Here is a 144,179-nt window from a genome sequence, read left to right on the forward strand (position 1 = left end):
AGATAAGTTCCTTGGGGTGTCTAGTTTCTAAAATGGGGTCACTTGTGGGGGTACTCCAATGTTTCAGCACACAGGGGCTATCCAAACACGACATGGTGTCCGCTAACAATTGGAGCTAATTTTCCATTCGAAAGTCAAATGGCGCTCCTTCCCTTCTGGGCCCTGCCGTGCGCCCAAACGGTGGTTTATGGCCACATATGAGGTATCTGTGTACTCAGGAGAAATTGCCCAACAAGTTTTATTATCCATTTTATCCTGTTGCCCAGGTGAAAATGCTAAAAAAAAATTTTGTTGGAAAAATTAAAATGTCCATTTTTTCCTTCCACGTTGCTTTAGTTCCTGTGAAGGACCTGAAGGGTTAATAGTCTTCTTGAATGTAGTTTTGAGTAGCTTGAGGGGTGCAGTTTTTAGAATGGTGTCACTTCTGGGTATTTTCTGCCAAATAGACCCCTCAAAATGACTTTAAATACGATGTGGTCCCTAAAAAAGATGGTTTTGTAAATTTTGTTGTAAAAATGAGAAATCACTGGTCAACTTTTAACCCTTATAATTTCCTAACAAAAAAATATTTTGTTTCCAAAATTGTGCTGATGTAAAGTAGATATGTGGGAAATGTTATTTATTAACTAGTTTGTGTCAGATAACTCTCTGGTTTAACAGAATAAAAATTCAAAATTTGAAAATTGCGACATTTTCAAAATTTTCGCCCAATTTCCATTTTTTTCACAAATAAGCGCAAAAATTATCAACCTAAATTTACCACTAACATGAAGCCCAATATGTCACAAAAAAAATCTCGGAATCGCTAGGATGCGTTGAAGCGTTCCTGAGTTATTACCTCATAAAGGGACACTGGTCAGAATTGCAAAAAATGGCCTAGTCATTAAGGTCAAAATAGGCTGGGTCATGAAGGGGTTAAACTACTGCTGCATAAAATGAGGATGGCATTCCATGAAATGTGTAGGAAGCAGATGACGAGCTGTAAATGAACTATGGAGAAGAAAACTGAGACGTATCTGAGCTTTCTTGCAGATAAGGGGACTGTTACACCACAATTGTGGTTACATTTGCACTTAATCATCATAAGCGAGAGATTAAAAATAAATGGTTTCTGAAGCAGGAAACACATCTGTAAAGTTTGTATATGAACAAAACACAACCTATAGCTGTAAAAGTGACCACTTTTCCAGGAAACTTGTTCTTCAAAGCGCTGTACAGCACATTAATCACGCCAGAGCAGAGGAAAATGTGAGTTGTTGTGTAGCTACTGGGGCTCAGAGGGTGCGGTCGCCCCGGGCCCCTCTTTACTATATGGTTCTGTGGTAGAGAAGGTGGACATTATCTCCCAGCACTATCGTTCTCTGTTCTGTAGACCGCAGGTCGCTTTAAGGGGAACCTGTCAGATCCCTGTGCCCTGAGAACTACCAGCAAATGTGTCTATATAGCTAAATACCCTAACAGTCCCTTTATTATATTACACACATGAGCAGATCTTTAGAAAAAGTATTTCTAAAGTCCATTTATGATATGTAAATGAGGTCTTTGACGATTCAATGGGGCGTTAGTGTCTCTAGACTTTTTGTCTCACTTAGCATGTTATCACATGCATGATACATACCTCGCGCATGCAAGCGACTTCTTTCTCACAGAATTGAAACTCTGAATCTCCAGAGAGGCGCTCTGCGCATAATCCAGGAGTGAAGAAGCATACTTTTGATCATGCTCAGTGTGCCTCTCTAAAACCGTCAGCCTTACTCCAGCTTCAGAGGATCAATGCAGACAGAAGCTGTGAGAATGCTGAGGTATGTATAGCGTTGGTGATAATGTCGGCACTTGTTAGTAATGTTATCACATCCACAGGAACGTGATAACAAATGATGATGAATTGAGGGTGGAGGAAGAGCAAATGATAACGAATTGAGGGTGGAGGGAGAGCAAATGATAACGAATTGAGGGTGGAGGGAGAGCAAATGATAATGAATTGAGGGTGGAGGGAGAGCAAATGATAACGAATTGAGGGTGGAGGGAGAGCAAATGATAACGAATTGAGGGTGGAGGGAGAGCAAATGATAATGAATTGAGGGTGGGGAGTGCAAATGATGATGAATTGAGACTAGGGGATGAGGGACAGCAAAAGATAGTGAACTGAGGGCGGTGGGCAACAAATAATGATGAATCGGAGGTGGGAGAGAGAAAATGAACTGTGTAAGAAAGCAAATGGTGATGAATTGAAGGTGGGGGTGGGAGAGAGAAAGGACATGACATAATACATTTGGGCATAGGGGCATGTAAATATAATGAATGGGGGAGCAAGAGGTACAGAGTATGGGGCATTGAGGATGCAGGCGTGTGACTGGCAATGATTTGGGGGAAGAGTACAGGAGATAATTAATTTATTGGGTGAGGAAAGTGGCAATTTATAGTTAGTGGTAGTACAGTGGTGGATTACAATTTATATTTGGAATGGCTAGTGATGAGCGAACGTGCTTGTGTGTTATCCGAGTATCTTAAAGTAAACTTGGCACATACCAAATACTAAAGTGAAGATTTTAATGTAATCCATGTATAGTAGTAGGATTTATACATACAAACGTTTCGGTCACTCAGACCTTCCTCAGTGTACTACAATATGAACAAAAATAACAAAACAAAAATGAAGTATTTACAAAGTATTAAATGGTTCAATTTATGAGAAAATTGCTAAGCAAGAGAACAATTCCACATCAGAATCCAAAGCTAATATATACAGTCATGGCCAAAAGTATTGACACCCCTGCAATTCTGTCAGATAATACTCAGTTTCTTCCTGAAAATGATTGCAAACACAAATTCTTTGGTATTATTATCTTCATTTAATTTGTCTTAAATGAAAAAACACAAAAAGAATTGTCCTAAAGCCAAATTGGATATAATTCCACACCAAACATAACAAAGAGGGTGGACAAAAGTATTGGCACTGTTCGAAAAATCATGTGATGCTTCTCTAATTTGTGTAATTAACAGCACCTATAACTTACCTGTGGCACCTAACAGGTGTTGGCAATAACTAAATCACACTTGCAGCCAGTTGACATGGATTAAAGTTGACTCAACCTCTGTCTTGTGTCCTTGTGTGTACCACATTGAGCATGGAGAAAAGAAAGAAGACCAAAGAACTGTCTGAGGACTTGAGAAACCAAATTGTGAGGAAGCATGAGCAATCTCAAGGCTACAAGTCCATCTCCAAAGACCTGAATGTTCCTGTGTCTACCGTGCGCAGTGTCATCAAGAAGTTTAAAGCCCATGGCACTGTGGCTAACCTCCCTAGATGTGGACAGAAAAGAAAAATTGACAAGAGATTTCAACGCAAGATTGTGCGGATGTTGGATAAAGAACCTCCACTAACATCCAAACAAGTTCAAGCTGCCCTGCAGTCCGAGGGTACAACGGTGTCAACCCGTACTATCCGTCTGCATCTGAATGAAAAGGGACTGTATGGTAGGAGACCCAGGAAGACTCCACTTCTTACCCCGAGACATAAAAAAGCCAGGCTGGAGTTTGCCAAAACTTACCTGAAAAAGCCTAAAACATTTTGGAAGAATGTTCTTTGGTCAGATGAGACAAAAGTAGAGCTTTTAGGGCAAAAGCATCAACATAGAGTTTACAGGAGAAAAAAGAGGCATTCAAAGAAAAGTACATGGTCCCTACAGTCAAACATGGCGGAGGTTCCCTGATGTTTTGGGGTTGCTTTGCTGCCTCTGGCACTGGACTGCTTGATCGTGTGCATGGCATTATGAAGTCAGAAGACTACCAACAAATTTTGCAGCATAATTTAGGGCCCAGTGTGAGAAAGCTGGGTCTACCTCAGAGGTCATGGGTCTTCCAGCAGGACAATAACCCAAAACACACTTCAAAAAGCACTAGAAAATGGTTTGAGAGAAAGCACTGGAGACTTCTAAGTTGGCCAGCAATGAGTCCAGACCTGAATCCCATAGAACACCTGTGGAGAGATCTAAAAATGGCAGTTTGGAGAAGGCACCCTTCAAATATCAGGGACCTGGAGTAGTTTGCCAAAGAAGAATGGTCTAAAATTCCAGCAGAGCATTGTAAGAAACTCATTGATGGTTACCGGAAGCGGTTGGTCGCAGTTATTTTGGCTAAAGGTTGTGCAACCAAGTATTAGGCTGAGGGTGCCAATACTTTTGTCCGGCCCATTTTTGGAGTTTTGTGTGAAATGATCAATGTTTTGCTTTTTGCTTCATTCTCTTTTGCGTTTTTTCATTTAAGACAAATTAAATGAAGATAATAATACCAAAGAATTTGTGTTTGCAATCATTTTCAGGAAGAAACTGAATATTATCTGACAGAATTGCAGGGGTGTCAATACCTTTGGCCATGACTGTAGATATAAGATATGTGAATAACATAACTAGGCAGTGCATTAGTTATATGACATCAATTCCCAGGGAGAGGCAAAATGGTGGGGAAAGGGAAGAATGCGTAAATGGAAAAGGAAGACCTAGCCGACTGCATTATAGGGTATTGTTAGGAGGAATCACTCCCGGAGCGTAATGCCCTATATGGGTGAGAGATCACAGGATGTATAGAGTAATCTAATAGTATATAGATGCAATATGCTTGTAGAAAAAAGCATGCTTGCAGAAATCAGAACAAAAGGCAACATACCATAGGGGCTAGAAAGCAGTTAGCTTAGGCCATGTATTAAATCGAGATTTGTAGGTTACTGTATAAATCATGAGCATTAGTTAAAATTGAAGAAGTGCCTAGGGAGAAACACAAAAGCAGTTGGCCTGTGATAACTAACCTTATTGTTTTGTTATTTTTGTTGACATTGTAGTACACCGAGGAAGGTCTGAGTGACCGAAACGTTTGTATGTATAAATCCTACTACTATACGTGGATTACATTAAAATCTTCACTTCAGCATTTGGTGTGTGCCAAGTTTACTTTCCTAGTCAAGCATGGTTTGGGAACCTACTTGTGCACCAGCTAAACAGTTGTGCATACGGTTTTACATATCCGAGTATCTTTGACTTGAATAATATGTTCGAGTCCCTGCAGCTGCATGATTCGAGGCTGTTAGACAGCCGCAACATATGAAGGCATTGCCTGTTTGTTAGGCAATCTAATCTCCCCATGTGTTGCGGCTTTCTAACAGCCTTGAATCATGCAGCTAGCTGCAGGGACTCGAACATATTATTCGAGCACGACCAAGATACTCGAATAGCACCCGAGCATGCTTGGATAACTTGCTATCTGAGCATGTTCACTCACTAATAATAACTAATTATATATTAATCGTGGGTGCATGTCTGTATACAGCTGTATAGTGTTTAAGTTGGAGAATGTAACTGTGTGTTATTTTATGCAGAGAAGACTCATGGCTGGTTGAAGTGATGGCAGTCTGCACTTGATGAAGATGAAAAGTGAAGATGAAGGACTCCAACTAGAGATTCACCAGTGAGTCAGAGTGTTACCTGCACACTTACACTTTACACTGTATGCAGAGCTCCAGAGTACAATGTCACTGGAAATCACTGTATTACCTGTACACTGACACTATATACAGAGCGCCTGTACATAATGTCACTGGTTATCACAGTATTACCTGTACGTTTACACTTTACACTGTATACTACGTATATAGTTCCTGTGCATAATGGGACTTATGGTGATGTTAGTATTGTTTTTTTATCAATGATTAGTACTGTAGTATTCGGTCACTATGTGGTGACAATAAGTGGTTTGGACTTGGTTTCCCGTATTTGTTCATTGTATGTGGTATTATTCAGTTACTATGGGGTGGTAATATGTGATCTGGTCATGGTGTGGCCGTATTTGTTCCTTGTATGTGGTATACTGTAGTTCAGTCACTATGTGGTTGTGATATGTGGTCTGGTTAAGGTGTTGTGGTATTTGTTCCTTGTATGTGGGATTATTCAGTTTCAATGTGGTGGTGGCTATATGTGGTCTGGTTATGGTTTGGCGGTATTCCTTGTATGTGGTATTATTATGTCACTATGTGATGGTAATATCTGGTCTGTTCTTGCTGTGGCAGTATTTGTCCCTGTATGTGGTATTATCAGTCACTGTGTGGTGGTAATATGTGGTATGATCAATGTGGCGGTATTTGTTCCTTGTATGTAGTATTATTGGTCATTTTAAAAAAATATATGTGACACATTCCCTTAAAGAAAACTAAATAATGCTATACCTAAAAAGAATATTGAGTATTTTAAGAAATGTTTAATAGGCTAGAGGAGGGCCCAGCCAAAAGAGTCTACCTTTCAGTAGTACTAAATCAATGGATAAATGGTCCTTATCTAATAGATTGTCACAGCGCTATATGTAAATCAAAAAGTGCCACATAGTGTAATTCCTCACCAAGGAACTAAAGCCCCCGTCACACACAGCGATCTCGCTAGCGAGATTGCTGCTGAGTCACTAGTTTTGTGACGCAATAGCGATCTCACCAGCGAGATCGCTGTGTGTGACAGCTATCAGCGACGGGCCCCCCTGCCGGTTATTGCTGATCGTTGTTGAAACGTCTGGACATTTTTGGGGTCGCTGGTCTCCCGCTGGCCAGCACGCATCGCTGTGTGTGACAGGTGGGAGACCAGCGGCCAGCGAGCAGTAGCTGGTAACCAAGGTACACATCGGGTTTCTAAGGGGTGCGCGGTGCCTAGAAACCAGATGTGTACCTTAGTTACCAGCGCGCTGATGCAGGGAGCTGGTAACCAAGGTACACATCGGGTTTCTAAGTGCCGCACGCCCCTTAGAAACCCGATGTGTACCTTGGTTACCAGCTCCCTGCATCAGCACGCTGGTAACTAATACACTGCGGGTAACTAAGTGACGTGCGTCGCTTGTTACCCGCATGTTGCTGGTCCTGATCGCTGGTGAAGCTGCCTATTTGACAGCTCACCAGCGATCATGTAGCGACACACCAGCGATCCTGACAAGGTAATATCGTTGTCGGGATTGCTGGAGAGTCGCTATGTGTGACGGGGCCCTCAGTGGACACAATGAACAAATGCATAAATATATACTTTTATTTGTAGAAAAAAATAATAACAGAAGATCTATAAAAACAGATACCTCTTGTGTGAGGGATGCAGGTAAAGTCTATCAAGCATGTATGAGTAAATACGTCATATACATATAGCATGAGATATCTCCTTACATATCTTTAAATACAATGGTGTAAACAGTAAAGAATTCCAAGTGAAAAAAGGGGTGAAAGCGTAATTTCACAAAATGCTGACTTATGAATGCTATCTACACGGCAAAAAAATGTCTAAAGTGCATTGTGTATGAAACAGATACTAATTTTCCCCAGTGGGATAATACTGTCCAACAGTAGGATAATTATAGGAGCATCTGTGCATGAAAAACAAAGAGTCAGCTTGTTTGCAGAGGTATGCTATATGTATTGAAGACCGAGATACACAGGTGCCATAAATAGAAAGCTTATGTGGCTGAAGGAATGACTGCTATATGTAGTATGAGACAACTGGAGAAGCTGTAAAAGTCAAAAAAGACAGATTGGTATACCGATACTTAAGAGAGATGAATATTCTGAAAATTCATTTCTCTTAAGTATCGGAGCATGTGATCGCTGGTAGCAGCAGGAAGCCGGTGGCTGACACTGCACGCTACTGAAGAGCAATGAATACTCACTGCTCTCTGCGATGAACAGTCCTGGTGAGTATTCCAGCAGCTGTGCTCTGCTTGTGAGCAGTGCATGACGTCCCTGCCATGCGCTGCTTACAAACATAAAGCAGCTGCTGGCAATGGACGGAGGAAGGTACGTGTAATGGTTTGTTTGATTTTTTTTTATCTTTTCTGATAGGGCCATTCATACCAGGACTGGAATGGGGGCAATCATACCAGAATAAGCATGGGGCCATGCATACCAGGAACGGGATGGGGCCAATCATACCAGGATAAGGATGGGACCAATCATACCAGGAACAGGATGGGAACAATCATACCAGGATAAGGATGGGGCCATACATACCAGGACTGGTATGGGGCCAATCATACCAGGATAAGGATGGGGCCAATCATACCAGGATAAGGATCGGGCCATGCATACCAGGACAAGGATGGGGCCCTGTATACCAGGATGGATATGGGGCTCATGCATACCTGGATGAGATTGGGACCATGCATATGAGTATAGGGATAAGAGTGATCATTCCTGCCAGGATAGGGATGAGGGGGCCATGCATACCAGGCTAGGGATGAGGAAGCATGCATACTAGGATGGGGATGAGGGCTATGCATATCAGGATAGGGATGATGGGCCATTTGTATCAGGATGGTGATGAGGCAACCATATTTACCAGGATAGGGGATATCAAGTACAGAATTGACCACATTTTTTGCTTCAGTTTTTTTCCCCTAAATTCCTCCTCTAAAACCTAGGTGCATCTTATGGTCCGGTGCGTCTTATAGTTCAAAAAATACGGTATCTACCAATAATGCTGCAAGTCTTCGTAGCATATTTAGACCACGCATACTGCTTTCAGTAGCAAAGTACAAAGTGTAGATAAAATATAACTTTTACTTCATGTAATTCAAGAAAGCTTATAGTTCCTAATAACATAACAACCAATAAGACATACAATAGCTTAAAAATGACCATCACCTGTCTAGATGAGGTTACATTAGCATGTGTCTTCTAAAGTTACAACATCTCTGTAAGTGATACATTCAATAGAAAAAAGATTAGGAGCGATCTCACAGTATATTCAGATGTGTCCTATAGAAATGAATCCAAGTCAGATTACATATACAGGGTAGAACAGTTTCTAGACAGCTGTTTTACTGAACCCCATTTCTCCCCTGATGAGTACATGACAAAACGCGTTAGAGCACTACGAGGCATTTATCCATTTATTTTATCTGTCCCTACATTTCTACAGGACACTACCTGATTATGTGATGAGATTGTTCCTAATCTTTTTTCTATCACCTTCAGGGATATTGCTGTAAGCACATGCCAATATAACCTTATCCAGACAGATGATGGTAATTTTTAAGCTATTGTATATCTGGCTGTGTTATGTTATAAAGAGCTATGAGTTTTTTTAATTACATGATATAAAAGTTATATTCTATCTACACTTTCTACCTTGCAGCCAAACTAATAATTTGATTGGTATTCCATTGACCTATTTTTTTTACATTTACTGTGATATGGCAGGCTTTCTGGCCAGAGGCATTGCTACAAATACCTGGAGGGAGGTTCAAAGCCAAGAGAATTATATTAAAGCTGGGATTGCACCAATCAATCTTAGAATAACTCTTAGTCCAGGTATTCATTATAAAAATCACACTTTAATTGAGAAATGGGAGAAAGAGGCCATGTCTAGTTTTCTAAGGTTTATAGAACTCCTCCTCAAAATGAAAACAGAAAACTCTTTCCGTTCTTAATGATAATCTAAAATTGATATAACAAAAAAATTCTCTCCGGAACCTGATTTTTCTTCCAAAGAACCCACTCTCCAGAACAGTTTGGAACATTTTTAGTTCCATTTAAAAGAAAGAAAATATAAGAATTTTGTAAGAGACTTGCAATAATTAAAAGACAAGGCCTATCAACTTCCCACCAATAGGAATCTAACAAGGAATTTTGATACTTGACTGTCCTCTACCGACATTGAGGCATCTCCACCCAACATCAGGATTTGCGGATTTCTATTTTAAATGACTCCTCTAATTATGCTTGCCTGTCTTCAAACCCTATGGCATTTTTTATTGGTCAACTCAAAAACATTCTGATAGAAAGACTTTCTAAGGCCCACATTGGTAAAAATAAATTTGACTTCTTGCTTCCCTTACATCCTATACATTCCTATATTGGAATTTTGTCTCACCAGAAACTTTTTTTAACAGTTCTACCACCAGATTAGACGCTCAGCAGTGGGTAGCCCTTGTGCACCCTTATATGCTATTTTGCTCCTGGGCTGGTGAGAGCAGATGATTGCTTTTGGTGAGCATGATGTTGATGATATCCATAGAGTCGTTCTATTGTTACGTTATATTGATGACATCCTGGTCATATAGAGGGGAGAGCTGGCTAGATTTTCTAACTTTGTGACTCCTCTTAACAAAAACTCTTTGAGTTTATCTTTCACATTTGAATTCTCTATAAGTTTGATGTGTCACATGACCCTCTTCCTATTGGAAAAAATAAAGTTGGATCCAAAATGGCTGACTTCAAAATGGCCGCCATGGTCACCAACCATCTTGAAAAAGTTTCCTCCCTCCCATATACTAATGTGCCACAAGCAGGAAGTTGATATCACCAACCATTCCCATTTTATTTAGGTGTATCCATATAAATGGCACACCCCGTCCAATATTTTATTAGAAATTAGTTAAAAAGGTACTTAAAATTAAACAAAGGGTTTTCAAAAAGAAGTAGCAAGGTGTTTACTATCAATAGCTGGGACTTAGCAGCACTATTCAGACAAAATATATGTTGTTTACAATGAATAGATGTTCAAGACGATGTCAGTCAGTTTTAGGAATAAACTGTAAGTAATAATAATAATTATAAATTTTATTTCTATAGCGCCGACATATTCCACAGCACTTTACATTTCAGAGGGGACTTGTACAGACAATACACATTACAGAATAACAATAATCACATAGATCATAACAGATACCAAGAGGAATCAGGGCCCTGCTCGCAAGCTTACAATCTATGAGGAAAAAGGTAGACACGAAAGGTTGGTGGTAGCAATTGCCCTGATTGTATGGACCAGCCATAATGTTAAGTGTGTAACAGTACAGACACAGAGGACTAATGGATGCATAAAGCATGTGGGAACATGATGCGGGGAACCTGGTTATGGTAAAACTTTTGACTGTGCCACACAGGGATAGATTAGGTTAATGTGCTGAGGCGGTAGGCCAGTCTGAATAAATGCGTTTTCAGGGCACGCTTAAAATTGTGGGGATAGGGGACTAATCGTATTGACCTGGGAAGTGCATTCCAAAGAATTGGCGCAGCACGTGTAAAGTCTTGGAGACGGGAGTGGGAGGTTCTGATTATTGAGGATGCTAACCTCAGGTCATCATCAGAATGGAGGGCGCGGGTAGAGTGGTATACTGAAACAAGGGAGGAGATGTAGGGTGGTGCTGAGCCATGGAGCACTTTGTGGGTGAGGGTAATATATTTGTACTGGATTCTGGAGTGGATAGGTAGCCAGTGTAATGACTTGCACAAGGTAGAGGCGTTGGTGTAACGATTGGCAAGGAAAATGATCCTGGCTGCAGCATTCAAGACAGATTGGAGGGGGGAGAGTTTGGAAAGAGGGAGACCGATTAGAAGAGAGTTACAATAGTCGAGGCGAGAATGAATAAGAGAAACAGTATGAGTTTTTGCGGAGTCAAAAGTAAGAAAAGGTTGAATTCTAAAAATGTTTTTGAGGTGCAGATAACAAGAGCGAGCCAGTGATCGGATGTGGGGGGCAAAGGAAAGCTCAGAGTCAAGTATGACCCCAAGACAACGGGCATGTTGCTGGGGAGTAATAGTGGAACCACACACGGAAATGGCAATGTCAGGTATAGGTACATTAAAGTAGTAGCGGGAGAAAACACAAGGAGTTCAGTCTTTGACAGGTTCAGTTTCAGATATAGTGAGGACATGATGTTAGACACAGTGTTTAGACAATCGCTGGTGTTTTCTAGAAAGGCAGGCATGATGTCAGGAGAAGCGTATAATTGGGTGTCATCAGCATAGAGATGGTACTAGAAACCAAATCTACTGATTGTTTGACCAATAGGGGCAGTGTACAAAGAGAAGAGGAGGGGGCCTAGGACTGATCCTTGAGGAACCCCAACAGTAAGGGGAAGATGAGAGGAGGAGGAATCAGCAAAAGATACACTAAAGGAGCGGTCAGAGAGATAGGAGAACCAGGAGAGAACGGTGTCCTTGAGGCCAATGGAATGGAGCATAATGAGGAGGAGCTGATGATCCACAGTGTCAAATGCTGTAGAGAGATCCAAGAGAATTAGCATGGAGTAATGACCATTTGATTTAGCTATTAGTAGATCATTACAGACTTTAATGAGGGCAGTTTCAGTAGAGTGTAAAGAGAGGAAACCGGATTGGAGAGGGTCGAGAAGAGAGTTATCAAAGAGATAGTGGATAAGATGGGAGTGGACCAGGCGTTCCAGGAGTTTAGAGATGAAGGGAAGATTAGAGACAGGTCTATAGTTAGCGGCACAGTTTTGGTCGAGGGATGGTTTTTTAAGTAGTGGATGTATGATGGCATGCTTAAATGAGGAGGGAAAGATACCAGAAGAGAAAAAGTGGTTAAATATTTTAGTTAAGTGAGGGGTGACAGCAGGGGAAAGGGACTGGAGGAGATGTGATGGAAATGGGTCACTGGTGCAAGTGGTTGGGAAGATGCAAGGAGCCTTCTTACTTCTTCTGTGACTGGTTCAAAATCAGAGAGTGAGCTAGATGCAGTGGGGGAGGGAGGACAGTGCGTGGTATAAGGTGATTGGGAGATAATTTCCTGTCGGATCTGGTCAATTTTTTCTTTGAAGTAATTGACCAGATCGTCAGCTTTTATCTCCATGGTTGGGGCCTGCACTCTTGGGTTGAGAAGGGAATGAAAAGTGTCAAAAAGACATTTAGGGATATTGGACAGTGAGGTGATGAGGGTGTTGAAATAGGTTTGTTTTGAGAGGTGAAGGGCAGTGTTGTATGTTCTAAGCATAAACATAATGGATTAAATCTTCGTGTAGATTGGATTTTCTCCACAGACGTTCGGTGGTTCCTACGATGCCCTAGACCCCTCGATCACAGCCGGAGAAATAACTAGGCCTAAAGAAAGAAAGGGGAAAACTAAACTGCCCCAGAGCAGTCCCCAAAGCAATAGGCAGCCCCCAACATATAATGACGGTGATGCAAGATGAAAACACTAACACAGACAGAAAGATAGACTGAGCAAAGACGGGGCCCAAACTACCTAGATAGGAAAGGACTGGAAAGCTGCTGTCTGCAATCCGTGAAAAACCCTATGAAAATAAGAGCCAACAGACTGAAAGTGAAAAAGGCCCTGAAGACGCTAGGCTTCAAAAAAGCTATGTCAGTACTCAGGAATATTCTGAAGACAGAGCTACAGGCAAAAGGAGATTCAGCTCACCCCAGCAGGGAATGGCAGAATCAAGAAAAGCAAGGAAAACAAAAACTAAACACTAATGCAAACAGGCAAAGCAGAAAAACTTAGCTTAGAGGAGCAGGAATCAGACTGGTGTCCTAGAAGTCCACAGAGAAATCACCTGCAGGGCAGGAGGGCGTCGGCAGCCTTATATCCAGTCCATGACTCCAATCAGCCAGTCATCCTCATCAGGCTCAGGTGCCTGATAATCAGGCTCATTACCTTCCTTCACCAGAATAGGGAGTTCACCAGACCTCAGTGACGAAGGGGAAAATGAACTCACAACAGGAGGGGCCGTGAAGATGATATACCACCGCCACTCGCATGAAGAAGGCGATGTAGAGTCTGACGGCATGAACCTCAAAAGAAGAGAAGACAAGTGAGGGTAATTGAGAGATAACCTGAAAGGTACATTTTGGTGATAGTAGCAGACCAACGCCTCCACCTGCTCTATTGTCTCATCTTGGGGTATGAGAGAAGTATAGTCCACCATATGAAAGAGCAGCAGCAGCGGTAGTGTCTGACTGCTGGATCCAGGTTTCAGTAAGAGCCAGAAGGTTAAGAGAATTAGAAAGGAAGAAGTCATGAATAAAGGAGAGTTTGTTACACACTGAGCGAGAATTCCAAAGGGCACAATTAAGAGAGACAGATGGAATGCAGGGAATATTAATAAGATTAGAGGGGTTTCTGAGTGTAGCAGTTGGGGGGTTTGACTTTCTATAACATGGGGGACCAGGGTTGGGAGCAATGTCTCCTGCGACTAGGAGGAGGATAGAAAGAGTGAGCAGATGGTTAAATGACTTGTGAAAGCGTCTCTGATGTTGAATGGTGGGACTGAATGGACCTGTGCAATTTATCAATGTGAAAATAGTGTGAGTGCTATACATAGGAGAGGAAAGGAGTGAGGGGCCAATATGGATGGAGTGTAGAGAGTTAATGCCAGGATGGTGGATGTGTGTGAATGCAGCTGCCAGGATATAAATTACACAAATGCATATGGTATATATTTGTTGTAATCCAAATGTACAGGGAGTAGATGTATATAAATGTCTTACCTGTCTCCTGCCCTGTCTAACTGCCATGTTATAACTGCCTCATACTTTGATCAAATATACTTTGATTAAATGTGCATAAATGCCCCCTGCATAAATGCCTTCCCCAAGCTATGTCTGAATATATAGGAGGCTAAGGCTTAGATCTCCTTTTTTTTTTTGCTCTCTCTCTTCTCGTAAGTAGAAAGTACAATGTGATCAAGATTACACGTATAACTAAAATCAGTGTAACTGACTGTGAAACTCCAATAGCAAGTACACCTAATAATGTTGGCAAATATTCAATAAACCATTGACTAAACAAGGAGCTGCAAAGCAATCATTACATGTGAAATTATTTACATTAGTATAGATACAGCTAAGGATGTGCCACAGCTACAACCCCGGCAGTGCCGTTTAGCCTAACAGGCTTCTTCCATAGGGGGCATGTGTGTTGCTAGTCTTGTGTACTCCTTTAAATAATGACCTGTGCTGCGTAGCTGTTCAAGATGTCGATGACTCAAATGGATGTTGCGCATGTGAAGCTCTTCTAACTGTCATAGGTGAAATGTGACTTCCGGTTCCCGCACTTGGAACGCAAGCGTGGAAAGGTGACATCACCGGATGCATGGGGCTGGAAGTCACGAGGGAGTCCCGAGTGGAGCATGCGTCAAGCTGAATCCTGAGATCAAATAGCATATCACTGTATTAGGTGAGGAGATGTTCAATAGATTCTAGTCTGCAGTACAGAAAGGATCAGTCGTGGAACCAGTAGTACGGCCATTTCTCCAAAGTTCCAGAAGACATTTTTCAACATGACAATGCCTGGCCGCATATTGCGTGTTATTCTGAAAAGACTGCATGGCCTAAACTTGCTATCAGGGCTTATAGCGTCTCCAGACCTTTTTCCCATCTAGCACCTCTGGAATGTCATTGGTTGGAAATGGTCAGTAGTCGATCTTGATTTGCATGCCTAAATCCACTGACTGTGGCAAAACATTCCTCAGACAATCATTAATGATAACATTTATAGCAGTCGGTGTGTGTGTATTTCTGCTGCACTTGGCACTCATACTTGATACTAAATAAATTGAGATGTTTTGAAAAGTTCTCATTTTTTCCTAATTTATATATTATTAACATATCTATCCATCCTTTACTATTGAAATTATCACAACTTTTCCTTCCTGATGTTGCAATGATGAGTGTATATTGGCATGATAGCGGACTATCAATACAAAAATAAAATGTTAAATGGGTTAACCACATTTCAACAAATGAGTTGGGGACACAACCCGTTATGGAGGAATCTGAATGGCTTCAAAATTATTCTGCAGCAGGACAATGACCACAAACATTTAGTCAATGCTATTAAGAACAATTTTCAACATAAGGAAGAACAAGGAGTCCTGAAAGTGATTAAATAGAGCTCTGATCTTAACATCATTGAGTCTGTCTGGGATTACATGAAGAGACAGAAGCTCTGTGGTCCAAGATGTGCAGAACAACTTGCCTACTGAGTTATTTCAAAAACTGTGCGCAGGTGTATCTAGAAGAATCAATGCTGTTCTGAAGAAGACAATTGGTCACCCCAAATAGTGATTTCATATTTCTCCTTCATTCATTCACTTTGCAGTTGGTTAAGTGATAAAAAAAACTACTTAAAAAATGTTTGTAAAGCATTTTTACTTTGCAGCATTTTTGTCCACACCTTCCTAAAACTTTTGGACTGTTCTGTAAGTCTTCTGTAGAATGGGTCCAGATGGGGTGATATTCACTCCTATCTAATCACAATTATTTGATCCTTGTCAAAGTCATTTAGATCCATACAATTGACCATTTTTCCTGATCCTAAAATATCAATCAAGAACTGGCTGTTCACTTGCCGCATAATGTAGATCAACTTTTTGACAGGTGTCATTACTGTAGGATAGTCAGTGTAGGGTTGAAGCCATACAGTCAGGTTTTGTTCAGTTTCTCTGAATCAAGTTTGAAGCCAAAACCAAGTGAGCATAAAGAAAAAGAATGTATAAACAGACATATTACTGCTCCACTTTTTAAATGCATTCCTGGTTTTACTAGTATATACAACATTGACATAAAAAAATCTGAACAAAACCTGAATGTGTGTCCTCACACATGTTCATGCTACCTGTCAGTGGATTAAATGTTATGGCTGATATGTGTACACATGTTAACCCTTTGCTTTTATTTAAGAAAACCAAAGATATGACCTGGAACACAAGTTTGTATAAGGCCGGGTTCACATTAGCGTATCAGTCCGCAGCATGGTGCTGCGGAGTTCTTTCCTTAAGCTCCGTCTATTTCCACATGCATCCTGCGTACCTATCTTTAACATTGTGTACGTAGGGACATGTGTTGTATGCAGATGCGTCCGCGTGCGCATTTTGAAGTGCCCTCCGATCGCAACATGTTGCATTTTCTTGCGCTCGGCGGACACGTCAAATCGATGCACACAGATGCATCCGCATACAACGCATGTCCCTGCATATCCAATGTTAAAGATAGGTACGCAGGACGCATGTGGAAGTAGGCGGAACGTAAGGAAAGAGGTCTGCAGCACCACGCTGTGGACTGATACGCTAATGTGAACCTAGCCTTAGTGCCATTTATAGGTGCGCATTCACACTGTGGCCATTTAAGAGACAAAACCTATGATTAAAAAAAAAAAAATGAGTAAATACCCTGTAGTAAGCCTGTAGTAAGCAAATAAATACAGTACATGTAAATATCTTAGGGTGCTTAGTTGACACTATTTTGATCAACAGAGTATAAAAGCCATCACAATCAATCAATCAACATGGACCTTAACTCTTGTAGTTCACCTTGCTACAGTCATGGCCAAAAGTGTTGGCACCCTTGAAATTGTTGCAGTAAACATGTTTTGTTATACATGTTTATTTTATTCTTGTGTATTGGAACAACACAAAAAAAACTGAGAAAATAAAGCAAATTGGACATTTCATACAAAACCCTAAAATGGACTGGACAAAATTTTTGGCACCCTCAACTTAATATTTGGTTGCACACCCTTAGGAATAAATAACTGCAATCAATCGCTACCTATAACCATTAACAAGCTTCTTACACCTCTCAACTGGAATTTTGGGCCAGTCTGCTTTTACAAACTGCTCCAGGTCTCTTATTTTTGAAGGGTGCCTTTTCCCAATAGCAATATTAAGATGTCTCCACAGGTGTTCAATGGGTTTTGGATATGGACTCATTGCTGGCCCCTTCAGAACTCTCCAGTGCTTTGTTTTCATCAATTTCTGAGTGCTTCCTGAAGTATGTTTGTGATCACTGTCATGTTGGAAGACCCATTACCTAGGATGCAAACCCAGCTTTTTGACATTGGGCACTACATTGCAACCCAATCTTCTTTAATAATATTCATATTTCAGGATGCCTTGCACACAGTCAAGGCACCGAGTGCCAGAGGCAGCAAGACAAACCACAAAACAACTTTGAACCTCCACCATATTTGACTGTAGGTCCTGTGTTCTTTTCTTTGTAGGCCTCATTTTGCTTTTTATGTCTCTGTCATTCAAATGTCGATGGATAGTTTGCGCTGACACTGACGCACCCTGAGCCTGAAGGACAGCTTGAATTTCTTTGGAACTTGATTGGGGCTACTTATCTACCATCTGGACTATCCTGCATTGCAAGCTTACCTCAATTTTTCTCTGAAGGGCACAGTCAATGAGATTAGCTACAGTGCCATGAATTGTAAACTTCTTGATTATGTTGCACACCGTGGACAAAGGAACATTAAGATCTCTGGAGATGGACTCGTTCTCAAGTCCTCAGTCTCTTCTCTTTCTGTTCTCCATGCTTAGTGTATAATAGGGAAAGTCAAAGCGAGTGGACTTAAAGTTAGCTGATGATTCAAGAATGGATCGGAAAACAAACTAATTGAATCGGAGACCAGAGAATTTAGAAGCGTTGAAATGAACACTCAATTATATTTATATCGAGTTTGGCTTCTGCATTATTAGTTGCATACAAGTTACTAGACTCATAAGAATATTATGATACATTTATGATACATTAGTTTATTTGAAAAAATATGCTTTTACAAACACTTAGCAGCCCACTAAATACAATTGTTAAGCAATACTGCCATACAATCTCATATATACAAATATTTACATGCTACAATCATTACACATTAGTATTATTGGAGGCAAGTAGTAAAAAGTACATTATCAAAGAAAGTGTTATTATAGTCCCCTGCCAAGGTGTACCTCATGTTTCATATATTTTATTCTAAATACATCCAAACACAGTGCAGCTTAATTTCATATATTCTTATACATTGTACAGTATGTATTATAAAATCCTCTATTCCCTGTGAACACGCATTAGACAAATAAGTGCAAGGGAAAGGAAACACCAAACAAATTATATTTATGCACTAAAGTTGCAAATATTCAAAGGTGTCAATATAGACTAGTGAATGGAAGAACCACTCGGTACAACGAGAGAAGCCAAAAGGAGGAAAAGACACGAGACATGGGTTACATGACTGGATTATAAAAGTATCTGGACAAAAGAAGTCTTATAAAATAAAATTACCTTTATTAACAAATATAGTAAGTGGTGGCACTAAGGCGCTCACAAGACACAACATAAATTCATAAAAAGTATGAAACAGAAATAAGCAGTCAGGATGGTTAATAAAGTGCAATGTGCCAGCAGCAAAAAGAGGACACATGTGACCATAAATGTGCAAGAAGCTACAATAGGTATAGTGTAAAATGTAAGTCTACATGTGTCACTACAGGTCAGCAAATTGTACCATACTATTTGGCCCCACAGGTCCCTGTATTCAGCACAGCAGCTTCCTGGTATGTAGCCTTGCTCACATATGTACCTCCTTCGTATATTATTTACTACACCCATGGCCCTCTACTAATGAACTTTCACTACCGATTTGCGGCTTCCTTACCGTGCCTCTTTTCAATATCATTTATTACACCCATAGCCCCTTAAGAAACGTCTTTCACTACTTTGTTACGGCTTCCTTGACGGTCTTACATTGAAATATGTGCATGCCTTTTTTGAACTATGTATCCCCATACCCCTGAAGACTTACACTTTTAGTTACCCTTATTTTTTCCATGTGTATGGGCTTGCATTTTTTTCAACTCAAGTATGGTACGATTTGCTGACCTGTAGTGACACATGTAGACTTACATTTTACACTATACCTATTGCATCTTCTTGCACATTTATGGTCATGTGTTACCTTTTTGCTGCTGGCACATTGCACTTTATTAACCAACCTGACTGCTGTGTCCACTTTATACTGGATTTTTTTCTATTTTATACTTTTTATGAATGTATGTTGTCTTGTGAGCACCTTAGTGCGACCACTTACGATATTTGTTAATAAATTTTATTTAATAACACTTCCTTTGCCCTGATACCTTTAGGCTATGTACCCACGTTGCAGAAATGCTGCAGAAATTTCCGCAACATTTCCACACACTTCCGCCGCGGGTAAAACGCATGCAAATTCGCATGCGTTTTTCCAGCAGAAAACAAGCGTTTTGCAAGCGTTTTTCACTTGCGGAATACTAGCGCATTCCAAGTGAATAACATCGCTTGGAAATGTGATATATAGGATGTTAAAATAATAATTAAAAAAAATATTGTTATTCTCACCTTCCGACGGCCCCCGATCTGCTCTGCGACGCTCCCGACATCTTCCGTTCCCAGTAATGCACGAGAGCATGACATCATCAGCGGTCATTCGTGCAAAGCATTACTGGGACCAGAAGATGCCGGGAGCATGGTGAGAGATGGGAAGGATTTCGGGGGCCGCCGGAGGGTGATTATATCACTATTTTTTATTTTTATTCTATTTTTTACAGGATTATGGTACCCAGGGCCAGGAGGACAGTCTCCTCTCCTCCAGGCCCTGGGTACCATCCACACTTGACACGCTTACTTTGCGCATGGTGGGCATAGCCACATGCGGAAAGTAAGAGAATCAATGCATTCCTATGGGTGCGGAATCGCCGCGATTCCGCAAAAAGAATGGGCATGCTGCAGATTTTTCCGCTATGCAATTCCGCAGAGGAAAAATCCACAGCATTAGCACAGCATTGCGGAATCCCATAGGATTGCATGGCATGCGTTTTCGTGGTGATTCCACAGCAGAAAAACGCAGCGAAAACGCAAAAAAAAGCAATGTGTGCACACAGCCTTATAATCCAGTCAGGTAACCCATGTCATCCATTTTTTGTTATGTAGTCTGAGAGCAGCAATATGTAAGAATAGAGACCCTGATTTCAGTGGTGTGTCACTTCATTTACTGGGTGCAGCAGAGTTTTCTCTGCTGAAGAGCTAGCAGAGCTCAGAACGTTAAGTCCTGTTTAACCCTGCACACACCAGTGTTTGGCAGCTCGTGTGTACAATGTATATTGCCAGAAAGCTGCTAATCACCTAGTCTCCTAGACTTGCTGTTCTGCTTGCTGCCATTTTGATACAATCACTGTTTTCTCTGCTGCAGATATAGAAGTGCTCAAAATACTGAGCCCTGTAGAATCCTAGGCAGACCACTGTACACTGTACGTTGAGACAAAGTTACTAATCAGTGGTGGCGGTGAGATTACACAGTTGACTAGTACCTGCAAGATACATGCTCTCAGATTACATATCAAAATCCTACTAACAGATTTCTTTGAATCAGCAAAGAATTTTGGATCTATTTGGCTAAAAGGATGCACTAAGGCTATGTGCACACGTTCGGAATTCCTGCGGAAATTTCCGCAGCAATTCCGCAACTCCCTGCCGCAGGAAATACACGAGAAATCTGCATGCGTAATTCCAGCGAAAAACTAGCGTTTTGCAAGCGTAATTAGCTTGCAGAATACTAGCATTTTCCAAGCGATCTGTAGCATCGCTTGGAAAACTGATTGACAGGTTGGTCACACTTGTCGAACATAGTGTTTGACTAGTGTGATCTACTTTTTACTATTGAGGCTGCCTATGCAGCATCAGTAGTAAAAAGATATAAAGTTTAAAATAATAAAAAAAATAAAAAATCGTGTTATTCTCTCCTTCCGGCGTCCCACGTAGCATCCCCAGCGATGCTCCCGGCAAGTCCCGTTCCCAGCGATGCCTTGCGACAGTGACCTTTGATGACGTAGTGGTCTCGCAAGACCACTACGTCATCAAAGGTCATTATCGCGACTCGCAAGGCATCGCTGGGAACGGGACTTGGCGGGAGCATCGCTGGGGCCTGGGGACACTGCGTGGGATGCCGGAAGGTGAGAATAGCACGATTTCTTTTTGCTTTTTTCTCACCTTTAGTGAGCTTTCTTTGTGAGTAGGTGGCACATTGTAGTGATATTGATATGGATTTAAATGCTAGGGAGGCTGCCTGGCAGGAACAGGTTAAATAGATTTTTGGGACGGCAAGTGCTACAGATGTTGTTGGTGGCAGTGGTGACATTGGTTTTCAGAATTTGACATCAGACTTGACTATTTTACATAAAAAGCTGACTAAGACATGGTGGAATATCAAAAGCCTGGAAGAATATAAGAGATTAGGTCTTATACCTCGTGGTTTGAGGGTCCAAATCTTCCTGGCATGGGAGGTGGACCAAGGCTTCAAGATGTATGGGAAACTGGTTTGAAAAAATGCTCTTATATTATTATTGATATGCTTATAGAGCAAGACCGATTGTATCTATCTAAAATTAGAGAGGAAATCAAGGATAGAGAATCCAAATTGGAGTCCTTTGATAAGAAAACCCTGGTGGACCCTTTTAAAAGTCATCTTAAAGAATTGTTAGATCATTATGAAAAGGACATTATAAAAGGGAAAAAGAGCAAGTTCCAATGAGATAAATACTCTTTGCTTGTCCAAATCAGTTCTAAGTGGTCTCACCAGGCCAATATGAGGAGACAAATTCCCAAGACTTCGGTTAGTAAGTCAGGTGTGACGGACAATGGTCCTGTGCCGAACCTGAGTAGTGATTTTTTATCAACCGACACAAGCGACAGGGAAAGCAGCATAGAAGGGGGCGAAGGAAGCATAAGACCCCGTACAAAAAGAAACAGGAATTTTCGAGCCTGGTCACCGAGCTCAAAAAGGGAAACGAGGTTCAACAATCGGAGGCGTTATTAGATCTAAGCCCCCTGAACGACCATGACCCTGATGTGGGAGGGCTACGTATTATTAATCTTTCAACATATGAATTATCTGAAATCGAGAATAATCTACTCACCAAGGGGCTTTCCTTTTGACCTATGAACTGTTTGGATAAATTTGAGTTAACTAAGGACCTATACTTATTTTGTAGGCAACTGACGTTCAAAATGCTTTATCATCAGCCGTCCCTTATTGATGAGCTTCCAGACCAAGATAGACAACTGTTCCGGGATCTCTTAGATTTATTAACTGAAAATGAGAGTGAGCAAACTAGACGAAGGTTTAATGGCAGATTACCCTCACAGTCTACCCCTAAATTTTCTATGTTCCCAGTAATTCAAATTTTCTTCGATAAAACCTGTAGGGATATTAGGGGATTAAAAGTGGACAAGCATCGCTATAATAATCTGAGTGGGGCTGAGAGATTGGCTCTTAATGGCCTGAAAAATAACGATATTTTTGAAAATAAAGAAGCGGATAAGGGCGGTAATATTGTCCTGTGGCCTAAAACTATGTACTGCCAAGAAGTTAGGCGACAACATGATAATGTTCAACACTATCAATTACTTCCATCCGACCCTACTACTATTTTTAAAGGACAACTTGATAGATTGCTAATGAGGACACATTCTTGTGGTATTATCAATAAAAAAGAATTGCACTTTTTGACAACCAATTATCCTGTGGTGCCAACGATGTATATGCTACCCAAAGTGCATAAGTCTATGACCCAACCCCCAGGTACACCTATTATCTCCAGGATGGGGGGCTTGTATGAAAAACCCTGCTCTTATTTGGACTATTTTTTAGAGCCGATGGTACAGACCCTGGAATCCTTTGTCCGTGATTCAACACATCTCATACTCCTTTTGGAGAAATTGGAGATACTGGACAATGTTATTCTGGTTACCCTTGATGTAGAGGCACTGTACACTAACATCGAACACAAATTAGGCATGGAGGCCGTCTCTTACTTTTTTAGAACTTCAGACTACGGGTGAGAGAGGCTATGATGCCTTTATTTTGGAACTATTAAAATTTGTTTTGGAAAAGAACTACTTTGTGTTTGACAGAGCATTTTACAAACAAGTGTCTGGGACTGCCATGGGAGCAAAGTGTGCACCCTCCTACGCGAACTTTTTTATGGGTTGGTGGGAGGAGCCACACGTGTACAAATAGGACTTTTATACCAAATTTGTTGTCAAATGGCATCGATATATCGATGACATTGTCATTTGGTCTGGGACATTGGAACAGCTTATTGGCTTCATTGGGGATCTAAATAATAATTGCTGGAACATCAGATTAACATCCTATTTTTCTTCCAGCTCAGTTGACTTTTTGGATCTAAGATTGCGGATTTGTCAGAATCACATAGTCACTATCTTATTTCGGAAGAAAACAGTCACAAATAATGTGCTACATTTTGACAGTTTCCATCCAGCACACTTACGGAAAGGAATACCGAAAGGACAATTCCTAAGGCTTAGGAGAAATTGCAGCTATACCGAAGATTTCATCAAGGAATCCCGACAACTCACCAATAGGTTTCGTGAGAGGGGGTACCCGAAGAGGATCATATCAGGGGCCTTTGAATACTCAATGAATAAATCCAGGAAAGATGCCCTAAAACCACAGGTAAGATCAGTAAATAGCAGGATTAGCCTAATTCCTAGGTTTAACAACCAGTGGAGTGACATATACCGGATTCTTGGGAACAATTGGGGCATCCTTTTGAGTGAGCCTAAACTTCAGGGCCTTATTGATGAATGACCCAGGGTGGTAGCGAGGAGGGCAAAAAACCATAAAAATCATTTATCTAATAGTCACTTTAGGCGCCCACTCATTAGATTAAGGACTAGGCATGATAACAGGGGGTCTTTTCCCTGTGGGGGATGTTCAATTTGTCCTCTATTTCCAACCGAGCTGTTTCTCTGCTTCATTTGCCCATACAGCTACAGTCGAAGGCGTACTTCAATTACCGCTCTCGTAATCTGGTTTGCACACTGGTCTGGATGTAAGAAAATCTATGTTGGGCAGACGACGCAGGAATTATGGCGCAGAACGCAACAGCATCTGTCGAACATATCAACAGCTCTATCTGATAAGTGTAAAGGTAAATCTATTTCTTCGGTGGCGGCCCATTTCCTAGAACACCATGGGGGCTCCCCAGACTCTCTCAGAGTAATGGGTTTGGAGAGGGTCCACATTAACATCAGGGGGGGCAATGTTGTAGATGATCTTCTCCGACGGGAAGCCAGATGGATTTTCCATTTGGGCTGCCTCTCACCGGATGGACTCAATGAGGAATTGCTGTACACCGGTTTTTACACGAAGACCTAGTTCTGGGTCTTCCTGTATGACTAGTGTACAGCAACACCAGTCATCACAGATTTTCCCTGTTTTCCTTACAGATCTATATTATTAATTTCTTTCAGGCCTCCATGATCGAATATAATAATGAACTATTACTCGGATTGGCTCGGCTTAACTTGGATGAAGAACTATGTCAACAATTCACTGGACATATCTTACACATCTGTGTTCTAATCCTTGGAAATCCATATGGCCCCTCTACACTTGGATATATTCGGGCATATTGAACCTTGCAGATGAGGAATGCTATGGGCATCTTCGTGGCAATGCACATCGTCTATTCATGGTCTTTGGTGTACCTTTATTGATGTTTAATATACTAGTTCTATCTATGTTATTATATGATGTTCTTATAATATATTTATGCAATGTCTCTTTCCCTCTGTCTGCATATGCCCTGTTCATCCTGTTGGCGCTGTATACAAAATACTTTACATGGTTGCATAGATGATCCAATAGCCACATATGCTCCAGGCATTAGAAATCAATGTCGTTCATGTTTATCTAACTGTCATTATTACATCTGCTTTTGACTCTTTTTTCTTTTGTGATTATAGTATTGGCACTCTTATGTGCATATACTTTGTATTAACATATCCCCCTGCTATGTGTCAGGCGCTCCCGCCGTACGCGCACGCGCCGCTGTCTCCCACACGTCGGTCGACTCTCGGCATCGGGTCATGTGACTAACCACGTGATGTGGCGTCATGACAGGATGATGCCGACGCTGGCCGCCGTCAGGGTTGCCAGGGTGACGGAGCGCGTCATTAAGGTTGGACGCGTCGTCACATATGATTCATCAAGGGGAGGAGCTTGTGACGTGGGTCATGACTGGACGATGCCGACGCTGGCCGCCGTCAGGGTTGCCAGGGTGACGGAGCGCGTCATTAAGGTTGGACGCGTCGTCACATATGATTCATCAAGGGGAGGAGTTTGTGACGTGGGTCTCGGTTCCATGACCGCGTCACTAGGATAGGACGTGTTTCCTCTTGTGATCCAGTAGGGGGAGCGGCCGTTCTGACGCTACCACTGTCCATTGCTATCATGCCTGCTGATGTCATCAATAGAGGACGGGGCGCAGTTTTTCTATGCTCCAATATTAGAGATCTTTTGTGATATTTTCTATGGGATAGTGATGGTCCTTCTACTATAACTAAATACTGGATGTGGTATTTGTCCGCCTTCCCCTTGCTGTCATATGGAGCTGTGTGGCTTTTGTGTTGTAACCATGGTTACAAGCACCATCTTTGTGAGTGATTCCTACTAATTGTATGATTGGCCTGATTTGTCACATGTGTGTGATTTATCATCTTATTGGTGGACTCTATCTTAAATATTCTTCACTTCCCCTTTTCCCATCACCCCTTGAGAAAGGCCAGTTGCCGAAACGTGCGTTGGGGGGGTCATACTTGGGTGGACCTCCATTTACCATTCCAACAGGTAAAGATGTTTGTACTTTGATTCAGTGTCTTTATATTAATATATCCTGTTGGGCTGTGTATGTAATATGTGTACTTTGGGGATGGGTGCTATATTTCCAATGTTACCAACATAACTATGTCTAAGCAACTTGTCCTCCCCTACACTGTCCACAAGCCCTATGTATGCCCCACTTTGTCGCCCTTGTGCTACCATGGTCATGTTTGACTTGTTTCCACCCTCCTTTTACCCTGGTCATACCACAATAAAGATTTAATGTTTTACCTTTTGAATTCATTTAGTCTTTTGGACTTTTTTTGATCGCTTGTTTTTTCTGTGTCTATGTATATGTTATATGTTGATGTTTATACCTGTGTTATGATTGAGTCACCGAGGAGGAAGAACAAAAACAAGCTAAGCCCCAGAAAACCAGAGAGGTTGGTAACTAAGTGGATTGCAGACCCCTGATCCTATCCACACAACTAGCAGTAGCCGTGGAGCGTACCTACGATGATCCTAGACACCTCGTCACAGCCGGAGAAATAAATAAGCCTAAAGCAAGAAAAGGGGAAATCTAAACTGCCCCAGAGCAGACCCCAAAGCAATAGACAGCCCCCAAACATGTATTGTCGGTGAGACAAGATGAAAACAAAAACACATATAGAAAAATAGGCTGAGCAAACGATGGGGCCCACACTAACTAGAAAGGACAGGAAAGGAAAGATGCTGTCTGCAATCACGCACAAAACCCTGCCAAAAAATGTCCAACACTTTCTGATAACAAAAAACCCTGAAGTCGCTAGACTTCAATTCCCTATATCAGCACTCTGGTATATTCTGAAGACAGAGCAAAAAGAGACCAATCTGATCAGGGACAAAAAGTAAACTGGCATAAACAGAGACATAAGAATGGAAATTCAGCACAGCCCCAGCAGGGGCTGGCTGACCACAAAAACTGAGTAAACCAGACCAAATCTCATGTGAAAAATAGCAGAGCACACTTAGCTTGAGAAGGCAGGAACAGAACTGGAAACCAGAACCTCAGGGCAGGAGAAAATCACCAGCACAAAATTAGGGAGTCGGCTGTCTTAAATCCGGTCAGAGACTCCTGATGTCCACTCACAGTCCTCCTCCTCAGGTGGCAGGTCTCTGCCATTTAGATCAGCTTCATTACCTGCTGTCACCACCAGAGGGAGCCCGGATGGAGAACTCACGACTCCTCTGTCAACCCAGCCAGCTCCACCAACCTCACCAGAAGCCAGAGGTAAACCAGAAAATGAGTTCACAACATACCTGTATTCTTTGCCTAAACTGTCAGATCAAGTGTTCTTTGGGTATTTCCTCTGATATATGTTCATATTAATTGCATCTTTTATAATGCAGCGTTGGTCTTCTGTCTGCACCCCTTTGGGATCGGGGATATTTTTCTCTAGGGTTATAGATGTGAAAGTATGCTGCTGGTATACGGCTTTGACATTGCCTCATTTTGAAGCTTTTTAATGTGGACTGCCCAAGAAAGAGAAATTGGAAGACTCCTCGATTTGATTTAACCTACCTTTTTCTTGATAGTGTGTGCCTTTGTTAAATGATCTATGTGGCCACCCTTTATAACATCTATTTGAATTATGGGGTTGGTTTTTTCAGTCTATGACATAGTTAAATTTGACTATGTTCGAATATTAAGTGTAATTATCTACATGGTGTATGTTAACAGCAGTATATACCCTTTTTAATAGGGCTTCAATGTTTAGAGGTATGGGTCCTTATGTTTCTATAGACCTGGACTGACAAACCGTTATTTGGTGATATCTATTTCCACTGGGCTTATGGATGTTGTGTATCTATCTGCTCAGAACCCCTTTAGAGGTTTCTTTGGGTGACCTACACTATTTTTACCATCTGAGGATGATCTGTTGGGTAACATCTGCTATATTATAATGTGCCTTGTATCAAGGAGAAATATAAATTGGGTATGTATGTGTTTTATACCGTACAAATGAATTACTCTTATTTTCCTTGACTTCATAAATCAAAAACTCTTTGATATGAGGTTTGGTATAGTAACAGATTCATCCATGCACTTCATTTGCTTGACATCTGACCTCTTTATTTGTAATCATGCACATTAGCGTAAACAATCGCAGTGTTTTTAGACCTCAATGCTTTTTGTATATTCGTGAGCAATCATGATGTACTGCATTTCCCTTAAGCCATGAGCATGTCTACCATCTTCGGTGCAACTACGTGTGTCTTTCATTTAGTAATATCTGTCTATGTGTATGGGCATGTGCAACTGTCTATATGGGCATTATCAACTCTTATAGCTTTTGTTCGTTAATTGTTGCATAACAGCTTTATATCTTTGTGAATAAAACAGTGCACGTGAGGGGGCGTGGCCTGAGCTGGCGATGGTGTAACACGCACGGCTCAGGATCTCTGAGGAGGCATCTCCTAAAGTGACAAATAAAGCAAAAGAAAATCGCTCTCTTCGATAACCCATGGAAGGATTGTTTTCTCGTTACTGAGAGGTACATTCTGATACCCCTTGTCTGAGCTTTGGACATTAAAGACATTTTTGAAATCTGAGGCCTTTTCCCGCCATTTTACTGCAAGGTGACACCATTTTGAACCGTGAGTGAAAAAAATCTTTTCCCTGCTCCTTCCATTACCCACCGGCTGTCCTTGTCCTCAGAAAAAGTATCTCCATGCTTGTCTACCACATTTTAAAGAATTTTAATGTCTTTTCAAGATTTTTTTTTACAAAAATCCTGTCATATACCAGCTGATTGGCGGAAGGATACAAAATAGTCCCCACCCTGTGCCTAATCTGACAGGATTTCTCTCGTTGCATAATTAAAAGACATTGACTTTTTTTTGGAATCTCCTCTTGTCTGTTTTAGACCCTTTGGAAGTCACAGGGTGTCCCAATTTAGCTATATTCCCCTGCTTTGTGCGAGGCTGCGGGAGCTATAACGGCTGCGGAGGGATCTCTTTCATCTCAACGTCCTATCTCAAGTACGCCATTTTCCTGTCATAACAGATCTGTGAGGCGGAAGGACACAAAATAGTCCGTGATTTGTGCCTATTTCTATGTTACCTCCGCTCCCCACCGCTCCTGTGCGGCTCCACTGGGGTGATCTGCCTTTTTTCAGCGGTGCCGTGTATCAGCTGCCGGCTCCCCTGTTGCATATTTTATGAGCGGGGACTGACGTCACTGAGCCCTGTGTGAAGAGTAGCCGCCTGTCACGGCTGCATTTAAAGTCACAGGAAGCGCGTCTATATCGGCGCGCAGTTAATAAAGGATTTTACTGTATGCAACATACAATATTAAAAGTGCCATCTGATTCTGTGGTGTATCTCATTCCTCACGGTCCCTTTTATAAAAAGGAAGACACAAGAATTTTCTATATTTTTAACGTTTATTCAGTATAAACATCTCCATTAATATCAATTCTCTCTAATATAATCCCTGCAAGGCAGGATTCAAAAAAGGGCACGAGTCATAAGGTTACTCCAGTGTCCAAATCAACGAAAGTGTCTAATACGACTCCTCAAAAAGCGCAAAAATTTCAGGATTCTTACAATCCTCACTTTAAAGATCAAGTGGATATCGTTAACCCATTTAAGGCCAGATCTCATAAAGAGGTCATGGATACATCGCTCTCATCAAAAAGGAAAAATCCTGGTAAAACTTCTGAAATATTCACATCCCCAGCCGACGCTTCAAGTCCCGAGTCTGGAGATAATTCACCAAACTTTTCGCCAGAAAGGTCAAAATTTAAGATGGATAACACCAATCCTTCTCCTTCCCAAAATCTGGATGTTATATCCATACACTCTTACATGGATACTCTCGCCCAGAAAATCACGTCCAGTATGTCTCAATCAATTGAAAACCAAAATAAAATTTTACAGTCCACCTTGGATAAATTTAGCAGCAGGTTAGACAACCACGAAAATGGCTAACTGTAGTGGAAGAACACACTGATGATTTATCAAAAGACACCCATGACCTCAAATCTGAATTTCACCGACTTAAAATTAAAGTTGCGGATATAGAAGACAGGAACAGATGAAACAACTTGAAAATAAGAGGAATACATGAATCTATCTCACCCTATAAACTAAAAGACTTCGTCAAGACAATTTTCAAAAAATTACTACCAGCACTTACAGACCAGGATCTCATCATAGATAGGATCCACAGACTTCCCAAACCACGGAATATCGATAAAGATCTACCTAGAGATACCATCTTAAGGGTCCACTTCTTCAAGATCAAGGAAAAAATTCAAAATTCGGTTAAAGATCTAGGAGGTTTTCCAGAAACCTATGCTCACCTTCAGCTATTCACGGATCTTTCAAAGGAAATGATTGAAGGAAGAAAGTCTTTTAAGCCAGTCACCTCCACCTTGAGGGAAAATAATATCCCCTATAAATGGGGCTTTCCACTTAAACTTTTGGTATTCTACAAAGGAAAGACGACCGTCCTATTCTCGCCTAAGGAAGGAAGAGATTTCCTGTCCTACTGCAGGATACCCGATCGCCATAGAAACTAACTCTCAAGACCCCAGACCCTCTTCAGAGACGGGATGATCCAACGGAAAGACCCTGCCTACACATTTTCTCTCCCGGTTAAAAGGCCTTTCTACACTTTTTGATTATTTGTTCAGTGTATTACTCTGCTTATTATTCTTCTTTCCACAAGTTTTCTTACTTCTCTACTTCTTTATGGACTCATATCACATGAGATTATGTTCCTTCTAGGAACAGTGCAGTTATGATTGACAGCTAAAGGATGCCTCTAATCGGATCCTTACACAAACTTTCCCCACTAAGGAATTAGAGCCTACCGGCTAGGCTCTTTCTGAAGGACAATTTTGTTCTTACTGTTTTGTGTTTTTCTGTTTTCGGTTTTAAACAGGTCTTCAGTTGTAGTTTTTTTTTGTTAACCAAGTTATTCAAAAGGTAGGTGCCCTCTGGTTTCCTTATTTCATCTACCCCACTTCATACGGTCCTTGCCACTCTTGTAACATGAAAATAAAAATTGTGTCTTATAATGTCAGGGGGCTAAATAGCCCTTGGAAGAGATTTTCCATTGGTAAAGAAATTAACGGGTTACATCCTGAGGTTGTATGCCTCCAAGAAACTAAGTTCAAAAAGGACAACCACCCGTCTATAAATCTCAAAAATGTCCCATTTGTATTTGAGTCTTGCGGCCCACGAAAGAAGGCTGGAGTTTTAACCCTGATTGGTAATTCAATTTCCTTTGAATTTCTCTCTGAAGTAAAAGGTCACTATCATATTCTTCTATGCAAATTGAACGGCCACACCTTCACAATAGTTAATACTTATGTTCCCACCATCAGACAACTTAGCTTCCTAAATAAGCTAATCAAAAAAATTGACACCTTACGCTCAGGAACTCTACTTTTATTAGGTGACTTTAATATGGTGCCTGATAATACACTTGACTCCATCTCCCCCAGCAAAGACCGCAATCCTTGAACAGCTGGATTTATAATCACGAGCTACTGTATTTGACTCATTCCGCTGTTTGAACACCACATCTACAGAATTTACTCATTTTTCTGATGGCCATCAGTCAGCCTCTAGAATAGACTTGATACTCACAGATGTCTTCTCCTTGCCAAGGTTCTCCTCTGTCTCCATACTTATTAAATCTATTTCAGATCATTCTCCGGTTACTGCAGAATTGACAATAGGGCCTCTAACTCCCCCCCAATTCATGTGGAAATTCAACTCCTCTTTGCTTCATAACCCCTCCACCAAATCTGAAATCAGCTCAGCCTTACAGAATTATTTTAGTGAAAACGACTCCGTCCTCCTAAATCCATTTTCCTGTTGGAACGCTCACAAGGCGGTATTGAGGGGAGTTTTGATCCAAATTTCCTCCAGACAAAAAAAGTTAACAGAGATAAAATCCTTACCCTACAATAGTCAATTAAATCTAAAGAGGAACTTTGTCGATCCTCTGTTTCTTCTAGCAAACAACCTGTATTATCAGAACTTACCGATCTTAGAATGCAATTAAGGAAACTCATATTCAATTTTTACGACTCAGCTATTAGATCGGCAAAATGCAAGCATTACTTATCTATAAATCGCCCTTCAAAATACATGTCAAACAGAATTAAGAATATACGGAAACGGAATAGAATTGACACTATAACTTCCTCTAATGGTACATCTCTGGTCCACCCTAAAGATATTGTAAAGGCTTTTGCCGATTATTACAAAAATCTGTATAATATTAATCAGGATAACCCTAATTTGCAGCCAACTACCTCAGAGACTGGATCATTCCTTTCCAGCATCAACCTTCCAAAACTCAACTCAGAAGACTTATCTTTTTTGTCTTCTCCCTTCACTGTACAAGAAGTCCTCGATACTATAAAAAAAAACTTAAAACATTTAAATCACCACGACCAGACGGGTTTAGTAATGATTATTTCAAGTCTTTTAGTAATTTATTGGCCCCTCACCTTGTAGAAGTATTTAATTCAGCTTTCCACTTAGGTCAATTTCCCAAAGAGATGCTGGAAGCGACAATTGTGGTAATCCCTAAACCAAATTCTGACACTAGCCAAGTTTTTAATTATAGACCTATATCCCTCATCAACACAGACGCAAAAATTTACGCAAAAATCTTGGCTAATAGACTAAATCAATTTCTCCCGACACTAATTTCCAACGATCAGATAGGCTTCATTAAAGGAAGACAATCCATAGATGGTACGACAAGGCTCATTAACATAATTAAGCTCATTTCCTCGAAAAACCTCAAAGCCACTGTTCTCTCTTGATGCTGAGAAAGTGTTTGACCGCCTTAATTGGTCTTATCTCGAAGCGACTCTCAAAAAATTTGGAATGAATTCTCGACTCACGGGAGGTATTATGGCTTTGTACTCCAGACCTGGGGTGAATGTATATTCCCACAATCATCTTTCCCCTACGTTTAATATAGCTAATGGGACTAGACAGGGCTGCCCCTTGTCACCATTGCTTTTCGCATTGGCCATTGAACCTCTGGCCCAATTAATCAGGAATAGTACAAAGATCTCAGGAATTAAAACCCTGCATAGAGATTTTAAAATAGCGTTATATGCAGATGATATAATTCTTACCCTTACCGATCCAAGCAACTCTATCACTGCCTTACAAACTCTAATCCAGACTTTTTCCAAGGTCTCTTATTTTAAAATAAACGACTCTGAATCCAAAAAACTTAGCTTTAACCTGGGAATAGACCAAGGAAAAATTGAGGGCCTCTCGCCTTGGGGTTGGGCTACTGATGGGCTGAAATACCTAGGCCTAAGATTTGTCAAAAATATAAACTCTCTTATAAAATTAAACTTAGAGATTCTTACCAAAAAGCTTTTTAATGAATTTCGTATACTGTATCTAGAGATGGACTCTCTTGGTGGGGAAGAATCATGATGGTTAAATCATACATCTTCCCAAATATCCTATATCTACTTCGCTCTCTTCCTTTAAAAGTTCCCACTTCTTCTCTTACAAATCTCCAAGCCTCATTGAATTCCTTTATATGGAATAACAAAAGACCCAGAATAGCAAAAAACATTCTCTACTGTCATAAATCTTGCGGTGGAGCTGGTTCCCCAAATATCACGGCTTATTACACTGCAAATTTAGTCAAACAAAGCGCATTCTGGTGGCCACATGACAAGACACCAGCTTGGCATGAACTAGAATTGTCTTTTAACAATTATAAACCTCTTCACCTACTAATTCTGAACCAACTCCTTCATAAAAAATTAATTGAAAACTCTGATCCAATTTTTCAAGCTATTTCTGAAGCTTGGAAAAAATGTTCTGTTCCAAAAAGAGGCTCTAATAAAGAAGTCACATTAAAAAATTTGACCTTATCAGTTATTTTTCAAGCATCCAATCAGAATATTTAACCCGTTTGGTCTGCACTTGGTCTCAAAAGACTCAAAGATTTATGCGATGGTGCTCTTTGTACACCTTATAACAAACTCAAGAATAGATTTCAATCTACTACTCCTGCTTTCTTACAATATGTCATCCTTAAAGACAAACTCCATGAGTTCCTTGCTATTTCACCAAGAATTTCTGAACCAGCAGTTAATCTTATTTGTAATATAGACCATAATATTTTCTGGAGTTTTGAGTATACTTACAAGTGGTGTAATAATAGCTTTGCAGTGGTCAAGACTCAAAATATTATCAAATGGGAAAACGAATTACATACAATAATTGACCCTCCTGACCTTGAACAGGCATGCTCCCTCTCGTACGCCTCTACCATTTCCTTATCACTACAAGAGACCCACTTCAAACTTTTAACAAGATGGTATTATACCCCTGTAAGACTCCATAGAATCAACCCTGATAATTCTCCGCTCTGTTGGAGGGGTTGTTGAAGGCCAGGAAATATTTTGCATATATTTTGGCAATGTCCCAAAATTGTTCCCTTTTGGAGAAAGGTTTCAAATCGTATCGATTTTATCTTAGGAACGCGACTTATTTTGTCTCCTCGTCTGGCCCTTCTTTCTCTAGACGCTGGCAAAATTGACCCTACTAACAGGCTGTTGATTATGCACATTTTACTAGTTTCCAAACACAATATCGCTTTCCTTTGGAAAAATCCAAAACCTCCACAAATTAACAATATTATAGACAAAATTAGCCTTCATCATTTCTTTGAACGGAAATTTGCACATATGCATAATCAATTTGCCAAACATGCTAGGAAATGGTCTAGATGGCTGGAGCTGTTCTCTTAAGGTCTTCAACCAGAGTGTGCCTAGGCCCCTTTGGGGTTAGGTCTTTGGCTTGGAACAAATTTAATATATTATATGCTTAAATACTTACCTTTTTAATAGTTCATTGTATAATATGCTTCTGCATTAATATGTTACATTTTATGTATTCTTTACATTTGGACAGTTGTCCTTCCTCTTTTCCTTTTCATCTTTCCTTCCCTCCCCTACACCACCTTCCCCATTTATTAAAACTCCAATAAAACGTTTGGAAAACAAAACAGTGCACATGTGCTGGATACTCATGTGCAATCATTACGCATTATATTATGCCTTATCGATGAGTATCTATATATTTATCGGTGTGTATGTATGATTCTCATATATAACAATACTGGCTCATGTCCGTGGGCAAGCGCATTTGCTTGTTTTGCTGGTGATAATATTCCCAGTCTCCGTTGGCTATTTTCTGCGCAAGCATCATGTATTTATGTGAGACCTCATATATAACAATACTGGCTCATGTCCGTGGGCATGCGCATTTGTTTGTTCTGTTGGCGATAATGCTCTTAGCCTCTGTTGGCTATCTTCTGCGCAAGCGTCATGCACTTATGTGAGACCTCTGTGAGATACTTTGACTGCGCAGGCGCATTGTATATCTTGTCGCGCAAGCGCCTTACACATTCATACAATCGTCTTGACACACTGGCTGCGCTGGTGCTCTGGATACTGACCCCGATGGGTGAGTACTTCTGGGTAGCTCACTGCGCGTCATCATGCCGCCTCACGCTGTTCTCCTGCCGCTAGCCATCAGCTGGTAAAGATTTATTCCTAATGAATTTTGTTTAAATAGTTGGGTTTAACAGAACCGGTTACACTCACCTTGAAAAAGACACCTTGAGTGTCGGAACGTGTGGGTCCTGCTACGCCACTCTGCCTGCTTGACTGCTGCACATGGGTGACGGGGCGACTAGGACTCCTTACTAACTGGACTGGTCTGCGTGTTGTGTTTTTGCCTCTGTAAACAATAAACTCTATTTTGTTATATATATTGGTATTTTTCGTGGTGATCCTAAAAAACTCTTCGCATTGTGCTTTCTATTGTGCTCTAGTCATCAAAGGTCATTGTCACGACTCGCAAGGCATTGCTGGGAAAGGGACTTGGTGGGAGCATCGCTGAGGCCTGGGGACGCTGCGTGGGATGCCAGAAGGTGAGAATAACACGATTTTTTATTTTAGTTATTTTTTTACAGGGATATGGTACCCAGGGCCTGGAGGAGAATCTCCTCTCCTCCAGACGCTGGGTACCATCCGCACATTTTCCACTTACTTTGCATGGGGGGCATAGCCACATGCGTAAAGTAAGCGGAACAATGCATTCCTAATTGTGCGGAATTCCCGCGATCCCACAAAAAGAATGAGCATGCTGCGTTATTTTCCGCGATGCGATTCTGCTGCAGAAGCATAAGCAGCATGTGCGGAATGCCATTGAATTCAATGGGTTGCTCATTTTATGCATTTTTGCGTCGAAAAAACGTGGCGAAAACGCATAAAATCCGTGGGAATTCCGGACGTGTGCACACAGTCTAAATGTACAAAGCAGTTGTTTGAATTCCGATTTGAAATCATACTATGCTCTTTGACATTGCTATTGCATTAATAAATATAGAAAGAGAAAGACAGACATGGTCCTTATGTGTTTTTGGTGAGTGAGCAGTGATATATATTTTTAGATTTGGTTTTATTTATAGACAGATATTTATTAAAAATATCATTAAATATTTTAAGAAAAATCAAATTGCACTCTAAGACCTCATTCAGATATTTGTCGTTTTCTTGAACGTTTCAGAATTCAAAATACCTTACCCATGGATGCTCCGCATGCCACACAGCTCTCCCCTAGGGCATAAAGGCATCCATGGGTAAGGTACTTTGAATTCTGTGATCATCTGTGCTGTTAAATATGGGGTCACTATGGCTACTATGCCAAGATGACTAATGTTTCGTGGGGCCTCATAGTTTGACTGCACGGGTGTCCAGTTACTTTTGATATGTAGGTTGCACTATACAAAATTATTGATAGCACTGTCACTTTATTATAGTGGTTTGAAAAAACCACTATATTGTAATCCGAACGCTGCTAACTTATTCTTCTTCTTCTTATTATTAAGTTGATTTCCGCAATTAATGCGGCCCGAACCGCTACACGCACAGACTCCGTTGAGGTGTCGTTTCGAAGCCAGCGTCCATGAGAGGTGTGCTAAGTATTTTTCGTGTCGATCGGATTTGTAGTTTTTGCGCAATTTGCGTTTGAAATTTTTTTTTCCCGTCATTGGAATGCACTGTCTCCAATGCTTTTCAATGGGTAATGGCAAAATGTGCCCTGAGGCGATTGAAATGACAGTTGAGCTCATTGATATGCGCAGGCACACCCAGTTACTATGCCAACGCCTACGAACGTCACATGACATCTCCAGAACAGAGCTTTTGCCACATAATATCAGCTCTTAAAGCTAAACCCACAGCACAAATGCAAATCTAGCTTCATCACATGACACATGCCCCTGAGAGAGAATGTGTGCGCCAAAGTGGATTTAGAAGCCCAGTGAGCCACCCTGGCTCTTAAAGGGCCGACGCGCCAAAGTGATTCTTAAAGACCCGGCGCACCAAAATGAGTCTTAAAGGGCCGGCGCACCAAATCGAAAGCTGAGTGACCCAAGGCTCCAAATCGGAGGCTGATAGACCCTGGCCTACAAAAAGGAGGCTGAGCAACCCTGGCATCCAAATCGGACCCAGAGTGGCCCCGCCCACGAAATCGGACCCAGAGTGGCCTCGCCCACCAAATCAGACCCAGAGTGGCCCCGCCCACCAAATCGGACCCTGAGGGGCCCCACCCACAAAATCGGACCCTGAGGGGCCCCACCCACAAAATCGGACCCTGAGGGGCCCCACCCACAAAATCGGACCCTGAGGGGCCCCACCCACAAAATCGAACCCTGAGGGGCCCCAACCACAAAATCGGACCCTGAGGGGCCCCAACCACAAAATCGGACCCAGAGTGGACCTGCCCACCAAAATGGACCCAGGGGGCTCCACCCACAAAATCAGACCCTAAGGGGCCCCACCCACAAAATCGGACCATGAGGGGCCACACCCACAAAATCAGACCCTGAGGGGATCTGGCCACAAAATCAGACCCTGAGGGGCCCCGGCCACAAAATCGGACCCTGAGGGCCCCACCCACAAAATCGGACCCTGAGGGGCCACACCCACAAAATCGGAGCTTGAGGGATCCCTGCCAACAATTCAAACCCTGAGGAGCCCAGGCCAAGGAATCAGATCATGAGGGGCCCCACCCACCAAATCAGACCCTGAGGCCAAAGTGGCACCTGAGAGGCACTCACAGTTAAAACGGATACTGAGTTGAAAGTCTTGCAGGGGCAGCAGGCAAGTCTCTCTTAAAGGGGCAGCCCGGGCACCATTTCAAACCACTATCTGTACTTCCTTCAGGAAATACACATCTAGTTATAAATTGTAATTGGATTAAGAATTATCCCATTGGTCTGCTGTGCGCTGCTGCATTTTTTTTTTTGCTACACCTTAAAACCCTGTACAAATTAGTCTATAATGATATGATATTATCTTTATGTTGTCTTGGTATCTCTTCTATATGAGATAAATAAAGCTTTCTTTGATTTTACCATTCTAAATATGAAGAGTATAGCACATAACAATGATAAATAGGATGGAGACAATAAAACTAATAATAACCTTTAAAGTGCAGGTGCAAAATATAGCAAAACTATATGTACCACTACGTATTAAATAGATATAAGTAACACGAATATATACAAAAAGGGTAATATAGCCAATGATAATAAACATTACAAGAGCGTGGAAACATCAAATAATAATGATCCGGCAGTGCAAATGCAATGTGTATGCAAAGTAATATGCATCAAGAAATAAAAAATAGAGTATCACCATGAATAAATAGGTATATACCGACTTGATATACTACTTACTGTCTTTTTCGGACTATAAGACAAACCTCAAATTTTCAGAAGGAAAATAGGGAAAAAAAATCAATGCGTCAAATGGGGATCCATCTTACAGTCCGAATTCAGTTTACTGGGGGAAATCAGAAACGCTGGTGGAGCGTGGTCACAGGGGGTGTTCGGTGGTCTGGCGATGATATGACTCCCATCCCAGACTGGTACAGCAGGTTCTGCGGTGCTCTTGGTGCAGGGGCTCTGCTGACATTTTCTGAAAGCCCGGAGCCCCTACACATCCATTGCTGTGAAGCGGTGTCCTGTGGGAAATCCCATCCAAGGCTGGTGCGGCAGGTTTGTCGGTGCTCAGTGGTGTGGGGGCTCCGCTGACATTTTGTGAAAGCCCGGAATCCCGCACATCCCCACTGCTGCAATGCGGTGGCCTCCAGGAAAACGGCCACCAGGTTGGTGCATGCGCAGATTGAGATCTTGTCACCGAGATCTTGTCTCCCAAGATCTTGGGATGAGCTCTCGTTGCTGAGATCTCAATCTGCGCATGCGCCGCTTCCAGCAGCCATTTTCCAGGAGGCTACCAGTCAAAGCAATAGAAATGCGGGGGCTCCAGGCTTTCAGAAAATGTCGGTGGAGTCCCCGCACCACTGCACACCGTCAAATACTGCCACACTAGCCTGGTAAGGGAGTGTGATCATCGCCCTGCAGCGTCGGACCACCGTAGAATCACCCGACTCCTGCTGTCGCCACACTACTTATAAGTATATTCCGACTGTAAGACACATCAACATTTTCCCAAAAACATTTTTGGGAAAAAAGTGCGTCTTACAGTCCAAAAAATACGGTAAGTTAGGTCCAAAGTATGGGATCCTAATACTACAATAAAGTGAAGATGTAGGTGAGGACAACCCCCACGCATATCATTGCAGTAGGGCAGTTTCCTCAGGGAGATATAGCATGACATTTATCTATGAGGACCTAACAAAGCTGCACTTTAATGCTACAGCATGCAAACATGAAATATATGAAAAAGGAAGATACTCAGTGCATAAATTGGCCAATTCATGTGTGTCCAGCAGCCACATCCGGGCGATCATCTTTGTTGGGAACCTAACCTAATATGATACCTCTCCTGGGCTGCTAGCCAGCAATTATATGGGTAGGTAGGACACTGCTGTGATTAAAATCGCCATAGTCTGATGAGTGGAGTGCTCAGTCAGAAAGTCAGTGTTTACTAATATAAAAGAATAACAGTCACTTCCAAACAGAAAACAGGTATGAACAGGTTGCTTGGCACACATGAATTGGCCAATTTATGTGCTAAGTATCTTCCTTTTAGCCTACTTTCTAGAGCAGTAATGCAATTCCAATAACATGTTTGCATGCTATTGCGTTACAGAGTGCAGCTTTTTATATATGTATATATATAATATATATACACACACACACACGCACTGTATATAGCTACTCTTAGCTTGCACCTGTTCACTCCGGTTTTCTGTTTGCAAGTGATGGTCAGTTTGGATATAAACATATCTCCCTGAGGAAGCTCCCCTACAGCAGTGATATTAGTAGGGGGTTGTCCACACCTGCATCCCCACTTTATTTTCTATACTGCATACAGTTGTGGCCAAAAGTATTGACACCCCTGCAATTCTGTCAGATAATACTGGGTGCAGTTGTTGTAGGCCATTTCACATTTTTGTTTTCTAAGGCGTAACGTTTCTCCCTGTGAAGAGTGACAAGTCAGGCCCGGCATTTCAGAGTGAGGAGACTTAGAAGCCATCCGCTGGGAAATGAAATATATAAATTGCCTCTTGAGAGGAAGAGCACTAGAACTCTAGTGCCACCAACTTGAAAGTGGCAATCTTAAAAGTCAATATTGCAGTTCATGTTTAATAAATTGGATATATTATATGATGTGTGCATATCATTAGATAGAACCTTTTCTATTCCATTTGCAATATATAAAGTTTTACCCATGTGGTAATCAGACAGCTCTTTCCCAAGGATCTGAATCAGATTAGCCAGGTAATCCTTTTAAAGATAGAAAAGGGATAAAGTGGTTTGATAGAAGACGGACTATGACTTTATCAAGTGAACCATTAAATTGGAAAAAGTATACTATTTAATAACAGCTATAGTTTCAGATATCAGAGACAGTATTAGAAGGGAAGTTGGATTCATATTCTAAATTGTGCTATGGGTAATTTCTGACATTTTAGGAAGCTGACAAGTTCTCTATCAGCTAAATCAAATCTCCAGTTGTTATAAATATGGCTAAAAATTGAATGAAAATGTCCGAGTGCTTCCTAGAGGTCTCTGCACATTTGCTTGTAAACTAATTTTTATAACTACATTCACACTATGTTAGGATAGGTTTTATTAGTTCAGGTTTCCTGAGGTTTCATTTTACCATGTTTTAATCTATTTTCCAATAAAGATTTTACTTCTATCCTGGATGGATGTGCCGACACGCTTCCTTTTCCTCCACGTTTTTTTTAGTTCATTCTTGTTATCAATGCAGATATTAAGTTGGGATGCAACATTGCCAAATAATGAGGGCAACCAACCCCAGAGGTGTAAGAAAATCACGACTATGAATTGGAAATAGACTTATAATTACAGAAAATGCGCTCAATAATAGTTTTTACTCTTTGTGGTTACTAACAAACTGACGGAAACAGAAAACACTTCTAGATCTACATTACTTACCCACCGTCAGGGAGGCAGACCTCGAAATAACAACCTTCTTATAACTAGTCTATGCTACACTCATTTTAAAGTATTTGGGCATATGAGAAATTTAGTTGTAAAATAAATAAAAAAGTTGACATTACTCTGTTAAAAACAAAACCTATGGTATAATATCTGCATGTAAGAAGTTCTCAACTACTTGTAACATTAAAAAGCACACAGAGGTTATAACCAATACTAACACTATGCTGACAAATTGTACAATTCTGGCAGGTGTTACCCTATTTTATGCCTTCATACAATAATGAGATGTGAGGCATAATATTTCTATACTAAAGTGAGAAAATAACGTGATTTGACAACACTATTGGGAGTTGAATTTTGCTATATGTGGCCATCAAGTGGTTGTGATGTGTATTGCTGCCTGTGAAAGGTTTTGTTAACACGTTGCAGTAATGTATAGATTTTGTATTGTGAGGGAATTTAAATCTTTATTGCAACTGAAGGTATAGAGATGGTGCACACATCTGAGTAATCTGTTATTGTTGTCTCAAGTGAAGTACCCATAAAGTACAGTTATAGCCTCCCATTGCATAAAGTGTCTAATGATTTATTCTGAATCTTTCTGCAGCGTTTGCCACTGTGGATCAACACTTTGTCCTCACTATGTGCTGCTCTATAGTTTGTATGGGTACTGCTTCCTCTTGGTTCTCTTCCTAACTTTCTTACCACCCCTTGAGTGCTGCAATTGCTCGCTCTTCTTTTTTCCTTACTTTGAGTTCCTCAGGGTTTTAGTCCGAGACCCTCTCCTCTCTTCACTATACAGAGCCCATATTGGGCAAACTATCAACAGATTTGGCTTTCAGTATCATCTCTGTGAATATGACATCCAATTGTATGCATCTTTTCCTGACCTTACTCTACAACTACTACAAAATACAAGTGATTGTCCGCTGTCTCCAACATCATGTTCTCCCTGTATCTGAAACCCAATCTTTCCAAAACTGAGCTTCTTGTATTTCCTCACTCTCCTAACCGATCTAAACCTGGTATTTCTATTTGTTTGCGTTAGAAGCTCCCAGCATGCTCTAGGACTTGGGCTTATATTTGATCTTTCCTTCATTCCCTATATCAGGTCAATCACTCTCTCGTGTCTACCTGCACCATAAAAACATTTCCATAATCCACCTTTTTCTTACCTTTGAAACTACAAAAACTTACGGTCGATTTTATTAATTCTCGTCTAGACTACAGTAACGTTCTAATCGGTCTCCCCCTTATGAAACTCTCCCCTGGTCAATCTATACTGAATGCAGCAGTCAGGCTCTTATTTCTGTCCAGCTACTATACCAATGCCTCCACGCTGTACCAGTCATTGCAATGGTTACCCATTTGCTACATAATGAAACAAACTTTTTAAACATATAAATTACACCAAAAGTCCTTTATATCTACTTCCTCATGTCTGTCAGCCATTTTTGGTGTGCTCTCCATTCGGCTAATGATCCAAGACTAACATTCTTCATAAATCAAATTTCCCACTCCTGTCTCCAAGAACTTTCTCGTACTGTGCCAATTCTCTAATTCCCAGTATCAATAGTTTTAAGAATGCTCTAATAACATATGTCTTTAGGCTGGTCTATCACCTCACCAACTTAACTGTCTGTTCTTACTTAACTTTTCTTCACAATCTGGTCCTTTCTATCATGTGTTTCCATGCCCACTATGCATTTGGCAGAACTTTTTATCTGGATATATAAAAATACTGGCTGATGACTGACTTAAGCAGCTTTACTTGAGTACCATTATTTATTATATATATGCTAGAGCATACAACAAGCACTTTATCTTGTCGCTCCTTATGGTAAGCTTGTGAGCAGGGCAAGGACGTCTCTTGTCTAATTGTTGAATCTGTAAAATTCTGTAATTGTTACTTAATTGTAAAGTCTGATTGTCTGTACATGCTTCCTCTGAATTGCAAAGTGCTGTGGAATATCTTGGTTAAATATAAATATTATTCTGAAAATATAACAAATGTTCTTAGTCATCCTAAAATTTAATTTGAAATTGTAGTTATCATACGCTAATGTTTTACAGGGACATGCTAAATGTTATAATAAGATGCCCATATACTGTATTTTTCAGACTGTAAGCTGCACCAGACCATAAGAGAACCTAAAATTTTGAGGTGGAAAATAGGAAAAAAAAAATGTTTAATGTAAAAATAGGGATCAGTTTTACAGTCTGAATTTAGCTTACCAGGGCGGCGGTGGCAGTAAGCAGGGTCACAAGAGGCAGGGTTGCCAGTGTAGAAAGCCGGTGATGGTAGGAGCGGGGCAATGCTGCTGGCCTTCAGCTGGGAGGAGAGGGTGTCCCGGCAGTGAAAGGAAGGAGCCATTGATCTTCAGGCGGTGGGCTTAAAAAGAAAAAATGTCGGCAGTGCGACAAAGAATGGAGGCCCCACGGAGTGCTACCAAAAAAAAATTGTGCCTGAGACAGCGCATGTGCAAATTTAAATAGTCATTGAGCCGAGATCTAAATCTGCGCATGTGCCGACACTGGTGCCATTTTCCTGTAGCCCACTGCTGGGAGATCAATGAGCGCAGCAGGGACACCGATCCTTCCTTGCTCTGCCAACATTTTTCTGAAGCCCACCACTTGGAGATCAAAGGCGCATTTCTCGCACCACCGAGACACCCCTCCTCCCAGCTCAGAGCCTGCAGCATCGCCCCCATTCCTGCCACTGCTAATATCAAAGACACTGCCTCCCATGACGCCATTCAACTGCCGCCGCCCCCCACCACCACCGGTAAGCTATGTTTGGACTGTAAGACGCACCCCCATTTTGGAGAAAAAAGTGCGTCTTATATTCCGAAAAATACCGTACTTTAGATATCTGTCAGTGGAACAGCTCTTAGTATCGACTCCCCCATATAAATGTAGGCTTGGCTGAGTATACATGTGGTTTAAATGGTAAGAAGAAGATCATACAAGACACCTTTGACACATCCATTAGGCCTAATACTTATTTACCCTAACAACAGTCATTGGTGGAAAATTGAGAAACACCCGTTCACACCAGATAGTCCACCGGTTCTGCCAAAATCCACACGTTGGCTAAAGTGTATAACCACCTCTAAAGTTCGACTAAGTTAACGCCAGGAAGTCATATTGACTGTTGATTACAGAATTTTTCAGATACTTTGTGGCAATAACACCACTCATCCTAGGTGCGGTCCTGAAAAATGGCTGGGTGATATATAAATGACTATATGTCATATTAAAAAAAGGGCAGCGATTTCTTCTTTGAGGTCAGAAAAGAAGATATATTATAAACTGCAAAAATAGAGCATATAGGCACAGTATATTTCTTTTAATATGATATCAACAAGATTTATCCAGGTTATTATCTATGTCAGATGATTACATTCTCTACTGGATATTCAAAGAAAAACATGAAGATCAGCCTTGTAAGGGAATCTTCAGCATAATCTTCTTTTTAATCTTATTTTGGCGGTAACTATTCACAGCGAGGATAAAGCGAAAAATAAAATGTTAACACAATATAGGTTATACATTCTTTTAAATGAATCTCTCGATGGTTCATATCTTCTGCTTTGAAGAAATGTTACGGTAGATGTAAACGTGTTAGGTTAAAGGAATTTCTAGATTTTTAGATTCTGAAAAAAAATCAAAGCCAAAATTTCGGACTGGTATCTCCAGTGTACAGTATATATAAATATAGGTTAGGGTCTTTTTATACTTTATACCCATCAGGCTTAAAAATAAATTAAAAATAATCTACAGAACTGCAGAACAATGGTTTCAATCAAATCTCAATGTATGCAAGTAAAATTATTCATAATTATCTGTAGATATATTTGGCAAGCTTTATACAATGGGTGATGATTTAGAAATGTACAACATGGATAAAAAAAAAATAAGGTTGAATAAAGAAATTAGAATTAATCTCAATACTAGCAGCTAAGAAAAAGAGAATTTGAGCAAAGAGTGATGAGAGATACACAGTATACGCTTATATCTTGCCCAGTGTAGGACGCTTTAAATACTAATCCCATACTTGCTACTTGTCAGTGTGCCACTATTCATAAAAGACATGTCAGATTCATTAGATATATACAACATGTACATGACTTACATCACAACTATGTAATGAAATCCACATCATCTTCACATTTTAGGTCTCACTAGAGATCTCATTCTTAGGTTTGTACATATGTCTGTATCACAGAGAACACAAAGGCACTAATATCGGACACTGTGGCCTCCAGGACAGCGCACAATATATGTTGGTCCATTTTCGTGACCCTTATTGTATTTGCAATCACAAAAGTATCTGCTGTATTTTTCTCTTCTTACTAAGGCAAGTCTTAGCCTGTGCCCACAGCATCTTCAACAGTAGCTTAGCAGCCTTTTGGAACGATCCATTAGAAGAGCACCGTCCGTAAACTAGTGAAAGGCTTTAGATGGCTTTTTCCCGTTGTCCCCATAGATGCGTCACTTTTTCCAAAAGGGTTCCATGCAATGTAATGCTTTCAATCTGCGGAGAATAGAGAATGGAAAGTTGGTTTTCACAACAGTAAAAAGTGTTAAATGCAAACAAGTCGCCACCTTGTGGGCATTAGTTGAAGGGCAAGACCAAAGGGGATTTATTTATCTTGATTAAAGGGAAACAGTCTTGTCAAAAAATGTTATTATCTTGCAGGAATGGGGTTGATCTGCAGGTTAATAGCGCTGAAAAGCCGCATGGTCGTTGCACTAAATGTTCGGCTGTCGGGATGAAATGAACTTCATAAACTCTCCCAAGTAGCATGCAAATCCGTGCGAGACTGGAGTAGTAAGTCTGGAGTACAGAAGGTGTGCTATCCCACAAAGTGGCCATTTCTATGGGATACTGGATATATAGTGTGTGTTGAAATAAATGCTGTGAATTTTTATGTGGACGGTGCATTTTAAATACACTGTGAGACCTGCTGACAGGTAGCACAAAAAGGGTTAATTTTCGCCTCCCAGGCTTGATCAGGTGATTGCTCTGTGTTAATATGCAGAAGGTTCTGGAAAAACGCTTCAGGGCAGTCAGCCAATGACTGCAGCTCTACAGTCACATAGAAGGGGGAGGAGCCAAGTCCTGGGGGATAGTTTTAAATTGAAAGTGGCAGTTGGTGGTTGGACATCTTAAGAAGAGGAAGCCATTTTTTTTTTTAATAGGTGAATGAATTATCTACCTTCCCCCTGCCTGCTTTGCTTAAAAAGGGGACTGACACAATAAGGGGAGTTAATAATTGTCATATGAGGAAGACTACCATTGCACCTCTAGGAAGAAGAATTACCTCAGGGCAGAAACAGAGCACAGTTATGAAGAGATAATTCAGACTTAATAAAACCAGAGGTTACTAAGATCTGCCTGTCTGCAGGTACACAGCAATCATCAACCGTGAGTGTAATCCTGTATCTCAGTTTACTGCTGTTTTAAATAATAATTTGCCCCATTACCTTCAGTAAAAAGACTTCTGCTTCAAATTCTTATGGCTGCTTCATGACTGGGGCTCAAATGCACCAACTACTACCATCATCATCTTCTGCCTAGAGGCAGTTACTGTGTAAACATTGTATGGTGAAGTTTCCTGTGTGCGTGTAATCTGAGAAAGAAAGACTTTTCTCGTGACAGAAAGTTTGGCCACCGTAAGATACATCATACCCTGTCCAGCAGTACATCCCTCATTCATACACCACAAAGGCGGCGGTTTTGATGAATCTGTGGACAGACGTGAGCCCCCTGTCCGCCTCCAACACAGCTCAGCACATATTGGCATAGATGATTCAAACTGGCATGAAAGCACCAAAAGTTGCAAAACTATTGTTCAACTCAATATTGTGTGACTTTTCACAGCTTTAACCCCTTCAACACCTAGGGATTTTCCGTATTTACTTTTTTCCGTTTTTCATCCCCTTCTTCCCAGAGCTATCACTTTTTTTTATTTTTCTGTCCATATGGCCATGTGAGCGCTTTATTTGCGGGATGAGTTGTACTTTTGAACGACACCATTGGTTTTACCATATAATGTACTGGACAACGGGAAAACCAATTAACAGAAATAATATTTTCCACTATTTTACAGGATAGCATGATAGAACATTACATTTCTCACTGGAAAAGAAGTTTACTTACTTTACTAAATGAGAGATTTTTCACTGTCTTGTTTTTCTTCAACATCATCTTCAGAATCTGCAAACAAGAAAAGACAACTAAAATCAAAGCTTTTGAAGACAATATGTATTTACATATAAAAATAAGAATGAGAAGTTGTCTAAAAGATGACCATACATATAACTTAAAAAATAATAAAAAAAATAAGTGGTTGAAGCGATTATTTCCGCTGAATATTATAGGGGAGATAATGAGGAACCTGTCCTTTTCTACAAGAAACTATGATTTTCATCATAAAATGTAGTGCTCACCAATAATGATGTCAAAGTTGATGAGTTTACCATTAGAAAGAGACTTTAGTGTTAGTTCTTCAGGGTGGACCATTTATATGGATACACCTAAATAAAATGGGAATGGTTGGTGATATCAACTTCCTGTTTGTGGCACATTTAGTATATGGGAGGGGGAAAACTTTTCAAGATGGGTGGTGACCATGGCGGCCATTTTGAAGTCGGACATTTTGGATCCAACTTTATAAATGACCCACCCAGGTGTATCCATATAAACGGCCCACCCTGTATTAGCATTAGTTCCATATAGGTGTGCCATGCCATGACTTTATGGGGGGCACAATGTATGAAAAAAATAAAAGAATGGAAATACCAACCAATAAAAACATAGAAATAAAATGCGGAAAGGCACCTCCAATCTGACGTTTCTAGTCTCACCTCCTGACATAAAAATCTAAATATCTGATTAGTGAAAACAAGTTGTAATTGAAAGAGGAACACAACTGAAAACAAATTTAGTGGTCATTGCTTTATTAATTTAAAAAAAAAAAAAACAGACAGGCATTTCCTTTTTTTTCTTATCAGTTTTCACAGATATCAGCAAAAAATGAAAAAAAAAATTAGGCATTGCTTATCCTGAGAAAAAAAAGAAGCAAAAATTATATGAATAACCAAACAACAAGAAAACCTTAGAACTGGTCGGGCATATTTTCACGGTCAGTAAACGCTGCGGATTGGACGCTGCGTACAGTTTCAACATCCAATCCGCAGCGGCCAGATGTTATAGAATAGTGGATGGGATTTTATGAAATCCCATTTCCACTATGCGTGCACGGACACCTCCGGCTTCCCTGCGTAACCGGACATGCGGCGCGTCTTTCCAGACACTAAGCATGTCTATTTATCTTGCGGAGACGCTCAGTCTCCTCAAGATAAATATCACCGTCCAATGTATAGGATGTGGTGATTCAATGAACACATGCGAAATCACCGCACGTACAAAAGTCGGCAGCGCTTTTGACGGAGCTGCGTCCAAAGCATTGCCAATACTGACCGTGGAAACATACCCTAAAAAACGCATATATGAAGGAAAAACAAAAACGTGCTAGCCATGAACAGGGGAAAATGGCCATGTACATGTCTTGAAAAAGGATTCAATAAGACTGTTTCAGAATTACACGTGAATCATTCTATAGTCCAGATAATCTCCTGCTGATCTACTACAGCAAGCAACCCTGCCTGCTGAAATCAGGGTCTCTGATACCTAATGTGAGAACAGCATAATGTAGAGCCAAATTCCTGAATCTCTGTAAGGGAGATATCCTGCTGTTACCTGGCAGCATATGTTTGATCGTTACTTGAGTTTGCATCAGGTGCTCTGGAATGTATCAAGTATCACGGGTGCAAAAATTACATGCTCGAGTCTCTGCCTCACATGTTTTGTGACTGCTAGACAGCCAAACAAGATATGCGAGGATTGCCCATGTATGGCAGGCAATCCACGCATTTTTATTTTTGGCTGTCTAACAAAACATGCGGGGCTGCATGTCATTTGAGCACCTGCGAATACTCGATACACACCAGAGCAGCTGACGAAAATTCGAGTAACAAGCACTTGCCCTTAAGACTAATAATAATATGGTCATATTTTTTTACTTTTGAAAACATCCTAACCTTAACCCTAATCCCAACTCCAATCATAAGTAAGCCCAACCTTAACAATAAGCCCAACCCTAATCCCAACTCTGATGGAAAACAATGAAAGAAATAAAAATGATAAAATAAATAATCTGACTAAGGGGATGACATACTAAATAATGCCTTTTGATGACTGTGATAGGATCTATCACAGTCATCAAAAGGACCCAATAGGAAAAAAAACCCCGCATCTCAGCAGGAGCATGCACCAGCCATATTTTTTCATGCAGAGGAGGCAAAGGGCAGGTGGAAGGAGCAGGAGAGCCCAGGGAATGACGGAGGTGCCGGTTGGGGGCATGGGGACGTCATTTCTCTCCTCCAACATGTATATCATGTCAGAAGAGAGAGAAATGATTTTAATAGCGGAAAGACTTTTTTTTTTTTTTTTTTTACGCGATTGCCGTAATTTATTGAATAACAGCAATAACGTGATTGGGGACCTGGACTCTGGGGGGGGGGCGCTATACCCTTATTCTTGATCGCCATTTTTAAACGGCGATGAGGGAGTAAGGCCCCTTAGCGGCCACCGTTTTAATGCGTATCGGCGGTCATTAAGAGGCTAACCTAAAAAACACAATAATCTGAATATATATAGTGAGTGGATATGAAAAAGAACATGAAAGGACTTATTTTTTGCATGGTGAATGACACCATTCTGGGGTACATATGACAGTTTTTTTTTTTTCATTTTGCAGCTGATAAACTACAAATAAGGCATTTTGATTTTTTTTTTTTTTTTGTTACCAAGAGGGTTAATCATAAGATAGATTGGACTTCTATTTATGTGGCAATATCGCCTGTTTGCTTCTTATTTTTTTAAGGGAACCTGTTGACAAGATTTTGCACAGTAACCTATAGACAGTGTCAGGTTGGCGCTGTTATACTGATTAAAATAAAGGATGGAATCTCCAGCGCTGGACTTCAGTTAAAAATACATCATTTATTGTAAATTCTTAAAATAGAACAGAAAAAAGTATGGATAAGGACATACAGGCAGATGGGGTCTCTGGTGGTCTCCAACCAACGCGTTTCGACCTAGAGGGTCTTACTCATGGTTCACACTAGACCAATACTGACGACTACAAATAGTACAAAAACTAGTAAATCACAGGTGTTGGACAAAAGAATTAATGAAAATAGGGAGTATCCCTACCAGTTAACTCTTGCAAACACTCAGCCTAATGTGGAGCTGAAACAAAAACTTGTCGGAAAAACAGGAAAAAAAAAAAAAAAAAAAAAAAAAAAATTTAATAAAAAGATATCATAAGAATATAATAACAATCACAAAAATTATCAGAATAACCAGAATTGAATAGGACTAAGTAGAATGTAAATATACAGAAGAAAATATCAATCTAATTGCAATATTAAATCAAGTCGTTTGTTCAGACCTAATGGTACTCTTGTATTTAATTTAAAAATCCAAAAGGATTCACGATTTAATAATTTTCTCCTGAAATCACCTCCCCTAGTAGATCTATAGACTTTCTCTATTGCTATAATTTTGAGACAATCAGTTTTACCTCCATGAACAGTTTTACAATGATAAGAAACTGCTGAAATATTATAATTTTTGGACAAATACAGCACATATGTGATAGAAATTCAATCCTTCATTGTGGATGCAGTTTCCTTTCTTCTCTCACATAATTATTTTTCATTTGATGGAATTTTTTGATGGAATTTTTTTCTTACAAAAACAAGGAGTAAGTATGGGGGGTAAATGTTCCCCAGCTTTAGCTAATATTACAGTAGCTGTTTGGGAAGAGAAATATATCTTATGTAACAATAATCCCTTTTCACAAAATATACAACTATATGGTCGCTTTATAGATGACCTGATTTTGATCTGGAAGGGAGACATCTCAGGGATTAGTGATTTCATTAGCTATATTAATATGAATGATTTTAATCTTTCATTTACATTTACAGTGTCGGATTTTTCTATCAGTTATCTGGATGTGACTTTGTCTGTGAATCCTGACAACCAAAAGGTCTGCGTTTTTCCTTTCAGAAAACCCACAGATACAAATTCAATTTTACAAGCTTATTCTTGTCACCCCAAGCACCTGGTTAAAAACATTCCAGTGGGAGAATTAATTAGGTTAAAAAGAAATTGCAGTTCACCTATAACATTTGCTAAAGAATCAAACAAAACCCTCTCTAGACTTAAGGACAGAGGATATGCTAATTGGATGCTAAGGAAAGCTGATAATATTGTCAGCAGGATCGATAGACACACCCTGCTGAATGAATCTCCTTTGAGCCTTGTACACACTGGAGTTACTGCTAACAAGAAAAAGAATCGCACACGGGCCTCCTGCAATAATTATGACCGTCCTATAGTTAGTTTTTCTACCATGTACAGTCCACAATTCAATAAGATAAAGGACATTGTCAAAAAATATTTACCTATTTTACACAATGATAATAAACTTGGTCAAATTCTGGACAATACCCAGATACGATACATAGCCAGGAAAGCTCCTGCTTTGAGCGATATCTTATCCCCCAGTCTTTTTATCAGCAATAGGAGAACTAAAAATAATACTTGGTTGTCATATAAAGGCTTTTCCAAATGTGGACATCATCCCTGTAAAGTCTGCAACTATGTGGTTAAAACCAGCAGATTCACTTCTAGTGTTACTGGCATATCATACCCTATTCAGTCTCACATAAATTGTAATTCAGAAGGAGTAATATATGTTATTGAATGCGTTTTTTGTAACCTACAATATGTAGGCTGTACAATAGGACCTCTTAAAAAGAGAATTAGGAAACACTTGTCAGAAGCTACTAGTAGCAATTATAATATTTCAGCAGTTTCTTATCATTGTAAAACTGTTCATGGAGGTAAAACTGATTGTCTCAAAATTATAGCAATAGAGAAAGTCTATAGATCTACTAGGGGAGGTGATTTCAGGAGAAAATTATTAAATCGTGAATCCTTTTGGATTTTTAAATTAAATACAAGAGTACCATTAGGTCTGAACAAACGACTTGATTTAATATTGCAATTAGATTGATATTTTCTTCTGTATATTTACATTCTACATAGTCCTATTCAATTCTGGTTATTCTGATAATTTTTGTGATTGTTATTATATTCTTATGATATCTTTTTATTAAATTTTTTTTTTTTTTTTTTTCCTGTTTTTCCGACAAGTTTTTGTTTCAGCTCCACATTAGGCTGAGTGTTTGCAAGAGTTAACTGGTAGGGATACTCCCTATTTTCATTAATTCTTTTGTCCAACACCTGTGATTTACTAGTTTTTGTACTATTTGTAGTCGTCAGTATTGGTCTAGTGTGAACCATGAGTAAGACCCTCTAGGTCGAAACGCGTTGGTTGGAGACCACCAGAGACCCCATCTGCCTGTTTGTCCTTATCCATACTTTTTTCTGTTCTATTTTAAGAATTTACAATAAATGATGTATTTTTAACTGAAGTCCAGCGCTGGAGATTCCATCCTTTATTTTGCTTCAGTCAACACCCCTGATCAAGGTGACTCCGTGCGCAGGAGGATTATGGATCGCAACCGAGACTGGTGAGCTGACTTCCCTTCATTTTCCCTATCCTTCTATAGTTATACTGATTACAATGCTATTTGGTGGATGAAATCCATCTTGTGGTTGTTGTGTAATCTTTATTTTCAGTTTTGAGTAAATGATATGCTCGTGCTCTGGGGTGGCCTATGGGGGGTCTTCATGTGGTGCTCTGATTAGCTATTCATAATGCAGACTGCTGACAGGTCACTGATCCCTCACTAACCTGCCCCTAGTTTATATAATGAATATTAAATACCGTATATACTTGTGTATAAGCAGAGCTTTTCAGCACAATTTTTGTGTGCCGAAAACACCCCCCTCAGCATATGCACAAGTCACTGTCCACTGACGACGGCGGGGGGAGGGGGATCGGTAGAGCAGCAGGTCACAGGAGGCAGGAGCTGGTGGCTGCGGCTGTAACTGTGCCCGCTGCTAAAGATAAATGAATATTCACTGAACTGGCAAAGAATATTCATTTCTCTTCCAGCGAGCACAGTTTCAGCCGCAGCTACTGGCTTCCAGCAGCTGTTAAAAAAAAAACAAACAAAAAAAAAACCACACAACAACAACAACAACAAAAAACACAAAAACTCCTACTTACCTTACCTGCGGTGCCCTCGCAGCATCTTGTTCCGGAGTTTTTTTTTTATGCTTTTCTCATGGGGGGGCTACGCATACAAGGATAGGGATGAGGAGCCATGCATACAAGAATAGGGATGAGGAGCCAGGGCTGTGGAGTCGGTAAGCCACAGTTGCGACTCCGACTCCTGGATTTTATCAGACTCCGGCTCCGACTCCTTCATAAATGGCCAATTCATAACAACAAATTTACTGTTGTAAAATATTAAACATCGTGCTTATTCAGTTTCTCACCATCATATAAGTAATCAGACCACTTAGAGCAAAAACTACATTTATTAGAATACAATTAGAATATAGCAAATAACTTTTATAAACTTTTCTAAACTGTAAGTAAATATGCAATAAACACTTTTATGCAGTTAATAAGAAGAAAAAGTATTGCCTCTGTCAGATCCTCCTTCATGGATGCCCTCAAATCTGATGTAATTATTTTGAGAGCAGAGAACAACCTCTCTACACTAACTTGTGTTGGTGGCAAAGCAGTAACCACTCGGGCAACATCTCTGACAATGTCAGGATACAGAGGAATCGCTTGTTGCACTGTTATTTTTGATGAACGGTCAAATTTCTCAATTTCTTTTAGTGCACATGAAAAATTCTGCTGAAATGTACTGGCTGTGTTCCTTGATGGGGATGACTCTTCTTCTATGCGGGAACGCTTTGCACGGTCCTTGTGATCCAAATATTTTTCGAAATTAAATTCTTCATCAGTTGATGATGAGGGTGAAGATGTGGCAGGACGACCAAATTCTTCTTGTTCCTCCTGACTGTCCTGCAACCCTTTCATCCTTACTGCTATTTCAAACAGAGCTTCTTTTCCTTTACTTAGCTGTTGATCATCTAGAAGAATCCGATGCATTGGGTCTACATAAACAGCTGCCAAAAGAATGTTATTTTGTAATAGTAGCTCCTCTCTCCGTTTCATTGATGTAGCAATGCCACTTGCAATTAACCCTCCTCTTTGGGACAGGCGAAACATCAGGTTCTTCCACTCCTTTAAGAAAATACCTGGAGTTAAGTCCTCTGCTTGTAATTTTTTAGTCACTGTAAATGGGTGCTCTAGCAATTTTTCCAGCTCAGTCACCTGATTCCACTGACTTTCATTTAGCGTCAGTTGAGGGTTATCCATGTCTACAAGAAAGGTTTTCAGTTCAACCAAGCGCTGAATCATTAAGTAAGTACTGCCCCATCGTGTGGCTTGATCAATAATTGCCCCTTTTCCAGCACGTCTCTTCAAAATTGAGTCAACTTTAGGGGTTCTGGCAACAGTAGCCAATTTTCTCACCTTGCCAATCAGTGCAGCAGCATGTCCTTCTTGCAGACTGTCTCTTATAGCCAGCTGTAGCGTATGCACAACACAGCGCATGTGATGAATGAAAGAACATATTGACACAGTTTCAACAAGATCATCTAAACTATCATGTTGCTGTTCATCTGAAGCAACTTCAGTTTGCTCCTCAGTTACAATACTGTGTTCCTCTATTTCAAACATTTATGTGTCTGTGGACCCAGAATGTTCTTCTAGCTGCTGGTCACCATCATTACTCTCATTCATTAGCTTAATAGTACTTATCATATTTGAAGCATTGTCAGTTATGACAGAAAGAACTTGCTCTTTTTTAAGTTCATAGTCTTGCAGAACCTTTTCCACCAAGACCTGGAGAAACTCACTGGTGTGATGAGCTTTGGTGTCTTTTACTATTGGTAACTATTTCATTTTTGTCACAAACAAATCAGACATTGATGGCAAAATAGTTCACTCTGTGACGTGTGCAGGCATCCATTTTAAGAAACAGAAAGCGTCCCTTGAGAGTTTTTTTAAGTTCTTCCTTTTGTTTAACCTCTTCGCGACCGCCCACAGTAGATAAACGTTGGCGCTTGCTGGGCTTTGTGCAGCGCCGACGTTTATCTGCTGTCGGCGGTTTTGTGCCCCCCGGGACCCCCTCATACCTTATAACGCGGGGATCCCGGTGCACAATGCATGCTGGGACCCCCGACGTCATCGAGACCTGATTGGTTCAGGTCCTGATGACGTCGCGTCACAGCAGCCAATGAGAGAGCTCGCTGGGAAAGCTGCTTGTTTCCCGGCGATCTCCCTCATTATAACGCGACTTCTCCTCTGAGCTCATGCTGACAGATGAGCAGAGGTGAAGCAGCGTTACAGTGTGACTAGATCGCTGCCTGGCACAGCTGATCGCTGCCTGGCACAGCTGTGTCAGGCAGCGATCTTGTCACACAGTAACGCTGCTTCTCCCCTGATCATCTGTCAGTGTGAGATCAGAGGAGAAGTGGCGTTACTATGTGCCGGGCAGCGATCTTGTCACATAGTAACGCTGCTTCTCCTCTGATCATCTGCCAGTGTGAGATCAGAGGAGAAGTGGCGTTACTATGAGTCAAAAATACAAAAAATAAAAAACACAAAAATAAAAAAAAAAGTAAAGAAAAAAAAAGCAGGTAGGCAGGCTAGGGTTAGGGCTAGGGTTAGGGCTAGGGTTAGGGGTGTGTTGGGGTTAGGGTTGGAATTCGAATTGGGGGTTTCCACTGTTTAGGTACATCAGGGGCTCTGTAAATGCAATATGACGCCCGCAGACCATTCCATCAAAGTCTGCATTCCAGAACGTCACTACTTCCCTTCCGAGCCCCACCGTGTGCCCAAACAGTGGTCCCCCCCCACATGTGGGGTACCAGCGTACTCAGGACAAATTGGACAACAACTCTTAGGGTCCAATTTCTCCTGTTACCCTTGTGAAAATAAAAATTGGGAGCTAAAAGATCATTTTTGTGGAAAAAAAATGATTTTTTTATTTTCACGGCTCTACATTATAAACTTTAGTGAAACACTTGGGGGTTCAAAGTGCTCACCACACATCTAGATAAGTTCCTTGGGGGGGTCTAGTTTCCAAAAAGGGGTCACTTGTGGAGGATTTCCACTGTTTAGGCACATCAGGGGCTCTGCAAACGCGACATGACACCCGCAGACCATTCCATCAAAGTCTGCATTCCAAAACGTCACTACTTCCCTTCCGATCCCCACCGTGTGCCCAAACAGTAGTTTTCTTCCACATATGGGGTACCAGTGTACTCAGGACAAATTGGACAACTTTTGGGGTCCAATTTCTCCTGTTACCCTTGTGAAAATAAAAAATTGGGGGCTAAAAGATCATGTTTGTGGAACAAAAATGATTTTTTATTTTCATGGCTCTACGTTATAAACTTCTGTGAAGCACTTTGGGGTTCAAAGTGCTCACGACACATCTAGATAAGTTCTTTAAGGGGTCTAGTTTCCAAAATGGGGTCACTTGTGGGGGTTTCCACTGTTTAGGCACATTAGGGGCTCTCCAAATGCGACATGGCGTCCTATCTCAATTCCAGCCAATTCTGCATTGAAAAAGTCAAACGGCACTCCTTCCTTTCTGAGCTCTGCCGTGTGCTCAAACAGTGGTTTAGCCCCACATACGGGGTATCGGCGTATTTGGGAGAAATTGCACAAAAAATTTTGTGGTTCATTTTCTGTTTTTACACTTGTGAAAATAAAAAAAATGGTTCTGAAGTAAAATGTTTGTGAAAAAAAGTTAAATGTTTATTTTTTCCTTCCACATTCCATTCATTCATGTGAAGCACCTGAAGGGTTAATAAACTTCTTGAATGTGGTTTTGAGTACATTGAGAGGTGCAGTTTTTAGAATGGTGTCACTTTTGGGTATTTTCTGTCATATTGACCCCCCAAACTCACTTCAAATGTGAGGTGGTCCCTAAAAAAAATGGTGTTGTAAATTTTGTTGTAAAAATGAGAAATCGCTGGTCAACTTTTAACCCTTATAACTTCCACAAAAAAAAAAAATTATGTTTCCAAAATTGTGCAGATGTAAAGTAGACATGTGGGAAATGTTATTTATTAACTATTTTGTGCGATATCACTCTCTGATTTAAGGGCATAAAAATTAAAAGTTTGAAAATTGCAAAATTTTCAAAATTTTTGCCAAATTTCGATTTTTTTAACATATAAGCGCAGTTCATATCTAAGAAATTTTACCACTATCCTGAAGTACAATATGTCATGAGAAAACAATGTCAGAATCAGCAGGATCCGTTGAAGCGTTCTAGAGTTATGGCCTCATAAAGTGACACTGGTCAGAATTGAAAAAAATGGCCTGGTCACGAAGGCAAAAACAGGCTCAGGCGCGAAAGGGTTAAAAGCTTCTTCGATTACTAATTTTCTAATACTCTCTCTCCAGAGAAACACCAAGCTTGCGGGCCATTTCCCCATTCAGACACATAAAAGCTGGTCGTGAAAATAATGAAATAGGCACACTATCCTTTACAACAAGCTCTATGATCTGTTTTTTAAATGTATCTACTGTCATTGTCACAGTAACTTTGTCACTGACAAAATATCTTGCAACTGATGGCTGCAAAGTTCTCTGCTCCTTTGTTTGGCTGGAAGAGCTGGGCACTGGCTCATTGGTTTGGATGCAGTCTTTCTCATCCACTGCTTTCAGTACTTCTGGATGAAAGCACTGTAAATGTCTCTTTACATTAGAAGCTCTGGTAGGAGCATTTTTATCTTTGCCTGAATATGCACTCATCTTGGCTTCACAGCATTTGTTTTCGTCTGGATCATTTGTCATACACTGACAGACATAATGTTTTCTATCTTGAGTGATGGTGAAATGTTCAAATACAGCTGATTTAATGTGATGCTTCTTTGACATTCTCAGGTTTTTAATTCTGCATTCACAATCCAAATGACAATGGTTTTTCCTAAAAACAATTGTACAAAATTATTGCCAGGTCGTACAACTGATATAGTGGTCAATAATACTGTTATTATTCCTCATGTACTCACAGTTAACTGATGCAAAGTTTGTTGAAAGGATAATACTTCTTACAGTCTTCCTCTTCTGAGTAGCAGGCAGCTGTGAGATGCTTGGAAGACGCACACCTAGTATGATCTAGTCTAGAGGAGGAGCTTTACTACTAAGAATTTGCAACACATTTTCACTTTCAGTTTCATACATTGTAAGTAGGGGGGTTGGGGCAGCATGAGGTTAACCAAGTATAAGATTAGATAAGGGCAGTGGAGAACAGTGACACACAAGAAGTAAGAAATGTCTCTGTCTCCAGCAGAACTGCTTATCACTGTTGTTCATAGTTTGATAGAACATATATATTTGAGTAACATTTATAAAATTCATATGAAAGTTCAATTATGAAATATTAATACATTTTTTTTAAAGCTGGAGTCGGAGTCGGTACATTTCTACCGACTCCGACTCCAACCAAAACTAACTCCGACTCCGACTCCACGACTCCGACTCCACAGCCCTGTGAGGAGCCATGCATACCAGGATAGGGATGAGGAGTCATGCATACCTGGACAGGGATGAGGAACCATGCATACCTGGACAGGGATGAGGAGCCATGCAGACCAGGACAGGGATGAGGAGCCATGCAGACCAGGACAGGGATGAGGAGACATGCAGACAAGGATAGGGATGAGGAACCATGCATACCAGGATGGGGATGCGGGGACAATGCATACCCAGCTTATACTCAAGTCAATACGTTTTTACAGTATTTCATGGCAAAATTAGGTCCTTCGGCTTATACTTGGGTCCACTTATACATGAGTATATACGGTATATTTACAAAATAAAAAAAAAATCACCTTCTGCAGGCAGGCGCTGCACCATGATTGCATCTATAATGTGCAGTTAACTATTTTTTTTTACAGAATACATTAATTCATAAAAAAAAATTAAAAGAAAAAAGTCTGAAAATGGTGCGGGTCGTGACTGCGCAGTAGAAGCCACTGGGGATCCAATATCTGCTACTGCGTATGCGGCACCATCCTGTTAGAGAAAAAAAATAAATTGCCTCCTGCAAGATGGTGCCACCAGTGCCTGTGCAGTAGCATCTGTCGGATCACCGATAGATGCTACTGCGCAGGCGCGGCCGACATCTTAGTAGAGACAATTTTTAATTTTTTTCTCTAGCAAGATAGCACGATAGATGCTACTGCACAGGCATCGGCGGCGCCATCTTGGAGGCAATTTATTTTTCTCCTCCAGCAAGATGGCGCCACCGACATCTGCATTGTAGGAGCTATCGGATCACAGATAGCCAAAACTGCACAGGTGCGGCCGATGCCATTTTCAGACAGATTTTTTTTTAATGAATTGATATATACCATAAAAAATAATAATAATAATTACCTGCACATTACACATGCGATCACGCTGCAGCAGAGGCGCCGGAGCCTGCCTGCAGAATGTGATTTTTTTTTTTTAAATATATGTAATATTCATTATGTAAACTAGGGGGCAGGTCAGTGAGAGATCATTGACCTGTCAGCAGTCTTCATTATGAATACCTACCTAAGCAGAGCACCACATGAAGACCACCCCCCCACAGGCAACCCCGTTGCAAGAGCAGAACAGTAACTCAAAAGTGAAAATAAAGATTAAACAACAACCACAAGACGGATTTCATCAACCAAGTATCATTGTAATCAGTATAACGGTGCCAACTTGACACTGTCTGTACTGTGCACAATCCTGCTGACAGGTTCACTTTAAAGGGTAAAAAAGGCGATTAAAACTTCTCTTTTTTTTTTACTTTATTTTTTGTCCTCTTAACCCTTTAACGACCGCCGATACGCCTTTTAACAACGGCAGTTAAGGATACTTAAACCACAGCGCTGCTTTCTAACGGTGCTGAAGTTTAAGGTTATAGTGCCCCCCCGTGTCGGAATTTCTACAGAGAACATAATTCGGGTCTGTTTTTACAGACCCCGGTGTTGCGATCGCCGTTATTAACGGTATAACGGCGACCGAAAAAAAAATAAGTTCCATTTTCCATTTAATTTCTCGCTCATCTGATGTGATCGAACATCAGAGGAGACACAAATAGGGTCCCCCGATCACCCCCCGGGCACCTCTGATGTCCGTGCACGCTCCCCTGAAGTCCCCTGGGCAACAATAGATTTTTCCTATTGGTTCATTTTGATCACTGTGATAGACCCTATCACAGTGATCAAAATAAAAAAAAAAAATGTAAATCAAACCCCCTTTGTTAAATAAAAAAATATATATATTTATTTCCATTTTACCTTTAGGGTTAGCGTTGGGCTAAAGTGAGTTGGGCTAAAGTTAGGGTTGGGGTAAAGTCAGGGTTGGAATTACGGATAGGTTTGGGATTAGGGCTGTGTTAGGGGTGTGTTGGGGTTAGGCTTGTGGTTAGGGTTATGGTTAGTGTTGGGATTAGGGTTATGGTTAGGGATGGGGTTGGGATTAGTGTAAGGGATAAAGTTGGAGTTAGAATTGGGGGGTTTCCACTATTTAGGCACATCAGGGGCTCTCCAAACGCGACATGGCGCCTGATGTCAATTCCAGCCAATTCTGCGTTGAAAAAGTCAATCAGCGTTCCTTCCCTTCCGAGCTCTGCTGCGCCCAAACAGTGATTTACCCCCACATATGGGGTATCGGCGTACTCAGGACAAATTGCACAACAAATTTGGGGGTCTAATTTCTCCAGTTACCCTTGGGAAAATAGATATTTTGGGGTGAAAAAATCATTTTTGTGGAAAAAATATGATTTTTTATTTTCATGGCTCTACGTTATAAACTACTGTGAAGCAGTTCAAAGTGCTCACCACACATCTAGATAAGTTCGTTGATGGGGGTCTAGTTTCCAAAATGGTGTCACTTGTGGGGGGGTTTCCACTGTTTAGGCACATCAAGGGTCCTCTAAATGCGACGTGGCGTCTGATCTCAATTCCAGCCAATTCTGTGTTGAAAAAGTCAAACATCGTTCCTTCCCTTCAGAGCTCTGCCGTGCGCCCAAAAAGTGGTTTATCCCCACATACAGGGCATTGGCGTATTGAGGGGAAATTGCACAACAAATTTTATGGTTCATTTTCTCTTTTTACCCTTGTGAAAATAAAAAAATTGGTTCTGAAGTAAAATTTTTGCGAAAAAAAAGTTAAATGTTCATTTTTTTCCTGCCCGATTGCTGCAGTTCGTGTGAAGGACTTAAAGGGTTAATAAACTTCTTGATTGTGGTTTTGCGCACCTTGAGGGGTGCAGTTTTTAAAATGATGCCATTTTTGGTTATTTTCTGTCATATAGGCCCCTCAAAGTGACTTCAAATGTGATGCGGTCCCTAAAAAAATGGTTTTGTAAATTTTGTTGCAAAAATGAGAAGTCGCTGGTCAACTTTTAACCCTTACAACTTCCTAATAAAAAAAAACTGGTTCCAAAATTGTGCTGATGCAAAGTAGACATTTTGTTACCGTAAGTATTTTGTGTGACATATCTCTCCGATTTAAGGGCATAAAAATTAAAAGTTTGAAAATTGCAAAATTTTAAACATTTTCACCATATTTCCGTTTTTTCATAAATAAACGCAAGTCGTAGCGAAGAAATTTTTACCACTAACATGAAGTACAATATGTCACACACAAAAAAAAATAAATCTCAGAATCAGTGGGATCGGTTAAAGCAATCCAGAGTTATAACTTCATAAAGTGACAGTGGTCAGAACTGTAAAAATTGGCTTGGTCATTAAGTAGCATATTGGCTCTGTCACTAAGGGGTTAATGAGCTACAACCTGTGATTGTTTGTTCTATATACTGCAAATACTGCAGACCGGCTTCATAGGAGTAACGTGACAGTCACGGAAGTCTTACAGGTGTTTTCCCATTTTCAAGATCCTATCCCAATATGTAGTAGGTATAATACACTGGGTGCAGAATTATTAGGCAAATTAGTATTTTGATCACATCATCCTTTTTATACATGTTGTCCTACTCCAAGCTGTATAGGCTTGAAAGCCAACTGCCAATTATGTAAATCAGGTGATTTGCATCTCTGTAATGAGGAGGGGTGTGGTCTAATGACATCAACACCCTATATAAGGTGTGCTTAATTATTAGGCAACTTCCTTTCCTTTGGCAAAATGGGTCCGAAGAGAGATTTGATGGACTCTGAAAAGTCAAAAATTGTGAGATGTCTTGCAGAGGGATGCAGCAGACTTGAAATTGCCAAATTTTTGAAGCGTGATCACCGAAGAATCAAGCGTTTCATGGCAAATATCCATCAGGGTCGCAAGAAGCATGTTGATAAAAAAAGGCACAAAATAACTGCCCATGAATTGAGGAAGATCAAGCGTGAAGCTGCCAAGATGCCATTTGCCACCAGTTTTGCCATATTTCAGAGCTGCAACATTACTGGAGTATCAAAAAGCTCAAGGTGTGCCATACTCATGGACATGGCCAAGCTAGGGAAGGCTGAAAAACGACCACCTTTCAACAAGAAACATAAGATAAAACGTCAAGACTGGGCCAAGAAATATCTTAAGACAGATTTTTCTAAGGTTTTATGGACTGATGAAATGAGAGTGACTCTTGATGGGCCAGATGGATGGGCCCGAGGCTGGATCAGTAAAGGGCAGAGAGCTCCACTCCGACTCAGATGTCAGCAAGGTGGAGGAGGGGTGCTGGTATCATCAAAGATGAACTTGTGGGACCTTTTCAGGTTGAGGATGGAGTGAAGCTCAACTCCCAGACCTACTGCCAGTTTCTGGAAGACACCTTCTTCAAGTAGTGGTACAGGAAGAAGTCGGTATCGTTCAAAAAAAACATAATTTTCATGCAGGACAATGTCCATCACATGCATCCAAATACTCCACAGCGTGGCTGGCCAGTAAAGGTCTAAAAGAAGAAAAAATAATGACATGGCCCCCTTGTTCACCTGATTTGAACCCCATAGAGAACCTGTGGTCCCACATAAAATGTGAGATCTACAGGGAGTGAAAACATTACACCTCTCGGAACAGTATTAAATTAGAAAATGGTAGCACACCAAATATGAAATACGAATAGCGGCACACAATGTTGATTGTAAAGAAAGGTGGCTATATTGGTCACTGATTTTTTTTGTTTTGTTTTTGAATGTCAGAAATGTTTATTTCTAAATTTTGTGTTGCTCTATTGGTTTACCTGGCAAAAATAAACAAGTGAGATGGGTATATATTTGGTTTTTATTAAGTTGCCTAATAATTCTGCACAGTAATAGTTACCTGCACAAACAGATATCCTCCTAAGATAGCCAAATCTAGAAAAAACCCACTCCAACTTCCAAAAATATTAAGCTTTGATATCTATGAGTCTTTTGGGTTGATTGAGAACATAGTTGTTATTCAATAATAAAAAGAATCCTCTCAAATACAACTTGCCTAATAATTCTGCACACGGTGTAATACTACCCAAGGTACTGCAATGCCTTAAGATGGGGTAAGCAACATAGCGAATCTTAATTATACTACATTTCTAATTGGAGGTATTTGCTAATATTATCATTATTACATGTACTATGTATTGGGATAGGTCTTGGAGATTGAAATACTCCTTTAAGTACACAAGTAAAAAAAAGGGGAGACGCCAGCGCTGCTTATGGTAAGAACGCAATACATAAAGTGCATATGCACATATTGATTTCTAACTGTATTTCAAAATGAGAAATTTAGCAAAAAATTGATCAATTATTTGAGCCACCCCACCACGCCTAGGCATTCTCATATGGGGCAGTCATACTTTAGTTTTTTATATTCGCTGTGCCATTATGGCCTCCTAAATGTATTAAAAGCAAGACCACAGCGCTGGCTTCTCCCCTTTTTTTATCCTTTAAGTACACACCTGGCTACCATGACACCCCATAGGCATGCCATGACTATACCGCAAGCAATGGGAGGCGCTGCATTCAGTCGATATCGTAAATGGTTGATCAATTCAGTAATAACTCTAGGTCAATAGTAGTTGCAGATAATATATCGCCAATATGAAAGTTTTGCACTGGTTTCACTACCTGCAGGAGACTCAGGGGGTGAGTAGAACTGTCCATCCGACCTTGGTCCTGGCGTTAATAGTGCAGCTCGTTCAGAAACACTCTGAATCATTAAACGACCTAAAAAGAAAAAAAGACCACTTTTTTTTTTTGCATAGGTTTTACATTTCAACATACAAGAAGTTACCATAAATTATTTGTATGCAGGTGAGGGCATTAGATTTAAAGGCTACAATTCAAGCTCGCTTAGGACGGGGTCAGAGGAGTATATGAAAAATTGTCCGGTTTTCATCCTGCAAACTCAGATGATTGCCACCCGTATGTCCATACTTTACGGCAGTGTGTCATCCATATTTATACATCAACAATTGAAAAGTGTACAAGACCAACTATAGTTTCTAGTATTAATTATGGCAATGTACCTGCAAAAATTGGAAATTTGGAAGCCACACAGATGATCTGTATGGGATCCAATGATTTCCTGCACACTCATCTCATGCGCAATATGGAAGAAAACCGTACCACTATTTTCACACTGACACTTGAGAAAAAACAAACATTCATGTGAACAGCGCTGCTGAATGACATTAACTGGGGTCCAATCGTACTCTGACAGCAGACGCCACAGACTGTGTCTGTCCTTCAGAAGGAAAAGCTCTTATTTCCCGCTTACAAGTAGGACTAGAAATGCAGGCGGCTGTAGACAGCAGGTAATTTCCTGAGGGTAAACAGCCAACTCACTAGAGAAAGCTACAGATCCTTGTCACACAGCAAACAGGCAATTCAGCAGAGAATTTTATAAAGTCTATCATGCTTATGTAACTATTACATACGGCAGTTTTTCTATGCATCACACCTTAAAACTACACTTAAAGGGAACTGATTTCCAGAAAAAATGCTATTATTTATTTATTTATATAGCACCATTGATTCCATGGTGCTGTACATGAGAAGGGGTTACATACAAATTACAGATATCACTTACAGTAAACAAACTAACAATGACAGACTGATACAGAGGAGAGAGGACCCTGCCCTTTCGGGCTTACATGCTACAGGATGGTGGGGAAGGAGACAGTAGGTTGGTGGGTTGCAGCAGTTCCGGTGTTGGTTGAAGTGATATCACCGGTAGTGGTGAGAGAGAAAGAGGTAGCGGGGTCATTGCAGGCTGTAGGCTTTCTTTAAGAGGTGGGTTTTCAGGTTCCGTCTGAAGGATCCAAAATGTGGGTGATAGTCGGACTTGTTGGGGCAAAGAATTCCAGAGAATAGGGGATATTCGGGAGAAGTCTTGGAGGAGGTTGGGTGAGGAGCGAATAAGTGTGGAGGAGAGAAGGAGGTCTTGGGAGGACCGGAGATTACGTGAGGGAACGTATCGGGAGATTAGTTCAGAGACATATGGGGGAGACAGGTTATAGATGGCCTTGTAGGTCAGAATTAGTAGTTTGAACTGGATACGCTGAGGGAATGGGAGCCAGTGATGAGATTTGCAGAGGGGAGAAGCGGAGGAGTAGCGAGGAAAGAGATGAATTAGTCGGGCGGCAGAGTTAAGGATGGACTGGAGAGGTGCGAGGGTGTTAGCAGGGAGACCACAGAAAAGGATGTTGCAGTAGTCAAGGCGGGAGATGATGAGGGCATGCACAAGCATTTTAGTAGATTGAGGGTTGAGGAAAGGACGGATTCTAGAAATATTTTTGAGCTGGAGGCGACAGGAGGTAGAAAGAGCTTGGATGTGCGGTTTGAAGGACAGGGCAGAGTCAAAGGTTACTCCGAGGCAGCGGACTTCTGGTAATGGGGAAAGTGTGATGTCATTAATTGTTATAGCTAGGTCGGGTAAAGAAGATCTGTGAGATGGAGGAAAGATGATGAGTTCAGATTTGTCTATATTGAGTTTGAGGAAGATATATGCAGATATTAACCTACCCGGCGCCTGCACTTAGCTGAACGCAGCTGATGAGGGCTTTAGTGCCCCCACAGAGTTCCGGTTTCAGTCACGGGGGCGGTACCGGCGCGAGTTCAGTCACCGTTCTGAGTGCACAGAGCAGCTGTAGCCGCGTCCAGGGCACTGTCTGACAGTCAGACCCAATGCAAAGCCAGTGTCAGTCAGGGCAGTGGCAGAATCGATCAGATTCTCTTGCGTGAGAGAACTGCGGTTGTGGGATCATAGCCTAAGAGCCGCCGGTTCTCCCCATCCGCTGCCCTGGAGTGACTGATCTCTGCCTACACGTGCACGCAGGAACAAACTTGTCACTCCAGGGCAGCGGGTAGGTTGAAGTCACCGAGGTCCTGCCTGTCCGACTAAACTTCTGTACGGCTCAACCCCAGGTGGCTTTTAAATTATTTTTTTTCTGAAATGCCGCAGTGAACCTGGCTGAGATCATATAACCAGTGTCTGATACATGATGTACGTGGGTCAGTCAGTATGTATAAGATGTCATCTTCACTTTAAGCAAGGAAACCCCATGTTTGTCTGAAGGCTCCCATACACATTAGGCTAAAGTTATCTATGGTCGTCAAATATGTATGAAGCCTCCCAGCTCTCCCTGATAAATGATGTTGGTGGAGAGCAGGATGTTTTATTGGAGACATGTCTTTGTCTGAGGATTCTTACAACGGCCCTCCCACAGGCTAAGCCTATATATGGGGGATAGTTGGCACCAAATGATCGTTCAGCCAACAGCTATCTAATGTGAATGTGGGCCTAAAGAAACATTGCTGATATACTGAATATACTGAGTATGTCCAGTAAGCAGTGTGATCCCTAGTGAACACAAGAACGAGCAGCCATGAGACAGCTTTCTGTCAGAGATTTCATGGTGAGAATATTATAGTCACTGACTAACTGTGCTCCCTCAGGAGCAAAGGTCTTTTCGCACTTCATCTTATTCCCTTTTCTGGCATGTAAGTCTATACTGTAGAACCCCATCTACCAGACGGGGGTCAGTTTGATCTCTATCTCTATTCAGGTGCATACGCCGAGGCCGCCATTATATTCCATGCATGGAATGGCGCTCAAGCTGTTACAGTTGTCAGCTTATTGGTGGGAAGCTCCTGACATGTGACTGCTGCAGGCTGTCACTATCACGTGTTGAAATAGAAGTAGCAGAGGGTTCTGATTTTTTTCACTTGCAGAAAAGCATCACCAAAGTCAGGACAATTTAGTACAGATATTTTAGGCGGATTTCTCTATGGATTCTAGTTCAGATTTCCTGGAGTAAATCTGGAAGATCTAATGTGTGGCATGAACTATTGTATGCAAGGTGATTTCATTTTAATGGGAATGTTTTTTTTTCAATTTAAAGGGAATGTTTCACCAAATTTCTACTACCCAATCTGAGAAAAGTATAATGTACAGGCAGGAAGCCCGATTCCAGCGATGTGCCACTTATTGGGCAGATTGCTGCAGTTCTGATAAAATCACGTTTTTATCTGTTGCAGATTTACCAGTTGTTTGTATAACTCCGCCGACACCACTGATTTGGAAGATTTCTGTGTACACTCTGCATAGGCAGAAAGTTGTCAGTGGTGGGGGGCGGGGTTATACAGAGCTTATGACTATGTAGGACTTCATGGCAGCAGATTTATTAGTCCTCTAGCGATCATTTCCTGCTGATTAAACAGGCATTTTAATCAAAACTACAGCTAGCAGCCAAGAAAGGGACATATGATGGAATCTGTGTCTCTGTCTCTAACATTATGCTGCTCTCATATTAGGTGGCAAAAACCTGGTGATGCATTCCCTTTAAGAGACACATTTTTTATTTATCTTACTCATTTATATAGCGCCATTAATTCCACAGCGCTTTACAAACATTATCGGCACTGTCCCCATAGGGAATCTAGATTGTGAGTCCCAATCAGTATGTTTTTGGAAACCGGAGAACGCGGAGGAAACCCACGCAAACACGGGGAGAACATACAAACTCCATGCAGATCCCAAACAGCAATAAAAACAATACAAAATAACAAACAAATAATTAACAACTCACGATTTTCTTCTTCAGCTTCTTGTGGTAAAACCTTAAAATCTAGGAACCAAGCTTCTATCCAGGCCAAGATAAAGGACATAATGGGAAGGACATAACCAAAAGCACCTTGGGAAAACAGCTGGGAAATGCAGATAGGTACTTTCATTAGCACGTTTATATGATGAAAAGAACAAAAAACACGTGAAATGTATAAGTATAATCCACGGAGGACATAAAAGAGTCTCTAGGGGATGATAGGCTGCAGTGTTCACGTGACATGGATAGTGTCACAAGATCATGGGGACACAGTGCACAAAGCAGGAGCTTGCTATGCTTTTCTCTTTTATTTTACTCAACACAATGGAGGGATTCAAATGGCGACATGTAGTAGTCTAGTCTACTACTAATCCCTTTAAGGAAGCAGCCATAACTTTTCACATTTTCCATCATAACAACTGTATGAGGTTTCATGGTTTGTTGCAGATGTAGCGGTACCAATTAAGTCCAGGTTTTTGAAAAAATGTTTGTTTTTTTCAATGCCATAACACAGGGATATATATGTAAGGGAGAAAGGGTTTTTTTTCCAATAACTTCTTTTTTGTAAAACTTTTCAAAAATAAAATTACAGAAGGACACCATAGAATTCAAAATATTAGCAAACAATATTGCATAGTTTGACTTAATAATCAGTAACAATCAGGAAATTCAACACTGTTCGACAGCCGCATCACATGCAGGGATTACCTAACGAACAGGCAATCCCTGCATACGTTACAGCTGTCACACAGCCGCGAGACATGCAGCCGCGGGGCCTCGAACATATTTTTCGAGCACGCCGAAGTCACTCGGTTAGCACCCGAGCAAGAAAACACCTTATCCGAGCACGTTCTCTCATCACTAATAATAACCCATCACCACACCGCAACTGGATTGCACAGATGCCAAAATGGGAAGCTTTCTATCCAACGACTTAGGCTGGTTTCACACTAGCGTTTTTTTGCGCTGCGTGCGCATACATGCGCATGCGCCCCTATGTTTAACATGGGTGCGCATTGTCTAGCGTTTGTATGTGGTTTTTTGCAGTATGCGCGCCGGACGCACCCTGTTGCATTTTTGGTGCTCTCAACCGGTGTGAAAAAAAACGCATGCGCACAAATGTGCAAAAAAAAAAACACATTACAGTCTAAGGGAACACTGACGTGCACATGGACATGCGCACGTCAAAACACATTACAGTCTAAGGGAACACTGACGTGCACATGAACATGCGCACGTCAGCGTTTAAAAACGAATGCATTTTTAGAGTAAACATGGCTTTTGTGGCATGCACACGGAGCACAGCGCAAAAAAACGCTAGTGTGAAAGTAGCCTTACAATGTAGTGTCCATAGGGTAAAAAAGCTAAGATCAGAGTTCTCAATTTCCCGTCTTTGAAGCAGACGGTCAGCAGCTGCTGTCATCTAGCGCTCACAAATGATGGTCCAGGTACTGCGCCTGTGCCACTCTATAAATGCACCAAATTATTACTGAAACTTGGGTGAAATAAATCGCTCCTGGAATGTAACATTTTGGTGCATGGCAGGAACGGGTTTTTCAAGTTTGCGTAAATGAGTTTATAAGGTTGGTTATTTTAAGGGGAATCTGTCAGCAATTTTTTCCCATTTAATCTAACAGAATCATGATGTAGGGACAGAGACTCTGATCCCAGCAATGTATCACTTATTTACTGAGTGCAGCAGTTGTGATTGAATCAATGTTTTTATGCTCTGATCTAGCAGAGCTCAGAATATTGTGTAACCCCACGCACATCACTGATTGTCAGCTCTCAGTGTACAATGTATAATGACAAAAAGCTGCTGATCAGTGGTGGGCTGGAGACAGATAATCTTACAGTGAATATAGTGAAAACTTACTGCTGATAAAACACTGATTTTATTGTAAAAAAAAAAAAAAAACAGTCCAGCAAGTGACATCTTTGGAATCAGGTTCTCAACCCCTACACAATGCTGCTCTCAGATTACATAGCTAAAAAGAAAAGCAGCAGCTGCCACTATGAGTCCATATTACAAGCTAGGTGCCCACAGTCATATTTAGGAGACCCGATTATGGGGAAAGGAAAGTTATTCAATCTTCTGCTTACCTTTGATAAAATGACTTTCACTATCAGAAAGGCACAAGTAATTGCTGTGGTCACCTATGGGGGAATGAGGAGAAAGTCATTTCAAAATGTGCAGAAAATTAACTGAACCCTTTTAACAATCCCGAGGTCAAAAACCTGAGTGACAACCAAATATATATTTCTGTAGGCTGCACACGACCTTCTGCTCCTTATAACACATACAGTATATATTTCACACATTCACTTAGGAGGGGCATTCGGACCGGACCGCCCACATCGGTGAGTATAATATAACGTGTTTTTCTTCTCTTTCAGGTTACATCAGGGGCTTATCTACAGCATTACAGAATGCTGTAGATAAGCCCCCGATGTCTATGCCGGCAGCTAATAGGGGATAAAAAGGGTGACAGATTCCCTTTAAGTAACTATTAACATGTACAGTATCTACAATAGGAACAATATTATTAGTTTAATACTTACCGCTACTGCCCACCAGTGGTGAATTTTGCATATCGCATAAGCAATAATTAGGACATTAAATCGAAAGAATGATAACAACTGTAAAGAAAAAGAAAATCGCATTAAAGCAATTCATAGTTTAATTATTCCAGTATCTTAAAGTGATTGTCCACTACTTGGAAAAAGCCTTTTTAAATGGTCTCCTTGTGAAATAAAAGTAATAGATATTCACCTGCTGCCATGGTTGCTATTGGGCTGCTGTGAAGCTGGCTGTTGATTGGCTGCAGGGCTCACATGGCACCACAATGTCATGTGAGCCCTGGGAGACGACACTGAATTACGGTATTTGGGACCATGCTACTCCTGATGTCAAATACAATAACATTTTTTAAGTTGGAATACTTCACCATACTGGCTATAATAATATCTATCACAGTAAGTATTTGGCTTAAAGCACTGAATGCAGCAATTCTAGCAGAAAACTCGACATGTGATTCACCATATTACAATGAACCCTTCAGCCAGCAAACATTTTCAAACTGTATCACAGCTCACATAACCTAACCGTAAATCAGAGTGAAGTGATCAGTAGAATATGGCATACAGCTGCATATATCAAAAAACTGATCAGCTCCTTCAAAGGGAATAATACAAGTGTGAACAGGTGCAATCCGTCACAATTATTCAATATAACCAAGAAAATACAGCTGCACCCTGAAATTCTATAATATGCAAACCTTTTGTACCGTATATGAAATTGCAACCACATTACTGCTATAAAATATAAGTAAAAAAATGAAGCAAATTTGTCAGAGCCCAACAGCCACTGGTGGGACCATAACATTATATCTCGGGCTGAAAGCCTACAATTTTAAGGGCAGGCAGGATCCAGCTCTAATTAAAAACACCTTAGGCTGAAGGGAGGAGTACTCAGTCAGAAGTATATTACAAATATAAAACAACTCACTTCTCATTGTAGGCTTTCAGCTCAAAGATGCATTCAAGGTTAGGGTACCAACAAAGGGGTACGCCTTGCCTTGGCTGTTGGGCTCTTATGAACTGGCCAATTTTCAAACTTTTAACTCTTATGCCCTTAAACCAGAGTTATGTCACACAACAGAGTTAATAAATAACATTTTCTTTAGAGACATCACATTTGAAGTGATTTTGGGGGGCCTATATGACATAAAATACCCATAAGTGACATGATTTTAAAACCTACACCCCTTAAAACCGCATTCAAGAAGTTTATTAACCCTTCAAGTGCTACATAGGAATTAATGCAATGTGGAAGGAAAAAAAATGAACATTTTAATTTTTCACCAAAATTTTAATTTGGTCCCAAATTTCTAATTTTCACAAAAGTAAAAGGAGAAAATTAAAATCAAAATTTGTTGTGCAATTACTCCTGAGCACATCTCTGAGGTGCAAGAACAGCAGAAACCTCCCACGAGCGACGTCATTTTACAAACTACACCTCTCAATGAATTCATCTAGGAGTGCAGTGACAGCTGTTGGAATGGAATTGTCACTGCGTGTTTACTTGCAATGACAGTTTATAGTCATGACGGGAATAGCACGTCATGGTGTGGGAGCTGAGACCCACTCATGATGTACTATGTCCGTCATTGGTCGTAAAGGGGTTTAATCATTAAAAATGTTGTACAATTTGGCTTTTACAGGCCTTTTGTTTCCTTACACATTCAACTTTATGTGGTATGTGGCCATAAATTAGCTGAGAGGAGCTCAGAAAAAAAGATACAGTAGTTATCAATTCTTTGTCACATTGTTAGAATGAGCCAAAATCACAGGTAACTCATTCTGCAGCCACAAATAGAAAACACAGAGGCTATGGAACACAAATGGTGCAACATCTATATATATAAAACTGAGTGTATATATGTACTGTATGTATCAAGCCCACATAGCCACGCCCACTCCACACGCAAAGCCATATTATTTATATATATATATATATATATATATTTTTTTTTTTTTTTTTTTTTTTTTTTTTTTTTCTGTATAGGCACATATTCTTGATCACAACAATTTACACTGCCTGTGTTGCCCATAGCAACCAATCACTAAGCATCTTTCATTTCACCAGAGCGGTTTAAAAGATGAAAGCTGAGCTGTGATTGGTTGCTATGAGCAACAGTTTTTCTTGTAGACAGTTGTGGTAACTGAGGTCTGTTATTCTTATCATTTCTATGGTGTTATCTTCTGTAAAGCTGGAAATAACACAATTTATTACCATGCCGACAAAGACCACCGTCTGACACAGACTGCAGGGGGAGCCCAGAAACAGGAACTTCTTTGTCTGGCATGAAGCACCCTCATTAACTTAAAAATTCAAACACCCCAGGTATCATTTTAATCAGTGCAACAGCACCAACCTGACAATGTTGGCTCTGATGGGATGATGTGGGATATTAGGGGTAGTAGTCCGGTGGCTCTGGCTGACAGGATGATTTGGGATATTAGGGGTAGTAGTCCGGTGGCTATGGTTGACGGTATGATGTGGGATATTAGGGGTAGTAGTCCGGTGGCTCTGACGGGATGATGTGGGATATTAGTGGTAGCAGTCCGGTGGCTCTGGCTGACGGGATGATGTGGTATATTAGTGGTAGTAGACCGGTAGCTCTGGCTGACGGGATGATGTGGTATATTAGTGGTAGTAGTCCGGTGACTCTGGCTGACAGGATGATGTGGGATATTAGGGGTAGTAGTCCGGTGGCTCTGGCTGATGGGATGATGTGGTATATTAGTGGTAGTAGACCGGTAGCTCTGGCTGACGGGATGATGTGGTATATTAGTGGTAGTAGTCCGGTGACTCTGGCTGACAGGATGATGTGGGATATTAGGGGTAGTAGTCCGGTGGCTCTGGCTGATGGGATGATGTGGTATATTAGTGGTAGTAGACCGGTAGCTCTGGCTGACGGGATGATGTGGTATATTAGTGGTAGTAGTCCGGTGACTCTGGCTGACAGGATGATGTGGGATATTAGGGGTAGTAGTCCGGTGGCTCTGGCTGATGGGATGATGTGGTATATTAGTGGTAGTAGACCGGTAGCTCTGGCTGACGGGATGATGTGTTATATTAGTGGTAGTTGTCCGGTGGCTCTGGCTGACGGGATGATGTGGGATATTAGTGGTAGTAGTCCGGTGACTCTGACGGGATGATGTGGGATATTAGGGGTAGTTGTCTGGTGGCTCTGGTTGACAGGATGATGTGGGATATTAGGGGTAGTAGTCCGGTGGCTATTAGATTATATATAGATATAATCATTATAATTTGTTGTTATAACTAACCACAGTTGGTTACTATGCCCGGGCACGCTGGGCTCTTCAGCTAGTTTTTAATAAAACCCAAATGCAAAAATTATTTTAGCCCCATATACAGGTATTTAAGTTAAAATAAAAAATGGTCCTAGAAAGGTGGTAGGCACATACTTTAAGGGCTTTGGAAATTTCTATTTTCTGGCCTGGATTTATACAGAATGATAGACAGCACAGTGTGTTATTCTTTCCTGGCTGGTATTCCCTGCAGCCCTTAGTCATTCCTAGGCATATTTATTATTTAGAAAGGTGTGCACTTCAGTAGGAGAGAGCTGGCTGAAGAGGCAGAACTGGTCTGTTCAGTAGACTGCATGTCTCCAGTTTGTGCTAATGGTGTGAGAATGCATATGAGCTTTTCGTTTCTGTTTTGCGTCTGGTAGTGGGCCACCTGTATAGGTCAGGGAATCTAATGTCTAGTTAGTGTTCAGCTGTGCAGGGGTTAATTTGTTATTTTGCGCATGGATGTAAGGGTGAAGCATTTATTTTATACACCACTTATAAAGAACAGGAGAATCCCTGTCTGGGACACAGCTAATCTTACACATTACACACAATTAACTAAATATATTGGATATTCACTATAGCTGTAGTTTGAAGGGAACCTGTCCTGTTGGACACAGGGTTAATCTGCACGCTAAAAAAGCGTTAGGAAGGCGCTTGGCCAGTGTAGTGAAAGTGCGGCACCCGGGGGAAAAACTTTATTCCTCTCAGGAGCCGCCAGCTTTTAGTCATAGAGGCGTGGCCAGCATGGCTACAGTCACCACTCAGTACAGTAAGCAGTGGCAATAAGCACGCCCCGGGACTTGGACAGACAGTCCGCACTGCAGTGCATCAGTCCAGACAGCTGATTGTCAAAGTGCCAGGGTGTGCTCACAGCCACTGCTCACTAAGTACTGAGTGGTAACTGTAGCCACGCTGGCCGTGCCCCTATGACTCAAAGCTGGCGGCTCCTGAGAGGAATAGACCGTTGTGCTTTCAGTAAGGTGGTCAAGCACCTTCTTAAAGGGAACCTGTCACCAGTTTGGCAAGAGTTACGGCCACCACCTTTTAGGGCTGCAGGACTCAACAGGGCAGATAAGTACGCCTTAGTAGGAGCGCAATGCCGAGCAGACTGTGTGGATGACAGTGACGCGTCATCCACATGAACCAAGAGGAGGACGGCATCACAAGATGGGAGGCGCCGGACCAAGAAGAGCGACACCCTTCGGACCGGAACGCCCCTCAAGTGAGAATGATAAAAGTTATTTTTCTTCTCTTATAGGTCAGGTTGGAGGCTGATATAATTTCAAACAATTTTTCATAACTCTAATGCAGTAATGCAATTCATTTTTCATATTTCATGTTTGCATGTTATCACGCTACAGTGTGCTTCCTTTTTTGTTTGAATGTATACGAGTTGGTGACTCTAGGTTAAGCACCTGTTCACACTGTTTATGCTTGGATGTGACGGTCAGTTTTTTGAAATTTGTACTCATTAACCTTCTGATTGAGCACTCCACCTGTTAGCCGCAGGCATTTTTAATCAAAGCAGGGCCACCACCCCTCCACAGAGATAAAGATTTCACTCTAAGGAGAGGATTTACTTAAGGTCCCATTACACACAGCGATCTCGCAAGCGAGATCGCAGATTTTGTGACACCACAGCAATCTCGCCTGCGAGATCGCTGTGTGTGACGGGGATAAGCGACCGGCCCCCCTGCCGGGTATCACTGATCATGCTCGATCGGCCTGGGCCATTTTTTCATCGCTGGTCTCCCGCTGGCCAGCTCGCATCGCTGCATGTGGCAGCGAGAGACCAGCGATCAGCGATGCTGGACGCTGGTTTCTAATGTAAACATCGGGTATCCAGGAGCCGCGGCTCTTGGATACCCTCTGTTTACCTTGGAAACAGGCGTACACGCTGGTTTCCCAAGTAAACAGTGGGTATCCAGGAGCTGCGCGGCTCTTAGATACTCGATGTTTACCTTGGAAACCAGCGTCTATGCCAGTTTCCAAGGTAAACAGCGGGTATCCAGGAGCTGCGCGGCTCTTAGATATCCGATGTTTACCTTGGAAACCAGCGTCTATGCTAGTTTTCAAGGTAAACAGCGGGTATCCAAGAGCCGCGGCTCCTGGATACCCAATGTTTACATTAGAAACCAGCTTGCTCGCTGGTCCTGATCGCTGGAGGGGCTGTCTATATGACAGCTCACCAGCGATCAGCCTAACGATGTCCCAGCGATCCCATCCATGTCGGATCGTTGGTGGGATCGCTGGGACATCGTTATGTGTAACGGGGCCTTTAGACTAAAGTCTTCATCTGAATGGGAACCTAAGTGAGGATTAGCATAGAGTAGGGTCCTGTAAAACGAGAAATGCCTTACTATGGCTTCCAGGTACACATAAATTGGCCATTTTATGCGCTAAACTTTCTCAATTTTTCATACTTCTAACGCAGTAATGCAATTCATTTTTCATATTTCATGTTTGCATGTTATGGCGCTACAGTGTGCTTCCTTTTTTGTTTGAATGTATACGAGTTGGCGACTCTAGGTTAAGCACCTGTTCACACTGTTTATGCTTGGATGTGACAGCCAGATTTTTTAAATTTGGAGGCTGATATACAGCCTGAAAGGTGATGGCCGTAACTCATAACGGCCAACCTGGTGACAGGTTCCCTTTAATGCAAATTAGGTTAACTTTAGACGTGCCAGATCATGGCGTTATCTGATGTAACAGGTGCCCATTAATGTACCTATATTCCAATACTACATGCAAGCCTCCTTCCTTACTACTGGTTGCCAGCTTATACCCCTCTATCCCAAATGTACAGTTTATTACACCTCTTACTTCACATTAATACTTACAAAGATGTCAAAAAATGAATAGTAGTAGTCATAATGTAAAACCTCTGCCTGCAGGGCATCTAGAATATTAACTTTTGCCTAAAAGAAAAAAAAAAACTATTTTACTAAACATTTCATAATTTAGCACAAAACCCTTAAAGTCAACGCAAGTCGCTTCAACTCCTTTTAAAAACTGGTTAACACAATGCAGGCGGAGTGTAAATGTATGTAGGGAAAACAACCCTTTATATACACATCAGTAAGAATATTGCATCATCATCTGCACAAAGTACAACACAACATATTTTTACTAAACACACAATGAAAAAAATCAGCAAAAATCTCAGAGCGTGATGTGGGTTTTTGAATAGTGGCCACACGTAAGGTTGAAATAACACGTGCAGTAACAATATGACTGAATTATTGCTTAGTCCTCTGCTCCAAAAAAAGAAGTCCAAACAGTTTTCTCTTCCTTTTTTCCAACTAAATGGACGGTATAAGTATTTAATTTTGGCAACATTTTTTCTATTAGAAAAGTATAGTGAGAAAGAGTTTAAAGACCAACAGTCATTTACATTTTTATTTCATAACTCAATAGTACACGAGAATAAAAAGCTTTATAATATATCAGAGAAATCTACTTCTCTCTCTTCTCGGGATGATGTTTTACTTACAAAATTCTTAATCCTTGGGTAAAATCTGTATTCAGTGACTACAGATTGTTATGTTACTGAGCTAGGAGATGGCAGTTACTACTGATAAGATTTTATGTTGAGGGGAGAAGAAGTTAGAGGTAAAACTAATACCCTCTCCTTCTCCTCCTCTAGACTCTTCTGTGTATGTCACTTGGGCAAATCCTTCTGTCTCTTCATGTAATCTCAGACAGACTTGATGATGTTGAGATCAGGACTATGTGGGGACCATTTCATCACTTCCAGGACTCCTTGTTCTTCTTCAAATTAAAGATAGTTCTTAACAACATTGGTAAAATGTATAGTGTCATTGTCCTGCTACAGCATAAATTTGAAGCCAATCAGACGCCTCCTTACGGTATTGCATGATGGATAAGTATCTGCCTGAATTTCTCAGCATTAACGACACCAGTAATCCTGACCAAATCCCCAAGTTTATTTGCTGAAATATGGCTCCAAACTTGCAATGAACCTCCACCATACTTAATTGATGGCTGCAGACACTCATTACTGTACCACTCTCCAGAGGTTTGACAACTACACTGTCTTCTGTTACAGCCAAAAATTACAAATTTAACTACCGTATATACTCGTGTATAAGCTGAGATTTTTAGCCCATTTTTTGGGCTGAAAGTCCCCCTCTTCAGCCTCTGCTTCTCCCTCTGCCGTCTGCTTCCTGCATTCAGCGGTCACATGGTACCGCTCATTAAACTCATGAATATGCTCATATTTATAAGTTTAAAGAGCGGTATCACGTGACCAGCTGAATGCAGGAAGCAGACAACAGAGGGATAAGCAGGGGCTGCCGCTGCAGTGAAGACCTTGCGCCAGGAGAGGTGAGTATGAGGGGGCAGAGTAACATTCACCTGTCCCGGTTCCATCGCCGTGCACCTGTGTCTCCGGGTCCTCCTGCTGTGACGGCAGAGGGCGCGAAGACGTAGTCAGTGCACGCCCTCTGCTATCACTGCAGAGATCCGGGAGACACAGCGGTGGACGGCGATGGAACAGTGACCGGTAAATATCGCCGGTGCCGGGGGCTGAAGACACCGGATCCTGGCCCCCAGCGAAGGAGAGGAGAGTATATAATTTTATTTTTTTTTTTATTGCAGCAGCAAATAAGGGGTATTTATGGAGCATCTTATGGGGCAGCATTAACCCTTGTGCAGCATATTAGGGGGGTATTTATGGAGGATCTTATGGGGCAGCATTAACCCTTGTGCAGCATATTATGGGGGGTATTTATGGAGCATCTTATGGGGCAGCATTAACCCTTGTGCAGCAGCATATTATCAGGGGTATTTATTGAGCATCTTATGGGGCAGCATTAACCCTTGTGCAGCAGCATATTGGGGGTATTTATGGAACATCTTCTTGGAGCACCATTAACCCTAGGCTTATACGCGAGTCAGTAAGTTTTCCTAGTTTTTTTGTGGCAAAATTAGGGGGGGGTCGGCTTATACACGAGTATATACAGTACTTAGTCCAGAGCACCTGCTGCCACTTTTCCTTAGCTGGAAATTGTATATAAGGCTTCCCCAGACTGGTGTCTACTGTTTGGGACCCAGTCCTTTTGTCTGCCCTTGTTCACACATTGAGGTCAGCTTTGACACAAAGCAAGGTTTTTAATATTAGACAGTGTAGGACTATCCCGAACAGAGTTACCTTGTCGTGGTGGGATGGCTTTCATGCTACTTTTGATCAAAAACAGTATTACTAAAAACTCTGTATTATTTAGATGCACTTTTGCTTTTACTTATTTAGTTACAGCAGGGTTTTTGCTCACTTTGTCTTTTGCAGGTTTTATGTCTCACTGTTTTCATGCATAGTGGAGTCACTTGGCCTTGCTTGTGTGTCGAAGGTATGGCTTTTTGGGTGCAATTCTTCCATGGAGCGCACCTCTGACCAGAATTCTCTGAACAGTAGATGGGAATAGCTGGGTTCCATTGGCTGATGCCATTTCTGAGCTGACAATACAGCTTGACATCTTTCGATTATGAAGGAAAGCAAGCATAATGTTATCTTTCATCTTCTGTAGTAAGTTTCTTTGGCAGATCACTGTCTCTACTGTCCTCAATGTTGCTTATTTCTAAGTGCTTCTTCAAAACAGCTTGAACAGCACATCTTGAAACCAGGGCTGTGAAGACGGTAAGCCAGACCTCCGACTCCTCAATTTCCATGACTCCGACTCCCTCATATCAGGGCTGTGGAGTCGGTAAGCCAAACCTCCGACTCCTGAATTTCCATGACACCGACGCCACCAAAATGGGCTCCGACTCCACCACTCCGACTTGGACTCCACAGGGCTGCTTGAAACCCCAGGACACTTTGAAATCATTGCAAGGGAAACTTTGATGATGCACTATAACTACCTGGTATCTTGTTACTCTGCTAAGTCTTGTCATGGGGTATGACCTGTGTGATGAAAGAAGAACAAAAAGTCCTGGAAGTGATGATACGCCCCCCCCACAGAAACTAGACCATAACATCCTCAAGTCTCTCTGGGATTAGATGAAAAGACAGAAGGATTTGAACAAGGCTACATTCACAGAATATTTGTGGTTAGTTCTCCAAGATGTTTGGAACAATTTCCCAGAGAAGTTCCTGCAAAAAAACTGTGTGCAAGTGTACCTAGAGGAACTGATGTTGCTTAAAAATAAAAAATGTAAAAGGGTGGTCACACAAAATATTGATTTCATTTAGATTTATCTTTTGTTCATTCACTTTGCACTTTTATTACCAATAAAATATTCATTATTCCATTTTTTAAAGCATTTTTATTTTGCAGCATTTTTCCAACTCTATCTAAAATGTTTGCATAGCACTGTAACAGGCTGTCAACTTTGGGTCAGGAGACCTGCGGTCAGTAATATATGGACGTTTGGATGAGGACCAAGTCATTACAAAGAATTTTCATACTCAACTTTATAAATCTAAACTAAATATGTAATTCAAAAATATACATGAGTGCCTACTAATGTGAAGGAAAAAACGTTATGACCAACACAAAAAGAATATATATTTAAAGGTAATCACTCACATTTAGTTCTATGATCCACAACAAAGCGACAAACAGGAAATCAAAGGTGACGAAGAGGCAGAATGTTCTTCTGACATCAGATATGCTTTTTTTCCCTGAGCTCTCATATGATTCAAGCCTTGCCACCAAATCAGCACTATTAATTGAATGGACGTCAAGCAGAGAACCGTGAGAATCCAAGACCCTGTTCCTCGCGTACTCGTTGTCAACCGTCTGCTGGTTCATTGTGACTGAGCAAAGGATGGATTCTTTTCTTCTCTATCATCACCTAAAAGTATCTGTACCTGTGCAAACGAATAAACTGGCGTTAGAAGAAATATATAATGTCAAATACCATCTTGTTTCAGAGCCAACTGCTTAATAAAATTGGTTTAACTAATGGTCCATCTTGGTGATGACAGAACAATATGCTTTATTTCAATAACCCCTTTCCTAATGACCTATCAGTGTATAAGAACATCATAGTTCTGTCATTTCTAGGAGTGAAGGACAACTATCAAGCAGTGGCAGACCCACTTTATCTAGGAATTACAAGGACGGGCATTGATTTACAGGACTGCAAATGGTACTACAAATCCCTTGTAGCAAGGGCAGCCAACCTCCCAGCCACAAATCTGATGTTTTAGTAACTTGATGTTAAGACCATGACAACTCTCAAATTAAAGAGGTTTCCCGTCACATACAGTAGTTGCTTAGGCCTGTTTCACACTTCAGTTTTTTTTGTCAGTCAAAATCCGCCACAAAGGCGGAAAGCGGATGCGTTCCTCCGTTTTTTTTAGACGGATCCGCCGAATGAAGAATTTTAAAGGAACCGGAGAGAGAGATTTTTGTCGTCCGCCAGAAAGGATTTGAGGGTTAAATTCCCGGCTGACTTCCTTTCTCTGGGCATGCGCACTGTAAAATGCAGCAAAAAAAAAGTTGCAGGGTCCGTCCAGGCATGTCGGCGGCCGCAAAAAATTTGGCGGATCCGCAAAAAAACGGATCCAACGGATGGCCATCTGTCAAGATCCGCCAGTAATGCAACTCAATGGGAAAAAAAAACGGATCCGCCAAAAAAAATGGCGGTTCCTTTTTTTTTCAAAAACCGGCGGATTTTGACTGATGGTCAAAAACGGAAGTGTGAAACAGGCCTTAAGGGGGCCATAACGCATAAGGTGAATGCTGGCAGAATCGATGGCCATGACTACTTCACTGAATCTTTCGCTCATAAGTGTTTGGAAAGATATAAAAGGTAGAGTTGAAGAGTGTTTGACCAACAGTTATCTAAAGTGTGGCGCCGATGTAAAGGGTCATTTTAATGTTCTTTAAGGCAAAATTGTAAAGTGCCTGCAAAAATAGGCATCTTTGCAATTTGTCATTAAAAATCAGGAACGGTGTGATCTTACATTTTACTATTAACTGTTCATTGCTTAGGTTACAAGTGCAGGCAGAGTTATCTTGCGGGAAAAGTCCTGCTCATTGCCTGGAAGACATCATTTACATAAAGTGATAAAAGATGATTTATCAACAACAATATATCTGATATGAGGCATACAGGATTCTCTCTTTTTAGCAGTGTATAACCTGTATGTCCATAGTAATAGTTTATATAGGTCAAATGTGGTGCCCCCTGATGAAGCCTTTGGGTGAAACGTGTGTTGGGGCTGGTGGACCAGGACACATGTACTTGACCCCCTTTCATTTACATACCATCTTATCTGTAAGTATTGACTTTGTTGCATTTTTTTTTTTTTTTTAATTCGTTTATTGAACAAAAATAGTGCATAACATATATACTGGCCTATGATAACAAAATACACACATCAAGTATACACACAAGTATCAAGTATACACACTTCAAGTATACAAAAAGAACAGCCGGTTATAGATAGTGAAGCATGTATATCAGTTGAGTTTCACAAGCTTTTATCATATTGTGCATTCAGATAATAAAGAAAATTCCTAAACTACAACTACATCAACTGGTGCCTACTACTGCGCAGCCTAGTATCTTATATCATATTATCTCACATATGACGTCTCAATTTTGCAAAGTAAGGTGAGAGGAATTTCACCTCTCCCAGATCTTCTCAAACTTGCCCGGGCATACCCTATTTTGATATAGTGTACATTCGTATGGAACAATCGAGTTCACCAGGTAAATCCACATTCTAAGGGAAGGACATGAACCCCCCATCCACCATAGTGCCAACACCTTCCGTGCCATAAATATTGTTTCACGCAGAAAAATCCTGTCATAATGACCCCAATTCTCCTCATCCCATACCCCAAACAAGCAGACCAGTGGTTCAAGAGGAACTGGAACCTGCATCAAGGATGACAAAAGCAGGGTCACCTCTTTCCAGTACTGTAAAATAATGGGACATTGCCAGATCATGTGAACAAAATACGCATCCGGTGAATGACATCGCAGACATTCTGATGATTGAAGTCGACCCATCCTGAAAAGTCATGTCGGAGTTAAGTATGATTGATTAATTATATACAGCTGTATCATTCTATTATTAATAGATGGTGATACTCCGATCGGAGATTCCAGGATCTCCTCCCACTCTCCCTGAGCATCAGGGATGAGTCTGTCCCATCTCCTTTTAATAGAGCTTATAGCAGATTCCGTTCCCACCGACAGCATGTACGTGTATAAAGAGATGAGACCTGGGGACCCTGCGAATTAAGGATTCCTATCAGTGGCAGAGATGAGATAGTACGGTCCACACCCCTACATCTTATGTGTGATTGAAGAGCTGATCTCCGCTGTAAATAACGGAAAAAATGGGATCTCGGAATATCATGTGCAACCTGTAATTGCTCAAAAGACACCAAGGTCCCCTGGTCATACAAGTCTCCCATCGAGGAGACATTATGTTGCATCCAAAAATCAGTGGACGGGTGGTTCAGTAGTTCCGGGAAATAATCATTATTCCACAGGCAGGGGCATTTCAGCTACAAAATCTTTAAACCCAATCGCTTTCTTAATCTGTCTCCATACTATTTGCGCCAGTCGGAGCAAGGGTAGCAGATGAGGGACATTAGTCCTCTCCAACTCAAGGAAACCTAGTGGGCAGTCAGATCGTGCAGCATGGAGTAGGTGGCTTTCAGAATTGGGGAGGCAACTACCCGGCATCCATTTATTTAAAGCTTTAGCTTGCCCAGCCAAATAGTATAAGAAAAAATCTGGTAGCGCCGCCCCACCTCCCTTTCTTGGTCTCTGCAGGGTGGTCAATTTAAGTTTGGGCCTAGTTTTCCCCCAGATGAAAGATGTGATCTGGAAATTGAAATTAACAAAGAAGGATTTCGGTACTACCACGGCACTATCCTGAAGGAGTAGCTAAGCTTGGGGAGTAATATAATTTTAATCAGGTTAATTCGTCCGGCCACAGACAGCGGGAATTTGCTCAAAGTTATAAATTTCACTTTAACTAGTTCCAGCAGTGGGTAAATATTGAGTTGTGAGTCAAGCGCACTATTTTGGGATATATATATATACCCAAATATTTAAAACTAGATACAATAGACAGTGAGAAGAGAGCTTCTAGCTGAGGCATGGGAAAGGGGTAACAGAGCGGACTTCTCCCAATTTATATATAAACCTGAATATTTACTGAATCTATCTATAATAGCAATTACTTGTGGTAGAGTCTCCTCCGCTTCATCCATAAATATCACCATATCCTCAGCATATAGACCAATGGTATCTACCTGACCCGCTATATTTATACTTCTAATGCCAGGGGAAGACCTAATACGTATTGCCAGTGCCTCAATCGCAAGGGCAAATAGGGCCGGGGAAAGGGGGCACCCTTGATGAGTCCCCCTATGTAATGGAAAAGACTCAGACACGGAACTATTCACTATAATACGGACTTTGGGCTTCATATATAGTATTTTGATCCATTTTATAAATTTATCACCAAAGCCATATCTTTGTAAGCACGCGGAGAGTAAAGGCCACTCAAGAGAGTCAAAAGCTGTGGCAGCATCTAGCGATGCCAGTGCCCACTTGTTGTCTGGCATTAGGGAGCTATATTGGGACCTGTCTGATGTTAATGGAAGTGCTCTTACCAGGTATGAAGCCTGTTTGATCAGAATGTATAAAGCTCAATATAATCGAATTCAATCTGGTAGCTAGGATCTTAGTGAAAATTTTATAGTCCACATTTACTAACGAGATAGGGCGGTAGGATCCACATTCCAAAGGGTCCTTCCCCTCCTTAAGCACTATGATATTGGCTTCATAAAAGGATTCAGGCATAGATTTCCCCTCCCAAATTCCCCAAAATACTTTAACCAAAAGTGGCATTAATATATCCCGATATGACTTTGTTGCATCTTTCTCACTAAACTATTTAGTACTAGTCATGGCACTTGCTTTTTGACTTCATTGTCAGGCTAGAGGTGCTATTTGTCCTATTCGGTATTTGACCTTGTACTGGTATATTTCTTACTTTGTATATGTAACTGGTACCACTGTGAGGAACATTCTGTTTTGTTACGTGTTCGTCTTTTTGAAAATCAAAATTTTTTTTTTTAATATATTTAATAAATTGTCAGATTTATAAACCCATGTGTGCACTCGTTTTCATATGTTGGTTTGCAGTGTAGTTTTTGAGTATGTCTCATGATTTTTTTCCTTTTTGCTCAGGCTTTTGTGTTGGCATTTTTTATTATACGTGTTAATTTGTGTGAATCTGCTTTGCATTTATTCATGAAAATATCTGAAATTTGCCCCAAAATTTAGAAAAATGTGCACTTTATTTGAATACCCTTAGAAACAAATAATCATCACAACTGGATATTTTCCCTTGAATTTCAGTCCATTATATGGTAAAATGAATGGTGCCATTCAAAACTACAACTTGTGCAACAACAAAAAACAAAAACAAGCTCTAACATGGCTATATTGATGGAAAAATAAAAAAGCTACGGCTCTTGGAAGATGGCGAGGAAAAAAACTAAGGTGCAAAGACCAAAAACTCCCTGGTCCTTACAGAGTTAAGAGTCCCTGCACTATTAGCAGTAGATTATTATCTTTTTATACAATTAGCAGGGAGTTCTCATTGAGGAGTGCTGTACTCTCTTTCTTTTATACTGCCTTGGTGTATCTCTTTGGAAGCTCCTGATTTACCCATGTGCTGAATTTGGTGCCTACTGGTCCAGTTGCTTGGAAATGCAAAAAAACAGATAACAGACGTGAGGAATTAATTAGTATATTTATTTCTGAAACATAGGTAAATCAGGTGCGTCCGAAGACTTTACACCAGGTTCCGGCTCTCTAGGACCTACCATACTCTACGTATTTACAATAGAATAGACTAAAAAAAAGCAAATACTCCTATAAATCAGTTCAGGAAATAACTAGAGACGTTACATTTCTGCACATAACTCATACGTTGACTTCATGTCAGTAGAAAACAACATTGTTAACCCCCATAATTCTACCACTTGTCTATATAGAAGAAGCACAAACACATTATGAGCCACTACAGTGAAGGATGAGAAGAGCACTACAAATACAACACGGTGTACTTACTTAGCATACCTATATACACCAGTCAGAGCCATTCTTCACACGTCCCTATCCACACAATAAAACACAAGTGTTTTCTCACAGATCACATGTTATCGGCCAGATTCCAGACGGCATCGCCTTCCCCATGTGATAGCATTGTAAATGAAGCCCGTGTCACTGAACTCTGTGCAAAGAGGAAGCCGGAGACAAAAGAAGGAAGAATTCATTTACATGAGTGAAACTTCTCTTCTGTGCTATTTCAGATGTTAGCAGAACAGATATAACAAAAGTTATAGGAGGGGTGTCTGTAGGCAATGAGAAGTGTAAGTACGAGGTCCGGTAGAACTTCTCCAATTTATAGGACTGTTACCTTGTAATCACAAATTTTGTTGTTCCTGTTATACCGTGACTGAAGGCAAGACGTCCCTTTTGTCACTTTCATCCGTTGTGCGCATTGATATCAATCTGGCAGATCTCAGAACCTGACAACAAAAAAAATACACAAGTGTCAGGAGCCGATGATTTGCATATTTTGAGACTTTGCAAACCTAATTGCTAATAATATATTACCCACACTAAAATGTCCTGGCATGGATGTCACATCGTCTAAGCAATTACAGAAATATATTACAAAAGTGTAGGCCAAATGAATTATCCCAATCTATAAAGTGAAGAAAGTTACAAGGAGAGATCGCTAAACAATTTAATGGCAGTGACTGTGTTACAACTGACAGAGGTCCAAGGAGCGATAAGATTTGGTGTCCATAAACTTTTGCTATCTTTAATATTTTGCTATTCTCCTAATTGTAAGCAGATCAGTGGGACATCCGAGGCCTGAGACCCTCACCAATCGCTCAGAAACACCCTGATAGGTGCGCAGCTCAGGATTAAGAGCACACCTAGGCTTTCTACCACATCCATACCCAGTTTTGTGCAGGCACTGAAGCAGGAGCTGTGCACCTCTCAGATCATTTCTGATCAGTGGTGGTCTCAGCACCCAGAAACCTAGAAAACGTTTACTCTTTAAAAGCCAGATTATATATGTTGGAGCCCCCCCTAACCTCCCTTTACCGATGATGTCGGGGGGAGAGAAGGATCAGGCATTTTGAGAGATAAGCCGCCACTAGGTGTGTCATGATCTGCTCTCCTCTCCCACTGAAAAAACTTCCATGAATGTCCTACAACACTTTTATATGATGGAGTGTGGCGATATACCTATCTTTAAAGAGAATCGGTTAGCAGGTTTTTGCTATCTCATCCGCGAGCAGCATGATATAGGCAAAGAGAAGCCGAATCCAACGATGTATCACTTAGATTACTGGGTGCATCTATTCTGACACAGATTTTAGATTTAGCAATACAGCAGAGCTGAGGAAGCTAACCCCGCCCACACCAGGCTCTGTATATACAATGTCCATAGACAGTAAGATGCCTATCACAGGAGGGGGCGTGTTTTTAGATTACATAGCAAAAACCTTCAGAGAGATTCCCTTTAAACAAGAGTTCAGCCAACTGCTATCTAAAGTCCACATCAAGTAGTTTTAACAATGCAGTTCATTCTTTTAGATGTTTTTTTTTTCAGCACTTTTTTAAGGGACATCTGCCTGTGACAGTACTTTGTGCATGTATACTTAGGATATATTCACTCAGTTTTTTTATGGAAAATTTTTGAAGTAACTATAAAATCCATTTTGTTTTTTACAATTTTTTTTTTTAGCATTTTCTTTTTTCCAAGGTGTTGAAAACCTCACTCGAGGAAAAAAAGAATTGACCTGTAAATTAGAGGCAAAATCCTTATGGAGTTCTCTCCGAACGTGTCACTGTCAAATTTAAAAGGCTTTAAAACACCTTGTGGAAACAATCCTTCAAGAAACAAGTCTCAAGAAAAACAAAACAGTTTCCTGAAGTGGATTCAATAACTTCCACAAAAAATCCACGTGAATGTGCCTTATGTATTCTGCCTTTCCCCCCCTTTTTATTCAAAATTGACAGCACTCTGTTACATTTACTTGGCAAGTGGGACATCTCACACTTAGCACTCACATTCATTGCCGCTAAATTTCAAGGGAAATACAAATGTACAGCAAGACATGTCAGTAGGCCTGACAAATCCTCTTTAAAATAAAAATGTATAGTAAATTAAGGTTAGGTTCCCACAATCAGTTTTTGATGGTGTGTAGTTTCCACGCCCAATATATACAGTGGGGCAAAAAAGTATTTAGTCAGTCAGCAATAGTGCAAGTTCCACCACTTAAAAAGATGAGAGGCGTCTGTAATTTACATCATAGGTAGACCTCAACTATGGGAGACAAACTGAGAAAAAAAAATCCAGAAAATCACATTGTCTGTTTTTTTTTTTCATTTTATTTGCATGTTATGGTGGAAAATAAGTATTTGGTCAGAAACAAGCAATCAAGATTTCTGGCTCTCACAGACCTGTAACTTCTTCTTTAAGAGTCTCCTCTTTCCTCCACTCATTACCTGTAGTAATGGCACCTGTTTAAACTTGTTATCAGTATAAAAAGACACCTGTGCACACCCTCAAACAGTCTGACTCCAAACTCCACTATGGTGAAGACCAAAGAGCTGTCAAAGGCCACCAGAAACAAAATTGTAGCCCTGCACCAGGCTGGGAAGACTGAATCTGCAATAGCCAACCCGCTTGGAGTGAAGAAATCAACTGTGTGAGCAATAATTAGAAAATGGAAGACATACAAGACCACTGATAATCTCCCTCGATCTGGTGCTCCACGCAAAATCCCACCCCGTGGGGTCAGAATGATCACAAGAACGGTGAGCAAAAATCCCAGAACCACGTGGGGGGACCTAGTGAATGAACTGCAGAGAGCTGGGACCAATGTAACAAGGCCTACCATAATAACACACTACGCCACCATTGACTCAGATCCTGCAGTGCCAGACGTGTCCCACTGCTTAAGCCTGTACATGTCCGGGCCCGTCTGAAGTTTGCTAGAGAGCATTTGGATGATCCAGAGGAGTTTTGGGAGAATGTCCTATGGTCTGATGAAACCAAACTGGAACTGTTTGGTAGAAACACAACTTGTCGTGTTTGGAGGAAAAAGAATACTGAGTTGCATCCATCAAACACCATACCTACTGTAAAGCATGGTGGTGGAAACATCATGCTTTGGGGCTGTTTCTCTGGAAAGGGGCCAGGACGACTGATCCGGGTACATGAAAGAATGAATGGGGCCATGTATCGTGAGATTTTGAGTGAAAACCTCCTTCCATCAGCAAGGGCATTGAAGATGAAACGTGGCTGGGTCTTTCAACATGACAATGATCCAAAGCACACCGCCAGGGCAACGAAGGAGTGGCTTCGTAAGAAGCATTTCAAGGTCCTGGAGTGGCTTAGCCAGTCTCCAGATCTCAACCCTATAGAAAACCTTTGGAGGGAGTTGAAAGTCCGTGTTGCCAAGCGAAAAGCCAAAAACATCACTGCTCTAGAGGAGATCTGCATGGAGGAATGGGCCAACATACCAACAACAGTGTGTGGCAACCTTGTGAAGACTTACAGAAAACGTTTGACCTCTGTCATTGCCAACAAAGGATATATCACAAAGTATTGAGATGAAATTTTGTTTCTGACCAAATACTTATTTTCCACCATAATATGCAAATAAAATGAAAAAAAAACAGACAATATGATTTTCTGGATTTTTTTTTCTCAGTTTGTCTCCCATAGTTGAGGTCTACCTATGATGTAAATTACAGACGCCTCTCATCTTTTTAAGTGGTGGAACTTGCACTATTGCTGACTGACTAAATACTTTTTTGCCCCACTGTACATGTAATTCACACGACTATCAAAAGCTTTGTCAAAGCCAAATACCAGAAAGTATCAAAAGAAAAGCATCATTTAAAACATAACCAACATACCAACAAGAGACAAAATCTGTAGCATTAAAAACGATTAAAAAGTATGTAAAAATGCAATTAAAAAATGCAAGTGATCTACGGTAATTTAGCCAATAGCTGCAGAAAATCTGTAATATTAAAAACTTACCAAGTACTCATCTTGGGAACGTAGCAGAAAACAAAAATAACATTCTCTAAGAACATTAATTCTAAATAATTATATAATTAAGGTACCTATTAAAAGACAGATATACGCAGAGTCGGAACACAACTACTAAATGTACGCCTTCCATTAGATCTAGAGATGCTGCAGGATAGAGTGGGCTGGCTGCCAGTTGAATACAGCCATTGTTTAGTCTCTTCAAAATTCTACAATGCAATGCTATCAGCCAGAAGAAAATATGAACTGCAAAATTGCTGCAAAAACAATGGGCCTGATGCATCAGGCTGTGTGCCCACGATGCGATTTTTAAGCGTTTTTGCCGCGATTTTCGGCGCGAAAATGCTGCGAAAACGTTTAAAAATCGTGTACAGAACGCCCCCCATGCATTCCTATGGCATTCCGCACATGCTGTGATAATGCTGCGCTTTTTTCGCGGCGGAATCGCATCGCGGAAAAAATCGCAGCATGATCATTCTTTTGTGCGGAATCGCAAAGAATTTCCGCGATTCCGCACCCATAGGAATACATGAGAATCGCTTACTTCCCGCATGTGGCTATGCCCACCATGCAGGAAGTTAAGCGTCTCATGTGCGGTTGGTACCCACGGTGTGGAGGAGAGGAGACTGTCCTCCAGGCCCTGGGTACCATACCCCTGTAAAAAAAAGAATAAAAAATAAAAAAATCGGGGTATATTTACCTTCCGACGTCCCGCGCTGCATTCCCGGGCCACAGCGTTCCCAGTAATGCCTTGCGGCAAGGTCCTGTGATGACGTAGTCTCGCGAGATCGCTATAGTAACGCGAGACCAACGTCATCACAGGTCTGGCAAGGCATCGCTGGGAATGCTGAGGCCCGGGAATGCAGCGCGGGACGTCGGAAGGTAAATATACCCCGATTTTTTATTTTTTTTATCATTTTTAACATTTTATCTTTTACTATTGAGGCCACATAGGCGGCCTCAATAGTAAAAAGCTGGTCACACTTGTGAAACACTATGTTTGACGAGTGTGAACAACCTGTCAATCACTTTCCAAGCGATGCTTCAAATCGCTTGGAAAGTGCTTGAGAAAATCGCGGCAAAATCGCGAACAGAATCGCAGTGAAATCGCGCAGAAAAAAACGCGCGATTTCTGGGAAGGAGTCCGGTTTTCATTGTGCGTTTTAAAACGCTACGTGGGCACATAGCCTCAAAGTGTCTTTTCTGGGGTAGAAAACATGGAAATGTCACAAAACATTTGTGCAACTCAATAATAAAAAAAATAAAAATAGAACACATGACGAGACATACAAAAAGCTATGGAAAGTCATGACACCAGGTGAAATCTATCAGTAGTTAGAAAGCAAACCCGATACTTAGTGAAAAATAATATCAGTTGATTCAACTGATGGTCTGTAAAAAGATATCACACAAGAAACATCTCATGATGAGTAAAAACCAGCTAGCTGTCTCAAGACCTTTGCAACTATTGTTGCAAAAGGCACTGATTGCATTGGTCAGAGAAGAATTTCTCAACTACTGAGGGTTCTAGTGTGTATTTTTGAGGCCATAATCCACTATAAACCGGCCACGACCGGGTGCTCCCTGCAAAATTTCAGACAGAGGAGTGAAAAGAATTATCAGAAGAGTTATCGATGAGCCAAGGACCACTTGTTGAGATCCATAGAAGGCATGATTGTTTCCAGGGCTGTGGAGTCGGAGTCAGTGCTCATTTTGGTGGAGTCGGAATAAAATGGACCGACTCCGACTCCTAAAATATATAATAAATTGGGTACAGTAATTCAATGCAGAATGTGCTGAATATTTTTTCATAGGAATTTGGGAAAGTTATGAAATGTCCTATAAATGGCTGTCATATTCCTGATCTAAGGCTGGTTTCACATTTGCGTTTTTTTTCGCGGTAATTTAGCGCTAAATAGCGCATGCGTTTTTTTTTCCTATACTTTGCATGGGATGCGCTTATGTGCGCATACACATGCGTTTGTACGCGTTTTACCGCGCATGCGTTTTTTTGCGGTATGCGCTCGGGCGCACAAAATGCAACTTGTTGCATTTTTTGTGCGTCCGATTTGCCTCAAAAAAAGCATGCGCGCGCAATGCGTTTTTTTACAGCAAGACACCCAATATAAGTCTATGGGTGCACATATGTGCGCATTGGCATGCTTATGTATGCGTTTTTTTGCACATGCGTTTTTTTTTGTTAACCATGGAATTTAGGGGTTTGGGTTAGAGTTAGGGTTAGTTAAGGGGGTTTAGGGTTAGGGTCAGGGTTAGGGTTAAGTATGGTTTGGTTAAGGGTTAGGGTCAGGGTTAGGGTTAAGTATGGTTTGGTTAAGGGTTAGGGTCAGGGTTAGGGTCAGGGTTAAGTATGGTTTGGTTAAGGGTTAGGGTCAGGGTTAGGGTCAGGGTTAGGGTTAGGGTCAGGGTTAAGTATGGTTTGGTTAAGGGTTAGGGTCAGGGTTAGGGTCAGGGTTAGGGTTAAGTATGGTTTGGTTAAGGGTTAGGGTCAGGGTTAGGGTTAAGTATGGTTTGGTTAAGGGTTAGGGTCAGGGTTAAGTATGGTTTGGTTAAGGGTTAGGGTCAGGGTTAGGGTTAAGTATGGTTTGGTTAAGGGTTAGGGTCAGGGTTAGGGTTAAGTATGGTTTGGTTAAGGGTTAGGGTTAGGGTCAGGGTTAGGGTTAAGTATGGTTTGGTTAAGGGTTAGGGTCAGGGTTAGGGTTAGGGTTAAGTATGGTTTGGTTAAGGGTTAGGGTCAGGGTTAGGGTTAGGGTTAAGTATGGTTTGGTTAAGGGTCAGGGTTAGGGTTGAGTATGGTTTGGTTAAGGGTTAGGGTTAGGGTTAAGTATGGTTTGGTTAAGGGTTAGGGTCAGGGTTAGGGTTAAGTATGGTTTGGTTAAGGGTTAGGGTCAGGGTTAGGGTTAGGGTCAAGTATGGTTTGGTTAAGGGTTAGGGTCAGGGTTAGGGTTAAGTATGGTTTGGTTAAGGGTTAGGGTCAGGGTTAGGGTTAAGTATGGTTTGGTTAAGGGTTAGGGTCAGGGTTAGGGTCAGGGTTAAGTATGGTTTGGTTAAGGGTTAGGGTCAGGGTTAGGGTTAAGTATGGTTTGGTTAAGGGTTAGGGTTAGTAAAGTCATGGTTTGGGTTAGTGTGAGGGGCCACCTAATGTTGGAAAAAAACGCAAACGCGGTAAAAACGCACTAAAAACGCATACAAACGCATAAAAACGCTGCGTTTTTTTCATGCATGCTCAAAAATGCTTGAAAAAAACGCAGCAGTTGTATGCTTTTGTATGCGTTTTTCAATGCGTTTTTTTGCGGGAAAAACGCGCTGCAAAAAAAAGCAAGTGTGAAACAGGCCTAAGGCTACATTCACATACAGCGTTTTTCCTGTGTTTTTTGAGGATACGTTTTTCAGCTGCAAAAGCCAATCAGCTTTTTAAAAAACTGCATGCCTTGAAAGGTTTTTGAGCTCATAGATGTTTTCAATAGCAAAAGCAGATTAGAAATCTGCTCTATCTATCCATTTATCCATATCTGTCTATCCATATCATATCTGTACCAAAAAGAATGAAAACCGGGTAGTACACAAACTAACACTCCTTTTTTTTTTTTTTTAGCACCAGTCAGGTACACCTCATAGCAAGGACGCCCAGGACAGGCATTGCTCGTCTTCAGTAACACATCAACATCAATTGATAGTTGGAATAAATAGACTGCTTTCATCACCACCACATCGTCTTAAGGTGCAGGCTTTATTTTCAAGTGTAGGGGTGTGCAGTATGAGGTTCTGCAGCAGCTGAGGTGTGCAGTATGAGGTTCTGCCCCCCCCAGGTTTGATCCTGGCTACGCCCATGGTGTGAATGTAGCTTGAGGATCTAGGCTTTGTCTTAGCTGAGATAAGACATAGTGTTATATTTTTATATATATATATATATATATATATATATATATATATATATATATATATATATATATATATATAAGAACAAAAAGGAAATCCAGCAAGAACTCCGCAAATCAGGGTTGGAGTAAAATGATGCTTTTCTTTATTTCTTGTGGGCAGATAAACCCAAACTCTGTTTTTCAGGGCTTCAAACAGAAGCCAAAGAAACAATGTGAACAAGCCTTATATATTAAAAGCGATAAAAAATAAGTTTAACCCCTTTCTGACATCCGACGTACTATCCCGTCCACGGTACCCGGGCCCGTATGACTGTGGACAGGATAGTACGTCAAGCCCTTTATTGCGATACCGCGACTTAAGTTGCAGTGATCGCATTAAAATTGCGACCCCATCTTACCTTAGGGAAGATGGCGTTGGCCTCCCAGGCTGCGATCCTGCCCCCTGGCCTCCAGAACGCTGTGATTGGCTGTTCAATTCTCAACAGCCAATCGCAATGAGGTCCTAGGCTAGGATCAGAGTACCGATGCTTTTAGCCCCCGGATTGGCATACCGCCGCTGTGCCCTGCCAGTACCTGCCTGGTGCTGTATTAGCACCGATCCAAAGCCGGAGCCTGGTACAGGCCCAGCAGGGCCTGCAGTAGCTGGTTGGTGCGATCGATGTCATCATCGATCGCGCCAACCACAGGGCACAGCCCTGATGGTGACCTGGCCGTGAGCTGCCTAGGAATCGGAGCTGTGAGCTCCGATCCTAGGCAGTTGCCATGGTCACCAGGGCCTGCTGGGATCGATGTAATCATTCGATCCCACCAATGACAGGTCACAGCAGCGGTGTGACAGCTCAGTGACCTGTCTGACCTGCAGGTGACCTGTCTGACTTCTCTGCAGGGGCCCTCACTCTAGCTGAGGATTCCTGTAGAGAGGTCACATGCAGCAAGAGTTCCTGTGCTGGGTATTGTGGTGCCACAGCAGCTTGTAGCACCGCAATCCCTGCGGAAGACAGAAAAAAGAAGAAAAATGAACACTACAACTGTAAGTGTTACCTCATCCCTGATCCCCTGCCCAATCTATCTTCACCCCCAATCCCCCCCCTTTTGCGCCACCTCCGTGCGCAGTCGCCGAGCGTTGATTGGTGACGCAGTTCACCGATCATCACTCGTGCTTGCTTTTTTTCCTTAGCTCCCTTTGCACCACCTCCGCACACATCCCGCTGCCGCAAAACTTTGATAAGTGACGCTCGTCACTTATCAGAGCTTGTGCCTGCTGTTTTTCATTTTTCTCACCCACCTTTGTGCCACCTAACTACAACCCTAACTGTTGATCCCTGCCCAATCTCTCTTCATCTACCCCAATCCCCCCTCTTCTTACCCCCTCCACTCCCCCTTTTCAGCCGCCAAGTGTTGATTGGTGACGCAGTTCACCTGTCAACACTCGTGTTCGCTTTTTTCCTTAGCTGCCTTTGCGCCACCTCCGCTCACACAACCCGCAGCCGCAAAACTTTGATAAGTGACACACGTCACTTATCAGAGCTTGTGCCTGCCGTTTTTCATTTTTTTCACCCGCCCTTTGCGCCACCTAAACTACAATGCTAACTGATCCCTGCCCGATCTCTTTTCATCCACCCCAATCCCCCTTTTTTTTTACTCCCCTTCGCGCAGCCGCCGAGCGTTGATTGGTGACGCAGTTCACCGATCAACACTCATGCTCACATTTTTCTCAGCCTCCTTAGCGCCAAATCCGTACACACATCCCCAGCCGCCAAACTTTGATAAGTGACACAGTTCACTAATCAGAGTTTGTGCCTGCTGTTTTCCTTTTTATTTTGTGGGATTTAGTGCATCCACTGCTGGATAAAGATTATCACCTCTACACTGAACTTTTATACCAGCGTCCCACTCTACAAATCTCTCTCAGCGCGAGGTACCACAGCCTGCGGTACTGTCCGCAAAAATCAGGGAGGTCTCCCGAAGACGCTACTTGGGCAGATGCTCAGAAAAGGTGAGCGCAGTACCCAATGTAGCGACCACCTGCTGGTGGTTAAGTACAAGGACAAGAGGGATGTCCTTCTCTTGACCACCATACACGGTGATGGCAGCGCCCTCTGCACTGTACGGGGTACCTCTAGCAAACCTGACTGTGTACTGGGGTACAATAAAAGCATGGGGGGCGTTGATCTCTCCAATCAACTCCTCCAACAGTACAATGCTTTGAGGAAGGCCAAGGTGTGGTATAAAAAATTGGCTGTGCACATCGTCCAAATGGCAATGCTCAACGCATTCCTGCTGTCATGATGTGCACGCCACACCAATACGTCGTACCTTCAGTTCCAGGAGGTAGTGGTTAAGGCCTTGATGTTTGGCTCTCAGGAAGGAGCGCGCCCCAGTACTTCTGGAACTGAAGGTGCTCGTATTGTACCAGGTCAGCATTTTCCGGGGGTGGTCACGGCAACCGAAAGAAAAGGTAAGTCACAAAAAAGGCGTCACGTGTGTTACAAAAAGGGAATACGCAGGGACACCATTTATCAATGCGACACCTGCCCCGAAAAACCTGGCCTGTGTATGAAGGATTGCTTCAAATTGTACCACACCTCCATGCACTACTTTACCGGAAACATTAGATTAGTTAGGGCACATCTAGATTTGTTTGTTGGGGGTTTAGTATCCAAAATGTTGTCACATGTGTTTTTTTTCCCGTTTAGGCACATCAGGGACACTGCAAACGGAACATGACTCCCGCAGACCATCAAAGTCTGCATTCCAAAACGTCACTACTTCCCTTTCGTGTGCCTAAACAGTTTTTTTCCCACATGTGAGGTACCAGTGTACTCAGGACGAATTGGAAAATAACTTTTGGGGTCAAATTTCTCCTGTTATCCTTGGGAAAATTAAAAATTGGGGACTAAGAAATCATTTTGGTAGGAAAAAAAAATATATTTTTTTTCACGCCTGGGCATTATAAACGTTAGCGAAACACTTAGCGATTCAAAGTGCTCACCACACATCTAGATAAGTTCCTTAGAGGGACTAGTTTCCAAAATGGGGTCACTTGTGGGGGGGTTTCTACTGTTTAGGCACATCAGGGGTTCTGCAAATGTCACATTCCATTCCATCAAAGTCTGCATTCCAAAATGTTACTACTTCCCTTTCGAGCCCCGACGTGTGCCCATACAGTAGTTTTCTCCCACATGTGGGGTATCAGCGTACTCAGGACAAATTGGACAACAACTTTTGGGGTCCAATTTCTCCTGTTACCCTTGGGAAAATAAAAAATTTGTTGCTAAAAGATCATTTTTGTGACTAAAAAGTTAAATGTTAATTTTTTCCTTCCACGTTGCTTCTGCTCCTGTGAAGCACCTGAAGTGTTAATAATCTTCTTGAATGTAGTTTTGAGTAGCTTAAGGGGTGCAGTTTTTAGAATGGTGTCACTTTTGGGTATTTTCTGCCATATAGACCCCTCAAAGTGACTTAAAAAAAAAGTCCTTAAAAAATGGTTTTGTAATTTTTGTTGTAAAAATTAGAAATCGCTGGTCAAATTTTAACCCTTATAACTTCCTAACAGAAAAAAAATTTGTTTCCAAAATTGTGCTGATGTAAAGTAGACATGTGGGAAATGTTATTTAGTAACTATTTTGTGTGCCATAGCTCTCTGTTTTAAGGGCATAAAAATTAAAAGTTTGAAAATTGCAACATTTGCCATATTTCTGTTTTTTTCATAAATAAACGCAAGTTATATCGAAGAAATGTTACCACTAAAGTGAAGTACAATATGTCACGAGAAAACAATCTCAGAATCGTCAAGATCCGTTGAAGTGTTCCAGAGTTGTTACCTCATAAAGGGACAGTGGTCAGAATTGTAAAAATTATCCTGGTCATTTAAAGGGGGTTTTACACATAGTGATATCACTAGCAATATCGCTAAAACATCACCGATTTTGTGACGCAGCAGCGATATTGCTAGCGATATCGCTATGTGTGATACTTACCTCCGACCGGCTCCCCCGCTGTCTGTCGCTGATCGCGCGAGATCGGCCGGGTCCATTTCTCGTCGGGCGCTTCCTGCTGGCGCCGACGAGCGACGCGTGGACGCAGGCGGGAGGACGTCAGCATCGCTGCGTGTGAAAGGTAAGTAACGACCGCTGCTGCATCGCTGTGAGGTCTGCCTGTGTGACAGCTCACTAGCGACCATTTAGCGATGTACCAGCGATCCTGACTGGGTCGTATCGTAGTCAGATCGCTGGTGCATCGCTAAATGTAAAGGGGCCTTAAGGTGCAAACCACCCTTGGGGGTAAAGGGGTTAAACAATGGTCGAAATATTTGTCCTACAAAAAAGAAAAAAAGACTGTTAGGCTGTGTGCACACGCTGCGGATTCCGCTGCGGATTAATCCGCACGGATTTTGCAAAAACCGCAGATAATCCGCAGGTCCAAAGACCTGCGGATTATCTGCGGTTTTGCCTGCGGTTTGGTCCTGCGGATTCACTATCTCCACAATGGTGGAGATAGGAACCCGCAGCGGTTTCCGCAGAAAGAATTGACATGCAATTCTTTCTGCGGATTCAAAACCGCAGCAAATCCGCGCGTTTTTTTCCGCAGCGTCGGCACAGCGTTTTTTTTTTTACCATTCAAATGAATGGTACTGTACACCGCAGCTAAAACTGCTGCGTGTCCGCAGCGGCCAAAACCGCTGCGGAAACGCAGCGGAATCCGCAGCGTGTGCACACAGCCTTAGGGTTCCTGCACATGTGAGAGCCACTTACACACTCTTCCTACGTCAGGGGGAGTTGGTACTGAATACTCCCATGGCATTACTATATGATCGCTCTATACAACCTCCAGATTATATGCAGCAGCGATTCTGAGCCCACAGAAGTCGATGTGGCCCTTCTATACAACTACTCCACCCTATAAGAAAACTGGATGGTGACTGATCAAATTGTTCTGTTTTTTTATGGCGCTTGACTTCAGAATATGAACTGCATGCAGAAAGGCCAGTACTAAACATTCCAAGACTCACCCATTCCAGGTAAAAAGTCACTTAACATCACTTGCAGGTTGCTTCTTTAAAGCTCAAGCTATCCCAAGGACGTGTTTATTGTAGATAAGGATTCTGATCAGATGTCACATGACACTATTCCCATCATACATGTGTACCAGTCACATGAACAGTAACGTACAATTAAAGACCTGTTAAAGTGATATTTGGTATTTAAAATTTGAAAGAGACGGCGAGTGCGACTTTTCCTTCTATTTTGGATGTTACGCCACTGGTTGTTCTTGAACGCACCCGAAGACTTTTGAAGGTCTAGTTCATCTCAGCTCATGCTACACAGGAGTGAATAACAGATGGTGCTGAAAAACATCTTCCCCACATGTTGATTTAGATAAGGATTCTGTCACTTAACACTATTCCCAGCATACACGTGTACCATTCACGTGAACAGTAACATACAATTAAGCTCCTTTAACACGGGCCAATCAGCTGAACAAGAATTTGTAAGCATGCGACTTGCAACTGTAATCGCAGCAAAAGGTGGCGCATCAAAGTATTACGTCAAACGGGCTGAATAATATTGCACGCCCCACTTTTCAGTTTTTAAATTTCCACAAAAATTTAAAATAACCAATAAATTTCGTTATTTCGGTCAACTTCACAATTGTGTCCCACTTGTTGTTGATTCTTCACCAAAAATTTACATTTGGTATCTTTATGTTTGAAGCATGATATGCGGGAAAAGGTTGAAAAGTTCCAGGGGGCCGAATACTGTCGCAAGGCACTGTATAGGAAGCTATGTGGGGGCTCATATTGTATATAGGGGCTATGTTGGGGCTCATAATATATATATATATATATATAGAGGGCTATGTGAGGGCTCATACAGTATATAGATAGGCTATGTGGGGTCTCATACTGGATATAGAGAGGTTGTGAGTGCCTATACTGTATGTAGGTGGCTGTGTGTGGGCTTTTACAGTATATAGGGTGCTGTGTGTGAACTCACATGGTATACAGAGGTTGTGATACTCAATTCTGCTCAATATTAAGTGATACAATATAAAAATTATTATTAGTATATTTCTTAATATATACTTACCTTGTAATGTCTTCACATCATGTTCCGTCCAGATGTGTCCGGATCCCAGAATTCCAAGTGGCGGAAGTTCACCGACCGCCATATTTGGACACCCAAGTGATGGGTGTCTCAATATGGAAACTGATGGTGGTATCAGCCTCTTGCGCGGTACCACCAGCAGAACACCGTCGCACCACACACACACTGTATATGCCGTACACACCACTCACACACACTGTATACGCCATATGTACCACACACTATATACGCCGTACGCACCACACATACACACTGTATACGCCGTACGCAGCCTCTTGCGCAGTACCACCAGTGGAACACAGTTGCAAACACGCCACCGGGATCAGCCAAATGATTCACTGACTGCCGCCATCTTTGTACAGGAGGAGCGCATGCGCCGTTTTAATGTGACCGCCGCTATCTGTCTGCACAAAGATGGCCAGATGTGTCCGGATCCCAGAATTCCAAGCGGCTAGCACAAGAGGGGAGAACACAGCACAGGAAAGAGAGAGACAGCAGACAAGGGGGATAGCACATGGGGTAGACAGGTCAAAGAAGAGAGCATAGACGGGAGAAGTCAGCACATGGGGAAAGAGAGAATGGATAAGTGGGTGAGCACATGGGGGGAGAGATTCTCAATGCTGGAAAGCCTGCCCCCATCGTCACATTACTGCCCTCCCGATGCGAAAGCATCGGGTCTCCATCTAGTATATTAATATAGAGCTAAATAAATTTCAGCCTATTGGTTCTGCCCTCCACAACAGTCACTGTTTCTTATGTGGGCCCTTGGTAAAATTAATTTTGTATGGGAATCCAATAATTGAATAAACAACTGTTTGTCCCCATGAGCCCATATAAAACATAGTATAGGTGACAGGCAATCGACTTGTTACAGCATTGATTGTCTTCAGTCCTCATAAAAGCATGCATATTACTGATCAGTATTATTTAGGCTCACAAAGCCATCTCCTTGTGACTTAGGTTTAATTATGGTACATGCTATATTAGAGAGGCAGCTGACAATACCTCAGTGTCAGACTGGGAAGAGAACTATGGCTGGATAACACCTTTTGATACAGTGGGGCAAAAAAGTATTTAGTCAGTCAGCAATAGTGCAAGTTCCACCACTTAAAAAGATGAGAGGCGTCTGTAATTTACATCATAGGTAGACCTCAACTATGGGAGACAAACTGAGAAAAAAAAATCCAGAAAATCACATTGTCTGTTTTTTTTTCATTTTATTTGCATATTATGGTGGAAAATAAGTATTTGGTCAGAAACAAGCAATCAAGATTTCTGGCTCTCACAGACCTGTAACTTCTTCTTTAAGAGTCTCCTCTTTCCTCCACTCATTACCTGTAGTAATGGCACCTGTTTAAACTTGTTATCAGTATAAAAAGACACCTGTGCACACCCTCAAACAGTCTGACTCCAAACTCCACTATGGTGAAGACCAAAGAGCTGTCAAAGGACACCAGAAACAAAATTGTAGCCCTGCACCAGGCTGGGAAGACTGAATCTGCAATAGCCAACCAGCTTGGAGTGAAGAAATCAACTGTGGGAGCAATAATTAGAAAATGGAAGACATACAAGACCACTGATAATCTCCCTCGTTCTGGTGCTCCACGCAAAATCCCACCCCGTGGGGTCAGAATGATCATAAGAACGGTGAGCAAAAATCCCAGAACCACGCGGGGGGACCTAGTGAATGAACTGCAGAGAGCTGGGACCAATGTAACAAGGCCTACCATAAGTAACACACTATGCCACCATGGACTCAGATCCTGCAGTGCCAGACGTGTCCCACTGCTTAAGCCTGTACATGTCTGGGCCCGTCTGAAGTTCGCTAGAGAGCATTTGGATGATCCAGAGGAGTTTTGGGAGAATGTCCTATGGTCTGATGAAACCAAACTGGAACTGTTTGGTAGAAACACAACTTGTCGTGTTTGGAGGAAAAAGAATACTGAGTTGCATCCATCAAACACCATACCTACTGTAAAGCATGGTGGTGGAAACATCATGCTTTGGGGCTGTTTCTCTGGAAAGGGGCCAGGACGACTGATCCGGGTACATGAAAGAATGAATGGGGCCATGTATCGTGAGATTTTGAGTGCAAACCTCCTTCCATCAGCAAGGGCATTGAAGATGAAACGTGGCTGGGTCTTTCAACATGACAATGATCCAAAGCACACCGCCAGGGCAACAAAGGAGTGGCTTCGTAAGAAGCATTTCAAGGTCCTGGAGTGGCCTAGCCAGTCTCCAGATCTCAACCGTATAGAAAACCTTTGGAGGGAGTTGAAAGTCCGTGTTGCCAAGCGAAAAGCCAAAAACATCACTGCTCTAGAGGAGATCTGCATGGAGGAATGGGCCAACATACCAACAACAGTGTGTGGCAACCTTGTGAAGACTTACAGAAAACGTTTGACCACTGTCATTGCCAACAAAGGATATATCACAAAGTATTAAGATGAAATTTTGTTTCTGACCAAATACTTATTTTCAACCATAATATGCAAATAAAATGAAAAAAAAAAACAGACAATGTGATTTTCTGGATTTTTTTTTCTCAGTTTGTCTCCCATAGTTGAGGTCTACCTATGATGTAAATTACAGATGCCTCTCATCTTTTTAAGTGGTGGAACTTGCACTATTGCTGACTGACTAAATACTTTTTTGCCCCACTGTATTCCTTAATACCCCAAATCTAAGGGATAACGTTTCTCCTTGTGGAGACTGACAAGCCAAGCCTGCATTGTCAGGGTAAGGAGACTTTTTTCCATGCATCCTCCTCTGAGAAATTAAATATGAAAATAGCCTCTTCAGAGAGGAAGAGAACTGGAACTCTAGCGCCACCTATTGGAAGTAGCAAAGTCAATATCGACTTTTTAATGAACTTTGCATATGACTAAAGGGCATGTCACACTAAGAGATATCGCTAGCAATATCGCTATAACTTGTGACGTTATAGCGATATTGCTAGCGATTTCGCTGTGTCTGATACTTACCTACGACCGGCTCCCCCGCTGGTTATCGCTGATCGCGCGAGAACGTCCCAGTTTCTCGTCGTCAGCTTCCTGCAGCGCTTCCTGTGGAGAGACGAGCAACGAGCGTGGAGCCGGGCGGGAGGACGCAGGATCGCCTGGTGTGACAGGTAAGTAGCGACCCCCGTCCCCAGCGATGTCGCTAGTGAGATCTGCCTGTGTGGCAGCTCACTAGCGACCACTTAGCGATGTACCAGCGATCCTGACCGCGTCATATCGCTGGTCGGGATCGCTGGTACATCGCTAAGTGTGACAGTACCCTTAGGATAAACAGCCAAACCAGAATATTTTGCTTTTATCATATGGAAAGGCTTGGTAAAGGGTCAATATTGGCTTCTAGGATGGCTACTTCCAGTAGGTGGCACTAGCGTTCTAGGCCTCTGTCTGAAGATGTAATTAGCATATTTAATACCCCAATACACATTACTCTAACTTCAACCACACTTACTGATATTGACAGGTTTGGCCGGCAGTCTAATGTATATTGAGGGCCCTTGTCTGATGATGTCGGGTTAGATAAGGATTTAGCAAACTGTCGATCCTTTTGCTCTTTTAGAGATAAGCTGCCATTAGTGATGTCTGGCAGCGGTTCGCTCATAGAGAACACATGAGCATTTAGCAATTGTTGGGCGAGATCGCTGATAGCCGAAGAATCGGTTGACAGCTACTTAAAGTGTATGATCTGCCGTCTTTAAGCTTGCTTCACACATCCATGTTTCGCAGTCCATATGGACATACTACAGGTTAGCCAGAGCCATAAAACAGCCATTTTCATAACTATACAGAAAGGCTTATTTACTAAACAGGCTAGTACAGTATGAAGGGATGTGTGGGGTATGAGGCGTCCTCGTATTGCAGATGTGATATGTGCACGGAGGTCCGAGGATGCGATATGCGCACGGAGGTCCGAGGATGCGATATGCGCACGGAGGTCCGAGGATGCGATATGCGCACGGAGGTCCGAGGATGCGATATGCGCACGGAGGTCCGAGGATGCCATATGCGCACGGAGGTCCGAGGATGCCATATGCGCACGGAGGTCCGAGGATGCCATATGCGCACGGAGGTCCGAGGATGCCATATGCGCACGGAGGTCCGAGGATGCCATATGCGCACGGAGGTCCGAGGATGCCATATGCGCACGGAGGTCCGAGGATGCCATATGCGCACGGAGGTCCGAGGATGCCATATGCGCACGGAGGTCCGAGGATGCCATATGCGCACGGAGGTCCGAGGATGCCATATGTGCACGGAGGTCTGCGAATGTGACATGTGCACTGCGGTCTGTGGATGTTAGGCGTCGGGTTCCTGTCACTGCACAGTGGGAATCCCGAGCCTTGCTTCCGGGGGTCACCCATTCCTCTCCAGCCGCAGAGGAGGTTGCTCAGCAAACTCGTCTGTCCCGGCGCTCTGCCCAGACCAGCTCTGTGGGTTTGCTTGCTCTGCCACCTCTGGCACAGCAATGGCATTGCATGCTGCTCAGCAGCGAGATTCTCCAGGGACTATGTCCCCATGTCGGGCCACTGAGCATGCCCGTGGAGTGATCTCCCATTGGAGATGGAAGGTCACGTGCTCAGGTCCTGCTCCTGTTCGGATTGGTCCATCCGAGAAGCCAGGAAGGTCCCGGACGCTCGCGGCTATAAAAAACTTGCATGGCCGCTCGGCCATACGCTAGGATAGACTGTATTTTCAAACTATATGGAGTGAGTGATGTATGCACGTATGAATGTCTCTGGTGAATGACTCATTAAGAAACCCCTACCCTTGGTACGCATGTGTTGTGCAGCCTAGCCTGCTAGCGCTTAGGCGTAGGTAGGTCAGTGTTTGAGTCAGGCATTAATCCTCACCAGTGACTCGGCATGCCTCAGTGCACGTGCTCCACACTCCTTAGCCAGCGTCTATAGCGGCATTCGCGGCAGCGACGCGGCACGCTTAGTGTGCCTAGAGGGACTCTAACCCCGTGTCCTTGGAGTAGAGTTCTGTGTCCGTACACTGTGCGCTTTTGGACGGGCTCTGTGAGCTAAACAGGCTCCGGCATCTACATTCAGCGGTCGTGCGGCTCTGTGAATTAACAGAGTTCGCTCTTGTTCACATTGGGTGACGTAACACAAGTGTGACTGTTTTCACACCGCTTAATTCTTCCGCCATTATCTAGCAGCAGTGTACCACCTCTGCACGGTGGACCCCGGGCTGCAAACGCACCTACTACCACTTTATAATTTGGTGCGTTCCGCCAGCCCTAACAGTGGATGTGATATGTGCATGGCGGTCTGTGGATGTGATTTGTGTACGGCGGTCTGTGGATGTGATTTGTGTACGGCAGTCTGTGGATGTGATTTGTGTACGGCAGTCTGTGGATGTGATTTGTGTACGGCAGTCTGTGGATGTGATTTGTGTACGGCAGTCTGTGGATGTGATTTGTGTACGGCAGTCTGTGGATGTGCTATGTGTACGGCGGTCTGTGGATGTGCTATGTGTACAGCGGTCTGTGGATGTGCTATGTGTACAGCGGTCTGTGGATGTGCTATGTGTACAGCGGTCTGTGGATGTGCTATGTGTACAGCGGTCTGTGGATGTGCTATGTGTACAGCGGTCTGTGGATGTGCTATGTGTACAGCGGTCTGTGGATGTGCTATGTGTACAGCGGTCTGTGGATGTGCTATGTGTACAGCGGTCTGTGGATGTGCTATGTGTACAGCGGTCTGTGGATGTGCTATGTGTACAGCGGTCTGTGGATGTGCTATGTGTACAGCGGTCTGTGGATGTGCTATGTGTACAGCGGTCTGTGGATGTGCTATGTGTACAGCGGTCTGTGGATGTGCTATGTGTACAGCGGTCTGTGGATGTGCTATGTGTACAGCGGTCTGTGGATGTGCTATGTGTACAGCGGTCTGTGGATGTGCTATGTGTACAGCGGTCTGTGGATGTGCTATGTGTACAGCGGTCTGTGGATGTGCTATGTGTACAGCGGTCTGTGGATGTGCTATGTGTACAGCGGTCTGTGGATGTGCTATGTGTACAGCGGTCTGTGGATGTGCTATGTGTACAGCGGTCTGTGGATGTGCTATGTGTACAGCGGTCTGTGGATGTGCTATGTGTACAGCGGTCTGTGGATGTGCTATGTGTACAGCGGTCTGTGGATGTGCTATGTGTACAGCGGTCTGTGGATGTGCTATGTGTACAGCGGTCTGTGGATGTGCTATGTGTACAGCGGTCTGTGGATGTGCTATGTGTACAGCGGTCTGTGGATGTGCTATGTGTACAGCGGTCTGTGGATGTGCTATGTGTACAGCGGTCTGTGGATGCGATATGTGCACGGAGGTCTGTGGATGCGATATGTGCACGGAGGTCTGCGGATGCGATATGTGCACGGAGGTCTGCGGATGCGATATGTGCACGGAGGTCTGCGGATGCGATATGTGCACGGAGGTCTGTAGATGTGCTATGTGTACGGCGGTCTGTGGATGCGATTTGTGTACGGAGATCTGCGGATGCGATATGTGTACGGAGGTCTGCGGATGCGATATGTGCACGGAGATCTGTGGATGTGATATGTGCACGGAGGTCTGTGGATGTGATATGTGTACGGAGGTCTGTGGATGTGATATGTGTTATGAATGAGTCACCGTAGGAGGCAAAAACAGAAATGCTAGCTAAGTCCAGAAAACCAGAGAAGTTGGCAGCTATCGGATTGCAGACCCCTGAACCTATCAACACAACTAGCAGCAGCCGTGGGGGGTTCCTACGATGACCTAGACCCCTCGATCACAGCCGGAGAACTGCCTAGCCTAAAGACAGAAAGGGAAATCTAAACTGCCCCAGAGCAGACCCCAAAGCAAAAGGCAGCCCCCAACATATAATGACGGTGAGGCAAGAAGTAAGAACACTAACACAGACAGAAAGATAGACTGAGCAAAGACGGGGCCCAAGCTAACTAGATAGGAAAGGACAGGAAGGCTGCTGTCTGCAATCCGTGAAAAACCCTACAAAAATAAGCGCCAACAAACTGACAGTGAAAAAAGGCCCTGAAGACCCTAAGCTTCAAAAAGCTATGTCAGTACTCAGGAATATTCTGAAGACAGAGCAACAGGCAAAAGGAGATTCAGCTCACCCCAGCAGGGAATGGCAGAATCCAGAAAAGCAAGGCAAACAAAAAACAAAACACAAATGCTAACAGGCAAAGCAGAAAACTTAGCTTTAGAGGAGCAGGAATCAGACTGGTCTCAAAGAAGTCCACAGGGAAATCACCCGCAGGGCAGAAGGGCGTCGGCAGCCTTATATCCAGTCTGTGACTCCACTCAGCCAGTCATCATCATTAGGCTCAGGTGCCTGATAATCAGGCTCATTACCTTCCTTTACCAGAATAGGGAGTTCACCAGACCTCAGTGACGAAGGGGAAAATGAACTCACAACAGTACCTCCCCCTTGAGGAGGGGTCACCGAACCCTCAACCACGCCACCCGGGCGATCAGGGTGAGCCCGATGAAAGGCACGCACCAATCTTTTGGCATGAATATCAGAGGCAGAGACCCAGGAATTATCCTCCTGACCATAACCCTTCCACTTAACCAAATACTGGAGTCTCCGTCTAGCCAGACGGGAATCCAGTATTTTCTCTACCTCATATTCCATGTTACCTTCAACCAATACAGGGTCCGGAGGTGCCACCCCAGGAACAACTGGCTCAACAAACCTCTTCAACAAGGACTTATGGAACACATTATGGATCTTAAATGTGACAGGAAGAGCCAAACGAAAAGAGACCGGATTAATAATCTCCAAAATCTTGTAAGGTCCAATAAATCTAGGCTTAAACTTAGGAGAAGCCACCTGCATAGCAATATTTTTTGATGATAACCACACCATATCACCAATCTTAAACTGGGGACCAATGGTCCTATGTCGATTGGAAAACCGCTGGGCCTTTTCCTGGGAGAGAGATAACTTATTCACCACTTGGTCCCAGATCTGGTGCATTCTCTCCACCACAGTGTCAACACCTGAGCAGGCAGAAGGCTCCACCTGCCCTGAAGAAAATCGAGGATGAAACCCAAAGTTACAAAAAAAAGGTGACATCAAAGTGGCAGAACTAGCTCTATTATTTAAAGCAAATTCGGCCAAGGGCAAAAATGAAACCCAATCATCCTGATCAGCGGAATTAAAACATCTCAAATTCGACTCCAAGGTCTGGTTTGTTCTCTCTGTCTGCCCATTGGTCTGAGGGTGAAAAGCGGAGGAGAAGGACAACTGAATTCCCAGCTTGGAACAGAAAGTCCTCCAAAATCTAGACACAAACTGAACTCCTCTGTCAGATACAATGTTCTCAGGAATCCCGTGCAAGCGAACCACATGTTGCAAAAACAGGGGCACCAACTCAGAGGAAGACGGCAACTTAGGGAGTGGTACAAGATGAACCATCTTAGAGAACCTATCACAAATCACCCAAATAACAGTCATTCTTTGAGAGACCGGCATATCAGAGATGAAATCTATTGAAATATGGGTCCATGGCCTCCTGGGGACCGGCAAAGGCATCAACAACCCACTAGAGCGAGAACAAGATTTAGACCGGGAGCAAGTCCCACAGGACTGCACAAAATTCCTGACATAATGAGACAAGGTAGGCCACCAAAAAGAGCGACTCACCAGATCTCTAGTACCAAAAATACCTGGATGACCAGCCAATGCAGAGCAATGAACCTCAGACATCACTCTCTTCTTCCACTGGTCAGAAACATACAACTTTCCACTGGGACAACGCTCAGGTTTGTCCTCCTGGAACTCATGCAGAGCAAGTCTCAAATCGGGCGAGATGGCAGAAAGAACTACCCCTTCGCCTAAGATGGTAGCAGGCTTGGTCACCACAGGAGAATCAGCAAAGAAGCTCCTAGAGAGGGCGTCTGCCTTGACATTCTTAGTTCCAGGAAGAAAAGAGACCACAAAATCAAAACGTGTAAAAAACAAGGCCCACCTAGCCTGTCTAGGGTTCAAGCGTTTAGTCGACTCTAGGTAAATCAAATTCTTGTGGTCAGTGAGGACCACAACTTGATGTTTAGCTCCCTCAAACCAATGTCTCCACTCCTCAAATGCCCATTTCATGGCCAACAGTTCCCGATTCCCCACATCATAGTTACGTTCAGATGGAGAGAACTTTCGGGAAAAGAAAGCACAGGGATTCATTTTAGATGTTACAGGATCCTTTTGGGACAAAACAGCTCCTGCACCAATCTCAGAAGCATCCACCTCTACCTGGAACGGGAGTGAGACATCAGGTTGCCGCAAAACCGGGGCGGAGGTAAATCTTCGCTTCAGCTCCTGAAAGGAAGCAACAGCCTCCGGAGACCAATTCAACACATCAGCACCCTTCTTAGTCAGATCAGTCAATGGCTTGGCAATACTAGAAAATTTTGCTATAAATTTCCGATAAAAATTAGCAAAACCCAAAAACTTCTGGAGGGCCTTCAAAGAAGTGGGCTGAACCCAATCATAAATGGCCTGTACCTTGGCCGGGTCCATTTCAATAGTTGACGGAGACAAAATAAATCCCAAAAATGAAATCCTCTGTACTCCAAAAAGGCATTTCGATCCTTTGACATGCAGGGAATTCTCCCTCAAGATCCGGAACACAGTCCGAATATGTTCCACATGAGAATCCCAATCCTTGGAGAAGATCAAAATATCATCCAGATAGATAATCAAAAATTTATCGACAAAGTCTCGGAAAATATCGTTCATGAAGCACTGGAAGACAGAAGGGGCATTAGTGAGCCCAAAAGGCATCACCAGGTACTCAAAATGTCCCTCCGGAGTATTAAACGCCGTCTTCCATTCATCCCCCTGCTTAATGCGGATAAGATTATACGCCCCCCTGAGGTCAAGCTTGGTAAACCAGCAAGCACCTCTAACTCTAGAGAATAGATCTGAAATCAGGGGTAACGGATACTGATATTTAATAGTCATTTTGTTGAGGGCACGATAATCAATACAAGGCTTTAAAGAACCATCCTTTTTGGCCACAAAAAAAAAAACCGGCACCTAAGGGTGAAGAGGATGGTCTAATATGACCCTTCTCCAACGCCTCCTTAATATAGGATCGCATTTCCTCGTGCTCGGGTACAGATAAATTGAAGCGCCGACCCTTGGGAAATTTACACCCCGGGCTCAGTTCAATTGCACAGTCATAACTCCTATGAGGAGGCAAAGATGCAGACTCATTCTCACTAAATACATCATAAAAGTCCGCCAAATAGTCAGGAACATCATGCGACTGAGAAGAGGTGGAAAAAAACGGAGCCTCACTAAAGGCACACCGACAACCCCAACTCACCACAGACACAGATTTGCAATCCAAAACTGGATTATGAATTTGCAACCAGGGAAACCCCAGAACAACGGCATCATGCAGACCATGCCACACCAAAAATCTGCAATTTTCTTGATGGTCTGGGGCGACCCGCATGACCACCTGGGTCCAAAACTGAGGTTTATTTTTCGCCAAAGGAGTAGCATCAATCCCCCTCAAAGGGATAGGCGTCTGCAGAGGTGTCATCGGAAATCCACAACGTTTGGCAAAATCCAAGTCCATTAGGTTTAGCGCTGCTCCTGAATCCACAAAAGCCTTGGCGGAAAATGTGGACAGGGAGCAGATTATTATTATTAATTGTTATAGCGCCATTTATTCCATGGCGCTTTACATGTAAGGAGGGGTATACATAAAAGCAAGTACAATAATCTTAAACAATACAAGTCATAACTGGTACAGGAGGAGAGAGGACCCTGCCCGCGAGGGCTCACAATCTACAAGGGATGGGTGAGAATACAGTAGGCGAGGGTAGAGCTGGTCGTGCAGCGGTTTGGTCGATCGGTGGTTACTGCAGGTTGTAGGCTTGTCAGAAGAGGTGGGTCTTCAGGCTCTTTTTGAAGGTTTCAATGGTAGGTGAGAGTCTAACATGTTGTGGTAGAGAGTTCCAGAGTAGGGGTGATGCGCGAGAGAAATCTTGTATGCGATTGTGGGAAGAGGAGATAAGAGGGGAGTGGAGAAGGAGATCTTGTGAGGATCGGAGGTTGCATGCGGGAAAGTACCGGGAGACGAGGTCACAGATGTATGGAGGAGACAGGTTGTGGATGGCTTTGTATGTCATGGTTAGGGTTTTGTACTGGAGTCTCTGGGCAATGGGGAGCCAGTGAAGGGATTGACAGAGGGGAGAAGCTGGGGAATAGCGGGGGGACAGGTGGATTAGTCGGGCAGCAGAGTTTAGAATAGATTGGAGGGGTGCGAGAGTGTTAGAGGGGAGGCCACAGAGCAGGAGGTTGCAGTAGTCAAGGCGAGAGATGATGAGGGCATGGACTAGGGTCCAGATCAGAGTAATTGCCAGAAGAAACTTAGGTTGAACACCACCAACAGAAAACGTGTGTGCAAAGCGTTTCTCTCGTTTAGGACAAACAGAAATATGCGAGGCATCTCCACAGAAAAAACACAGCTTATTACGCCTTCTGAACTCCTGACGTTGCGCCCTAGACAAAACTCTATCACATTGCATAAGTTCAGACGTCTGTTCAACCGGTGGAAACACCTCTCGTGCAATCCTGCGTTCACGTAAACGCCGATCAACGTGAATGGCTAATGACATAGAATCGTCCAGACCAGAGGGAACAGGAAATCCCACCATAGTATCTTTTACGGCTTCTGACAAACCCTTCCGAAAGAGAGCAGCCAAGGCATTATCATTCCAGGTAGTAAGGACCGCCCACTTTCGGAACTTTTGACAGTACAACTCTGCAGAATCTCGACCCTGGTTCAATGCCAACAGGGTCTTTTCAGCCTGATCAATAGAATTAGGTTCGTCATACAACAACCCCAAGGCTTGAAAGAATGCGTTCACATTAGTCAGAATAGGATCATCTGGTTTCAAAGAAAACGCCCAATCCTGGGGATCGCCACGCAGCAAAGAGATGACAATTTTAACCTGCTGCGCGGAGCTCCCTGACGAGTTAGGCTTCAAGGCAAAAAATAATTTACAATTATTTTTGAAATTCAAAAATTTAGATCGATCCCCAAAAAATACATCAGGTGTAGGGATCTTTGGTTCAACAGCATGCGAACGAGCAAGGTAGGCGGAAATTCCCCGCACTTCCGCAGCAAGCTGCTCCACATGATCAGACAATTGCTTTATCTCCATTGAGAGAAAAAAAAATTCCCCCTACGGCCTCAGGGATATAGAGGAAAGAATATACACACTTTTTTTTTTTAACACAATTCTTTCCTGCTATTGAGTACCCTAGGATCTGCGGTATGGCGGGTGATTCTTTTATGAATGAGTCACCGTAGGAGGCAAAAACAGAAATGCTAGCTAAGTCCAGAAAACCAGAGAAGTTGGCAGCTATCGGATTGCAGACCCCTGAACCTATCAACACAACTAGCAGCAGCCGTGGGGGGTTCCTACGATGACCTAGACCCCTCGATCACAGCCGGAGAACTGCCTAGCCTAAAGACAGAAAGGGAAATCTAAACTGCCCCAGAGCAGACCCCAAAGCAAAAGGCAGCCCCCAACATATAATGACGGTGAGGCAAGAAGAAAGAACACTAACACAGACAGAAAGATAGAAAGAGCAAAGACGGGGCCCAAGCTAACTAGATAGGAAAGGACAGGAAGGCTGCGGTCTGCAATCCGTGAAAAACCCTACAAAAATAAGAGCCAACAAACTGACAGTGAAAAAAGGCCCTGAAGACGCTAAGCTTCAAAAAGCTATGTCAGTACGCAGGAATATTCTGAAGACAGAGCAACAGTCAAAAGGAGATTCAGCTCACCCCAGCAGGGAATGGCAAAATCCAGAAAAGCAAGGCAAACAAAAAACAAAACACAAATGCTAACAGGCAAAGCAGAAAACTTAGCTTTAGAGGAGCAGGAATCAGACTGGTCTCAAAGAAGTCCACAGAGAAATCACCCGCAGGGCAGAAGGACGTCGGCAGCCTTATATCCAGTCCGTGACTCCACTCAGCCAGTCATCATCATTAGGCTCAGGTGCCTGATAATCAGGCTCATTACCTTCCTTTACCAGAACAGGGAGTTCACCAGACCTCAGTGACGAAGGGGAAAATGAACTCACAACAGATGTGTACGGAGGTCTGTGGATGTGATATGTGTACGGAGGTCTGTGGATGTGATTTGTGTACGGCAGTCTGCGGATGCAATATGTGCTCGGAGGTCTGCGAATGTGACATGTGCACTGCGGTCTGTGCTATGTGTACAGCAGTCTCTGGTTGTGATTTGCGTACGGCGGTCTGCGGATGTGACATGTGCTCTGTAGATGTGCTATGTGCACGACGGTCTGTGGATGTGATATGTGAAAGGCGGTCTGCAGACATAACCCAAATCTCTGTCCTATTTAAAGGGAACCTGTCACCCCACCAGGCGATTTTAAGTAAAAGAGCCATCTTGTGCAGCACTAATGCAGCATTCTGTCAAGTGTGTCAGTGTGAATAAACCATAAGCGACTGCGGGGCGGGATCTCTGGCCGCACGTCCACGCAGGCGCGATAGGAAGGCCAGGAAGTCATTAGAGAGGACGGGCACGGTAACTGTGATTGCCCAAGAATATATACTACGGCGCAGGTGCCAGGATTTGAAAAGAATGATGTGGAGGCGGAGCAAACAATGCAGGAAGACATGAGTGATGGATGTGAGGCATCTCTGTCAGATTGGGAAAGACCTGCCCCCTGTGAAATATCAGGTATGTCTGACCAATATTAAAAACGATTATTTCTGCGGTGGAAGGTACCCTAAATAAAAGAGCCACCTTGACAGAATGCAGCATTAGTGCTGCACAAGGTGGCTTTTTTAGTTAAAAACGCCTGGGGGAGTGACAGGTTTCCTTTAATCCTTACACTTTCATTTATTGACTTTCCACTAAGTATGCAGTGGCCCATTTACAACAGGCTGTAATAAGAGAATGGATTAAATACATGAACTAGTAATGGTAACTGTGCTTAGATACTGACTGGTGACGGATCATGCAGATTATGAAATACCCTATTATTATAATGATGACCATACAGGACAAGCACATCCACCCATTGGTGTCTCCCCCATTTCCTCATAGACTGTAAGCTTGTGAGCAGGGCCCTCACTAATCTTGGTATCTGATGAATTTTGCGTTGCTTCGTATTGTATATGTCCCCACTCAATTGTTAAGTGCTGCGGAATATGGTGGCACTATAGAAATCAACAATGTACCTTCATATATGTTAAAGGGATTGTAGCAAAGCAATGCCATAATAATTACATACACTAATTAATTACAGCCATAGTAATCCAAATACAAAGAAAGGAAACAGCTGGACAATGACATCCATCCGTCCTGCTCTTCAGGTGTCAGCAGAGCTGGTGGCGCTTATAACAGTCTGTATTCTGTGGACGCACACAGTCATGAAGAAGTGTCTTCTTCAGAGAGTGAGGCTGTGTACCCATGTAAGCATTTTTTTTCACGTTTCTAAGCATTTTTCCCGGCAAAAACGCATACAAGAAGCATCCTATTCTTTTTAATGAATTCCACAATTTTTGGGCACATGAGGGTCAGATGACAAAATGTCATATAGATGTAGTTATGTCCACAATGTGCAGTCGTGACTGGAACATGAAATACCAAACTTTTTATCAAGTCCACTACAGCTCCCCACTTGGGCAAGGTCCAGCCAAAATCTCCTCCATATGCAAGACCAACTACCTCTTTGTATCAGAACAGCTCTGCCCCACATAGCAGACCTACAGTCATGGCCAAAAGTTTTGAGAATGACACAAATATTATATTTTCACATGATCTGCTGGCCTCTGGTTTTTATGTGTGTTTGTCAGATGTTTTCATCACATACAGAAATATAATTGCAATCATATTATGAGTAGCAAAAGGTTATATTGACAGTTAGAATGAGTTAATGCAGCAAGTCAATGTTTGCAGTGTTGACCCTTCTTCTTCAGGACCTCAGCAATTCTCCCTGGCATGCTCTCAATCAACTTCTGGATCAAATCCTGACTGATAGCAGTCCATTCTTGCAAAATCAATGCTTTTATTTTGTCTGAATTTGAAGGTTTTTGTTTGTCCACCCGTCTCTTGATGATTGACCACAAGTTCTCAATGGGATTAAGATCTGGGAAGTTTCCAGGCCATGGTCCCAAAATCTCTCTGTTTTGTTCCCTTGGCCATTTAGTTATCACCTTTGCTTTATGGCAAGGTGCTCCATCATGTTGAAAAAGGCATTGTTGATCGCCAAACTGCTCTTGGACGGTTGGGAGAAGTTGCTCTTGGAGGACATTCTGGTACCATTCTTTATTCATGGCTGTGTTTTTAGGCAAGACTGAGAGAGAGCCCATTCCCTTGGCTGAGAAGCAACCCCACACATGAATGGTTTCAGGATGCTTGACAGTTGGCATGAGACAAGACTGGTGGTAGCGCTCACCTGGTCTTCTCCGAATAAGCCGTTTTCCAGATGTCCCAAACAATCGAAAAGGGGATTCATCAGAAAAAATGACTTTACCCCAGTCCGCAGCAGTCCACTCCCTGTACCTCTTGCAGAATATCAGTCTGTCCATGATGTTTTTCCTGGAGAGAAGTGGCTTCTTTGCTGCCCTCCTTGAGACCAGGCCTTACTCCAAGAGTCTCCACCTCACAGCGCGTGCAGATGCACTCACACCTGCCTGCTGCCATTCCTGAGCAAGCTCTGCACTGCTGGTAGCCCGATCACGCAGCTGAAACACTTTTAAGAGACGGTCCTGGCGCTTGCTGGTCTTTCTTGGGCGCCCTGGAGCCTTTTTGGCAACAAGGGAACCTCTCTCCTTGAAGTTCTTGATGATGCGATAGATTGTTGACTGAGGTGCAATCTTTCTAGCTGCGATACTCTTCCCTGTTAGACCACTTTTGTGCAGTGCAATGATGACTGCACGTGTTTCTTTAGAGATAACCATGGTTAACAGAAGAGAAACAATGATGCCAAGCACCAGCCTCCTTTTAAAGTGTCCAGTGGTGTCATTCTTACTTAATCATGACAGATTGATCTCCAGCCCTGTCCTCATCAACACCCACACCTGTGTTAATGGAGCAATCACTGAAACGATGTTAGCTGGTCCTTTTAAGGCAGGGCTGTAATGATGTTGAAATGTGTTTGGGGGGATAAAGTTCATTTTCTAGGCAAATATTGACTTTGCAAGTAATTGCTGTTAAGCTGATCACTCTTTATACCATTCTGGAGTATATGCAAATTGCCATTAGAAAAAATGAAGCAGTAGACTTTGTAAAAATTAATATTTGTGTCATTCTCAAAACTTTTGGCCATGACTGTAGAAGATCAGGTAGTTGGGAATTGGCACCACTATGAGCTCTCCTCAATACACTGGCACCAGTATGAGATCCCCCCATTAGATCAGCCCCAGTATGAGGATATCTCCATATTAGATCGACCCCAGTATAACGATCTCCCCCCATTAGATCGGCCCCAGTATAACGATCTCTCCCCATTAGATCGGCCCCAGTATAACGATCTCTCCCCATTAGATCGGCCCCAGTATAACGATCTCTCCCCATTAGATCGGCCCCAGTATAACAATCTCTCCCCATTAGATCGGCCCCAGTATAACAATCTCCCCCCATTAGATCGGCCCCAGTATAGCGATCTCCCCCCATTAGATCGGCCCCAGTATAGCGATCTCCCCCCATTAGATCGGCCCCAGTATAGCGATCTCCCCCCATTAGATCGGCCCCAGTATAGCGATCTCCCCCCATTAGATCGGCCCCAGTATAGCAATCTCCCCCCATTAGATCGGCCCCAGTATAACAATCTCCCCCCATTAGATCGGCCCCAGTATAACGATCTCTCCCCATTAGATCGGCCCCAGTATAACGATCTCTCCCCATTAGATCGGCCCCAGTATAACAATCTCTCCCCATTAGATCGGCCCCAGTATAGCGATCTCCCCCCATTAGATCGGCCCCAGTATAGCGATCTCCCCCCATTAGATCGGCCCCAGTATAGCGATCTCCCCCCATTAGATCGGCCCCAGTATAGCGATCTCCCCCCATTAGATCGGCCCCAGTATAGCAATCTCCCCCCATTAGATCGGCCCCAGTATAACAATCTCACCCCATTAGATCGGCCCCAGTATAACAATCTCCCCCCATTAGATCGGCCCCAGTATAACAATCTCCCCCCATTAGATCGGCCCCAGTATAACAAGCTCCCCCAGTAGATCAGCCCCAGTATGAGCTCCCCCCAGTAGATCAGCCCCAGTATGAGCTCTCCCCAGTAGATCAGCCCCAGTATGAGCTCCCCCCAGTAGATCAGCCCCAGTATGAGCCCTCCCCAGATCAGCCCCAGTATGAGCTCCCCCAGTAGATCAGCCCCAGTATGAGCTCTCCCCAGTAGATCAGCCCCAGTATGAGCCCTCCCCCAGTAGATCAGCCCCAGTATGAGCTCTCCCAGTAGATCAGCCCCAGTATGAGCCCTCCCCAGTAGATCAGCCCCAGTATGAGCCCTCCCCAGTAGATCAGCCCCAGTATGAGCTCCCCCCAGTAGATCAGCCCCAGTATGAGCTCCCCCCAGTAGATCAGCCCCAGTATGAGTCCTCCCCAGTAGATCAGCCCCAGTATGAGCCCTCCCCCAGTAGATCAGCCCCAGTATGAGCTCTCCCAGTAGATCAGCCCCAGTATGAGCCCTCCCCAGTAGATCAGCCCCAGTATGAGCCCTCCCCAGTAGATCAGCCCCAGTATGAGCCCTCCCCAGTAGATCAGCCCCAGTATGAGCTCCCCCCAGTAGATCAGCCCCAGTATGAGCCCTCCCCAGATCAGCCCCAGTATGAGCTCCCCCCAGTAGATCAGCCCCAGTATGAGCTCTTCCCAGTAGATCAGCCCCAGTATGAGCTCTCCCCAGTAGATCAGCCCCAGTATGAGCTCTCCCCAGTAGATCAGCCCCAGTATGAGCCCTCCCCCAGTAGATCAGCCCCAGTATGAGCTCTCCCAGTAGATCAGCCCCAGTATGAGCTCTCCCAGTAGATCAGCCCCAGTATGAGCCCTCCCCAGTAGATCAGCCCCAGTATGAGCCCTCCCCAGTAGATCAGCCCCAGTATGAGCTCTTCCCAGTAGATCAGCCCCAGTATGAGCTCTCCCCAGTAGATCAGCCCCAGTATGAGCCCTCCCCCAGTAGATCAGCCCCAGTATGAGCTCTCCCAGTAGATCAGCCCCAGTATGAGCCCTCCCCAGTAGATCAGCCCCAGTATGAGCCCTCCCCAGTAGATCAGCCCCAGTATGAGCTCCCCCCAGTAGATCAGCCCCAGTATGAGCTCCCCCCAGTAGATCAGCCCCAGTATGAGCTCCCCCCAGTAGATCAGCCCCAGTATGAGTCCTCCCCAGTAGATCAGCCCCAGTATGAGCCCTCCCCCAGTAGATCAGCCCCAGTATGAGCTCTCCCAGTAGATCAGCCCCAGTATGAGCTCTCCTTACCAGTGCGCCGTTTCTTCTCCCCGCAGCAGTAACACCTCGTCCTGGGTGCTGTGCTTTCTTTCCAATCCACTCACTGCCGCCGCCTCTTCCAGTTCCCTCCCGTTGTTTTCGCTCCTCTATCTCCGGCCTGTCATAGGCTCACGCCGCTGTCACATCCCTGGCAGCCTCCCGTCACTTCCCCGGTGTGGCCCCACCCTCCCTGCGGGCAGCGTCTGCTCCTGTGTGTGGTGGGCGGGACTCTGATGAGTTGCGAGCTGTGGACGGTGACACCTCCGTCTGCTGCAGCTCGGAGTAGAAGGTTGTGAGGGAGGGGAATGGCGGCGCGCAGCTCAGCCCTCAGCTCCACAGTAAAAACAGCACTAGTTACCACATGTATCTGCTGCCCGTGTACTGAGCTCACTGCTTCTGCCTGCGGAGGCAGGAGGGCGCCATTGTCTTCTGTAAGTCAATGGGAAAAGAAAACTCCTGCACCCCATTGCTAGGCCTAAGGGGCACTCCGGGGTAATTATACAAGCACGGCTCCTCACAACTCTGCCTTGTCTGCACTGTTGTCAGGGTGAATTCACTAGGAGAGAGAATTCTTCAGCCGCCAGAACAGAGTTTAGGGTTAAATTTCCGGCTGAGTGAAGTCATGCGCAGTGAGAAGTGCGGATCCTGCCGCCCGAAAAAACGTTGCATCGTCCGTTCGGGCATGTCGGCGGACGTCAAAATTATCCGTCAAGATCCGCCGGTAATGCAACTCAATGGGAAAAAAATCGGATCCGCCAAGAAAAATGGCTGATCCGTTTTTTTTGCAAAACGGTTGATTTTGACTGATGGACGCAAACAGATGTGTGAAACAGGCCTAAGCCAGAACCAGGACATGATCAGCTTTGGAATGGCTCCCCTTGTGGGATTTCTGTGGGAACCTCAGTAATTCTTAGCAGAGGCATAGCTAGGGTTTTAGGTCAGGGGGGCAAAATATCTGAGTGGGCCCCTAAGGCTATGTGCACACGATGCAGATTTGCTGCGGATCCACAGCAGATTTTTCCGCGCAGAAACACTGCAGTTCCGCACTGTGATTTACAGTACAATGTAAATCAATGGGAAAAAAAAAAAGCCGTGCAGATGGTGCAGAAAAATCAGTGCGGAATTGCTGCGGATTTAAAAGAAATGCATGTCACTTCTTTTGTGTGGTTTTGCTGCAGTTTTCCACCTCCATTCTACAAATCCGCAGGTGTAAAACCGCACAAAAACCGCAAAAAAAAGGAAGAAATCCGCAGGAAAAATGCAGGTCATTTGACCTACGGATTTCGTAAAATCCGAGCGAAAAAATCCGCAGGAGGATCCCACTGTGGGCACATAGCCTAAGGCTATGTGCACACGCTGCGGATTTTTCCTCGCAGATTTTGCTTAATCTGCAAGTCAAAAGACCTGCAGTTTATCTGCGGTTTATCATCTCTATAATGGAGGAGATGGCAAACAGCTGCGGAATCCGCAGAAAAGAATGACATGTCAATTCTTTCTGCGGATTGGAAACCGCAGCAAAAAACGCGCAGAAAATTCTGCACCGTCTGCACTGCAGTTTCCATTTTCCATAGGATAGAATGGTACTGTACAATGCAGCTAATTGCGGATCCGCAGGGCCAAAACCGCTGCGGATCTACAGAAGAATCCGCAGTGTGTGCACTTACCCTAACATGGTAACCTTGATTATAACTGGGCGACGCACCCTAAGGGTGTGTGCACATGTTGCGGATTCTGCTGCGGATTTTTCTGCACTGATTTTGCTAAAGTCCTGCGTTTTACCTGCGGATTTTCCCCTGCAGTTTGACACCTGTCATGGAGCAGGTGTCAAACTGCTGTGGATTCTGCACAAAGAAGTGACATGCTGTGGATTTAAAACCATAGCAAATCCGCAACCTGTGCACTGCGTTTTCTTTTTCCATAGACTAAAATGGTACTGTACAACGCAGCAGAAACTGTTGCGGATCCGCAGGGCCAAATCCGCAACGTGTGCACACACCCTAATAATGGAGGAGAACCTTAGCAGATTACTGTGCTGTTGCTGAAAATCCAAAGACCAACATTGATATTACCACCATATTGGTCCTACTGAACATATAAGTGATTACAGCAGAGTTACAGAGAGTGACTTACAGCACAGATGTTCTTTCTGATGGAATCGTTCACTTTTCACTATGGCCCAGACCTACCTGACAACTCCTCCAGCCAGGACTCGGCTACAGAGAGTACAACAGAGACACATTTCACTTCTCAGCACTGTCCAAAACAGGACTATTTCCAACCAGTACAAACTCCTATAATGTAATGCACCACCATAGGCGTTGAGTTTCCCCCACTCAAGCCATGTCCTCTGCAGTCTCCCATTCCTCTGCAGCCGCAGAGATTCCTGCTCAGCAGAGACATTAGTCCCAGCATCTTACCCAGGCTGTTGCTAGGCATCTGGTTGCACCTTCTGGCTCTGCTATAACACCATGCTTGAGTCAGCGGCATGCAGACGCTCCTGGGACTAATTTCTGTGTTTTGCCTACTGAGCATGCCCGTGGAACGACCTCTCATTGGAGGTCGGAGGTCACATGCGCAGGTCCCGTTCCTGCTCGGATTGGTCCACTGGGAAGGTCCCGGAGGACGCCGCTATAAATGAGTAGCATGGCCTCTCCGCCATGCGCTAATATAGACTCATGGGTAGTTGTGTGTGTGTAGATGGATGCATGAGACTGGTGACTGACGCATTATGATCCCCTCCCTTTGGTTGTGTATGTGTAGGGTCAAGCAGGTCCTCAGGATGCAGCGACGAGACATAAGGTAAGGGAGAAAACAAGGGGAACTGCTACCTTGGATCTAATCCTTATAAACAGGGAGGAAATGGTTGAGGAGGTAAAAGTGGCTGGGACCCTAGGAGGTAGCGACCATGCTATTTTAGAATTTTGGATTACTAGAGGTGGAAGACCTGTGAAGACTCAGACGTCAAGGTTAGATTTCAGAAAGGCAGATTTTAAGGGATTCAGAAAGAGAATTGGAGGGATCCAATGGCTGGATATCCTTAAAGACAAAAATGTCCAGGAAGGATGGGAAATCTTGAAAAATGAAATTCTCAAAGCACAGTTGTTAACAATTCCGAAAAGAGGGAAGAATAGGAAGCATTTAAGGAAACCAGGATGGATGAACACAGAACTTAAGCACATGCTAAAAAGGAAGAAAAAAATGTTTATAAAATGGAAAGAGGGAGGCATATCTAAAGAAGAATATAATGCTGTCTGCAGAACCTGCAGGGCACAAATCAGATTAGCTAAAGCTGAAAATGAACTGAGGCTTGCAAGAGATGTCAAAAGCAATAATAAAGGATTTTGGGGATATGTCAAAAGTAAAAGAAAAGTCAAAGATGCTATAGGATTTTTACAGGATGAAAATGATGAAATGGTAAGACAGGATGTTGAGAAGGCTGAACTTTTAAATTCCTATTTTGCATCTGTTTTCTCTCAGAAAGGAAATGCAACATCAACTGTTATTCACTGTCCTATTAAGGGAATAGAAGAATCCAGGATATCTATAAACAGAAAGATAGTGAGGAAACACTTAGCTAACCTAAATGAATTCAAGTCTCCAGGTCCAGATGAATTACACCCCAGAGTACTGAAGGAGATAGCAGAAGAAATTTTTGAACCCCTCTCCATAATCTTTGAAAATTCTTGGAGAACAGGAGAAGTGCCAGAAGACTGGAGAAGAGCAAATGTTGTTCCTATCTTCAAAAAGGGGAAGAAGGTGGACCCAGGCAACTATAGGCCGGTGAGTCTGACTTCTATATCAGGAAAGATCTTTGAACAAATTATTAAACAACATGTATGTCAATACCTGGATAAGAATGAAGTGATTAAACAGAGTCAGCATGGGTTTCTAACTAATAAGTCATGTCAGACTAACTTAATTTCCTTCTATGACGGTATCACTGATTGGGTGGATCAAGGAAATGCTGTAGATATAGTATATCTTGACTTCAGCAAAGCATTTGACAAAGTCTCTCATACAATCCTTATTGAAAAAATGACTAAGTATGGAATGGACAAGGCAACTGTTAGGTGGATTCATAACTGGCTTAGTGATCGGACCCAAAGAGTGGTCGTAAATGGCTGCACATCCAGTTGGAAGAATGTCTTAAGTGGGGTACCACAGGGCTCTGTCCTGGGCCCTGTATTGTTCAACATCTTTATCAATGATTTAGATGAAGGAATTGAGGGTAAACTGATTAAATTTGCTGATGACACAAAGCTAGGAGGGATAGCTAATACTAGAGAAGAGAGAGAGAGGATTCAAAAAGATTTAAATAAACTGGAGAAGTGGGCAGCAACTAACAGAATGGTTTTTAACAGGGAGAAATGCAAAGTACTACATCTGGGCAATAAAAATGAAAAAAGCATATATAGAATGGGAGGAATAGGGCTAAGTGACAGCACATGTGAAAAAGACTTGGGTATACTAATAGATCACAGACTGAATATGAGTCAACAGTGTGATGCAGCAGCAAAAAAGGCAAATGCAATTCTAGGATGTATTAACAGAAGCATACAGTCTAGATCACGTGAAGTCATTATTTCCCTCTACTCCTCTTTGGTCAGACCTCATCTGGAATATTGTGTCCAGTTTTGGGCACCACATTTTAAAAAAGACATCAACAAACTGGAGCAAGTTCAGAAAAGAGCGACCAGAATGGTGACCGGTCTGCAAACCCTGTCTTATGAGGAAAGGTTGCAGGATTTGGGAATGTTTAGTTTGCAAAAGAGAAGACTGAGAGGAGACTTAATAGCTGTCTACAAATATCTAAAGGGCTGTCACATTGTAGAAGGATCAACTTTATTCTCATTTGCACAAGGAAAGACTAGAAGCAATGGGATGAAACTGAATGGGAAGAGACACAGATTAGATATTAGAAAAAACTTTTTGACAGTTAGAGTGATCAATGAGTGGAACAGGCTGCCACGAGAAGTGGTGAGTTCTCCTTCAATGGAAGTCTTCAAACAGAGGCTGGACAGACATCTGACTGGGATGATTTAGCGAATCCTGCTTTGAGCAGGGGGTTGGACCAGATGGCCCAGGAGGTCCCTTCCAACTCTAGGATTCTATGATTCTATGATTCTAAGACAGGGTATGACTTGTATAATAAACTTTTATAAATTAGAGCCACTAGGGCTATGCTGAACAGGCAAAAAGGGGAACACAAATCTGTCCTCGCAGGGGCTCCATCCAATAAACAATACTTTTCTAGTAACAGAGTAATCCGGCTAGTCCGGGTGTCGAAGGCCGGAATATGGCCAAACTATGGTACTTATTGCTATAGTACAACTTATACTTCCTTGCGTCACTCGGGATCGCAGAGGCGGCCGCTTTGAGATCGTTGATGCGGCTGCCTTGACGCCTCGATATTCCGGGAAGATTTGGGCTCGACAGACCCTGAAGAAACGGTGGCGGTGGGGCGCAACAGGCCCTGAAGAAACGGTGCCGGTGGGGCACAACAGGCCCTGAAGAAACGGTGCCAGTGGGGCGCAACAGGCCCTGAAGAAACGGTGCCAGTGGGGCACAACAGGCCCTGAAGAAACGGTGCCGGTGGGGCGCAACAGGCCCTGAAGAAACAATGTCAGTGAGGCGCGGTCGTGACGCAGCTTCCTCAAAGTGACCAGTGGCCATCCTCCGCTAAGGGTCCCTCCGTAATCGGGACGTGGACGTCTAACGTCACCTATGGCGAGGTGGCGCTACCTGAGGCCGGTGATGACGGGGTCGCCGCGGTGGGAGAAGGCCAGGGGGCCAGTGTCCAGGCCTCTGTGGCCGTTTTATCTAGTTGCATCCGCGACCTGCAGTAAAGGATCAGTTTCACAAGGGCGGGGGACGGCGGGCGTGGCTCTCTGAGACCGTGGGCGGGGAGCGGCCTCCGGTAAAAGTCTCTCACGTCTCACTTGTCGGTGAGTGCGCAGTATCCTCCTCACAGGCCCCTGACGGTGTCCCCTCGAGTCACCCGGCTTCCTGCCTCCTGTCACACTCTCTCCCAACTGCCACTTGAGCGCGCCCCCTCCTCCCTTTATGTTCACCCCGCCCCCTGTTGCCCTGACAACTCCAGTCATGTCTCTCCCTTTACTGTTCTCCCAGTATTGTTCTCAGGAACCCTGATGGTGGTCCCCTGGGTACCGGCCCAGTCACTGTCTGGGAGTCCTCCTCCCCACATATGGTATAGGGGTTACTGAGAGTCAGCGCCAGCAGTGGCTAGTCTATGTGCCACAGAGCATCCCGCTCTCCACACGAGCAATAGCGTCACACAGTGCCATCCAGCATAAGGCACCTTTGCACCGCACTAGCAGCAGTGTTAGTTATAGCGGTACCGTGTGCTAGTTAAGAGTTTTCCTCCCTGCTCTGGGAGGTTAGTGGCGTCCCCCGGAGCGGTGCAGTGCGCACTCAGTGCAATTAGTATTAATCTATTCTCTTGTTGGCACCGCAGCTGCGGCGCCGAGCCCTAGTGGTCTAGAGGGACTCTAGCCCTGTGTCTCTGGGGCAGAGTTCTGTGACTGTTAGCTAGTGCTCACCCAGCCGAGCTCTGTGAGTATTAATAGACTCCAGCAGTTGTTTCAGTGGCTCTGTGAGGTAACAGAGTTCGCCCCTGTGCACACCAGGTCAGCGGATACCCCGCCGGGGTTCACTTCTCCGCCATTACCGAGCAGCAGTTTTACCATCTCTGCATGGTGCACCCCGGGCTGCGAACGCACCTTATACCACCTTTATTATTCGGTGCATTCCGCAAACCCCTAACTATAGGCAGCCTCTATAATGTAATGCACCCCCATAGGCAGCCTCTGTAGTGTAATGCGTTCCGCAAGCCCCTAACATATTAGTGCCAGGGTCTGGCTAGTAATGGCGGACGAGCAGCGACTCCAGAGGTACATTCAGCAGCTGGAGGGCAGGTTGATGGCTCTTGAGCGCTCAACCTCAGCAGTGGATGTTGCCCCGGTCGCTGCTCGGGCAGCCACAGAAGCCGTATCCTGTGTGTCCACTGCCATTCCTGCCCCGACTTTGTCTCGCCTTCCTCTGCCCGAGAAGTTCTCAGGCGATGGTGCGTCTTTAGGGGTTTCGTGAACCAGTGTACTATACAGCTAGAGCTGCTGGCTACACGATTCCCCTCCGAGCGGGCAAAGATGGGATTTGTTATTTCCCTCTTGTCGGGCAAGGCTTTGGAGTGGGCCACGTCGCTGTGGGAGCGTGGTGATCATGTGGTGCAGAGTGCCTCGCAGTTCTTGGGCACTCTGAAACAGGACTTCCTGGGACCGCGAGTCACCCATGACACCACGCTCCAGCTGCTGGCATTGTCACAGGGCTCGTCCATGGTCAGCCATTTCGCCATCCAGTTCCGGACTCTGGCCTCGGAGTTGGAGTGGCCAGATAAGGTCCTCATTCCGGCATTCTGGAGGAGTCTGCCTGACCATGTGAAGGACGCCCTGGCCACCAGGGAGATTCCCGCCACACTGGAGGAGCTTATCACCGTCTCCACCCGTATAGATCTTCGCTTTGCTGAGCGAAGGTTGGAGCAGTCCCAGTGTAGGCAGAGGTTTAGGTTGGTACCCAGTTGTGCTAAACCTCTGGAATCTCCCGATTGGGCGTCCGAGCATCAGTGGGCTTCCCGTGTGAGATCCAGGCCCCGGTCCGCTCAAGCTCCTGTGATCTGTCATGTTTGCCGGCAGTCTGGTCACCTTGCCAACCGGTGCCCAGAGCGGCCGGGAGAACGCTCGCATCTAGTGGCCGTAGTAGGCGGCTCACTAGAATCAGCGGCGTTTTCCTCCAAGCTGTCCTTTAAGGGGACACTTGAGTTTGGTTCTTCCACTCTGGTGGTGGAGGATTGCGTGGATTCTGGAGCAGAGAGCAATTTTATGTCGTCTGCCTTCGCTCAACGGCACACAATACCACTGGTTATGATGTCTGAGCCAGTCACCGTCATAGGGGTGAACGGCGCTACTCTGCCCTCATAGATTACCCACCAGACCACCCCATTGATACTCTCGGTGTCTCCATCTTATCAGGAGACAATATCCCTCCTCGTCATGCCTGAGGGTATCGACCAGGTCCTTCTAGGGGTCCCCTGGTTGTCGTATCATTCCCCCCATATAGAGTGGTCCTCAGGGAGAATTCTTGGTTGGAGTAAATCAGGGTAGATGTCTGAGGGAGTGCGTCCAGGTTGCCTTCACCGAGGTCCCCTCAGATCTTTCCTCGCTCCCCAAACAGACGTGTTCTCCAAAAAGGCGATGGAAAACCTTCCACCGCATCGCCCTTATGACTGTCCTATTGACCTCTTGCCGGGTGCCGAGCCTCCCCGGGGTCCAGTCTACCCCTTGTCTCTCTCGGAGACAGAGGCCATGGCTCAATACATCAGGGAGAATCTGGCAAGAGGATTCATTAGGAAGTCAGTGTCACCAGCGGGGGCGGGATTCTTCTTCGTCCAGAAGAAGAATGGAGAACTACGTCCATGCATCAATTACAGGGATCTTAACGCCATCACCGTTGAGAACTAGTATCCTCTGCCCCTGATATCGGAACTGTTCGATAGATTACAGGGAGCGAGAGTTTTCACCAAATTAGATCTGCGGTGGGCCTATAACCTGATATGCATTCGTGAGGGGGACGAATGGAAGGCGGCATTTAACACCAGAGATGGCCATTATGAGTATCTGGTCATGCCCTTTGGTCTTTGTAATGCTCCAGCCATCTTCCAGGACTTTGTCAATTATATCTTTTAGGATATGCTATCCACCTCGGTGGTTGTCTATCTTGATGACATCCTCATATCTCCAGATGTGGACTCCCACCGGAGAGAGGTTGGCAAAGTCTTCGCCTGCTTATGAGCTAACTCCCTCTATGCCAAGTTGGAGAAGTGCTTGTTTGAGCAGTAGTCCTTGCCTTTCCTGGGCTATATCATCTCTGCCCAAGTTTGGCTATGGATCCTGCCAAATTGTAGGTGGTAATGGACTGGCAAGAATCCCACTCCCTTAAAGCGGTGCAGCACTTTTTGGGGCTTGTAAACTACTATCGCCAGTTCATTCTCCACTTCTCCACCTTGGTGGCTCCCTTGGTCGCCCTCACCAAGAAGGGAGCCAATTCCAAGGTGTGGTCGGAACAGGTGTCCAAGGCCTTCTCCTCCATCAAAACTCATTTTGCCAGCGCTCCCATTCTACATCATCCAGATGTGGACAAACCCTTTATCTTGGAGGTGGATGCCTCTTCCGTTAGTGCTGGAGCGGTTGTCTTCCAGAAGGACACTCAAGGTCGGAAGCAACCCTGCTTCTTTTTCTCCAAGATCTTCTTGCCGGTGGAGAGGAACTATTCCATCGGGGACTGGGAGTTGCTGGCAATGAAATTGGCCTTCTTGGAGTGGAGACATCTCCTGGTGGGGACCCGGTTCCCCTTCCAGGTATATACCAACCACAAAAACCTGGTGTACCTGCAGATGGCCCAGCGGCTAAATTCTCGCCAGGCCAGATGGTCGCTTTTCTTCTCCCGGTTCCTCTCACCCTTAATTTTTTGTCCGGTGAGAAGAACGTCCGGGCCAATGCTCTCTCTTGCTCCGTAGTGTCATCGGAGGAGGAGACAGAGCCTCGGCTGATCGTCCCATCTGAGAGCCTGAGGACCATGGCTCCGGTCGCCCTAGAGTCGGTGCCCCCGGGCAAGACTTTTGTCCCTGCCCATCTGCGACCAGAGGTTCTCTCTTGGGCTCACGCGTCCAGGGTGGGTGGACGTATGGTGGCCGCATATAGCCCGGGATGTCGGAGACTACATTCGGGCATGCGTCTCCTGCGCTCAGAACAGGTCTTCTCGGCAAAGGCCCGCTGGGCTACTTTACCCCCTGCTGGTGGCAGATAGGCCCTGGGAGATGGTCGGCATGGACTTTGTGGTGGGTCTGCCCAAGTCCAGTGGCAGCACAGTTATTTGGGTTGTCACCAACCATTTCTCTAAAATGGTGCACCTGGTGCCCCTCTTGTGGCTACCTTCTGCACAGGGCCTGGCAGCGCTGTCCATTAGGCATATCTTTCACCTACATGGCATGCCAGACAAGATAGTCAGTGACCCGGGTCTCCAGTTTGCGTCTCGGTTCTGGAGAGAGCTCTGTAGTCTGCTCAACATTGAGCTAAATCTCTCCTCGGCCTATTATCCCAAGATGAATGGGTTGGTAGAGAGGGCCAACTAGACCTTGGTCACATATCTACGACATTTTGTCTCGGCAAGGCAGGATGACTGGGCATCCTTGCTACCATGGGCAGAGTTTGCTTTGAACAACGCTGTGGCCGATTCCACCGACCAGACCCCATTCCTCCTTAATTACGGCCAGCATCCGCGTGTCCCTGTGCCCATGCCCGTGTCATCCACCGACTCTAGGGTGGCAGACTAGGCGGTGGAGGCACCTGATATTTGGGACCGCACCAAGGATGTCATCCGGGCCTCTAAGGAGAGAATGAGGAAACTTGCTCACATGAGGACCACCCCAGGAAAGGAAGACCAAGAGTCACCTCTGCTGCGGAGGATTAGTTCATCCAAGTCACCAGCCTCAGAAATCGCAGGTTAACAGCAGCTCAGATTAGAGACCAGGTCAATGCCACACAGAGTTCTAGCAGCAGACACATCTCTACAACAACTGTTAAGAGGAGACTTTGTGCAGCAGGCCTTCATGGTAAAATAGCTACTAGGAAACCACTGCTAAGGACAGGCAACAAGCAGAAGAGACATGTTTGGGCTAAAGAACACAAGGAATGGACATTAGACCAGTGGAAATCTGTGCTTTGGTCTGATGAGTCCAAATCTGAGATCTTTGGTTCCAACCACCTTGTCTTTGTGCGACGCAGAAAAGGTGAACGGATGGACTCTGCATGTCTGGTTCCCACCGTGAAGCATGGAGGAGGAGGTGTGATGATGAGGGGGTGCTTTGCTGGTGACACTGTTGGGTAATTATTCAAAATTGAAGGCATACTGAACCAGCATGACTAGCACAGCATCTTGCAGCGGCATGCTATTCCATCCGGTTTGCGTTTAGTTGGGCCATCATTTATTTTTCAGCAGGACAATGACCCCAAACACACCTCCAGGCTGTGTAAGGGCTATCTGACCAAGAACGAGAGTGATGGGGTACTACGCCAGATGACCTGGCCTCCACAGTCACCAGACCTGAACCCAATCGAGATGGTTTGGGGTGGGCTGAACTGCAGAGTGAAGGCAAAAGGGCAAACAAGTGCTAAGCATCTCTGGGAACTCCTTCAAGACTGCTGGAAGACCATATCTGGTGACTAGCTCTTGAAGCTCATCAAGAGAATGACAAGACTGTGCAAAGCAGTAATCAAAGCAAAAGGTGGCTACTTTGAAGAACCTAGAAGATAAGACATATTTTCAGTTGTTTCACACTTTTTTGTTAATTATATAATTCCACGTGTTAATTCATAGTTTTGATGCCTCCAGAGTGAATCTACAATTTTCATAGTCATGAAAATAAAGAAAACTGTCATGGTCACTGTGTGTCTGGGCGCAGGTGTTACCGCAAGGCGAACCCATAACACACGTGACCCTGGATACAGCGCCTCCAGTGGGGCGGATTTAAATAATAATACGTGCAGATGGATACACCGCCTCCACCTGGCGAATTTAGGTATTACACGTTAATAAACATTCTGGAAACCCCGCCTCCAGTACGGCGAATTTAAATAATATGGGGGACCTGGGAAACATTAACAGTGGTGGGCCCTGCAATAGGGAAAAGGGAATTGGAGACCTCCTGAGCTCCCCTGAGCCAGTGTCCCTGCACTCCTAACGTTCCCTATGCCGGTTTCGCACCGGGCGCCGCACGCGTACCTTAACGCCCTTGCTCACCCTGACCCTAAACCCTCACTAGGGAATGGGTCGGTGCGGAGACTAATCCCACCACTGCACTAATAACACACATGAGGAAAGAGACAATACAGGGGAAACACCACTTAGCTTTGCTCTGTTGCGTGCGCTCCTAGCAACAGAGCCCACCACCTGCGTGCGTCTTCTCCTCCACCCGGATCCATCACCATAACAGGATCCTTCACCTTAGTGCAGCCTTGGAGCAGAGACCACCACCAGTTGCAGCTGCTCAGCAACAGAGTCCCAAGGATGAGTTCAGCTTCTGTCACGAAGTCAAGCATGCTTGAGTCCAGCTCAGCGGCCAAGTCCCACTTGGTGAGTGCCACTCTCCATAGTAGCCACTCCACCAGACCATGCAGACACTTCCCGCTGACTCCATCACTGCGACCCCACCACGCCATGCCAGCCCTTCGTCCAGATACCATCGCTGACACTCTTCCCCCCTGGCTGAGCTGCGCAGGACTCCTCTTCAGCTCCATCCTTCCACCAGGCTCTCCAACAACTCAGCAAGAAATATCACCAGCAGTGAGTGAACACCCTGAGACCCATTTATAGAGTGTCACACCTGAATCATAATTAAGTGCAACCTAACCTAAGGTGCAATACCACAACCACCACCGGGGACAGTCAAAACACCTTTGAACTTAACCAAAGTAAAAAAAGTTCACTTTGTGCTTTTAATACCGCCAGATCCAACCCTGGATCATGACAAAAACTCTTTGAATGAGAAGGTGTGTCCAAACCTCTGGTCTGTACTGTATATATATATATATATATATATATATATATATATATATATATATACAGTATATGCACTGCTCAAAAAAATAAGGGGAACACTTAAACAACAGAATATAACTCCAAGTAAATCAAGCTTCTGTGAAATCAAACTGTCCACTTAGGAAGCAACACTGATTGACAATCAATTTCACATGCTGTTGTGCAAATGGAATAGACAACAGATGGAAATTATTGGCAATTATGAAGAAACCCTCAATAAATAGTGGTTCTGCAGGTAGGACCACAGACCATATCTCAGTACCAATGCTTTCTTGCTGATATTTTGGTCACTTTTGAATGTTGGTTGTGCTTACACGCTCTTGGTAGCATGAGACGGATTCTACAACCCACACAAGTGGCTCACGTAGTGCAGTTCATCCAGGATGGCACATCAATGAGAATTTTGGCAAGAATGTTTGCTGTGTCTGTCAGCATAGTGTCCAGAGGCTGGAGGCGCTACAAGGAGACAGGCCAGTATACACCAGGAGTTGTGGAGGAGGCCATAGGAGAGCAACAACCCAGCAGCTGGACCGCTACCTCAGCCTTTGTGCAAGGAGGAACAGGAGGAGCACTGCCAGAGCCCTGCAAAATGACCTCCAGCAGGCTACAAATGTGCATGTGTCTGCATAAATGGTTAGAAACCGACTCCATGAGGATGGTCTGAGTGCTCGACATCCACAGATGGGGGTTGTGCTCTCAGCCCAACACTGTGCAGGACACTTGGCAATTGCCACAGATCACAAGGATTGGCAAATTTGCCTCTGGCACCCTGTGCTCTTCACAGATGAAAGGAGATTCACACTGAGCATATGTGACAGAGTCTGGAGATGCCATGAAGAGCGATCTGCTGCTTGCAACATCCTTCAGCATGACCGATTTGGCAGTGGATGAGTAATGGTCGGGGGTGGCATTTCTTTGGAGGGCCGCACAACCCTCCATGTGCTCACCAAAGGTAGTCTGACTGCTATTAGGTACAGAGATGAGATCCTCAGACCCCTTGTGAGACCATATGGTGGTGCGGTTGGCCCTGGGTTCCTCCTAATGCAGGACAATGCCAGACCTCATGTGGCCAGACCTTCAATGAAGGCATTGAAGCTATGTACGGGCCCGCCCATTCCCCAGACCTGAATCCGATTGAACACATCTGGGACATCATGTCTCCCTCCATCCACCAACGTCACTTTGCACCACAGACTGTCCAGGAGATGGCGGATGCTTTAGTCCAAGTCTGGGAGGATATCCCTCATGACAACATCCGCTGACTCATCAGGAGCATGCCTAGGTGTCGTAGGGAGGTCAAACAGGCATGTGGAGGCCACACACTACTGAGCATTATTTCCTTGTCTTGAGGCATTTCCACTGAAGTTGGATCAGCCTGTAATTTGATTTTCCACTTTGATTTTGAGTATGCTTCCAAATCGAGACCCCCATAGGATAATAATTTTGATTTACATTGATCATTTTTATGTCTTCTCGTTCCCAACGCATGCCACAATGTAATGAATAAAAATTTGCAGCTGCAATATTTCATTCAGTAATATCTACAATGTGGTATCTTAGTGTTCCCTTTATTTTTTTGAGCAGTGTATATATATATATATATATAATATATATATATATATATATTAACCCCTTAATCCCATGTGACGTACTATCCCGTCCATGTGTACTGGGACGGGATAGTACGTCACAGCGATCAGCGGCGCCCACGTGGTGAGCGCTGCTGATCGCGGCCGGGTGTCAGCTAATTATCACAGCTGACACCCAGCACAATGTGTCAGGGGCGGTCACGGACCGCCCCCGAGATGTTAACCCCTTGCACACTGCGATCAAACACGATCGCGGGGTACCGGGGGTTAAAAGGAAGCATTGGCAGGGAGGTGGCTCCCTCCGTGCTTCCCTGAGCCCCCCACAGCAGCGCAATGTGCAGCGCTGCTGCGGGGGTCTCTTTCCCTACAGGCCCCCGGATCCAAGTTGGCTACGGGGACCTTCGGGGGCCTGTAGGGAGCTGACTTCCTCAGTGCCTGCAAAGCGCAGGCATGAGGAAGTCTGCGTCTATGCTTGTGACAAGAGTTGAGCGAAACGGGTCAAAAATTTCAAAAGTCGCCGACTTTTGGTAAAGTCGGGTTTCATAAAACGAAACCCGACCCTAGGGTGAGGTCGGCCATGAGCTCGGCGACTTTAGCGCCAAAGTCGCGTTTCAAAAGTTTGTTTTCTGCCCTTTTTCAGCCAATCAGGATCCACGGACACTGTGGGCAACGTGATGACATAGGCAGGGGTCACCACCATCTTTGAGAAGGGCATGCAAGTGATTGGCTTGCTTTGGGGGGCGTCACAGGGGGTATAAAAGGGCGTGCACGCCGACCGCCATGTTACTCATGCTGATCTCAGAATAGGGAGAGCTGCTGCTGCTGCTGATTCTGTAGGAAGAGCGTTAGGCAGGGAAAAAGACACCAAAAACTGCTTCTGCTGCTAACGATTTTGCCTGTACAACACACCAGTCACTGTGTGTGCAGTGCAAGTGGAGGCTATATTTTGCTGGATCAGCTGTGTTGATTGTTAGGCTGCCTTATAAGGCTTTCTGATAGCTGCATTGCTGTTTTCCCACTGCTCTGCAAACTGCTTTTTTAAAAGCAATCCAAATTTTGTTTTTTGTCCTGGTGAGGTACTGAGCGTGCATTTTTTCACACCATACAGCGGTGTACGCTCCTCACACAGTACCATGTAACGGCTGTTATCACGGCCACAGCGAAGCTACCTGTGTGTCACTCTGTAAGAATAAGTCGAGGACATGTTCCGTTCTTACAGACCTACACCTTCTAGTTTTGTCTGCTTTTCAAACAGTTAAGTATATTTGCTGTTTGATCACATTCAAAACTATAGAGAGACAGCGTGTGTCAGTCCGTATACTTAAAAAACACGGAGCTTGACAATTTTACGGACACCGGACAGCGGTGTACGTGCATGCTCCTCTCTCAGTACTGTGTAACGGCTGTTATCACAGCCACAGCGAAGCTATCTGTGTGTCACTCTGTAAGAATAAGTCGAGGACATGTTCCGTTCTTACAGACTTACACCTTCTAGTTTTGTCTGCTTTTCAAACAGTTAAGTAGATTTGCTGTTTGATCACACTCAAAACTATAGAGAGACAGCGTGTGTCAGTCCATATACTTAAAAAACAGGGAGCTTGACAATTTTATGGACACCGGACAGCGGTGTACTTGCATGCTCCTCTCTCAGTACCATGTAACGGCTGTTATCACGGCCACAGTGAAGCTATCTGTGTGTCACTTTGTAAGGATAAGTCGAGGACATGTTCCGTTCTTACAGACCTACACTCTAGGGAGATTCCTATTCTGCCCAATTCTATATACACCTTGTAGTTTGTCATACACTAGCCAATTTCTGCCTGTGACATAGCGGTGTGATATTCACTGGGCCTCACACAATCCAACAGTTTCCACAAGTGTGTCAAGAAATTCTACATCTCCCCTGTCCTATAATGACATTTTTCACACCTGTGACATTGAGCCTGTGACATAGCAGTGTGATAATCACTGGGCCTCACACAATCCAACAATGTCCACAAGTGTGTTCAGAAATTCTACATCTCCCCTGTCCTATAGTGACATTTTTCACACCTGCGACATTGAGCCTGTGACATAGCGGTGTGATATTAACTGGGCCTCACACAACAGTGTCCACAAGTGTGTTCAGAAATTCTACATTTCCCCTGTCCTATAGTGACATTTTTCACACCTGTGACATTGAGCTTGTGACATAGCGGTGTGATATTAACTGGGCCTCACACAACAGTGTCCACAAGTGTGTTCAGAAATTCTACATCTCCCCTGTCCTATAGTGACATTTTTCACACCTGCGACATTGAGCCTGTGACATAGCGGTGTGATATTAACTGGGCCTCACACAACAGTGTCCACAAGTGTGTTCAGAAATTCTACATCTCCCCTGTCCTATAGTGACATTTTTCACACCTGCGACATTGAGCCTGTGACATAGCGGTGTGATATTAACTGGGCCTTACACAACAGTGTCCACAAATGTGTTCAGAAATTCTACATCTCCACTGTCCTATAGTGACATTTTTCACACCTGCGACATTGAGCCTGTGACATAGCGGTGTGATATTAACTGGGCCTCACACAATCCAACAGTGTCCACAAGTGTGTTCAGAAATTCGACGTCTCCCCTGTCCTATATACACCTTGTACCTTGTTTTACATTACTATATAGTTTGTGGGATTTTGTGTACATTTTTACCAAAAATGAGGAAGGCTGGTGGAAGAGGCCGTGGAATTGGACGGGGGTTGCCAGCTGGTAATGATGGTGTTGGTGGTGGATCTGATGGTAGTGGCAAAAGCAAAATAGGACCGAATGCAGGAGGTGTTGAGCCTGCGTCATCGTCTGGCTCCACAAGGCCTCGAAGGCTTAGTTTTCTAGGAGTTGGCAAACCGCTTTTAAAGCCAGAGCATTAGGAAAAAGTTTTGGCTTACATTGCTGACTCAGCCTCCAGCTCTATCGCCTCCTCTTCAGAAGTTGTAAAAAATAAAAGCACTGAGTCGTCATTGGAGAGTCATGTTTATGAACCACACCTTTCCTTGTGTCCTTCACCCCAACCAAGATTGAAGTCTGACGCAGGCCATACAACTGATTATTCCATGGAGCTGTTTTCACATACCATGCCTGGGTTATCAAGTGAAATGGTGAATTACCCAGGCCAAGATGAATCTGACATGGAGTGCACTGATGCACAGCCACTGATAGATGATTCTGCTGGTACATTCAGTCACACTACATTGTCCTCGCAGTGTAATGAGCCAGATTCTGACCCTGATGAGACTCAGGTGCCCCTTCCCGCATACTATACCACCATACACGGTGACACAGAGGAAGGTGCACATGACATTGAAGAGGAGGTGATAGATGACCCAGTTGTTGACCCAGAATGGCATCCATTGGGGGAAGAGGGTGCTGCTTCCAATAGCTCAGATGAGGAGGAGGAGCATCCACAGCAGACATCGACATCGCAACAGCTGTTATCTGGCAGGCCCGGAGCACTCCAAAGACAGGTTCCAAAAATCAAAAGAGTTGCTGGACAGCTTGTCCAGACGGTCAAAATAGCACAGCGTGCTAGGCCGCAAAATGTCTTCCAAAGTAGGAAGAGTGCAGTGTGGCACTTTTTTGAACAAAATCCTCATGATCAGGCCAAGGTTATCTGAAAGAAGTGCGCAAAGACCTTTAGCCGAGGGAAAAATCTGAAAAATTTGAAAACCAGTTGCATGCTTAGACATTTAACCAGCATGCACTTGCAAGCGTGGACACAACACCAAACCTCAAGTACCACATGTGCAACTGATCACAAAGAAGGTAGTCAGCAACGCTACATTGTTTCCCCCACTGTAAGCCCACCGGTTAGCACAGCAGCAAATGTTGAGGTGTCATTGCAAGGCCAAAGCAGTCTGGGAATCCCACTGTTATATCAACGAAAGACTGAATCTAGGCCATCAGAAAGAACACCAACTCCATCACCATCATCAACCCTCTCTCAGTCCGCCCTGTCCACCGCTAGTTCCACCATATGCAGCTCTCAAGTCCAGCTCACCATCCCAGAGACTATGAGTAGGTCAAGAAAGTACTCAGTCTCTCATCCGCGTACACTGGGTTTGAACGCCCACATTGCCAAACTAATCTCGTTAGAGATGATGCCCTATCGGTTGGTGGAAAGCGCAGGTTTCCGCGAACTCATGGCCTATGCAGTACAATGCTATGACCTACCCAGTCGCCACTTCTTCTCTCGCAAAGCCATCCCAGCCCTCCACCATCATGTGAAAGACCGCATTGTCCATGCACTCAAGCAGTCAGTGAGTGGAAAGGTGCACCTCACAACAGATGCATGGTCCAGTCGGCATGGCCAGGGCCGTTACGTGTCCATCACTGCACACTGGGTTAATGTGGTGGATGCAGGGTCCACAGGGGACAGCGGTGGTTGGACAGTGCTGCCTAGCCCACGGTAAAGGAAACAGTTGGCTGTAGGCGTTCGACCCTCCTCCTCCTCCAGAAGCGAAAGCTCGTCCACAGAGCGCAGTCGTACGAGCACTCCATCTGCAGCTGCCACTGTTGCACACGAGGTGTCCCCCTATCGAGCAGCTAGTGGAAAGCGTCAGCAGGCTGTGTTGCAGATGATGTGTTTGGGCGACAGACACACCGCGGAGGTGCTGGCCGAGTACTTTCAGCGACAAACTGAGTCATGGCTGGGCAGTATACATCTTGAGGCAGGCAAGGTAGTTAGTGATAACGGCGGTAATTTTGTGGCAGCCATAGCCCTTTCAAAACTCAGCCACATACCTTGCTTGGCTCACACCTTGAACCTGGTGGTGCAGTGCTTCCTCAACAATTATCCGGAGTTAGCAGCCCTGCTACAGAAGGTGCGAAGACTGTGCGCGCACATCCGCCGGTCGCCTGTACACTCCATTCGTATGCAGAAGCTGCAGCGATTGCTCCACCTTCCCAACCACCGCCTCATTATCGACATTGCAACAAGGTGGAACTCCACCCTGCACATGGTTGAGTGGCTGTGTGAACAGAGGCAGGCCATAATGCATTTGTGGGAGGATACACGGCCAGGCACTTTGAGAGCAGACATGGAGTTGACAGGTGTGCAGTGGTCGAAGCTGAAAGACCTCTGTAAAGTCCTTCAGTGTTTTGAGGAATGCACATGGCTGGTAAGCGCAGAAGACGCCATCCTAAGCATGAGCATCCCACTTATGCGCCTGCTCATGCAAACTTTGACGGACCTTAAGGAGCATAAGGAGCAGGCGTCTGCAGCCAATGTTGACGAGGAGGAAGAGGAGGAGGGAATACTTGATGACATTCAGCCATTGTCTGCTCAGGGACCTCTCCTGGACGAGGTGGAGGAAGAAGAGGATGAGGAGGATGATGATGGGGATGATTACTTAGAGGAGGAGGATGCATCTCGTGGGGCAAGTGAAAATGTTGGCGTGGCAAGGTCTGGTACATGGTTTGTGCTTGACTGGAGGGATGTGGATTTGCCAGAAAGTGCTCCTCCAACCAGCACTCGCAGTGCATCATTGACACCGGGAACATTGGCCACATGTCAGATTATGCCTTGCAGATCCTAAAAAGGGACCCCCGCATTGCCAAAATGATGAACGATGACGACTACTGGTTGGCCAGCATCCTGGATCCACGCTATAAAGGCAAATTACAAAACATCATGCCACACGAGAACCTTGACCTAATATTGGCTAATAAACAAGCAACTCTGGTAAACCGGTTGGTTGAGGCATTCCCAGCACACAGCAGCAGTGATGGTTCTCACACGAGCCGTACGGGCCGGGGGCAGCTTGGCAGAGGTGTTCGTGGTGCACACAGCAGAAGTGGCGTTGGAGACAGAGGTTTCATGACAATGTTGTGGACTGATTTTTCAAGTACCGCTCACACAACTGGTAATACTGCATCGATGGAAAGTGACAGGAGACAGCAGTTGTCAACTATGGTTACAAACTTCTTTTCCTCCCATATCGATGTTCTCCCGCACAGGTCATTCCCCTTTGACTATTGGGCCGCTAAACTGGACACCTGGCCTGAATTGGCACAATATGCCTTACAGGAGCTCGCTTGCCCAGCTGCAAGTGTGCTATCGGAAAGAGTCTTCAGTGCAGCTGGATCAATCCTGACAGAAAAAAGGACCCGTCTGTCAACCCAAAATGTGGATGATCTAACCTTCATTAAAATGAACCATGCATGGGTTTCCAAGGATTTTGTCCCACCTTCCCCTGATGACACATAGGGTGACAGAAAAATGGCTTGCTTTGGTCCTCCTCTTCCTGGGACTTGAACAATTTCGCCTTTTGCATCAGCTGAATGTCCAACATCAACATATGCCACTTTCTAAAACTCCCTAACTGTGCTGCCTCCCCCCCATGGCCGGGGTCACCACCTAGCGCACAAAACCGTGTGAGTCCCGTTGCCCTGGACAGGTGGGTAGGCCGACTCTTGGGCACGGCACTGGCACAGGGTTCCTCATAGTGCAATCAAGTGTCTCAGACACATCGCCATACTATGAGGGGCCCAGTGCCAGTACCGACGCCCATGAGTGGGCCCCCCTTGCTTGGGCAGGGCCCCAGCATTTGCAGTCTTTACCTCTCCCTGCTCCTCCGCTGTGTAGTCTGGGCCATCAAATCCATACTGGGCCTGACACCATCTGAGCCTGCCTCCTGATCTATAGACATATATTTTGAATGTGTACACTATGCTATACATACATGTTTTCCGGGGATACGGTACCCTTTGTCACCTTTGTGCAATCACGTGTAATCCATACTGGGCCTGACACCGTTTGAGCCTGCCTCCTGATCTATACACATATATTTTGAATGTGTACACTATGCTATCCATACATGTTATCCGGGGGTACGGTACCCTTTCTCACCTTTGTGCAATCACGTGTAATCCATACTGGGCCTGACACCGTCTGAGCCTGCCTCCTGATCTATAGACATATATTTTGAATGTGTACACTATGCTATCCATACATGTTATCCGGGGATACGGTACCCTTTCTCACCTTTGTGCAATCACGTGTAATCCATACTGGGCCTGAGACCGTCTGAGCCTGCCTCCTGATCTATAGACATATATTTTGAATGTGTACATTATGCTATCCATACATGTTATCCGGGGATACGGTACCCTTTCTCACCTTTGTGCAATCACGTGTAATCCATACTGGGCCTGAGAACGGCTGGCGAGCTGTTAAGCAAGCTACAGCACCTGTGGTTTGCACACGTAAGTTTTTCATTTTTTCAGGAATGACGGTTAGGCCTAATTCCGGAACTGCGGTTGACCTGCACTTACTGGGAAATCATCGTTCGCGGGTAATAATTGTAATCCCAGATCCCCATCTCTAACGTTGTTCAGCGGGTTATCTGCACCTGTAAGCGACAAACGCTGGCCTTTTCAGTGTAGCGCACATGCAGCCACGGACATGTAAGGGCATGACACACCAGTTATTGGCCAATCTCACGTGCCAGAGCCTCGCGTGTCCCTCTAGTAAGCCGGACTCGGACCGCGGGGCATGACGGAGTCTCGTTCGTTAACGGAATTAAGCTTGCAATGTGTGCATCTTTTTTGTGGCTGGATGGTTGAGGTTGCCCATGTTGAGTCAAATTACGCCGTAGGCTCCACTCCTGGTGGTGCCCTTCTGGACATTCCTTTAAGGTTCAGCTTTGCAACCATACTGCCCACGTAAAACAAACACTTTGCCTTCATGAACGCTGTTTGGAGGGTCGTGACTCGTGGGAATAACGCCTCCCAATAAGTTAACCTGCTAGAGAGATCCTTCGCTGCTCCCAAGCATGACATCACCCTCCCTAGGAGGAAGGTAATGCCACTGTGGCAACCGTACTCCTGGGGGCGACACAAGTGCACTGATGCCCAGCCACTGCTCGATGAATCTGCTGGTACATTGACCCAGACCACTACATTCCCCTCGCATGCTACACGGCCTGAATCTGACCCTGATGAAACTCAGGTTACCCTTCCCATATACAGTTCCATCTTACACGGTGACAAAGAGGAAGCTGCAGATGAAAGTGCAGGTTCGGGCCACCCGCCGTCAGACACACCACCGTACTATCAGGGGCCCTGTGCCAGTGCCGTCGCCAACGAGTGGGCCCCCCTGCTTGCTCAGGATCACAGCACTTGCAAGGTTGAAATACTGTGCAGTAAGATGGAAGATGGGGACGACGAGGAGTCCAGACTAGTACAGGGATTCCCTAGCGAGGGGACTTATTTCATTGTTTTCAATGTTGGGACAGCAATTTTTGGGGAGCACTATACTCTGGAGAATGATAGATGGGGCCCACCATGCACTGGAACATTCCAAAGGTGGACATCAGACACTGGAGCAGCATTTACAGGGCCCATTATACACTAGAGCATTAGAAATGGGGCCCTTAAGACAGTGGATCTTCATCCATGGCGACCAACATATACTGTAGCATTATGTGGAGCTCATCATATACTGTTTCAAACATTATATGGGACCAATGATTCTGTATGGAGAAATAGATGGCCTCGTCATGAGATGTAAAAAGTGAATTATTTTTCATTGTACTATACCGCTATTTCTCTGCCGTATCGGAGCACCATGAGTTGTGGTATGTGTTAAAGGGGCGCTCTTTTGCCCAGGGCACATGAAAACCTGGAGCCAGCCCTACCCCCCCAGAACTTTAGCCAAATAACCCCCATTTTTCAGCGCGTAACTAGTATTATGAAGTTAATTAAGGTTGACAAGCTTAAGTAAGAAGAATTGATGCTTTTGGCATTCAAATGGGCACTGTAGGTGTGTTTCCTGTCCTCCTCTCACTGCCGACTTTAATGCCCCATTGACTTACATTGGGTTTCGTGTTTCGGTCGAAACCCCGACTTTTCCCTATAGTCGGCCGATTTTGCTCGACCCGACTTTTGGAAAAGTCAGGTTTCATGAAACGAAACTCGACCCTAAAAAAGCAAAAGTCGCTCAACTCTACCTATAAGACAGGATAACTTGGTGGTAAATATTTCAGCGTTTGAATTGTCAAAGGTTGACTATGATATTCTCTCTAAGGGATTGTCTTTTTGTTCTGTGAATTCTCCCAACTGGTTTGAGAATGAATGTGATTTATTCTCATTCTTTAGAAGATTACGTTTAGCATCATATTTTTCTGATAAACAACAGATTTCTAATGCGGTGTCTGTATGTGATACATCGATGTTTACATTACATGGAGTGGGTCTATACTCTAAGAGTAATTTTCAGCCACCTATTAAGAATAATTTTGTAGAGTCCTACATTCAGCTTGTGGAGAGGGATATCACACAATTGAAGAAGAATATACATCATACGGTTAGGGGTAATCTTAGTCTTGCTGAAAAGCAAGCTTTACAGAGGTTATCTGAGAACACAGCCATCACAATTAAGAGTGTGGACAAGGGTGTTGCTGTGGTCATAATGGATACTGATAAATATAGGGCTGAAATTGTGAGACAATTGTCAGATGTTGATGTTTACACTAAGTTGACGGGTGATCCTACCTCTGGTTTTCTTGGAGAATTGCGACTTCTGGTGGATGAGGCCCTTTCAAATGGGCTCATAGACCAGAGGTTATCGGATTTTTTGATTGTGGATAATCCGGCAACACCAATTTTATATACTTTACCGAAGATCCACAAGGATTTTTTTAACCCTCCTGAGCGCCCAATTGTATCCGGGAGGCGTTCACTTTTTAATAAAGTGGCCTTTTTTTGGAAAATATCTTACGACGGTTTGCAGTAGCAGCTCGGTCCTATGTTATGGATTCGAATGATTTCCTTGATAAAATCAAGGACATCCAGGTTGACTCCAATACAGTGTTGGCCTCATTTGATGTGGCTTCATTATATACTTCCATTCAGCATGAGAAAGGTCTGGAGGCCGTCGATGGGGTCATATATGGAGTAAAGGGGAATCCCAAAAATCATTACAGGAAAGATCAATGATATTAGAGGGGTCATGGCCATACAAAAGCAATCATAATATATATACACAAATGCACATCCCATATAATATGGGCAATAAACAGGCCTCCCATATTAAATATATCAGATGTATAGATTAAATATGGTCATAACACCCTCGGCTATAAAAGCCGCTACTTCCAACTCACATGAATATACTTATAATATATGTCATACATGGGAAAAGTAGGGATCCCTAAGATCCATACAGACAGATATCCATCATTTTAGGAAGGGTGTTCTCTAGTGTTGTATTGAATGTAGGAGCTGATGTGGCTTGTGCCTAGGGTGAACAAATTGTTTTGGTATCATCCATAGGCATTCTAGCATTCCACATGGGACTTTTGTCAATACTAATCCATACTGAGCCTGTGAGCATCTGTGTGTTACTTCGGAAATATATACGGATATTTACAATTACCCCAACACTATATCCACCTGGTATATCTGATACAGTACCCTTTTTCAGCTTTTTATATTCTTGTCTAATCCATACAGAGCCTGTGAGCATCTGTGTGTTACTCCGTAAATATATATGGAGATTTACAATTGCCCCTGGACTGTATA

At 43.4% G+C, this 144,179-nt stretch overlaps 1 protein-coding gene across 3 annotated transcripts; it reads right to left on the reverse strand.

Moving 5' to 3' along the window:
- Positions 1–45,024: 45,024 nt before the first annotated feature.
- On the reverse strand, positions 45,025–119,625 carry STARD3NL (STARD3 N-terminal like). Of its 3 annotated transcripts, none has more exons than XM_073549978.1 (11): positions 119,355–119,624; positions 87,175–87,286; positions 86,835–86,988; positions 81,296–81,579; positions 77,588–77,665; positions 71,424–71,501; positions 70,965–71,018; positions 68,847–68,964; positions 64,882–64,980; positions 47,861–47,917; positions 45,025–46,231 (listed from the first exon to the last, which is right to left on the reverse strand). In XM_073549978.1, exons 4-10 carry the CDS (start codon positions 81,518–81,520, stop codon positions 47,865–47,867), a joined length of 705 nt encoding a protein of 234 aa, XP_073406079.1. In that variant the 5' UTR covers positions 81,521–81,579; positions 86,835–86,988; positions 87,175–87,286; positions 119,355–119,624; the 3' UTR covers positions 45,025–46,231; positions 47,861–47,864. The 3 variants fall into 3 exon arrangements, with proteins under 3 accessions (XP_073406079.1, XP_073406078.1, XP_073406080.1); XM_073549977.1 differs by having other exon boundaries at positions 86,826–86,988; positions 119,355–119,623; XM_073549979.1 differs by lacking the exons at positions 86,835–86,988; positions 87,175–87,286 and having other exon boundaries at positions 119,355–119,625.
- Positions 119,626–144,179: the final 24,554 nt, after the last annotated feature.

The sequence above is a fragment of the Dendrobates tinctorius genome, unplaced genomic scaffold (genome assembly GCF_039654945.1).
Source record: "Dendrobates tinctorius isolate UK_male_01 unplaced genomic scaffold, ASM3965494v1 ptg000162l, whole genome shotgun sequence".
NCBI classification, from domain to species: domain Eukaryota; kingdom Metazoa; phylum Chordata; class Amphibia; order Anura; family Dendrobatidae; genus Dendrobates; species Dendrobates tinctorius.

Excerpts from the sequence above, each read along its gene's own strand:
- STARD3NL (XM_073549979.1), bottom strand. The coding sequence starts at position 81,520 with ATGAACCAGCAGACGGTTGACAACGAGTACGCGAGGAACAGGGTCTTG. Across the intron at positions 71,502-77,587 it reads ATTCATTTTTTGACATCTTT|TTGTTATCATTCTTTCGATT; the intron begins GTAAGTATTAAT and ends TTTTCTTTACAG. Across the intron at positions 68,965-70,964 it reads TGAAAGTCATTTTATCAAAG|CTGTTTTCCCAAGGTGCTTT; the intron begins GTAAGCAGAAGA and ends TGCATTTCCCAG.